Source organism: Ochlerotatus camptorhynchus, unplaced genomic scaffold (genome assembly GCF_037179485.1).
Source record: "Ochlerotatus camptorhynchus isolate MF236.1 unplaced genomic scaffold, CSIRO-AGI_Acam_v1.1 ptg000112l, whole genome shotgun sequence".
Classification (NCBI taxonomy): Eukaryota; Metazoa; Arthropoda; class Insecta; order Diptera; family Culicidae; genus Ochlerotatus; species Ochlerotatus camptorhynchus.
Genome location: NW_027040602.1, coordinates 279,843 through 424,021, shown reverse-complemented (window position 1 = coordinate 424,021; position 144,179 = coordinate 279,843). Strand labels below are relative to the sequence as shown.

The 144,179-nt window shown below is 41.0% G+C and overlaps 6 protein-coding genes and 1 pseudogene across 8 annotated transcripts; 2 read left to right on the top strand and 5 right to left on the bottom strand.

Moving 5' to 3' along the window:
• The first annotated feature begins 3,481 nt into the window (after positions 1-3,481).
• LOC135699518 (histone H2A-like) lies at positions 3,482-4,365 on the top strand. The gene has a single exon (XM_065219796.1). The coding sequence runs from the start codon at positions 3,510-3,512 to the stop codon at positions 3,882-3,884; it is 375 nt and encodes a 124-aa protein (XP_065075868.1). The 5' UTR covers positions 3,482-3,509; the 3' UTR covers positions 3,885-4,365.
• A 5,738-nt stretch (positions 4,366-10,103) lies between these two features.
• LOC135699514 (uncharacterized) lies at positions 10,104-11,993 on the bottom strand (annotated as a pseudogene).
• A 46,171-nt stretch (positions 11,994-58,164) lies between these two features.
• Positions 58,165-80,912, bottom strand: Topors (Topoisomerase I-interacting protein). The gene is made up of 4 exons (XM_065219858.1): positions 80,241-80,912; positions 79,581-80,035; positions 77,282-79,520; positions 58,165-58,400 (listed from the first exon to the last, which is right to left on the bottom strand). The coding sequence occupies exons 1-3, from the start codon at positions 80,517-80,519 to the stop codon at positions 77,345-77,347; spliced, it is 2,910 nt and encodes a 969-aa protein (XP_065075930.1). The 5' UTR covers positions 80,520-80,912; the 3' UTR covers positions 58,165-58,400; positions 77,282-77,344.
• A 7,527-nt stretch (positions 80,913-88,439) lies between these two features.
• On the top strand, positions 88,440-123,566 carry Asph (Aspartyl beta-hydroxylase). Of its 3 annotated transcripts, XM_065219853.1 has the most exons (18): positions 88,440-88,546; positions 88,670-88,798; positions 98,900-99,487; positions 99,701-99,805; positions 100,193-100,261; positions 100,544-100,561; positions 106,750-106,937; positions 106,997-107,107; positions 107,177-107,356; positions 107,442-107,661; positions 107,936-108,052; positions 108,640-108,879; positions 117,304-117,771; positions 117,949-118,353; positions 118,611-118,684; positions 119,517-119,866; positions 119,925-120,644; positions 123,040-123,566. In XM_065219853.1, exons 2-18 carry the CDS (start codon positions 88,747-88,749, stop codon positions 123,188-123,190), a joined length of 4,056 nt encoding a protein of 1,351 aa, XP_065075925.1. In that variant the 5' UTR covers positions 88,440-88,546; positions 88,670-88,746; the 3' UTR covers positions 123,191-123,566. The 3 variants fall into 3 exon arrangements, with proteins under 3 accessions (XP_065075925.1, XP_065075924.1, XP_065075926.1); XM_065219852.1 differs by lacking the exons at positions 100,193-100,261; positions 100,544-100,561 and having other exon boundaries at positions 117,304-118,353; XM_065219854.1 differs by lacking the exons at positions 99,701-99,805; positions 100,193-100,261; positions 100,544-100,561 and having other exon boundaries at positions 117,304-118,353.
• LOC135699587 (juvenile hormone esterase-like) lies at positions 123,386-125,528 on the bottom strand. Its single transcript, XM_065219872.1, has 4 exons — positions 124,597-125,528; positions 124,186-124,533; positions 123,838-124,130; positions 123,386-123,772 (listed from the first exon to the last, which is right to left on the bottom strand). Exons 1-4 carry the CDS (start codon positions 125,479-125,481, stop codon positions 123,622-123,624), a joined length of 1,677 nt encoding a protein of 558 aa, XP_065075944.1. The 5' UTR covers positions 125,482-125,528; the 3' UTR covers positions 123,386-123,621.
• A 583-nt stretch (positions 125,529-126,111) lies between these two features.
• LOC135699586 (juvenile hormone esterase-like) lies at positions 126,112-132,831 on the bottom strand. Its single transcript, XM_065219871.1, has 5 exons — positions 132,568-132,831; positions 132,353-132,496; positions 126,683-127,567; positions 126,324-126,616; positions 126,112-126,268 (listed from the first exon to the last, which is right to left on the bottom strand). The coding sequence occupies exons 1-5, from the start codon at positions 132,829-132,831 to the stop codon at positions 126,112-126,114; spliced, it is 1,743 nt and encodes a 580-aa protein (XP_065075943.1).
• Positions 132,832-140,421: 7,590 nt separating this feature from the next.
• LOC135699558 (juvenile hormone esterase-like) lies at positions 140,422-142,374 on the bottom strand. Its single transcript, XM_065219833.1, has 5 exons — positions 142,147-142,374; positions 141,937-142,089; positions 140,999-141,880; positions 140,648-140,943; positions 140,422-140,578 (listed from the first exon to the last, which is right to left on the bottom strand). Exons 1-5 carry the CDS (start codon positions 142,372-142,374, stop codon positions 140,422-140,424), a joined length of 1,716 nt encoding a protein of 571 aa, XP_065075905.1.
• Between the last annotated feature and the right edge of the window lie 1,805 nt (positions 142,375-144,179).

The following is a 144,179-nucleotide window of genomic DNA, read 5'->3' as shown; positions in this document are numbered from 1 at the left end:
CTTCTTGTAAATGCTGCTTGATGGAACCCTGGATCTCCTGTGAATTTTCGAAGCTGGTTACCTATCCATTTAGCATATACTTTATAAGCCACATTACAAAGAGATATTCTACGAAAATGATCGGCTTCTGAAGCTCCTGCCTTTTTTGGAATGGGAATTTGCGTCGATTTGTGCCAGTCTTTGGGCATTATGTTTTCTACATATACCAACTTCATAATTTCAACTAGCTCTTCTATCGTGCTCTGATCTGCATTTTTAAGATATTCATTTACTATACTTTTGCTGTAACACCTTTCGTAATCCTACGTCAAATCTACGGTCGTGTCTTGGATACAACCTCTTACTTTTTTTCACTACCCCGATTACGTCGTAAGGCTAAAATCTTGATAGTGATTTCCCATGTATTACTTCATATTGAAATCTACTCAATCCAGTTTCGATGAGAACACTCCTCTGCTGACATTCCGCGTTTATGAGTTAATTTAAAACATCCAATCTCCGAAATGAGAAAAATTACTCATGATTGAAAATTACTGTTTTGACTATCAGTATTTGTATAAGATGGAAGGCAAAAGGAGTATAAGAGATATATGAACACGGTTTGCCAGGTAACGCTTGTCATGATTCCACTGCATTATAAAATCATGAATTTCCATCACGAAATCATGAATAATTGTTATGATTTCATGGGATAGCAAGTTTTTTTTTTCATTTCATGATTTTTTATTCATGAAACTGGAACCGTAGTTGTTCCCGTGTAACTTTTACTAAATTTAGCGGTTAGCCTTGCTTAGAACAAAGTTAATAATGGTGTCGACTTTGGGATCACCTACTTCATTATCGATAATGCGATGTTAACCTATTTCGCACAAATTCGAGAAAGGTTGTTGCTGATGCCGAAGTTGAAGCAACGATCGGATCCTGCTCCATGAATTTTTCGATACCAAAGTCTCCATCAAGCCAATTACGAAAATATGACTCAAATCACTCTTTCATGCGATTAGCTTCATGTCACTTTTTCTTGTATTATGTAGAATCACGCCCATTCCGAGGTTACTTTCACTGACAATAAGCCCCGCATATATGCATCACCGTTATCAAATGAGTTGCTCTTCTAGACATAGAAAAAGCATTCGACAGTGTTTGGCATGAAGGTTTGATTGCTAAATTGAAAAAGTTTAATTTTCCACTTTACATTATGAAATTAGTTCAAAATTATTTAACTGACAGAACTCTGCAAGTAAATTATCAAAATTCCAAATCTAATCGACTACCTGTTAGGGCAGGAGTTCCTCAGGGTAGCATTCTTGGGCCTATATTGTATAACATTTTCACTTCGGACCTCCCTGATTTGCCTCAGGGTTGCCACAAATCTTTGTTCGCTGATGACACAGGCATTTCCGCTAAAGGAAGAAGTCTTCGTGTTATTTGCAGCAGACTTCAGAAAAGTTTAGATATTTTCTCTTCTTATTTACAAAAATGGAAGATTTCTCCCAACGCTTCCAAAACTCAACTTATAATATTTCCACATAAGCCTAGAGCTTCGTTTTTGAAACCTAGTAGTAGTCACATAGTCACTATGAACGGAGTTCCAATTTCCTGGTCAAACCAAGTGAAATATCTTGGATTAATACTTGACCAAAAATTAACTTTTAAAGATCACATTGAGGGCATTCAAGCCAAATGTAACAAATATATAAAATGTTTGTATCCTCTTATTAACAGGAAATCCAAACTTTGCCTGACGAATAAACTTCTAATATTTAAACAAGTTTTTAGACCGGCCATGCTTTACGCTGTACCAATATGGTCTTGTTGTTGCACTACCAGGAAAAAAGCACTTCAAAGGATTCAGAACAAAATTCTGAAGATGATTTTGAAGTTGCCTCCCTGGTACAGTACTACCGAAGTACATAGAATTTCGAATGTTGAGACTTTAGCACAAATGTCCAACAAAATAATTAATAATTTCCGGCAAAAATCGTTACAATCCTCAATTGCAACGATTAATTCCCTTTATACTTAGATAAGATTTAGTTTTAGTTATTTAGTTTTAAGCTATCAATTGCTATACTGACATGCAGGTTTAAAAAAACCTGTTTAAAATACTGAATTGCCAAGACAGGAACAATGTAAAAACACTTAGATATATATCATAACAATTAAGGCTGGTAAGTTACTGTAGTAACTGGAGCACCTAGGTTAAAAATGAAATGTAATTTATTTTGAATTTGGAACAAATAAAGAGTTAAAAAAAAAAAAAAAAAAGTTGGAAGGGTTGTATACTAGATACGACCGCAGGGTTGGCGTTGGATAACGTCTGTTATGTGTTGTATTTAATTGTGTATATTAGATTTTAGGAATATTCCTTAATAAATCTTTTGCGAAAGTTTGGTGGCTGAAAAGGGCCGTTTTGTTGGGCTGATGTTGTTGGGTTTGCTCTACTCTGTCGCCCTGGAGGAGCTTTGGAATGATGTTGGTAGTTCGAAGACAGACAGCATCTCCCCTTCCAGCGTTCCCACACCCCAGTATAGTCCCCAAATTTAAGTGTAACTGTGATATTCTGGATAGAAATTGTCTTCAAAACTAACTCTTTGTCGAATTATTGGTGGCCCTGAAAAGGGCCGTTTTGGTTGTGGTTTTGTAATGATAGACTGAATAAATGATTATGTTTGAAAAAATTCAGTTTTTGCTCCGATCAACAACCATACGGGGCAATATGAGCACCCTAGTAAAAGTTAAGGTTTTGACAGGTTTTCACTAGAAAATAACATGCAGGAATCAAGTGAAATAGAAACATAAGTTCTTTTAGCAACAGTTACGTGTATTGCTCGCTGTAGAACCAGCGGATCAGTAAAATGTAATATAGTGAATGCGATGCTTGTTTTCTTGACTGCATATCTTATAATATTCTAGAGATTTTGAGCTAATGTTACATTTCCATTATTATCTTAGACATGTAATTGAATTTTGATACGGTTTTCATGGAGATGCATATTAGAAGCATTTTCAACAAGTTTGTAAAAAAAATAGATTGAGTTAATAGGTATTATTCCCAAACGAACGGTGGCCCATCTCGCCCCGTATGGTCTTCTTGCCCCCATCGCCTCTATTGGACTGAATTCGGAAACGCTCATGTCCAACCGGTTTTCGTTTTGGGCTGGACATTCTCTAAAGCAACATATTTAAAAAATCTGGGAAAATCTGGAACATAATTAAAAATTCTTGAAATAAACGTAATAACATATAAGTGATATCTGGGTAAGTATCTGGCAAGACGATTGAAAATCTGGAAAATCAAATAAATCAGGAATACTGGCAACGCTGTCTCGTTTCATGCCCGTAGAGACAACCGACACTCATCCCATTTTCAGTATTTTGCTACCCACAGTGTTTATTGTACCGTCCCTGTATTCATAATATGCTACTCGACGCAGGTATAAAACCACCCTCGACGGTCGAAGTCATCATTTCAGTTTCAGCATCGAACTGTTCGTGTCGTTCGCATTATGGCTGGACGTGGAAAAGGAGGCAAAGTCAAGGGAAAGGCAAAGTCCCGTTCGAGCCGCGCTGGATTGCAGTTTCCAGTCGGTCGTATTCACCGTCTACTCCGAAAGGGCAACTATGCCGAGCGTGTTGGAGCCGGTGCTCCCGTCTACCTGGCTGCCGTGATGGAGTATCTGGCCGCTGAAGTTCTCGAGTTGGCAGGAAATGCCGCTCGTGACAACAAGAAAACCCGAATTATCCCACGTCACCTGCAGTTGGCCATCCGCAACGACGAAGAGCTGAACAAACTTCTTTCCGGAGTGACCATCGCTCAGGGTGGTGTCCTGCCAAACATCCAGGCCGTCCTGTTGCCCAAGAAGACCGAAAAGAAGGCCTAAATTCGATCGAAGTTCCCACCCTTTAACAAAATCCGTCCTTTTCAGGACGACCAATTTGATGGTAAAGAGTTTCGTTTTCAAAACAGTTTCCTTCGTGGTGCGCAAGGAATGATAAAATGAATCCATTAAAAACATGGTTGAATCTTTCTGTCATGCTCTCCCTAGTTAATTGATATCCTCATCGAGTAAGTTCGATGATGGTTGATTAGTGTAGGCGTGTCTTGAATTCCAAGAAATTAACCAGTGCAGTGTTATCATTCCATCCATATCTAAAATTAAACCACGAATCCTTGGGAATGATCGTGACACGCTTCATATGGATGACGAATCGTCCTCATCTCATCCTCAGAAAATGGTACCCATTATTTTAATCGGCATCCTTTTGAAAAATTCCCCTCACAAAAAGGCTTTTCATGTACTGCCAGAGGGTAGGGGGAGAGGGGCAATTTAATTATTACTTAAATGAACGAAATTAACGATGTGCGCTTCCATCGTGCAAACTTTATTTTGATTGCCGAAGCACACTCAAAAAATTTACCACATAGGTATCTAATGGATGAAAACCATGTGAATTTCACATAGCTAAAAATTCCACCACAAAATCACATGAATATCAGGAGGCCGATGAAAGTCATGAAAAAAGTGTCGGAAAGGCATTAGAAAATTAATCGTTAAACTCTTTCTTGATAATGTTGTGGCCCTGAAAAGGGCCATTTTTCCAACGCGCTCGGCGTAGTTGCCCTTGCGGAGCATACGGTTAATACGACCGACTGAGAACTGCAGCAGCTGGGCATTCCATGACGGCGGCCCAGTATACCGGAGCACTGGCACCAACGCACTAGGCGTAGTTGCCCTTTCGCCCCCAGGCTCTGCTGCCGTTGCTCTACTTCCGCTGCTCTGGTACTGCTGCTCTGCTGCTCTGCTGCTGGGTCGACGATCGGATACACAATGATGGAACGGGCGACCTTGTTGGACGCTTATATAGTAGAACAGAAAATATCAGAGGTGTCAGATACTCGCATCTGATGTCTCAGTTGGAGAAAGTATAAAAATATAAAAAAATCAATCGATTTTCACCATCTTTAGACAATGGTTTACTTTTAACCATTTTTCAATAGTTTACAGAATGAAATCAATAGTTTTGAAACATTCAGTAAATTGCTAGAAATATTTCCAATCGATTGATGCCATTATCTCGTAAATCTATCGAGAGATGGTTGAGTTATTATCGTTCAAAATCTTTTAATTTTTCGTAACTCATCCAAAATGACTGTTTTCAATTTTGTACCCCCGTATGTTGCCGAAAGACGTTATCCAACGTCAAAAAAAAAACCGTTATCAAATGGATATTGGTACGCTTCACGCTTCCAGGTTCGAAAATATTCGTTTCAAACCTGGCACGTATTTAGTTTATGTTTTTTTTTAAATTGTAAAATGTATTTGGACTGGTCTCACCATGTTCATTTGATCCGGTTCCGTAATTTTGATTTTCTCTAAGCTTTGCATCTCATTTCGTGATGCACCTTTGTCGTAATACTTCCTGTAACAAACACAAATTTGTTTGCATTGCCATGGTCATCTGGGAGGAGGTTCGCGTCTAGTGCTTTCCCCAGGAAAAGTTCACGGCCACCGAATCACCACCAAAACTCGCGACGGACACATTATCAACACATTCACTAACCGGACGATCTCTCAATCTACACGCCGAAAGTGCAGCATCCGAACTCATCGACACCGAACAATGGAACTGAAGCTGCGTCGTATATTTTGGAGGTTAGCTTCAAGGTCAACCGAGCCACTCAAGGCAAACTCGTGCAAAGCACGATATATCACTAAATGATAACTTTATGAACACTTGAAACTAAATTTCAGCACACAAATTAACAAATTTAAAGCCAAAAGGTGTTTAATTCGCTTACGAAAAATACGTAGCAAAAGAAAAACACGTCAGCTTTCAAGCGCGGACTACTGCGATCCTTCAGTTAAATATGTTGGTAATAGTGGTCCAAAATTTATGTGAGTGTTATTTTTGCGGCAAAAGCGCACTTTTCTTACCTTTTTTTCCGTCTGATTTCTCAAGAACTACAACTGATTACTGTCGATACAAAATTTCGAAAAAAAAGGATTGATGAAAGTCGGTTTTTCGATTTTCGTCCGTCTGATATACTATAGTGCAATCGTGTCCTATTTCGCAATGATGCATCATGGACAGCAAAACTCTAATTGACTCATCCGATTCGTCAAAAGTCTCTAGACTGAAGATGTAAATGTACATATCATTGTTAAGTTTTACACGCTATTACTCATTTCACTTTCGCTTATCTTCATGACGTCCATCCACCGCTGACTGTTGGTCATCTTATTCTTGTCATTTGCATCGGCATGAGTAAGCAATAGGATGTACGAAATGTTGTTTGTAGGTACTTGTTGTGATCACCAATCAGCTAGATCGACCGGTTCATGTTCAAGCTCGATCGTTGCGCTACAATAACAACAAGGAAGTTTTGATAAAGTGCACACTTCATTCCACTCGACGTCCGACGTCGAGGCTTTAGTGCATGGTCAGTTCTTAACGATCGAGAGAAATTGCCACGCATCACCACGCCTGGGTTGGGCTCGGGACAAGGTTGGAATGACCCAGTCCAAGGTTATTGATTACGGGAAGGCCCCGGTCTATGTCATTCGTACCCTGCGGTGCGCGATGCATTTCGTTTAACACCGAAGGAGGAATATTTAACCGGTGTAAGGTACGAAGAAAGACGCGTACTTGAGCGCAGACACTTGGAGGAATGTAGCGAATTCCTACGATTTACGGCGATGCGGTCTGGGTTGGAATAAATATTGCCCCTAAAGGGAAGAAATCTCAACGCGTAGCAATAAAAACAAAATCAGAGGGCAGAGCGAAATTTATGGGTGTGCTGAATATGTGCTGATTCGTGGAATCGATGCACCTCGGACGCCGCAAGTTTCAAGGTTCAGGATAGCAATTATAAGCGGGATTCTGGGAGAGTTGGTTTTGGTCTTGAATCGTGAAATCGAGAACCATTAATCTTTTTTTCCGGCGGTGCTCGATGCTGTGGACGCTTTGCAGCTGATAATGAATTTGGTTCCGTCCTACAGCTGCTGCAGTCCGACGGGATTAGACCAAATAGACTTGGTCGAACATTTGAACTTGCCCGCCACCGAAGTTCGTGATCAACTAAATTGCACCAATTACTGTCTCCCTACGGCACAATCCCTGCCCTAGTATCTCTATAATGGTGAGTACATGCATTTTCTAGATCACAGCAAAAGCCAAGTTTGAACGAACCGGTAATACTAATAATTAATCGTGTCTTTAGCGCACACGACACAGTAGGCTGAATCACGTTGGCGACCGACAGTAACTACTGGTTTTGGATTAGAGCAGCAGGCGGCGTCGAAAGCACGCGTCGATCGTCGTGGCCCATGAAGTGGAGACAACGGATCATCAAACCTTCCGATACATACGCGTGTCTTGTACCGAACTCAATTTGAATAATTTGTATGTCAATTCGTAAATTAACATTAACGGGCTTTTGTTGTCCGGTGCTGCTGCTAGTCGATAATGGTAGCATACCGTCATAGTTCGTGCCGGTGAAGGTTGGTTGGAAGACAGAATTGACACCAGATCAATGGTTGAATGCGATTCGGGAAGTAAGCCGTATTAGAGCATACGTTTATTAATTGCGCGAGAATATTATAACTTTGCAATTTAAATCAAGCAGTTTTACCCCAAATTGGGAGAACTCAAGGTCTTCTATGACGACGCACTGTGCTGTGACGAGGGGTCTACCTTTTTGTAAAAACAATCACAACAACTAGCCCCCTCATCATAAAAAATACAATTTTTCCAATCCTCGATTATCTTTTTTTCTTTTTAATTAATAGTATGCACGTCAATTAATGCGATCATTGACGTCACCTCGATGATCTCATGCAACTGCGACTTGTCTGACACCCAGACTCAACTGACTCGATGCATTCGAGAACAAAACCTTTAAGATTTCGACCGTAAAGACGATCAGACAAGTGGAACGACCTTTCTGGCACGCCGTCATACTTTGGCTTAATCGACCCCTGTTTTCTGGTTGACCCAGCAGATGACTAATATCAACTTACCCTCTAAACTGGTTTAAAGTCCCTCCGAAAAAAATATACCAAGCAAAAGAATCCCCAGAGAAAAGGAGAACCAATTTGTACGTTTATCTAAATTGGCCACATCCACATCCACCTGCTTCGTGAGAACCGCAGCAAGCGAGAGTGTGCGAAAAGTGCAACAGCCTCCTTCGATTGGACAGGAAAACGAGCGGTGCTGGAAGACACGCACAAATAAAAAGAAACTCAGCAGTCAATTTCGCTTTTCAACGATTTTTCGTTGACTGTGCTGCCCTGGTCAAAGTAGACAACCGGGACGGATGATGGACGCATACCTTTTTAAAGGATAATCGTCGTCATCGTCTTTCGGTGTGCGCAAATAAAAGGATAGGGAGCGGGCGGTAGGACAGGACGGACGAGCATCCGATTATGAAAAATGCATGCGCTGAAAAATGGTCACTGGTTAGGCTCGATGACAGCTAATGAGTGCGGGAGCCGGTTCTGGCAGTCAAAGAACCGGTGAGAACATTAATCTTGCTCGAATGGTCAGATCTGATAAGTTTGAAAAAGACGGACGATTCCGAGAAATTGACCATTTATGTAAGCTGTCGGAAATGTCCTGATTGGTAATGAATTGCTTTGGCGATTAGTTTATGGAATGTGATTTATTACTTGAATTAGTTTATTGGTTGGTTTTACAGTCATTCATTCGCTGGAAGGCTTCCTTTGTTCGATATGTACACATCTTATTCATCAAAATGAATACAAATCCATTACTCGATATGTTTCAATTCATTATTTTTTTAACCAGGTGCCAATCCAGGTTATTGCGATAATTTTTCCAAATAGTAAAGTGGGGCAACAGTACGCACTTAGTTTTAAAATGCATGTATCTTTTTCACCGTAATGTTAAATTTTAGTTTATAATCGTGAATCGATTCCGTGACTATTTGGCCACAATTCCTTGTAGATTAATTAATTAATTAATTAATTTATCTTTATTAGGGAGGCTTTCAGCCTGGGGCTGGTTCGCCTCCACCCTTGTAGATTGCAATTAAAAAAACATGATTTTTTTCTTTAATTATAGATTAAGCAAAACGGTTCCGACTGCGTACTTTTGCTCCACTACTGGTAGGGTAAGTTTTTTTTTTTTTTTTTTTTTTTTTTAATTCTTTATTAAAGAGATTTTTAGCCTTAGGCTAGTTCATCTCTAGGTAGGGTAAAAGTGGGCATTTTGTTAAATGTTTCATCAAAAGTCTATTTTAGTTGAATTAATGTTTTTTTAAATCGATAACAAACCAAAATTGGATGTTAGTTCGTCATCTTTATGCACAAATTATTCATCTGTTGTCTTTATTCAAGTGTTGAAGTTGAAAGTTGGTTGACATTAGCATCAAATCTCACAAATCTGATATATTCAATATATTCAGTAATATTATTTAGTTCAAGCATTCAAGTTTAAGATTAAATTCAGGTTTTATCACCATTTTCAACATCGAAACAATTTCACCACCATTCTAAGCCATTCATACTATTGTCCCACTCTAAGTCAATAATTAAATGGATTTTCATAAATTACGTCTATCCTAAAACATACCCTTATGATACATACCTGTGAAAATCCGCCGATTAGTTATGGGTAAATCACTCACGGCGCAGCTTATTATTGTTCAACTTACCCGTGCAGCAGCTGAATCCAAAAATGACCTTTCACCAACTGACAGGAAATGTGTAAGAAAAGTCATGACCTACCTAGTTATTATCCGTCTCCTATCTTCCCTCTCCTTTGGTATAAAAGTTATAAAAAGTATTATTAAACAATAATTCAGTGCCAACATTTCAAATGGGCGTAATTGATTTTGTAAACAATAGCTTTAGTCGTCGATTTCTCGCAAATAAAAGCCCACCCCTCTAAATTACAAATACTAGCTGGTACAGGAAACATCCCTCTGCGTGCTGGTGTCATTCATTTTCATGAGTGAGCTTTCATTCACGAGAAATCGACTACTAAAGCCATTGTTTACAAATGCAATTACGTCCCTTTGAAATGTTGGCACTGAATTAATGATAATGAATTACTGAATCTTGATCCATCGCTTCCTGTTACCTCAATCCCAGGTCCCGCAGCATAGCCTTCACCCGGTGCTTGATGATCGGTATGCCATCCGCCGAGTGCAACTCGCGTCCTGTAATGATGAGCAGTTCTTTGAACTGCTGCGTCCGGTGGGTCAGTTTTCTGGCGTGCTCTGTTAGGAAAATCTCTAAACACTGCAGCGCTTCCTCCGAGTGTAAATAGTGCAAATCCAACACGTCCACATTGTTCAGCGTCAGCTTGTGCACCTCCATGATGGCATTCGAGGCCTTACTGCTGTACATATCGATTTTGGTTCGATGAAGCCGGGCAACCTGGACATAGTACTCGGCCACCCCGGCCATGCCCCGCTGAATGGCATTCCGTGCCTTCTCGTGGCATTCGTTTTTCAGTTCCTGGTGGTCCTGGGACATATTGCGGCATTCTTCGGCCGTTTTCAGGTGAAGATTGATGTCGTCTTCGCTGGATGACGGTACCTGCTCGACCGTTAGAGGCGACGACGTTGAGGACGAAGGAAGTGGTTGCTGTTTTTCGGCTTCTGCTCGCTTCATAAGGGTTTCCCGTTCGCGGTTGATTTGGTTTCTCAGCTCTTCCGGAATGGAATTGTTTAGGACGGTTATAGTGTCGCTGAATTTGTGGGCATGTAGGATTTCTGCCAGGACTTTCTCGTCAATGATAGGATACATTTCGGCTAGCTTCTGATGAGACATATGCGAGGCCAGATCTTGCGGAGCTTGCTTAGCCCAGCCGTTGATTTCGCTTCGGTACGCCGTTAGGGCGTACTCCATTTCCATAATGTCGTTCAGGTTGGGGGAATCCTCGATGGTCATTTAGAACAAAACGGAATACTGTTTCTTCGCTTCCATTTGCTGTGCCAATCGAGCATCTTTTTGCATAAAATCTTGTTTTCCCACTGCAGCTGTACATGGAATCCAAGAACGGCGAATACAACTGTTCTGCCATTTCAGTGCCATGAAAACCTTTGTTCGTTCATTGGTTAGTTCGTCTAAGAAGACGGCACCCGAGCCATGCTTATCCTTGAAAGTGGCGTGTAGCTGGCTTATGAGATTAATTCCCAACGTCACTTCCAGCACGTAGGGATCGTTTTGCAAATCTTCCGCTTTGTCTTTTCTTTTCGTTGTGTTCCGGGGTGATTTCGAGCTGACGGTAGACCGATCGATTTCGTAGCCCCCTCCACCACCACCACTACCGGAGGGATCACCGGAAGGCACTTGCGATACCATTGTTTCATTGCAATCACATTCAAACGCGAGTAGGCCGCCAACCGCACCCGGCTTCCAAATTATCCGCTGTCTCTAATTCGTATGTCTTTTGCTCTTCTAGCAACAGATTTGCTGTCCAATCACCGTGCCCATTGCAGTTCTCGAACAAATCCCACAGATACTGGACCGGAATCTGGGGATAGAGGATGCAAATTTCCGAGAAGCTAGTGTTTTCATTTTTGCATCCTCGTCTGTGCCTAACCAGAGCAATCCGTTTCTTTTCCGATTTCTTCTTTTTGCTGGGCTTGACTGGCGTCACACCTGTGAAAATCCGTCCTCACTCGTCTTCTCAGAACGGCCGTCCCGATCGCGTTCTCTCCTGTGACTTTGCCACGGCGAGGAGACGATTTTTCGCAAATCCGTCCTCACCGTCTTCTCAGAACGGCCGTCCCGGTCGCGTTCTCTCCTGTGGCTTTGCCACGGCGAGAAGACGATTTTTGCAAATCCGTCCTCACTCGCATTCAGAACGGCCGTCCCGGTCGCGTTCTTATTCTGCGGCCAAATTTACAATTTTCCTTGCAAGTGGGTGATTTGCCGTTTATTACCTATCGGTGGTCTCCAAGATTCCAGGTTCGTCTCCTGGCAGGATCGCCAGACCGTCAGCTTGTGCACCTCCATGATCAGAAAATTCCAGGTTCGTCTCCTGGCAGGATCGCCAGAAATATGAAAATCCGCCGATATTAGTTATGGGCAAATCACCCACGACGCAGCTAATTATTGTTCAACTTACCCGTGCAGCAGCTGAATCCAAAAATGACCTTTCACCAACTGACAGAAAATGTGTCAAAGTCATGACCTACCTAGTTATTATCCATCTCACCCACCGGACGCAACAGTTCAAAGAACTGTTCATCATTACAGGACGCGAGTTGCACTCGGCGGATGGCATACCGATCATCAAGCACCGGAAGAAGGTTATGCTGCGGGACCTGGGATTGAGGTAACAGGAAGCGATGGATCAAGATTCAGTAATTCATTATCATTAATTATTGTTTAACTTACCCGTGCAGCAGCTGAATCCAAAAATGACCTTTCACCAACTGACAGGAAATGTGTAAGAAAAGTCATGACCTACCTAGCTATTATCCATTTCATAATACCATACAAAAAGGGCTACCCCGTTAGGTATAGTAATTTGCCATAAAGCCGTTTGGCATAAATATAATTTGGCATAAATCACTGGAAACGTGGATTTATGCATTATAAAAACCTTCGTTATCCTAGATTTATAAAAACTCAATCAAAATATTCAATATTTTTATGATATATTATTTTTTTGACATTGCCATTCGCAATGCTGAAGAACAGCACACTAATAAACATTGAAAGTTTAAGTTTGATGTGTGATGACAATTGGATTACATTTATGCCATGTTTAGTCTAGAGAGCTGTTCGGTTTTTGAAATATATGAATAATGTATCATAACTGTTCTGGTATCTTATAAACAACTTATAATATAACACGTTACCATTCCTAGTTTGAACGAAGCATTAGAGTCACTGAGAATTAATCTAATTAATCTAAAACAATTTTTTAAATTGCATTTGAAATTTATTAATTTAATAATAAAGTAATGTGAAAAGTAACAGTAAGTAAGTAAATATGTTAATATTTGCCTTTCCCTACGTACAAACTGACCATGCCATGAGCGCTCACGAATCGTAAAATCGCTGATTGTGACGCACTGAAAGCAATACTCACAAGTTTTATGTATTAAACACATACTTCACGACCTATTCTTGTAACTTACAAGAACTAGTTATCATTATAACATCTATAAACATCTTTTTTTCAACATGTGATTCTTTGAAAAATTTAAATTTGTTGAAAATTGAGATCACATGATTAAAAATAGAGGCGAAAAAAGTTACGTAAAAACTACGTCAGCTGATTTAGTTCATTGTACTTCAATAGCAAACATTTTTAAAATTATAAGCATTTTACTTTCATACAGACACAGAAAATCATGCTCAAAACCATGTTGAATAGTTGGTGTATCAACAGCAAACATTTCAGAAATGTCCATCCTGAAAATGTTACAGCTCATTGAACTTTTTCGGACCCCTCAAATTACCAGTAGGGATTTTTTTTTCTTTACACGAACTTGGAGGCGAACCAGTCCAAGGCTGAAAGCCTCCCTAATAAAGATAAATAATAATAATAATCTTTACACGAAAAGTTTCACCGGCTGGAACGGGTATCAAACCATGATTTTGTGGTACTCACAATACGCCTAAATGACGGGTGACGCCACTAACCGCACGACCCCAAAGCCACACAAGCTAGAGATTTTCAGTAAGCGTGAGTTGACTGTATATGCTTTTGTCCGTTACTGTTATGGTGTCCAATGGTGAATTAAATTTAAAAAAAAACCGTTGAAGAAATACCACGCAAACCTGTGTTCATACAAGTTAAATTTAGTTTTTTCTCAGAAGTCGACGATTTCCTAACAATTAAACTCATTTGACAAAGAACATAACAACCCTTGAAACCGATTCAAAGTTCTAAAAATGATCAACCGCCATCAATCGAAGCAATCCGTTGCCGGGCAGTCTACCACGATCGCATCACTCTCTTCATATTCCCATTCGTCTTTTCTCCTGCAAGGAAATCAATCCCGGAGGAGTCGGAGGTTGTTGATGATCCATTGAACCCACTCTCGTGCATACACAAATTATCGATGTTGCATGGCTATCGACTCGTCCACAAATGCTGTTGTTGTTGTTGTGGGTACTTAACTTAACACATTCACAGTTCCAACGTCCGTTTTGCTGATTGTTGTTAATGGCTTGTTGCTCGTGATGGGTGATTTATAGAGTGAAAAACAAGAAAATCATCCGAAGCTGAAGACGCTCAGCCCAGAAACGATACTTGCCGGTACCTCAGTGCAGCCGCCGCGAGGCACATGTGTCCATGCCAAATGCAATCCGTAGGTAGATAGAATTATGTAAAAGCGGTAATGAGCCATGTAGAATTTCTCGATTCTACAAAGTTGCACGGAAAAAGTCATAAAATTAATTTACTTCATCAGTTGTAGGATTTCCTGTCCGTGTATGACAGAAAGCCCTCCGGGTGACTTGCTGCTATTCGGGAAGGCCGCCTTCAGAATTTCATCTAATCACGACTGGCCACCTCACCTCTCCCAGGGAGGGAGAGGCAGAACCAACTGGGCATCCGATTCGTGTGAATTTATCAGAATCGCTATGCGCTGCCATTGACCTTTTCTATGACCGAAGAAGCTCACCGAGCAGAAAAAAAAGTCTACACGGAATGATGATGATGATGAAATTCGTGCCTCACCGTGACCTTCACCTATCGATAGATTCTTTTCCTTCTAAGCTCTATGCCTAGTATAGAGCGCATAATTCACGTAATTGCCGTTGGATCGGACTACGAGCAAGAATGTTTGAATCTCTCAATCGTGGGTTGATTAAGTTCGCTATCCGATCTATGGGCATTTGAAACTACAAAAGAACCCCATCGTCGGAACACGGGAGAAAGATGAAGCTGTAATAATAATAATGGATTGAACCCATCTATTATCCAGCCGGTTTGCGGTAGAAGAGTTTCGATTTAGAGAATTGCGCCATCCAAAAGGAATTTTTACTGAGTCGTAATGAATCTGAGCAGTGCGCGAACTCGCCAAAGCCCAGAAGAAGGAATCGAGCATCTTTTGGCTGTCTCACGCAGCAGGCGGTGGAAAAAATCTAATTGCGTGTCTCTACTAGTTTAGGATTCCAACGATTCATCGCCAAATTGAGCTCCCAGTCGTCGTCAAGGTGATTTGCATAGCGAAAGAAGAGCCTGCTATGGCCATGACCAAGAATTGTACTGTGTGTCCCTGTGAAGAGCAAATTCTTACACTTATGTGGTGTACAGCAACCCGCACACTCGAGCGATTCTGAAGAGCCTCGTTACGACACCATCATGTAAGCTCGTCGTGTAGCATAGCATCGGATCGCAGTAGGCATGTGCATTATTACCTACAACCACAGAGCATCGTCAGACAATTTCGTCCACGGACGAAAGCGAGGGCGAAAAGTCTCACTCTTCGTTCAAGAGCCCTCCGGGCCCTGTTACAGCAAACAGCATCGGAGCGCGACGAGAGCCACATCTTTGGGGCCTTCTTTCGTGGTGGTTGATGGTAGCTTCTTTCTCCCACCTCGCCACCAACATCGAGCCGCATATGCGGAGATCTCTCATCCAAAGCTCTTTCCAATATTTATTGCATCAGCAGCAACCCGACCACAAATTGTCCCACCCGCCGCTGCTTCGTTGCAGTGCAGCCAGCCATATGTGTGCTTCGTTCCTCTAATAACACCTCGATGCAATGTGGGTACTGGGTACACGTTCGTTCATACGGGATGGGGAAGAGAGCATACAGTACGCAGTCCGGCCCCAGAAACGGCCAACCGACCGACCAAACGATACCTAAAGTCAAGGTTTTCTGCTCTTCTATTCTCTTTCTGCGCCTACTAGGCCCCTCTTCTTAACGAACAGCAGCAACATCGCACATACTGATGGTGATGCGGCACTACTCTGGCAGGGTCAATGGCAGAGACGACAACAAGACGTGAGCTACAGTATCATCGTATGTAGCAGGCGTTGCAGTTTGAACGATTTGGAACGTTCAAATGTACTTCTAACGTAAATGGAAAAAGGTTAACTTTGGGCAATTTTGGAGCTACTATTTTTTATGTTCTGCCAGCAAATTCACATTATTTTTTTAATTAAATATTCTAGTAACTTTATCATATTCAGACTCCGTATAATATAACTGGATGAATTGGGTGAAGAGACGGATTGAAATGACTTTTCCCAAGTCTTTGACAGATAAATGATTAATCCATCTTTGGAAGACCGTTCGTTTTCATTTCAATTTTGATTTTTTTGGATCGATTTTTTTTTTAAATCGAAAAAATCGTTTTTTCTATCTTTAAAAAATACTGTCTTTTTGACAGCGCTTTTTTTAATTCTTTGTTAATGAGATTTTTAGCCTATGGCTAGTTCATCTCCGAAGTATTTTTGACAGAGTACAACGTAAACAAAACAGATTCTTCTCACCTCAGTCTACTTGATAAATGTAATATCAGCAACTGCATAGTCGTTCCTAAAGAAGCTAAAATGGATCTTTTGAAGAACAAGGCCGGATAAGAAACCAAAAGTCGTGGAAAAGATGTGAAGAAAATGAAGAAGATGGAATCGCTGAAGAAGAAGACAATTACGAGGAAGAAGAGAAGTGTTAAGTAGGAGATGATTGTGATTGCTAGATGATGATGGAGAAGAAGAAAGCGACGAGGATTCTAAGGAAGAGGAAGAAACCATTCGAAAGAAGGAATTTCGTTCGAAAGGGGTTCATTAACTCATTCTTGTCCCCCTCCTCCTGCGTAGACAATTGCCCATACACATTTTTTTAATTTGTATGGGCTGCGAATAATTGCTAAATAAATACGTAATTTTCGTAAATTTATCCTGCCATAAGTTTTCTTAAAGTAGTTGAAGTATGAAACATTCGTATTCTCAAAAAAAGATTATGCGTGCATTGTATGAAAATACTACAAAAGACAACGAAAATTTAGTTAAAAAACAAATCTTCTCTCTGGTCATCGTTGCATGATTTAAACTAATCATTTTTGCCCTCCGCATTATTGATTAGGAAAAAAGCATACTAATACCAATTCAGTTAGTTAGTTAGTTATATTTATTAAGGAGACTTTCAGCCGAACGATGGTTCTTCTCCGGGTAATTCCAATTCACTTAGAAGGCAGCCACCCTGCATTCTCTTCTGCGAAGAATGATTATCCTGCACCAGATATAACGTCTGTCATTTATTGACATCAATTTGGCGATACCACCTTCATTCCTGTCAAACCAATTTCAACTACTCGACTCTCTAAAAACCCACCAGCATAAACATCAGCTACAGGAGCATCAAAAACATTAACACATGAACACGCGCCTTAGAAGACAAGAAGAGCAGCATTTTGCTGGTCTTTCGAAGTACAGTTCGTGTATTGTATGAATAAGGCGTAATACTGCAAGGTAGCCATCATTGCTGTCAAAAATAGTGATTTTAGTGACCATGTTGAAGAAATAAGTGACTAAAAAGTGACCCTGAATTTAATTAAAAGTAAATTTTATTGAAAACTCTTACGAATTTCTGAGGAGAACAACTCCTGTGAACTTCAAATTAAAATTCCAAGGGCATTCTGAGGATAATTTCATAAAGTTTGTGGGAGCAAACAAATTCGGAGCATAAGTCCTTGGATTTTTTTGAAAATACTGAAAGAAGGATCACAATTAAATCTGAGAATAACTCCAGGACATCTTCAAAGGAAGTCGGAAAATAAATTCAGGAGAGTTTGCCAAACAAATTATGAAAAGAAAGGAGTAATTTGTGAGTAGAAATGCCAATGAATTCTTAGGAGACTTCGAATGTGAGTAGAATTCCAAAGGAAAGAGTGAGATTCAAAAGGAAACCTGAAATGAATTCAATGAATATTCGGATAATCTTTCCAAAGGGTGTCTTATTGTGGAGAATTTCAAGGTTATTTCGGGGAAAACTAAAAGAAAATTGAATTCTGAGGAAAGCTTCATCGAAATTTCCATTGAATATGGAATGGACTATTCTGAAAACTTCCCAAAATTTTCCTGAAGTTAATGAATCTGCCTTGAAGTTCTTTTGTAGTTTGAGAAACTAGTCTGATGCTCACAATACTCCTCATCAAATTATTAAACTTCCCTGAGCATTATAGGACTTCCTAAATTTTCCTTGATTTTCTAACGATCATGAATCTCTTCTAAAGGTTTAACTCTTCGACTACCACACCTAAATCACACTTTTTACTATTTTTGTAATATCTTCGGTAATAGATTATAGTAAATAGTAAAATAGTAAACGATTTTACATGGGAAATTACCAACAGCTTACACAGTTCAAATATGCTGTAAACTAGTGTTACAGGCAATACGAATATTTCGCACAATTTACGAAAAATATGTTTTATCTATGAAACCGATTTTAACGAAACGAGCGTAAGAGAATTAAACGAAAAATATTCTCAGTGCAGCCTCACGTCAAAATCTTGTCTCATGGCGGTAGTTTATCTTTTATCCTTAGAACAATGTTTGATCAACCTAAGATAATTGGACAATTTCTGAAGCTCAAAAAGTCTTAAGAATAATTCATAATCAACTTCATAATAATAATCAACCTAATACAAGCTAATAATCCAGGTCTTCAGAACAATTTCATACAAACGTTACATTTATTTTTTTTGATTGTTTACTTGAAGGTCTTCAGAATATTTTCAGATATGATGAGATAATATTGAAAGCTGTAAAGGTTTGTAGAACCATTCCAAATCATACTGATATGATGAAAAGAAGAAATTTGTTAGAATTTTGGATCAGATGTATGTCTTTAGAATACTTCCTGATCAAGCTTATATAATAAGAGAATATTTGAAGGTTCGAATGTTTTTAGAATAATTCTTAATCAATTTAATCCGTTGAGTAGATATTCGATCTGCAAAATATTTGATGATATGAAAATTTCCATAATGATTTCTGATCAACTTGATATGATCAAAGAATAGCTGATAGACTTCGTATGAATTTTTGATCAGTAGAAGAAGTAGAGAAGTAGAGATGCCTATAATTCTGATATAATGAGAATATCTGAAGGATTTCGTTTGAACTTTTGATTAGTTGTACACAGCGAATCCAAACACATAAAGCAACCAACAATACAGACAAAACGGTTGCTACGCCTACCATGACCACGCATGGAAAATCATTTACATTCATTTCATGCATTCATTTACATTCATTTGCCTCTAACTTTTTTCATCAACAGCATTCCGCAAAATGACGTATAGAGCTTTAGTAGGTTTTGATATTAGCTACAACTTTGGTTTATAACTCAAATCTGTATCTCTTATGCATCACGAATTAGAGCGGGCAGAACTTGCTACTGTTTTTCAGTGAATGTAAAATACATTCACTGAAAAACAGTAGTGGCTTCTGTTCGCTCTGGTTCGTCATGCATAAGAGATACGGATTTAAGATTTTAACAAAACTTACAAAACCTACAAAAGCTCCATACATCATTTTGCGAAATTCTATTGATGAAAAAAGTTAGGGGCAAATGAATGTAAATGAATGCACGAAATGAATGCAAATGATTTTGCATGCCTGACCATGACAAACTTGGTCTGTAACATAGCTCGATCGGAGTGGTAGAAGGATAATGATATATTTCTTGCCGGCTTTGTTCCTATATACACGGATGAGGACATAGCTTGATCTGAATCGAGAAAAGACATAACAAAAAATTCCAATTTACACACGTGTATCATCTTTGGCTTTACTTCGTGAAGCAACTTTCCAACAATTTGCTTGTTTTATTCTACCGGCCCGAGTGAGCTGTGTCGCACTGGCTACTTGTCATGAAAAAAAGGAAGAAGATTATATCATTATTGCTTTCCACTTCTGACATAGCGTTATCATTCAAATCGTTGATCGCTTGTCATTTTGTCATTTGCAGATATTTTTAATTCCTTGGTTATACATCTTTAGAATCTTTCCTAATCAACTTAATGTACTGAGAGAATGTGTGAAGTTCTGAAGTTCTTCGGAATAATTCCTTACCAACGTTCTATGATGAGAAAGAATCTAATGGTCTGCAGGTCATCCTGATATGATCAAAAGATTTTGCTTGACTTTTTATCAGTTCAGGGTCAGGTTAGAAGTGGTTCTGAACTCGTTAAGGGTGCCATTTTGATGCTACAAAAATCTCCAAAAATGCATTTCTTGCACTTCGGTTGAACCCCAAAAAAGCATAGTAAACGCATTCTGATCGCGTTATTGTCATTATCAACACCTACGGAACATTCCACTGCACCATCCTAGAATGGTTACAAGTGGTTCTGGACTCGTTAAGGGTGTCATTTTGATGCTACAAAAATCGCCAAAAATGCATTTCTTGCACTTCGGTTGAACCACAAAAAAACATTCTAAACGCATTCCGTGCAGAATGATTCCTGCTGATGCTGAAAAACTGAAGGTTATAACGGTAAATGTGTTCCGTTTCATTTTTAATTGTCTTTAAAACTTTGGAATTAATTTTATTTACAATAAAAATATTTCAAAGCCTGGAACTAGCTCCGGCATAAGATTGAAACCTGGAAAAAGCTTCGGCATAATATATAATGCACAATTTAATTTGAGAAAATGAGATTTGAATAGACCAAACGAGCTATTATAACTATAAAAAAACTCTCTGGCCTTGAGTCCCAAGCATCGTCTATTGGTTCTCTGTGTAATTACAGCTGATCTGACAATAACAGAGTAGCAACCGTGGGCGGTCAATCATGCTCATGCTCAGAAAAACTATCTGGCCTTGAATATTCCAATCGCAGAAAGTTTTATATTCAGCTCGCACAGGACGCCGATTTAATTGTGTCGTACGTTTTAATTCCGACCCAATTTGATACGGGTTCGATAGCTCATAAGTGGTGGAGTGCTCGAAGTGAGTAGATCAAATTGCGAAGTGATCTAATTTTGAAATTAAAGCATTTTAAATTTGCTCAAAGTTATCAAGTTGAAAAAGTGAATAAGTAAAACTGAATTCGAAGTAATTCCGCGAGTGAAATTTGAATAATTACAAGAAGTTGATTTCTAGTTTATTTCTTTTAGAATTCTTTTTGTGAGTTGGATAGGGTATTTCGTTTTTAAGAACAATTGAATTCGTGTGCAACAGGTTATAGCCGAATTCAGGTAAGAAAAGTGCTTAAAGATTCTGACCGAACAGAAACTAAAATACCACGATGCTTAGGTCCAGCCTACCAACGTGGGCGGTTTGTGCCGGATCCGTTGGAATCGGATCGTAAGGTAAGGTCAAATCCATTCTTTGCTTTTGAAATTGAACTCTATTGTCCGAAGAAAGAAAAACGAAGATTTCGAAGAATATTAGTTAGTCGTGACGTCACAATTGAGTGAGGTTTGTTCTTATTCGAAAACTTGAATAAATTGGTTTTCCTTCAGTTATTAGCACACTCAAAAGAGACTGTTGTTAAACTCACGAAAAGTATTCAGTTTTTGCGTAATTAGATCTCGAATGATTGATGGACTAACATAATTACTTCCAGTTTAATTTGAGACTTCACCAGATCACGTTCGAATAATTTTGTGTGACGAACGAATTGGGTGGCGTTTAGCCGAGACACTTTATTGACGGCTTGAATGTGTGTAGATGAGTTTGAGGTTTTCGGTGATTGAATTATCATCGCGGATTAGTGAGTTGTAAGAGTCACTTGTTGGTCGATTCAAATTATTAGCTTTTTTGTTCTGAAAATACAGAAAACCTGAGTGAAAGATATCTCGTGCCGGGATTAAATCACAGCTGACGGTCCTTCTGAGTGAAGAAGGTGGCGCTTAAGCCGTCAACTGATCGTAACAGACGGGATCGTTACAAGGTATTCAGTATAATTATTGATCTATCTGATATTATAAGAGGATATCTGAAGGACTTCATTTGATTACCAGTTCCAGGACAATTAACAAACAAAAATCAATTTTTCACTCGATCTTGTCCGATTGGCATGAAACAAAGCATAAGTTCGTTATGGGCAATCATTCACTTTTGTCATAAAATTCGGCTATTTTGAATCTTACTTTTTTTTCAGCATGGCGCATTTACATTTTTCATTAAATTGTAGCACAGAAACGTCACTTCAAATCGAATTGAATGTACAATTTTCTCTAGTACACTTTTATGTAGTTTATGCACAGAAAATAATATTAATTTTATTACAAAAATAATGCACAACAAAAAAGTTAAAAAATTTAACCGAAAGTTGATGCAGTCTTCAGCAAAGTTGTTACTCATTGTTTGAACTAAAAGTTTTGAAAATCTGAATCAAATCGACAATAAGGTGCCTTTTTATGATCGAAAGAGTGTCATTTTTTCAAGTAGTTCAACCAAAATTCAAACTATAAGCGCCAGCTCATCTTGTAACCAAATGAGCTGAAACTTTCAGAGAGTGGTTTCTCATCTAAACCAACATGTATAGGGATTATTGACCCGTGGCAAATAAGAACTTTTATTTTGTGGGTGTGTCTAATGGCCACCCTAAAAATTTGGCAAATTATAAATTTTCATATATAATATTATACAAAACATTTAATAAATTTGGTACATTGGGCTTGGATGAAATTTCACATGCCCATTCCAGAATACTTCCTGGCTATTCACACAATCCAATCCCAATCGAATCCAGCAACACTTGCAACCACTTTAGTAAAATAATGTTCAACGAACGAGAAGAGGATGCTTTATCAAAATCGAAAACGAAAACCCACAGACCACCGTCGGTCGCCTTGCATATTGTCCCCATCCATTCCACACTCCACCAACAGACCGATTGGACTTTGACGACGACGACGAAGACGACTACGCCGCCGGAAGGCATGGCTCTGAAGAGCTTTTTTTACAGCCGTCGTCGAGCTACGAATGCACCACATAAACAAACACATCCCGCTTTAAAGGAAAGGAACACATGATGCACTCGGTCAAACGGCAGACTTCGGGAGGAAAATGGGACGAGACAAAAAAATTTGAAAGAAGAACAAAACAGCCTGCGAAAAGACACCCGACGACTTCCTTTGAGCTTCAATGCACACCACATGTGGTGGGTATCGAGTGGAGAAGGAGGAGAGGAAGGTTTCAGTCGCGCAGTCATGTATCATTTTATTCATTATGCTGTTGTTATTTTCAATATTAATAGTACACTCATATGTATCGCCATTTTATCTCCCTTTATGTTATTGGAGTATGGGGACTCGGCCAAGGCGAAGAGCCTAGCGCAAAGAACCAGGTCCATTTGGAGTGGATCCCAGTGGAAAATCCAATTTGTGGCTTGATCGACTGCAGCGGTGCATAGTAGGCTGCGGTGTGCAGATCTAGCAAACCATGACTAACTTGCATCTCCCCCTAGTGTCAGAGACAGACGACGAAGACGACGGATGGATGAATAGAAGATAAACACTGCTGCGGTGGGTGGTGGTGGAAGAGAGAGGTAGAATGCGCATATATGCGTCAATGGTTGCTTCGATGGGAGAACCCACCGAAAAAAAAAATCACATACAGAGTGCCTCCACATGAGGGGAGGTACTGCACTAGTCGAACATGGCTTCGGGCACAGACAGGACTTGTAGATTGATAGAGGAACGACATCGTCTCGCTTTGGGGCGGCGGCGATGCGATTGGGATATGCGAGACAGCGGGAATCTTCTCCGTCTTGTATCGGTGTGCCGTAATGGTTGTGGCTAGGATTTGTTCCGAAGAGATGATGCGCTCTATAGTGGGACGATCCGGGCGCGCATCATAATCGTGACGATCAGCGAACTGGTTGCGCGCGATGTTGCTCGGAAACAGGGGATATGAAATAATTTTTATGTAATCATGGTTGATGACATGTAATCGTATTTTTTCTGCATGCAAAGAAAAGGAGTAGAAGTGAAATAACCTGCTCCGAACATGGCGAATTCTCGACCATCGTCGTTGCATGACCTATGGGTGCAATGAGCTTTGACGATGTCCTACAGAGCCGAGTGTGTTACGTAACCAGCGGGGAACATTTCATTTGGTACTAATTTGAGATTCTATCAAAGCAAACCAGTTCCTGTCCAAGACCAAGACGTCAATTCAATTGATGCATAGCTTACTGTTTACTGTTGACGTTTGTACGTTTTAGTATTCTTCAAATGCAACGCAGTCTATTAAACTTCTTCTCAGTTCACCGATCAAAAGCAACAAAGAAACAGCGATTAGCCAGGTGTTAACCCCGGGTTTATCAGCAAATCTCATCGAAAATTCATACATATTGGAATTCAATTCGCCAACCATTAATCAAAACGCCAACGGCATTCTACGATTGCTGTTGCTGGTGTGTGACTCAACGGCAAGCCATTTCTAGAATTCTTTTAAACCCACTCCGGCAGAGTCCCAAATGCGCCCAATAAATCACATAATTCATTTCCAAACAGTTAGACATTGTTTGCGACCGCTATATTTGCTGTGTTGCTCTTGTTTGTAGATGCAGATCTCGAGCAGTAGCACGTACCACCGCCGCTCACATAGTTCCATCAGGGCGTAGGTATTGTGTGGTTGGTGGCATACATGTTCACATGCATATGAGAAACGGTTCGCCAAACTTCAACAATAAGAAATTTGTTAGCATAAATCTTGCCATCACCCAGGTGTAGAATACAGGCAAAGAATGGAAACGGGGGGCTTCCAATCGATACTTCAAAGTTCTGGCGAGACCAGTATCTGAAGGGATATGTATCAAGTACAGCACGAGCCACTGTAACTTAACAGGGCTGCTGCATCTAGTCAGAGAATAATCCACCTAGTGGTTTCTAATTTTCCCCAAGACATCAATCGAAGGAGGCTTTTCCTCCCATCGAAACAGTAACACCCATTGAAATTGAACTTCAAACCGCGCGAGTGACACCGAAAAAGACGAATGTGACTCGGCACTGGAGCTGGAGTGCAACAACCGTGCACAAATGTTTGACTTGAGCGCCTGTAATAATTTCTTGGTGTCTTGCGTTCGGAAGAGGGAAAAAATAACAAACCAGAGCACACATAAACACCCGGAGACTATGATCTTCGGGGGTTTTGTTCCGTTCTCCTCGCCTCAAGTCTCCGGGATCCAGGGCGCCGAGAACCGTGAATGACTAATAAAAATATTGTCTGCAAACATGTTCTACTTGAAAGTTCTTAACCAAACAGCTGTGCGCTTGGATGAATCATGCTACAAGAGGTCCTTTCGGTTGCAACGAGCTAACGAGCTGCACATATGCACAGCCTACTTCAATGTCAACAATGGTGCGTAAAAACCAAAGCAAACAGCACCCACCGCACGGCTTGCTATGATGTGATTCATAATTGATAGTTTGAAGAGCGTGAAATAAAAACATTGCGAGAGGAGGTGTAATAGTTCACCGTGAAATCCTATGGCTTGGGGAATTTTTTTTATGGGATTAATGACACTCCTGCTCGTTGGTCGGCTGTTTTCTGGCCTATGGCTGGCTACGTTCTAGCTCTTCTGCAGACGCAAACAGTTCAGGTGTCAACGAACGATCTTTGTGCGGTATAACAATAACAAGTTCCCGGGAAAAAGACTACGATGCTGCTGCTGGTGCCGTTGCTACAAACAACACGTCGTCGTCTTCCGCGGGATCACGTAGGAACGAAAAAAAGGTTAAGTTACAACGTGCGCTCGCGTTCACATCTCCAACCAGCGCGCGGTCATTTCTTCTTTCGAAAAAAGAATCGAGCTGCATCTTCGCGTCTTTACTGGCTTGTGCTTCGCAACAGTTGCCTACCTGCAATCTTGGAAGTTGGAGGGGTGTGATTATTGTAAGGAAAAATTGCGATTAACTAGGTGTGAATCTAGTTGCCAGGAATCGTCGTCTGCCCGGCTGAGAACAAATCAAAGCAACCGAGGGGGGAGGATGAGCAGTCAGTGCTTTTTTGCTCCTGCGCGTAAATACGCAGAACGTAATTGATGAGTAATGGTTCGAATTAGCCGGACGGCCGGGTATTTATAATTGGCGAGATGAATTGGCGAAAAATAGCATCGACTCGAATAGCACTGTTATGGCACGGTTGTCATAATATTTCAAAACATTTTGGAAGAAAAAAACTAGTCCTAAATCGCAGCAGCGTAGGCTTCTCCAAAATTCTCTTCAAAATTTTGAACAGTATATTGAGGAGACATTTTATCAACTCATTTTAACGAGATTATAAGCACAAAATAGCATTGTTCAATGAGAGATCGAAACAGATCGCAACAACTTGAGAGCTCATTTTTGGCGGTCATTCAGCTGATCCGAGCTACTTCCACAGTTGCTTGTACTGTTGCTCCGAGTAGGAAGAAACAGCTTGAAATATTTAATCCGAGCAAGTTCTACAAGCTTGAATTGACTCGAGGTTTTGAAGTGACTAGGAGGATTTAGAAAAAGGAGAAGAAACAATCGTCTGCTTCTCAGTATCTTAAAAAAATACAAGCAATTATTACGTATTTTGCACCATAGTAAACTCATGCGCTGAAAACAATCCCTCATGTATTTTCGCTTGACGTAAAGTCGATTGACGCATTCCATGAAGTTCTTCACAGCGACTTTTCAACTACATTTCTTATTTTCTATGTTGTTATTACTTCAAATCAGAGCGTTAGTTATTAATCGTGATTCATGATTATCATTAATGATAAATCATAGTCACTGATAATAACTTTTAAAAGATTAATCATTATTCTTGATCATATGGCTCACAAACTTTAAACATTATTAATTAATCATCACCCCGGCGTAGTGGTTAGCATCCATACCTCTCACGCCAAAGTCACGAGTTCAAATCTCACCCCCGGACAAGTCACGAATGACCCAAGAGCGTTAAAGTGACTATAATAAAAAAAAAAAAAAAAAAAAAAAAAAAAAAAAAAAAAAAAAAATCACTGGAAAATAATAAATCAATAAATAATCATTAATTATTCCAGAAAATCCACCGATCACGCAGTACTGCTTTTATGATTTCTCGACCTCCTAAGGATAATTTTGGATTTCAAAGCTTCAAATCCCGAGACACTATTCTTGACTCATTAACCAAAAGTAACATGTCCTGATTTCCGGAAACCCGATTCGATTTCCGGGGAAATTGTTATTATTTCACAAAAGTTAAGGGTCGTATCCATAGCACGACCGCATTGTTGACGTAGAACTACGAGATTCTTTGTGATACTCTAACATATAGATAACAAAATAAATGGTTTAGAAACTTAACTCCAAAATGAACAATTCATTATTCAAACTCAGAGTTGCGACCTATCACAATCACGATCATCAAACAACTGATGGTTGTAACGCTTTGTACATCAGTGCGTGACAAAACTTTCTGTCAGCGAAAGTCGGTTGATGCGTAGACGAGTGTCACGCGAGTGTCATGATATTTTGCATCACTGTTCAAACTTTTGAAATTGGGCGGTTATTGAATAAATCCTAAATAAGGATTACCTTTGGCCGCTTTCTTGTTAGCTCGACACATTCGAACGTGTCAGCAACGGTCCGCGTCGGTTTCACAGGTTTCCCTGCCCTCCTGGTCTCTCACGTGCTTCCGATAATCGCGGAGATATTTAGCAGCCATGTGTTGAGACATTTTGAAGCACTTACTGTATAAATTGGAATTTACAGAGAATGCTACAATGCATAATCACGATGGTGTTTCAATTTGATGTCTGTGTTTGTGAAACAATCACAAAATTAAATTTTGATTGCCTTTCTTTTTGCACGCGCCGGTAAGCTACACAGACTCCTGCCATAATTAGTAGTTTGCTATCAAGTAACGACACCCTTCTTTTGCGTAGTTTGCCAATGTCAATACCTTGAAAGCAAGGGGCAATTAACGAGTTGTTAACGAAAGATGAAGAGAATCGATCAACATCACTTGCACCCCTGCTTCCAAGATTGGTTACAAGATTACAGCTCTGGAGAACATTTTGTGTGGTCGTTAGGGGGCGTGTGGTTCTGAATATGGACTAACAGGCACAGATAAATGCTACTCGAACTCTGTAAGCTTGTTGGCCCTAAAAAGGGCCGTTTTGTTGCCAAAGTTGGTGATGATTTAACCTCCGAAACCATAAAGCGTAGACGACATCTCTGACCAATTACGCTTGGCGTGTTCAGAGTAGGTGACAGCATCACGGATCACATTTTCCAGAAACACCTTCAGCACAGCTCGTGTTTTCTCGTAGATCAGACCGGATATACGTTTGACATCGCCACAGCGAGCCAGACGACGGATGGCGGTTATCACGACGAACCTTGCGATGACACTTGGCACCTCCTTTACCAAGACCTTTTCTACCTTTGCCACTACCAGTCATTGTTGCTTGTTGGGTAGAAGAGTGGACTACCTAACCTTGCACCACCTTCCTACTGCTGCTATTGATGCTTCTGCTGCCTGCTCACCACGCCGTCCGATGCGAAAATAAGTTGAGGCTAGACAGCAGCTAGACCAAGTGGTACTCGATTATAACGACTGGGTTTAAAAGAACGTTTATTTCATAAAAAAAACAGTGATAAAAATATCACTTTTTATTTGTACATTGGACAATGCTTGAAATAACAACTTTTTCAAATGTTTCTTCTTGAACACCATCAGTCGGAAGCATTGCTATAGATGCGTAGAAATATTTCTGATCGATTAGTGATAAAAGTATTGAAATTGGTCCAGGGGCAGCTGAGTTATTAATTTTCAAAATCTATCATAATTTTGTTACATGTTCCATTCTTGGTTTTCACAAAGTGTACCCCCATATAGAAATCACAGACGTAGTCCTACGTCAAAAGACATGCTAAGTATAAATTTCTAAAACAATTTAATTCACACAAATTGGGAAAACATTTTCAGGAAATTTGGAAATGGGGAGTATCTAGGAAGAGGAAATCAATTAAAATTGCAAACAACTTTCATGGGAATATGAAAAGGATAAGTCAGAAAAAAAAACTACAAGGGACAGCCCTATGGGGTTGTACGCAATGACGTAGGACTAAGTGGTCTTAAAAGAAACCTTATTTGTTATCTGCACCAGGAGCTTGTGTTTTGTGTAGGAATAGGAATTTAAGCGGGGTTCTCTCTGTTTATACTATTTAGTATGACACGCTTGACATAGATGGCCCACAGCGACTCACGAAGAGCTACTGATTCTGATCAATAGCGGTGCGGCTTCTTCCTCCTTCTATGGATGCTCATGCGGGCTGCAGCTCGCTGCTTGCAGGTAGCCTTTCGTTGTGTACTGGAGAACATCACCACGCAGTGATTGAATAAACACCGTTTGGTGAGACCGGATGGAATTCAACTTTGAAATCTGTGTTAGGGAAGTCACTTTTCGCAGGCAATCGGTGATAATTTTAATTATCACAGCAACAGTTGCACATTCGTGCAGTTTTCAAAAGTGACATTGATAAAGTCTTAATTTTAACAGAAACGTAGAAATATTTCTGATCGATTGCTGATAAAACTATTGAAATTGGTCCAGGGGCAGCTGAGTTATTAACGTTCAAAATCGTTCATAATTTTGTTACATGTTCCATTTTCTGTTTTCACAAAGTGTACCCCCATATAGAAATCACAGACGTAGTCCTACGTCAAAATATCAGGGCTGGCTGGTCTAGAAAAACTTTTGCGGAGATAGAAGGTAATTCGAGCAGAAAGCGGAGGAAACCGGACGAAACTTTCAGGGAGAGGTTAAAGAAACTTACAAGGAAACTCTGGAAACAATCAGAAGACACACCAAGAAGAAGTCAAATAGACATTTGGGGGATTTGGAGGATTCTCCCTGATGAAGTTGTAAGAATCTTTAGAGCAAAGTGTAAAAAGACTTTCGCGAAAAATCGGGTGCACCTTCTTGAGAAGTCGGAATACAATTACAGGGGAAGTCAGAAGAACCTTGGAAGAAGCTTCCAGTATATTGGGATAAACCTTCGACTTCGAGGAAGTCTGGATATGCTTTCAGAGGAAGGAAAGGAAACTACTTCTGGGAGGACTCAAAGGAAAATTCCAGTGGAAGCTGAAAAAATTTCCTGGAGAAATCGGAAGCTAGAAGAAACTTCCTGAAGGATACTTCAGTAGAAATTCGAAAGAATTTTCCGGCATAAGCCAGAAAGGTTTTGGGGCAGTTATAAGACACTTATAGGAGAAGCCAGAATAATCTTCTGGAAGGATGTGAGAAGACAAACACAGCCTGTCGATACCTGAATGAGTTCTGGGAATTGCTGGACAAAGCTTCGGAAGAAATCTTCCAGAAAAAAACATGGTAGAAGACATGGAGGGAAGTTAAGAGAAACTACCAAGAGAAAACGTAAGAAATTGCGTGTGAAGTCAAAAAACATTCGAATGTAGACGAACAATATTTCCAACAATATTTAAAATAGCAATGTCAACTTCCTGGAAGCCAGAAGAGGATTCCAGGGAAAGCAAGAGATCTTCTTGAATCGTTCAACAAAAAGTAAAAAAAGGGATTCTGATACAGCTATCGGATCACAGTATAAGCAGTATTTTTCAGTATTTAAGGAAATTCAAATGTAATTTCTCAGCCCACTTCAAAAGCTCTTCGTGAAGGTTTCCTTTTAAAATATGTCTTAACATTTTTATTAAATTTCAAATTAAATTTAAGGCGTTTTTTGATAATCCCAACATGATATTAAAATCAAATATTATTTTTTCAAACATTCAAAAACTTATGACCAAGCTATTTTTGAATTCCTGCGAACCACCTAAAGACAGTCCGTGATCCATAGCATTGAATTTAGCTGATATAGAGCTTTGAATTTTCTTGACTGTATGTTCACAGACCAATAGACAAAATGCATTGAATATGTTTCCCTGTAAAACACGCCAAAAGCGGAAAACTGAAAACCGACTTCGGCTGTTTCAAAAACCGATTTTAACTATTAAAAAATTGACGTCAATTTGGCTGCAGTTTATTAACGGAAAAAGTAATTTGAAAATTTACACATTTCACAACCCAACTTAACCTCAAAACTAAGAATCTATCTAGCAGATAGTAATCTAGTCAATTAGTCCCACCTTAGAAAGAACCCGTTTCCAGCATACTTATGGGAAAACTCCCCCCCAAACAGTTGGAAAAGGTTATGAAGATGGTTATAATTTACGGGTGTGACGACGACGACGACGACGAAATGTGGGCGGGAGCGAAACTTCACACATGTCTTACTGACTACATCCCAACGCCGAGCGCTAGTCAAGTGGGAATGCTCAGCGTGCCCTTCTTCCATAAAATTGCTACGGGTAGATTTCCACCTTGACTTATGTGGGAAGATTATTTCCGGGCTTTTGTAGGAATTCATGCAAAATTAGAAGACGACCATTATCGTATGTGAAAGAAGAAGGGAGTGAGTGGGAGAAAGCTAGGAAGCGTGAAATTCTCCACGGGTCGAGTGTCAGAGAAAAAAATGAATTTTGCCGCTGCCTTTTGGAAAAAGTAAATCGTCTTCGTCGTCGTTGTTCCATACAATTGAGAAAACAAGGTTTTAGAATAAGAAAAGCGCTCAGTCCTATCATAATCATCATAATCATCAAGTATACGTGTGTTATGAATTTGTGACTGACGTGTAGATAGGTGGTGGAATTGTTGAGCAACTCTGGTGCGGTGCGATGCAAGAATGCAACCAGGTAGGTATTACTAAATAGAACAAAGGAACCCAGGGAATCGAGCTGCGCATCTTGACAGTTGATGCATTTGAAGGCGAAAAATGTCATGTATGAAAGGTATAAAACCGAGATAACAAAGGCAGCTGCAAATTATAGCAGTGTGATGTCATATTTCTTTCGCTTGGTTTGCATTTTTCAAACAGGTGGAAGAATGTCATATCAACAGTTTTTCATCCACGGTACGATTCTCATGACCGTACAAAAGAACAGGAAACACCAACCTGATGCATAGTTCAAGCACCATATCGCCCGCAAGCTAAACGAAAAGTACCGTTCTGCGCATCGTGGATCATAAAAAATAATTATTTTTAATTTCAATATTGTTCGATTGTCTTTTCCCCCCTTTGGTCGTTGATGGGTCTCTCTTCGCGTAGTTGGCCATGATGGTAAAATTTTTCCCACCTTTGCCCCCGTTCGTTCCTTGGTTATAATATACGTACAGTTTGCTATGATCCAGCCTTTGGGAAGAAAGGTTGTAAACGAAAAAATCCAGCTATTATCCGCCTACCAAGCGAAATGCTTTGATGTTCAAATTTTTCGTGCTCATCGTCAGGTGAAATGATCGGACAAACTCGTGCTAGGTTTCCCATAAATTATCGATGTTTGTTTTCGTTCTTCTCCCGTCTCTAATCTATTGTCTTATTGCCCGGAGGAAATTGAGGCATTACTGTTATCTTTCTCACCTACACATCGGGTCGTAGAGTCATACAGCACGCTTAGTTCACATTATCATTTATCTTCTCTTTCCCATAATAGATTACTGTTTCTGAGTGCAGAAGAAATGATCTTTTGACACGATTTTTTCTTAAAAGCTTACACTAAGATTGAATCAATATTCTTCACGGGCAAGTTTCTGAAGAATGACGCCATCAGTCGCGACGTGGTTTCTTTTCGTTCACGAAAAAAAAAGAATCCATCAAGAATCCGTCTCAGACGCAGCATAATCCAATTTAATGTGCACCTTTCAGCGTGTGTTTTAAAAAGCTGTTGGACTTCAAATTAATGGATTCGCGAGTTTTTAGCGCTCCTTTTTTCGTTTGGGAATTTTACGTGTGTGTGATTTTTTTTTTTCTTTGGCTGACTGCCCGGTGATGGCCTACTGCGCCGCAATGATGAACTCGGTCGGTGCATTGGAAGAAATTTATGACTATGCACGTTTCGATGTCCGTCCCTTCCTGACGATTTTATACGGTCGAAAAAGTGGTTCAAATGTTGGAAGGTTTTATTTGTGTTCAAAATTCTTTGGACGATTCTTGGAATCGTCTGAAGCTCGGTTGCATTGCCAAGCGACCAACAAACCAGGACGAGGCGGCAGAGGAGTCATGGTCCGAGTGAGGTTTATTGCTCTGCTGACAGACATAAAAACGGATTCAATTTAGTAGACCCTATGAATCATTCTAATGTAATTGCCGGGCCACTGCACCGGTTGTACCAGTTCAAGCGGTTCAGAGGTGTTGGATAAATCATACGGGCATAAGTTGGACCAATGTTTCACAGCCATCTTGGATACTAGAAATACAGTGCCTTTCCGTTTTTGGCAACACCCGTTTTAGTCTGCTTGAAGCTATGCTGTCGACCAACGGAATACCGTGGAAGTATGGACGACGAGAACTTGCGACCAGAAGTGGAACATGAAGGCTTTCTACAAGGTTCTTTTCGTTTAAGCATTCCGTGTGGACAGGGGTCCCGTGGATCTGAACGCGGACGAGCTGACAGAAACGTTAGTGAGAGCATGATACACGACCATACCGAGGATACTGGAGCACAGGAAGTAGGCACTTAGCACTCTCCATGCTAGTTTGTTGTCTCAGAGCCAGAAGACGTGTTCAGAGAGCAAGAACATAAGCAGAAGAGAGTAACGAAGATGAGTGTTTTGAGCTGCCAGGGCCGCACTTGAACGAGAAATAAAGCAGAGTAAGTCAAACTGTTTTAAGAAGCTGTGTCGAGACGCTGATGCCAACCCCTGGGGTGGCGCATACCGAGTCGTGATGGCGAAGATCAGAGGTCCAACGATGTACCCAGAGAAGCTGAAAGTCATCGTGGAAGGACTTTTCCCGAAGCACGACCCAACAACCTGGGCATCTACGCCGTACGGAGCGGGAGAGGAAGATAACGTCGAAGTCACCAACGACGAACTCGTAGTAGTGGCGAAAGGATTGAAATTGAAGAAAGCTCCCGGTCCGGATGGAATCCAGAACGTGGCGTTGAAAACGGCAATGCAGGCATCACCGAACATGTTCAGAATGGTGCTGCAGAAATGCCTGGCCTCTTCCCTGACAGTTGGAAGTACTTACCTTACCAATCAGACTAAGGCCTTGTTGTCCGCTGCTGTCCGAAGAAGTCGTCTCCACTCTACTCGATCCATGGCCACAGTTCGCCAACCTCGTAGTCTGCGAAGGGTCCGCAAGTCGCCTTCTACTTGGTCGATCCACCTTGCCCGCTGCGCGCCTCTTCTTCTTGTTCCTGTTGGGTCGCTTTCTAGAACCATTTTCACTAGGTCGTCGTGCGGCATTCTTACGACGTGCCCAGCCCACCGTAGTCGTCCAATTTTTGCAATTTGGACGATGGATGGTTCTCCCAGCAGCTGGTGCAATTCGTGGTTCATTCGCCTCCTCCACGTTCCGTCATCCATCTGCACTCCACCGTAGATGGTACGCAACACCTTCCGTTCGAAAACACCAAGGGCGCGTTGGTCCTCCACGAGCATAGTCCAGGTCTCGTGGCCGTAAAGGACCACCGGTCTAATCAGCGTCTTGTAGACAGTCAACTTCGTGCGGCGGCGAATTTTATTCGACCGGAGCGTCCTCCGGAGTCCAAAGTAGGCACGATTCCCTGCCATAATGCGTCTTTGAATTTCTCTGCTGGTATCATTTTCGGCGGTCACCAGTGAGCCCAAATACACGAACTCATCGACCACCTCGATTTCGTCACCGTCAATCTGAACTCGGGGTGGGAAGCTAACATTGTCTTCCCTAGAACCTCTTCCTTTCATGTATTTTGTCTTTGATGCGTTGATGTCAAGTCCAATCCGTCTAGCTTCAGCCTTCAGTCTGATGTACGTTTCCGCCATCATCTCAAAGTTCCGTGCTATAATGTCAATGTCATCGGCGAAGCCAAGAAGCTGGATGGACTTCCTGAAGATCGTGCCACTCGTGTCTATCCCACCTCTTCTGATCACACCTTCTAATGCGATGTTGAATAGCAGACACGAAAGTCCATCACCTCGCCGTAACCCCCTTCGAGATTCAAAGGGACTCGAGAGTGTCCCCGATACTCGAACAACGCACGTCACTCGATCCATCGTCGCCTTGACCAATCGCGTCAGTTTATCCGGAAATCCGTACTCGTGCATAATCTGCCATAGCTGATCTCGATCGATTGTGTCGTATGCGGATTTGAAATCGATGAACAAATGATGTGTGGGCACGTTGTATTCGCGGCATTTCTGCAGAACCTGCCGAATCGCGAAAATTTGGGCACCCATGAATCCCGCCTGGTATTGCCCTACGAACTATCTTGCAAATGGTGACAGGCGGCGGCATAGAATTTGGGAGAGTACCTTGTAGGCGGCGCTTAGCAGTGTGATCGCGCGGTAGTTGCAGCAATCCAACTTGTCGCCCTTTTTGTAGATTGGGCATACGACACCTTCCATCCACTCCTCCGGTAATATCTCCTCCTCCCAAATCCTGGCAATTACCCAGTGCAGCGCTCTAGCCAGTGCTTCACCACCGTATTTTAATAGCTCACTTGGTAGTTGATCTACACCAGTTGCTTTGTTGTTCTTCAGCCGACCGATCTCCTCCTCAACTTCTTGAAGATCAGGGGCCGGTAGCCTGTCGTCTTCTGCGCGTGCTCCGAGGTATGTTGCCGTGCCACCTTCGTTTTCTGCTGCTTCACCGTTAAGGTGCTCGTCATAGTACTGCTTCCACCTTTCAATCACCTCACACTCGTTCGTGAGAAGGTTACCGTCCAAGTCCTTGCACATATCGGCTTGCGGCACGTAGCCTTTGCGCGTGCTATTTAGCTTCTCGTAGACAGTTGGAAGTGTTTCTGCTGAAACCAGGAAAACCAGCGGGAGATCCAGCATCGTATAGGCCGATATGCCTGCTGGACACACTCGGAAAACTCTTAAAGAGGATCATCCTAAACAGGGTTGACGAAATGAACTGAGAGTGAGCACGGATTGTCGGAGAGGCAGTTTGGATTCCGGAAAGGGAGATCAACGGTGGATGCAATCCGGACAGTGATCGAGAGAGCCGAAAAGGCGTCCAAACAGAAGCAAATAGAAGATCGATATTGCCCCGTAATGACGATCGACCTCAAGAATGCGTTCAACAGCGCCAGCTGGGAGGCCATCGCCGTAGCGCTGCATAGAATGAGGGTCCCTGACTACGTGTGCAGGATCGTGAGGAGTTATTTCCAGAACCAAGTTCTGGTCTACGAGACAGACATGGGACAGAGATCGATTAGGATTACATCGCGAGTTCCACAACGCTCCATGCTTGATCCCACGCTTTGGAACTGGGTGTACTACGGCGTCCTAACGCTAAAGCTGCCCAAAGAAGATGAGATCGTTGGCTTTGTGGATGACGTCGTCTTGGCGGTAACTTGCGACACGCTGGAAGAGGTGAAAATTAGATGCAAGGAGCGAAGCTGCAGATAGCCCACCACTAAACGGAAGTTTCTATTGGTCAGTAACTGTAAACCGGTGCAGAAATCACCGTCCGGGAGCATGCCATGGCCTCGAAGCACGTGATGAAATACCTGGGAGTGATGATCGATGACCGGCTAAACTTCAACAGTCACGTCGAATGTGCCTGTTAGAAGGCTTCGAAGGCCATCAACGCGATAGTTAGGATCATGCCGAACAACTCTGGTCCCAACAGTAGCAATCATGTGTGTCATCGTCGATACTGAGGTATGGAGGTTCAGCCTGGGTTGCAGCGCTTGAAATGAGGCAAAACCAAAGGAAACTGAGCAGTACGTTCCTGCTCATGGCCATGCGAGTCGTGAGTGCGTACAGAACCATCTCGTCGAAAGCAGTATGCGTTATCGCCGGAATAATCCCTATTGGCATCACCCTGAAGAGTACGGAAAGTTGTGAGAGCGAAGTCGTTGGCTACGTGGCAAGAGGAGTGGAACACGGCGAAGAACAGTAGATGGAAACATCGGTTAATACCGATTCATTCAACCTGGGTGAACAGAAAACACGGAGCAGTCAATTTCAACCTGACGCAGTTCCTTTCTGGCCACGGCTGCTTCAGGAAATACCTGCATCGGTTCGGACACGCAGCGTCACCCCTCTGTCCGGAGAGTTGCAACGTGGACGAAACGCCGGAGCATGTGGTCTTCGACTGTCCAAGGTTCGATGCAGTGCGAAGAGAGATACCCGTCCTTAACGTGGAGAATGTCGTCGAGAGGAGGGCACTTGGAATGCCGTTAACAGAGCAGTCACGCAGATTATGTCGGAGCTACAGCGAAAATGGAGAGAGGAGCAGCGATCTAGCAACGCCAGCTAGCGCTGAGAGCATAAGAAGTGCATGAGCACAGTCCCTCCCCATGGTATCCAGCGTCCATTTTCTGGTCACAACTCCAAATTTATTCTGATAAGATGTCCACGAGAGGTTTCGAGAAAACCACGGAGCTCTAGGATCAGTTTCACGGATAATCTGGACCTTTCAGAGTACCATCCTGTTGCCCCGTTCGTTCATATTCCGGTCACAACTTCAAATTCATTCTGATAAAGTGTTTTTAAGAGGTTTAGAAAAAAAACCGCGGATGAATTGACCACTTTTACGGATGTTTCGGATCTTCCACGGAAACTGACTCTTTCTAAAAGGTGGATGACTATCTTCTTAACAACTTCTTCAAATACATCAGGAATATCTTCAAAAAGCCGTACAATCAGTGTTTGGTCCCAATTAGCTCAAATCCCGTATGCTACTTGTATTCGTTTATGCCGGATCGACCGTATTATAGGAATCCAGTGGCAACCACACTATAGGAATCTTGACTGTATTTATAAACTAATTCCAACCCCGACATACAATTGGAAGCAAAAGATTTCTTCAAGCTCTTGGTGCATTTCTTTCATGATATTAAATGTAATTGAATAAACTAGTCAGACAGTAGGCTAAATCGAATTCGAACTTCAGATTAACCGGCAGATGTGACCATATGACCATAGTAACCTACGATCATTAGTATCCCTCAAGATCAAGACATCTTGGGTGTGTACTGCCAGTGAATTATATAACTAGCCATTTTCGACAGCTATTTCTATCAAATCCGCCTATTTTAGACATCCCTATTGCTTCGAGGAAATATTCTATTAATGCTTGAACAATAACTGAAAAATCAATTTGTCAAGCTTCCGTAGTAAAACTATAAAAACTACGTGTGTCGCTGTTGCATTATTTCCTTTAGTTTATCAACATCGATCGAGCATCTAAGATGCTGTTTCTCGGTGTTTTCTTGGCATTCTCCTCTCCGTTACTGTTGGAAACAGTCTCAGTAGGCTCATTCCAAGCACCGCTGAACAAGTACCTCATTATGGACTATAAAGTTACTTTTTTCGAAGCCTGGCGGCACTGCCAGCACTACGGACTGCAGCTGGCCTCGGTCAAATCCAAGAAGGACAATCAGTTTATGCACGAACTTCTGAGTAGGTCGGAACATGCCAACGATACATTCTGGCTGGCTGGAACGGATACCGGTCTTGAAGGGAAGTGGATCTGGATTTCGACGAATCATTTGGTAACTCTGTACATTCACTGGGGTGGAATAAGCCCAGAACTTGATGATATTCTAAACTGCATGACGGTCGGATCGTTCTCAGAGGATCGGACTTTGTGGAGGGACGACTATTGTGAGACGCCTCACAAGTTCATTTGCCAGAAAAGCTGAACAGTGTCCATTCGACATATTTGAAAGAAATTAAATATAATCCTTCGATACATTAATCAACCTCAAGAGTCCGGTCATTCTGCAAAAAAACTTGTTTTCATCATAGGACGAACACTTCTTTCACCATCAATTGTTTGTTTATGGTTAACAGCTTGACAAAGAATGGGGACAAGTTTGCTCTTCCTAAAGGAAAAGTACCGTCAGCGGTAGTTCTGCAAACATATCAGTCGGTGGCACAGATATTGACACAGATGAAGCGGTCTATGCGTTCTTAGAGGAATATTATCTTTGGTGAGTAACACATCTCGGCAAACAATCCCAAGATGAAAACCTGCATCATCATCGGTCCAGTCCGGTAAGTTTCATAAAGAGAGGGAGTTCTTTCTCTTCATGTTTATTCATAAGAAACTACAACGTGTAGGCACATACCGAACCAACAATAATGCACTCACTTGCCATATTCAGCCGCAGTTGGCGGCGAGATTTGCGACTTCTTAAGAGTTCTTAAGTACCACACCACGTCTTCCTCATGCATTCGTTGTTGTGTTATTGTTCATGATTCATGCATGCAGCAGGGCGACGATTATTATTCTGCAACGTCGTCGTGCAAACATTCTTGTGCCGGAACGGAGAACATAACAGGCCGGTCAGTTGCTTGCGATGGTTGTTTATTTTGATTTGGGATTGCATATTTCCACTTTGACGCATAGTGGTTGAAAGATTCTTGTTTTGCGATACAGTCTGCCGTTGAACATAAGGGACTGAAATTCTCCAATCTGTTGGAAACATTTCTGTGAATACCGTGATTGTCAATAACCTATAGAAGAAACACTACGACTTTTGATGAGTTAACCCTACATTATTGATTCCATAGAATCAGAATACTTTCAAGCAATTTTATTCAATATTTAACGAGTGGTATTTCCGCTAATCCGACGAGACTGTTGAAATAAATGATCGTCATTAATATAATACGCACCCTCCAAGATCATCCCGGGTGATAGCTCTATCCGTGGGCCCCCCATACAGGGCGTGCCACGTAGCTACCACGGTCTGCTCCTCGTTTGCAAACCAATCGGCGAAGAAACCTAGGCCAACTTGGATATCTTTTGTCATTTATATTGCTCGCGAAGGTCCCCACTCCTCCCACTGCATTAAATTCTTGTCCAATTTACCTGCCGGATTTCTGCAATCCAATCCGCGAACTTAACCCTGGCCTACGACGACAACGACGAGGACGACGGCGCGCACAGACGGAGAAAATCTGATAAGCACCAGCACTAGCGTGTTCGTCTTCGTCTTCTGCCCCAATGATTCTCTACTGTAACCCACCGAACACGCGTAATGAAATCGAAACGATCGCCATAAACAACGTTTCAATTTATGATGACTGTTTACCTGAGTAATGAGTTCTACTGGGCCCCCGTGACAGGTTCATAATGATCGCAGTGGGCTCTGCAGTTGCCGCCGACAGAGCTCGCACTCGCTCACGTAAACAATGATCGTTCGAGTAGGTGCTTGGTTGGTAGCTGGGCATGTCGGGATCTGAGTGACCTCTTGTTTTACCGGTGGAATTTTTACCACCTACTGCGACATATGTGTGTGCAGTCAATGCGCTGCCACAGCAACGAACCACAGTAGTGGCGGTTGACGTCAAGAAGTTTTCGTTTCATTTTCACAAACGGAGCATGCCTTGAACCAGTAGTGTAGTGCAGTGGATGGTAACGATGGAGACGCAGGGTAGATCGAAGATACCTAAGGCAATAATTCTTCCCTCCGCTGGAATCGGGGATCGTTTCGGAATAAAATTAATTTTACACGTTCCTTTAGTTGACTCATTTGCATTGTTTCGTACTATGACGCCAGAGGCGTGTAACAGCGGCGAGGAGATCGGAGAATAATCGACTCTGTTGTTGTTACCGTTGACGACGATGTTAGGGTTCGATGACTTCTTGTTGTGTTTGAGTAGAATAGAAGTCACAGTTCCAGCAGGAGAAAAAGTATTATGCAAATTTTTGTGCAATGGTGAGGAGGTGGGCATTGCCAGTGGCCATCGTCGTCGTCGTCGTTGGGTGCATGGTGACATTTTTTATTACCCTACCGAACACTGGACAATAGAATTGTTGATCTTCTGGTGAGGTCTGTCGGGAAAACCGATATGGTCGCCGTTGGCGGTAGCTAATCCCGTCGACAGGGCTATCATCAATCATCAACTCTTTTCCTCATGCTGCTAGCTTGGGACAGAAAAGATTCCTTTGATGTCACAACCAGTGGCTCCCGAGTGTCGCCTGTTTGCGTGGAATATTATTGGTTTGTGATTAATATTCCATAAGCGAATCGATCAATGGGTGTCTGCCTGGCGTTTCATTCGATAATGTTGGAAAGGTGTCGGTTGGAATACCATAGAATTACAGTTATTTCTGTAGAATTAAATGATTGCAGCTTTTCTACACAAAGAACCCAGCTGCTTAAGGACATCGCAGCAAGCTTTGTTTGCGGAAAGCAACCAAGATAATGCAACCGACTACTAGATGAAAATTCAATCAAATAATTTTCTCGCTAATTACGTTAACTATAATGGTTCTATTCAAAGGAATGAACTCACAATCTAACTGGGCTCTATCAAGTCACTATGAACCGTTCGTCTGGTTCGCAAGTTGCCCATGCAGTTAGATAGATACAACAGTTGCAACAATGTTGCAAAACGCTCATCACTTTGTTGCTAGTCAGCGCAGAAGTCGTCTTCGTCCACGGTAGGGTAGCTTAACAACAGCTGCTCTCTTTCTCGTGTGACCGGATATGGTCAAATCGCAGTTAAGCTGGGACTCCTGCTTATGCGAAACTATGCGAGCGCGCCTTGTCAGTTTCAGTTCATCCCATAGAGGACAGGGTCCATTTGTTCAAGTTAATTATTCCAAAGTGTGCTTCTTCTGGTCCTGCTCGTACGTGCCCATCGATCGGGATAATATACGCTCCGCTCCATAGTTGGTGGTTTTGATCCCCCTCCCCCACCCCCTGTCTGTCTTCCATGCATCCCACGTGAGTGAGTCAGTGATCGCGGAAACCGAACGAACGGAGAAGAATGCTCATCGCCTGTTTTCCACTCCTCTGCCGGAGTCGAGTCGAGTCGAAGTCATCGCATCCGAATGGAGTGCGCGTAATTAAAAGCGATTGTAAAATTAATGAGTTTGGGTAATAACGATAAAATTTTACGAGCATCAACCTCTTTATTTCTCTGTGTTTGGTTGGTTTTTGTTTTTGTTTTGTTCTGCGTGTACGGTTTTCCGTGTTCCTTTATTGGACTACTAGATCCTGCCGTTTTTTTTTACGAGGCGAGAACATGCTCGTTCGGCTGGAGCCGTTTGCTTTGCTCTGATTGATTTTTTCACTTGCTAATTTATGTTCAATTCATCGCGATACCGTTCAACTTTCGTTGTCAATGGAAACTTAGTTTGTATTTGTTGTAAACGGATGATTTTCTTTATGCTCTATTATGCTTATCGAGAAAGGTGTGAACTTTCAAATGGCGTGCTTATTTTCAAAATCGGTGGGAGGTAAGTTAGAGGAAAACCCATGTTTAAGAGTAAATCCAATATGGCGGTTAAATTCAATATGGCCGCCAAAATTTTTGAATATGCCAAGTGAAAGCCCTAATTTTTACCTTTGGTGTCATTTCACTCGTACGAGCACTACAGAAACAAAATAGTTGTCCTCACTCACAGATTGCCAACCGAATGTAAATTCTTCCAACCCAGTGACTCTACAGTATGTTGACGTGACACTCGTTTCGATGGAAGCCGAGAACACCTCTTAACTTCCACGAGGAATCACTGGGATGTTGGATAAGAGGGTTGGGTTTGCAGCAGGGTTCATTTTGATAAACGATAAGCTGAATTGATGTCCTAACGATCATATAACGCGAACGAGTTTGGGATTAAACCAACGGTCATCTGCTCAGTAAGCAAAAACGTTTGCCACTAGGCAAACGAGCTCCTTTTAATCATCGAGTTGATGTTATTACCATGTAGTCATATTAACAAATAAAACGATTGACAAATCTTGAATGTGGATGGGTTTGAGATTAGACTCACGATGTTCTGCTCAGTAAGCAAAAACGGTCGCTCTAAGGCCACTGAGCCCTTCATATCACATCACACCGCTATTCGAGTTGTTGTAATCATTCAAACCCGGCACCAACGATGACGACGACAAGTTTCGCAAAATGCACGATAAACGAGCGTTTTGACCATAAATCTCTTTAATATGAATATTCCTAGGACCGTGTTTTTCTGCTCAGTCAGCAACTTAAAGCTACGAAAAAGCACTTAGGCCTTCATTAAGTTTTACTTTCATACGACGTTATTTTCGATATGAAATACACAATATAAAAATACATAACTGGATCGGTCACTACCCGTGTCTTGCCACTACTAATGAGGTCCAAATGCGTTCTTTTGCTTACTGAAAACTCCTGTTCAGGACTATGGCCCTGTGAAAAATCCTGCTACAGTAACGCAACGCGAAAATTTTATCTACCAGCGTTACTGGATTGAAAAGATAAAAATGAATAAAAAGGAACGAACTCACCAAGTTTATCCAGAGGTAGCTTGAGATGTGTTGATGTAGAAGTCCAAATTGTAGACGGTCCGCTTGACAAAGACTTACATGAACTAGTCCAGTGTGTGGACTTTTTTCTAAAATCATGTGTATCCTTATTTTCGAGAAACTTATCAATCGCGCGCGATTTGTAGTGCTGTTCAAGCTCCTTCGGGCTAACACTCAGCAGGACCGTGAACAAGAAAGCTTTGATAAGGTGTCTTCACCGGCTGCTCCGCGCCTTCGGTTAATTGCAGCCGCACCTCAAAACTCTAGCACTGATCTCACTTTCCACACGATTTCGAGCTGTTTCGCTCTCTCCCACACACACACACAAGCATAAGCGTTTATCACTGCACTGTTGTGTGCGTCGACACTCCGGGAATCTTTGGTGTGCGATAAATCTTCAGCAAGCATACTTACACACCGCTGGTTACAACAAACAAAACACACCCGTGCAAAGAAACGGATCCAAAAACGTCACTCTCGCGTAAGCAAACCCGTCGTCGTCGAAAGGCATAAATTTAAAAAAAAAATTCAGTGTAATACGGAATTTCCACTCAAAATCAACCGGGAATGCAAGAAAACACGTACAGAAGTACTTTTGGTACACTTTCGATATCAATTTTGGTCGAAAACACTTAAATTTTTGCAAAAATTGTTACGAGCGAACCAACATCAATACCGACCGTGCCGAGCTTTTTCACGCACCTTCTTCTTCTTCATCTCCTTCGCATTTCAAGCTTATTGCATATCGCATATTAGCTTATTGCGTGCTCTCAACTTAGTGTTCTAGAGATGAACTAGCCTTAGGCATTTGCATTTGTATAATTATGTGGCAAGTCCAATCATACTTCTTTGCCCAGGGAAGTCGAGAAATTTTCCAACCCGAAAAATTCCTAGACCGGACCGGGAATTGAACCCAGCCACCTCCAGCATGGTCTTGCTTTGTAGCTGCGCCTTTACCAACTGAGCCAAGGGATAAATAGGCGTAAACAAACTGAAATTAAAAACTATCACTCGTGATGCCACAAATTTCTGTTCCGGGAGAAAAATCAAACAACGCAGATAGCGACATCTCTTCTGATGCTTGCAAACATGATTAATCTCGTTTTCTTTCTCGATTCGAGAAAACCACCAATCACACACGTATACCCGTCCGGGAGGCAGAGTGCCAGCGCTAATCCGGCAAATGCAGCCGAAAACTATGAAAGCGAACGCACGCACAAAACATAGAGCAAACTTAAAACACAAACGTATCCGAAGGGGTTCGAAACTGCACTCCTGTTGATTTATGTTTATAGCTAGAAAAAAAAATGATTCTTTCTGAAAATTTCTTATTCAGCAAACAATAATATGTGAGGAATCATTCTCACTAATACACTCAAAATCATTCATGTTACGCTCAACTGTCTGTTTTGCTCAATTCTGCGTTTTCGAAGAAAATACAAGCAATGAGAATACGAACGAAATCAGTACGGCTCGCACAAGTATGCGTGCACAGTTAAAAATAGTAGTGTAAAATTCCGTGACTATGATGCACATAAAAGAGGCATCATATATCATACAAGTTTATAAAAGGATTTTTTGGAAAAAGTTGTCAAACCAAGTGTAGAAGTAATGATTGGAAAAGATCATTATGTGTTTAAATAGGATGGAGCTACCTCTCACACAGCAGAGCAGAGCAGAGCTAATGCAGAGATAATATGACCAACTATTTGCTCAAAGATAAATGGCCTCCCAGTTCACAAGATCTGAATCCCTTGGATTATTTCATGTGGTCACAAATCCGGTCGAACGTAAACGAGCACAGTGATTCAATTCAAAACCATAATCAAACGAATATGGGACGAAATGCCTATGAAAGTCGTGCGTGCCATCTGTGATGCATTTGAGAAACGTATGAATCTGATCAAACAGGTTGAATGCAGGGTAGTTCCAAAACATATGCTGTAATTGATCAATATTATATTGCCTTCCAGTTAATACAATTACTTAGAAACTATGAATTACTGAGGCGAACAAAATACAGTTTGAGAATATATTTGACACGGTGTAAGTTCTTAGAACTTCAAAAACATTTCGTGAGCTTGATGAAGATTGGAGACTTTCGTGGCAGTTCCTTTAAAAACTTTAAGAACATTGCAAGGAGTTCAAAAAAAAACTTCTGATGAGTTTAAAGATCTTTAAAAAATGATCTGATAATTTCAGGGCAGTTCCATAAACATCGGAAACATTGTGGAAACTTTAGGAAAATTCCTAAAACTACAGGAACATTTTGAGAAGTTCAGGGCAGATAGATTGGAACTTTACAGAAGTTGCAATAATGCAATTGAGTATAAAATCTTATAGCAAGTTACGGGAACTTAGGGGCTGTTCTGAGAATATCAGGAAATTTTCCGGAACGTCAGGAACGTTCCGAGAGCTTTAGATAAATTTCTAGAATATTATGGCAATTCCATTAAATTCCATTGATTCAAGGAAGAGCAGAAAACGTCGGGAAGTTAAGAGATCTTCAGGGCAGTTCCATAAACATCGGAAACATTGTGGAAACTTTAGGAAAATTCCTAAAACTACAGGAACATTTTGAGAAGTTCAGGGCAGATAGATTAACTGCAGGAACTTTACAGAAGTTGCAATAATGCAATTGAGTATAAAATCTTATAGCAAGTTACGGGAACTTAGGGGCTGTTCTGAGAATATCAGGAAATTTTCCGGAACGTCAGGGACCGACAGGTAAATTTCGAGAATTTTATGGCAATTCCATTAAATTCAGGAAAATAGCGAGAAATGTCAAGAAGTTCAACAGAGTACATCAGGAAAGTTAAGAAAGCTTAAGAATTTTTTTGGAAACAATTCAAGGAAGCACAGAAAACGTCGGGAAGTTAAGAGATTTTCAGGGCAGTTTGATTTATGTCAGGAACATCATCAGAAGAATAACGAGAACTTCAGAGTTTTATTTAAATCTTATAGATAATTTCGGACACTTTAGGGAAGTTTTGAGAACTTAAAGGCGATTGTATCAGTTTCAAGAAAACTGCAGCAACTTTTAAGAAGTTCCAAGAACATCAGCAAAGTCATGCTGAGAAGGTCCAAAGAACTTGGGGAAAACTGTGGATACTTTATAAAAATTGCAGGAACCTCAGACAAGCTCACAGATCTCAAGGGCAGTCCCAATAACTTCAAGAAAGTCCAGACTATTGGGGAAGTTTAAAGATATGTAAAGGAAAGTTTGAATACATTTTGGACAGCTCCATGAATTCCAGGAAAACTTCGGGAAACTGTAAGGCTTCTGGAAATATCAGGGAAATGTAGACAACTCCTGTGAAATTTATAAAACTTCATACATATTTTGGGAACTTTAGGGGCGATCCATAACAACGCCACGCCTTAAAGGGGAGGGGAGTTTAGAAATTTATGATAACCAATGCGTAAAGTACAGGAAAAAGGATACTCCCATTACAGAAGCTCATGAACTTTCAGGTGAAGAACTTAATGTATTGCGTGAATTTCCGGGTAGCTTCGAGAAAATCAGAGCAGATCAAAGAAGTTCAGTTCAATGCACTTAACTAAAAATTAAAGGAATTTCCGAAAACCTCAACAATGTTTTGAGATCTTCAGGGAAGTCCAGAAAGCTTTATAATAGTTTTGCGATTTTTAGGTGATTTCATTATTTTTAGGGATGTTTCGATTATGTTAAGGATCAGAGAACTTCAGAGCAGTTAATTAATTGCAGGAACTTTCAAGGAATTCCGAAGAATTATGGAAAATTAAAAAAATTCCAGGAATGTTCAAAAAATTTCAGCAATATTGCGGGATCTTAAGCTCCACGAATATCCGAAAAATTGTTTAAACGTTAGAACAGTTCCAAGAACCAAAAAATGGTGGGAGCTTTGCGAAAATTCTTAAAACTTCATAACTCTGTAGTTGGCCCATACCATTCACAGTCTACTAGTAAGGGAAAATGCATAAATGACGTAGCATATGAGGGGGGAGACGTAGTTTCAGAAGTTGTGACCAGCCATGCATTAGGTATAGCTAAATACGCGACAAGGGGAGAGGGGAGTCAAAAATTTATCAAAAATATGCTAAGTCATTTATGGATGGTCCCTAAGACTTTTTGAATTAATTTATATGGTCTCTGGACCTATTTGAACCTGACTCATAGTGTTTTATAAGTCTACTGATTCAAGAACTCTTACGAAATGCTTTTTATTGGGCGTCCAAGGTAGTTTGATTTTTTAAATTAATTTATTTGCAATGCTCAATTGCGTTAGTTTTACGGAGCCAATACATCGTTGTTTATGATGTTTAACAATTATAACTTAATACCACTTAATACTATGTTTAGTAGCGGTGGACCGATTACTCGCGATTGACTCGAGGATATAAAGTGTAACATTTTTGTTCGTTGAAAATTCAATTGAACTTTTCTCTATCATGTAAAAACACAGATGCTTGTAATGCATTTGAATGGATTATTAAATACTTTCACGTAAAATTAAAGTTGTATTGCTGTTTCAACTAAGAAAATACATCAATGTGTCAAATGTAAATTTACAAACATTTAAGTTTAATTGTATAAATTTTCACACCGACATCAACTATATAAAAATACAATAAAGTCTATTCGATCGGCATGGCATCGGCCTTTCTATTCTTCGATATTATACCAGATTGTACCGCAGCAAAACGAATACTTTTATGTAACTTGTGTTTTCGATACTGGGATCTCTAGAAGAGTACCTTCTTACCAGCCCAACAAGAACCAACCACTCCTGCTCAGGTCTCTTGAATCAACCAATCAGATTGATGTGCTCTCTGCCTCACCGCAAAAGCTCGTACAACAACATAGAAATTGAGACGCTCCTATACTTACCGATTGCATCGATTGCAAATTAACATTTTCATGAAATGGCACCGCTATAGTGCTACCGAAGCGATGAGGATGATCATTGCTACGCATCTCTCTGGTTCGAGCTGAACAATTCGTGGGACTAAATTTAAATCGAAAGATGAACAATTTCATTACGTGCATCATTGTCCCGCGAGCTGGCTTGTGGTTGACCTTTTCACTGGTGATTGTAAGTTTGTTTACTTTCCATAACGCAAAGCTCGACGGTACGCGTACAAAGTTTGCTTATCGCAAATGAAAACAGTTTCAATTTTCCCCCCGGCTTATTCAAAGTGCAGACAAATATCTCAATATTCAAACACATCTAAGACAAACCTACGGTTTATTCGACATTTAAATCCACACTGATCACCCCTCGTTGATAACAAGTAGCCGTTTCGGTGAGCTTCTGTTATGTAAAAAAAAAGGTCAAGCCTACTTGGATGCCTAGGAAAGATTTAGACGCGCGCATTTCTGTACAGAAGCGACGATCCCTCGTCGGTTTGTTCGGTGTCTGCTTGGATGGTTTAACGAGGGGGCTGCTCGATTTCAGTTCTCCCTCGGGGTATGAATCGATATCCAGTGCAGAGAAGTGCTGCTACTTGGGGAGCAGAAATTCGATAAATTGCATTTCAATTTCCGATTCGTCGACCTCGTTTGGCCAATATACTGCTCTCCCGGAATAAAACGACGCCGTCCACGTGAACAATCGATAAATGGATCGTATGCTAAAATTAGACTTTAGATTTGACCACGGCATGGCACGACGATGATTTGGTTGAGTTCCGAAAAAAGCCTTCGGCTACTGCGATGACCTACTGATTTATTGCTGTTTACTCGCTGCACTTCCCAGCCAGCGCCTTCTACGATGCGATGACGACGAGTTGGATTTTTTTTCTCGCTATGCAGCTCGCGTACAAATCTATGATTAATCACAAGGGTCATAATTTAGCAGTTTGCACGAGGCCATTCACTTGGACTTGGCACACGATCCGGCACAGAAAGTGGAACAATAACTAGGTTCGAAATATTCTGCGCACCTTGACTTTCGTTGTTCGACGCAGTGAAGCGAAAAGCAAACATGACTCGGTTTCGTCGGGTTCTAGAGAGGATGGCTAACCAACCGTTTCCTGACGTTAATTATCCATATGTAGCCTGTACGAAGTGTGCAGCGCGAATCCTACACGCGGGCACAGAAAAGAAGCTGATCGTATCTATACAGCAATCTAACCACATTGCAGCTTGGCGTCAAGATTCACTGAGCAGACCGAAACATGAGCTTAGAGAGGATAATTATCCGCCCATTAGACGGAGGGTACTTGACTGGACTGGCTGGCTGATTTTCTTCCTCTTCAAGTGGACAACGAACCCGCCTCTTATGATTGGGTGATTGATCATTCGGTCATTATGCAAACGTCAAAGGAAGCGCTTCCATCCGACGGACAAACGGCGGATATAGATTGTAAACGTTCTAAGGCAGGCGAAGAGAAAACCAAAACCGATTTCATCCGGTGCGACAGTCAGTCAGTCTGTCAGTCAGTCAGTCGGTGTGTCACGCCGATATGATCAAGACAATTATCGTTGTCGTCAAAAGTTATGATTATACACGGCTTGTTGTTGATATCATGGACACGATCGAACCGCTACCTACTGTGACAAAGCCGATGATGATGATCACGATGATTATGACTGGATGGAAAGCTTGGATGACTTGAATGTACTTAGCCTGGCTTCTCTAGTAGGTACCTGTGTATGTTTTGAAACGTGGCCTTCACCGTAGGTCATCACGCTTCCATACTTTTATGATATGATACAGGGGAGACGCTTGTGCGACGGAAGTTTTTAAGCAAGACTTTAGAGCAAAAGAGGGTAATTAAAACGATAGATAGCATAACGATCGAATGACACAGCGGCGGTGATTTACTGGCATGCACTAACATTGTTGTGGAACGATGGATTTTAAGTGGATTTGTTACACGGTAATAATTGCAACTCTTTATTTTAAGTATTTTGATAACTTACATTTGCTTCTAATCCATGACATGACATAACATTAGAATTATGTTGGGGAGAATTTAAAAATAATTAGTTATATTTTTTTTAAATCTTTGAAAAATGTTCTGACCAGAATTCCAAGATTATTCTTACTGAGAAAGATTCAGATAAGAACTTCAAAAACACAAAAAACGGAAGAGGATTCAAATTTTACAGTGGCGTCGCGTCCACAACCTGGTGCACGACACAGGTGTAAATAATATAAAATTATGCGTTAAGATTTTTATAGATTTTATGGTCACATTATAGGGTAAATGTCGGCTTCGGCACCCATTGACTGTTTTCGGCAACCACAATTTAAACGATAATTTCACTATGATTTCCCATCAACACACTTCCCTGAATGTATCCAAACGATTCTTTAGTCTTTCAGCCTCAATCTGATTATATTTGTACGACCGAGCAATCCTATTATGCCAGATTTATCTTCAAATGAAGCATACGCACTGCAAAAAGGGGCTGATTTCGAGTTGCCGATAATAGAACAGCTGGTTAACATGCAGTTCTAATGGGAAGGTTGCCGAAGAAAAAGAGGATGCCGACAATAGTCACACTCACCTGAGAAGTTTGGAGCGTTGTAAAAACGCTTTCAACCCGTTTTGAAAAATTCTGTCGATTGGAATGGATAGAGAAGCAAGCAGCAGATGAATTTTAACAAACAGACACGTCATATATGTGCGTGACGCTGAAAAAATGCTAATAGAAGTGCGGACGCTGCTTAGATTGACGAGAATACGTAAATTCCCCTAGCTATTATACTCCAGACCACAAGTGACCATGAATACACTATGTCATAGAATGGCTCAATTAAATCTTTGATCTTGGTTTGTTTCAAGAAGGATTAAATTCAGTTCGAATGGTCTGACTAATCCCTAGTGCATTGATTTTTAAACATTTCGATATCACTACCATGATAAAACTCGTTGAATAGTGCACCGAAAAGCGAGCTTTTTGGTGGCGGGCGGCAAATTTGTGAATGGTCAATGCCTAATGCTAAGTGATTGCCATTGCCTGGAGATAAAATTAAATCATGATCGAAACATACCACAAATTGACCACAATTCATACCACAATTCATTAGTAGGAAATGTTATATTATTTAAGAATCTCTTTTCGCCAATATAGAGTAAAGATTATGGGAAAATGGAAATACAAACACAAAAGGAAAAATCTCACCAAAATTATCTGCCTGTCTTTTATATATATATATGGAATGAACTTATCAAATTATTCCATAAACAATGAACGCTGGATGGAAAATTTCACTTCTACGATAGCGCTTGAGCACACAACAGAAGGGAACATCGGATCAGAAAGAGGCTCCACTTTTCATTGAAGAACACTAGCGCACCTAGTGGTAGAAGGCATCTTCTGCCTGCAGTTAAGATAGGCAGCATGCAATGATAGGGCGAGTGCGCATAGACCTTTTTGACGTTTAATCGTCTTTCTCTATCTAGCACACAGGGATGAATGGAAGGTTTGTTTTCCCACTAATCTGTTTCCCTCTTGCTCGCACTCCTTCAATTTGAATGGTGCATTAGTGTGCGCCGATTAAACGTCAAATAGCTCTATAGAAAGCTAGTGTTGAACGGTACCACAACTCGCTGGTTGAGGAGAAAAACGTACCGCTTTTTGATTCACCGACTTGTTGCACTTCCCCTTCTGTTCTGTGGTTTGAGCCAAAAAAGACGAGGCGCATAGCAAAGCACTAACACAAGCACATTTAACAGCAAGAATCAATTTCTTGGAGCACTTCATTACGACCAAGATTACGACTTATTAATTTTAGTCATGTGTGATAAAAACACTTAAAAGGATATGCACTTTGGCACTTGGCCACCATCATTTTCATTCGCTGCCAGACTGTTGAGTAGTTCAGTTGATTTTTATTCTCTCTCGTTTCGTTCGTTCGTTCGTTCGTAAATCTAATTAGCTCCGCGTTGTTTAGTGACGCTCTCGCTGACCCAGCCATGGGTAAGAAATCGCGCGGTAACGCGAGTGCCGGTTTACCGGGAAAACAGCCTCTTCCAGGAGACGGCGCGACCACCGAGCCAGCCCAGAAGAAGCAAAAGAAAACCCGATTGCCCATCCCGACGGGCGTTGCGGACCCGCAGCCGGGGTCTCCCGGAACTAAACGACCCAGACCTGAAGACAGCAGCGCCACCGCATCGGCAGCAAAAAAGCTGCTGGGCAACAATCCGTTCTCCGCCCTGCAGAACGGTGCCCAGCCGCAGTCGGACCCTGAGACGGTGCCGAAAAAAGTGAAGTTGCCATCCTTTTATGTGAAGGGCTTCCCTCCCGGGCTATGGGAGCAGCTGGATTACTACATTAAGGAGGGCCTTCGTTGCACCATTCAACGGTGCACGGAAGGCTACAAACTGATGGTCCCGGCCGAAAAACACTACAACGTAGTCCAGGCCCTCTTGGACAGGATGAAGCTGGAGTACTTCTCCCACGACGTCGAGGCCACCAAGCCACTGAAAGTGGTACTGCGCAGGCTCCACGACATGGACTCCACCACCTTAATGAACGAGATTAAGGCGAACGGTCTCAAGCCGGTCGAAATCCACAAGATGACCCGCAGCAAGGCCATCAAGTATCGTGACCAGCTCTACCTGGTCCATCTGGAGAAGAACTCCACAACCGTGAAGGATCTCCAGACGACACGCACACTGTTCCACATCGTAGTGAAGTGGGAGCGGTATAAACCCACCCACCGTGGCGTCACTCAGTGCTCGAACTGCCTATTGTTCGGGCACGGCACCAGGAATTGCCGCATGGCCAGCCGCTGCATCAAATGCGGCAAAAACCACAAGATCGACGACTGCGACAGCATCGAGGAAGCCGCTCCCACATGCGCTAACTGCGGTGCCGCCCACAAGGCCACGAGTAAGGCCTGTCCGAAGCGGACCGAATACGCCGAGATCCGGAAGAAAGCCTCGTCCAACAACCAGCCCGGTCGCAAGAAGGTTCCGGAAAACAACGCGCAGAACTTTCCTCCGTTATCACCGGTCCAACAACGGCCAATTCCAGTGTTGCCGCCGCTCCCGCTCAACCAACAGTTGGCTGCTGGCCAGTCGGCTGCCGCTGCAGTACCCGGTCAAGCCTCCGGGCCATCGACGGATCCCCCTGCTCCGGGATTGGCCGGTACAACCGGCGAAGCTTCAGACGATTCTCCGCTGTCAACGGATGAGATCGTCACACTGCTGGCCCAGGCCATCATCATCAAGCGCACCTGCGCTACAAGACCGTGCAGCCATAAAGATCGCCAACTGGAACGCTCGCTCCGTAGGGGCGAAAAACATGGAGCTTGCAGACTTCCTCCGCAAGCACGACATCGATGTGGGCCTTCTCACCGAGACCCACCTCAAGACCGGTGACAGCTTCTGGCTGCCCGACCACAGCATTGTCCGGCTTGATCGCACCAGCTCCAGGGGGGGCGGTGTCGCGGTCATCATCAAGAAAGGCATCAAGTACTGCACCCTACCCCACTACCGCACTTCCATCATCGAGGCCGTCGGCGTAGAGGTGGAAACATCCACCGGAAACGTCCGGTTCATCGCCGCCTACTGCCCCCGGCAATATACAGTTAGCAATGGTACAGCCAGCGAATCCAAACACATAAAGCAACCAACGATACAGACAAAACGGTTGCTACGACTACCATGACAAACTCGCTCTGTAACATCCCAACAAACAATTTTAGCTGCAGCTTAGCTTATACAGGCAAAAATTAGCTGCATAAGGCAAATTTTGGCTGTATAAGCTAATCTGCAGCTAAAATTGTTTGTTGGGATAGCTCGATCCGAGTGGTAGAAGGATAATGATATATTGCTTGTCTGCTTTGTTGCAATATACACGGATGAGGACATAGCTTGATATGAATCGAGAAAAGACATAACAAAAAAATTCCCATTAACACACGTGTATCATGTTCGACTTTACTTCGTGAAGCAGCTTGCCAACAATTTGCTCGTTTCCTTCTACCGTCCCGAATGAGTTGTGTCGCACGGGCTGCTTGTCATGAAAAAGAAGGAAGAAGATTATATCATTATTGCTTTGCACTTCTGACATAGCGTTATTATTCGGTTCGTTGATCGCTTGTCATTTTGTCATTTGGAGATATTTTTGATTCCTTGGGTACAGCACAGCAGTTCTAGAACGAGCTTGCCATCATAACCCGCACCAATGCCCGCTTCGTAATCGGAGGGGACCTGAACGCCCGGCACGAGGCCTGGCGAAACTACTAGCAGAACCAGAACGGCCGCCTACTATTCGACCATTCCCAGCATGGTCTCTATTCCGTCTGGTTTCCGGACGAACCAACCTTCACATCACCGGCGGGCAACCCATCGACGCTGGACCTATTCTTGGCAAACACCGGATTAGCCAAGCCGGTTGCCGTCAACGACCTGAGTTCGGACCACCAACCGGTGCTGACCGAGCTGGGCTGCAACGTGGCCCCTGCACCGTGCCAGCGGAATGACTACCATCGAGTCAACTGGGTCCAGTCTCGGCGCGTGGTCGACCGCCACATCGTCGACAACCCACCGCTCGACACAGTGGAGGACATCGACCGGGCTCTGGAGGGTCTCCATCAAGCCATATCCGTGGCTGACGAAGTGTGCGTTCGACGAGTTCCTGTGAGGGGTAAGTTTCAAGCAATTGATTCCCACACCAAACTCCTGATTCGGCTCAGAAATGTTCGTAGACGCCAGTTTCAGCGGACTGGGGACCTGCAGCGTAAATACGAAATGGTCGATCTGAATCGGCGGATCGCTTCCAGAATGGTCTCAATCCGGAACGAGAGTTTCGGGCGGCTCGTTCAGAACCTGGACGACCGTTCCAGACCATTCTGGAAGGTTGCCAAGGTGCTGAAGTCTCACCCCAAGCCCATTCCACTACTTAGAGTCAATGACGAACGGCTTATCACCAACGAAGAGAAGGCCAATGCGATTGGGGAGCACATTTCCCAGTCGCATTTGCTTGGTCCAAAATCCCAAGTCCACTCGAGAACCAGGTTGCGCAGTGCGTCCAGACGTTAGATGCCTCCCCTTGTGCCGTCCCTCCAGAAGAACGGATTACAGAGGAACAAATTTGCTCAGCGCTGAAACACAGTAAGAACATGAAGGCTCCCGGTTTTGACGGAATATTCAACCTAGAGTTGAAAAATCTCAGCCCGAGGGTGCACTCGCTGCTGGCTGCCATCCTCAACAGATGCTTGGAGCTGCACTACTTTCCAAGCATCTGGAAGGTGGCAAAAATCATCCCGATCCGCAAACCTGGGAAAGACCCTTCACTACCGTCAAGCTACAGACCGATTAGCCTGCTCTCAGACTGAGCAAGCTGTTCGAAAAAATGCCACCACGTGGAAAATCAAAATCAACGCCTCGAAAACCCAAGCGATCATGTTCCTTCACAGACAATCGCCAAAACTTAAACCGTCTCCCTCCTGTACCGTAATAATCGATGGTACAAGGGTCGAGTGGTCCGCTGATGTTACTTATCTCGGGATGTTGTTCGATGAGAAGCTCCTGTTCCGCTCGCACATAAAGAAAACCCTAGTTAAGTGCTCCGCCTTGGTTAGGTGTTTGGATCCGCTCATTTGCCGCAGATCCCGCCTCTCAAGGCAAAACAAACTGGCTGTCTACAAACAGATCATAGCCCCCGCGATCTTCTATGCCGCCCCGGTGTGGGAATCGTGCGCTCAGACCCACAGGAACAAAATCCAGGTTGCACAGAATAGAGTGTTGAGGATGATCCTAGACCGTCCATTCGACACAAGAATAACAGACCTCCATCAAGAGGCAGAAATTCCCAAAGTAGATTCCAAAATTGAGGATATGACAACCAAATTTATCCAAAAATGCAATCTTTCTGAACATGCTTTTATAAGCAATTTGTACATAGTAGGTTAAGTGTATATAGTAGAGTAGGTTAGTTTTAAGCTGTAAATAGTAGAATTAAGCAGTTTCTCTTCAAATTCTAAAAACAAAACGAACCAATCCCACCAAGGTGGTCGACGGTGTACTAAGTCTAGGACTAATTCTGTAAAACAAATTTTGAATTTTGCCCATACCTAAAGATGAAGAAAGCAATTAAATCACTTAGAAAAATGTATATGGTAATCATCCAAGTTGAACTGAAATAAAGATAACATGTTATAACTCTGTAGTATGAACGTACTATAATAGTACGTTCAGACTACAGAGGCACGTATCTTCGGGACCTTCTGGTCTTAGAGTTACCTCTATGGTTATAACATGTTTTAGCGCTATCTTGATGGTGGTTTCTGTGTTGCAATTATTTGACAACCGTTATAACATGTTATAACTGCTCAGTATGGACAGCGTTTAGGACTAAATTCTCAATAGGGACCAAAAATATCCATTAGTACCGTCATTCATTAGCATTCATCTAGATAAAATAAATAAATAGCAGATTTTAGGCCAACATTAGAGCCATTTTCCCTATATATAAACTTATATAAATAACATCAGTTTTTATCCTCTTCACTTTTACACAAGTAAACAAACATAAATAAGAGGAATGATAAGGTTGCAGATAACAGATGAAATTTAGTATCTTTAGCTAGACTCTGTAGGTCATGGACCAGGGTCTTTTACTCTGACTATATTCCGACCCGATGTTAAATCTATATCTCTACCCAGATGCAGTATGGACAGCGATTTTTCACTGGATACCTGGCCCAATGACCCCTTTCTGTGCTTGAAGACAAAAACGAACAACCCTTATTACATTTTTTATTTAAATAAACCACCTCAAAGGAAATTCAGCAAGCCGTTATGTCAGGCATTGACAAATTTCTTGAGAGCTCGATAGTTTTTTTTTTAAGGTAGTAGTCAATGTCAGCCTGAAAAAATAATCGCCCTTTTATCCATCAGTGAATAAATATAACTTGTTAACAAATTGTTACCATCAATCACAACAAATTACCAATGCAAGCAAGCAACGAAAAATTGGTGTTGGTAATTCTCATAAAACTTTCATGCACCGCCAACCGTGAATCCAACCATCGCAATTAATTTTCAACCTTCACAAATAAACCACCTGTCTATCTGAACACCGCCCATTTCCTTACGTGTTCGGTCGCATCGGAATAAAGGCTCTTCCGTCCTGTCTTCACGGCATCTCACCAGCAAATCCGGCCAGATAAAGCAGATTCCTCTTCCGCGTTCGAAAGATAGGTGAATTCTAGCGCACCTTGACCGGAGCAAAGGCGCACGGTTCAGTGCCGAAATCAAAAGCGTGAAACGTCCTACCAGACCGAAGAACAATTAATCTACTCTACATGAAATCGAGGTGTTTCGGATGTGACTTGAATCAATACACGCAACGCTGACGGAGTTGACTTCCTCAATTTTTTTACGGATGCTTTTATTTAAAAGTAACTGCTTGATGAGACTATAGAATATGCCATTTTCACGGAAATTTGCTTACGGTTAAACGGGATTTATGTTACACGAACGAACGGGCTCTTTTGGGGGCTCGTTCGCTCTGCTGCACATTCCACAACATTTTATAGATTTTATTAATTATATATATTATATACAGATGAAAATTATCCGTAGAGTTTGAAGATCACCTTTTATGTTTTACTAAATTTTAGATAGTAATATATTCGCTATTTTCCGTCTGTATTTGCATTGCTACAATGTTTTGGGATTTTTTGGGCAGAAAATCATATAGCATACCTGTGTGAGTGGCAGAAGAGCAATTATTAGGTAGGTGGACATTAACCAATCATCAGACTTGATCGGTGAGTATCCGCTATAATTGAGAAAATAGAATAATAGGAAACTGTACAACGGAAAAGACCTGATGCTACATCAAATCTGTATAAGGTACACCGGGACAACTTGAAATCATGGACCATCTTGATGCAATTCACGTTGTTTATGTGCAATATGTCAATATGTTTGTTGATTTTATAATTCGATCTTTTCCCCGGTGATGGCCGAAACGACCATAAAATTGCGAATGAAACCAAAATAATCCACGATCTCCTTGCTCCCCCAACCAAGGCAGGGGTTTTTTTTCTGTCGACCATTAAGTGTGCTTCTGCGCTGTTTGCTGCTGTAGATTTAGTCCTATTTAACATTTAGAGCTTACACGCTAGAGTGAAAAGGCTTATAAATTATGAACAGAGTGATTTAATTCTAATCCATATTTACAGGTACCATTCGTACCATCTTTGAGGGATGCAATTTCCGCCCGGCGCACACCGTAGGCTTCGGGATAGGGCAGCTGTAAAAGAGGAAATAGTTAGTGAAAGTACTAGGTTCATTCTATTTTTACAGGGTCCGTTCGATTTGATGTTGACAAAATTGAAACGGGAGAAGAAATGCGGAGAACTTAAATTCAGCGAAACGTGGGTGCGGAACTTCAAGAAGCGGAGTGGAATTCAAGGTTTGAAAATTTGTGGGGAAAAGTTTTCTAGCGATAGTGCGCATGGCAAATTTCAAGAAAAAATAAATAAAAATACATGAAGATAAAGTTTAATCAATTTGGTGTCTTCAGAGAAGTTTTCAGTTGAAAGAAGGCGTTTATAAATTAAAATGTTCTGCAAATTGTAGAACTCATCATTCCCATAAACTTTGCTGAATATGCACATTTGCTAGCATGTAATTTTTATTGAGATATGAGGTATTCTTTATGGAAGCCCCCTAAAATCTATTTTTCGGTTTTAACTATTTTGTTTGATTTTTCCAATGCATACTACCTATGTCCAGCAAAGTTTTTTTTTTATTTTACAAAAACACACAACTTTCTAGCAGACAACAATACGCTATCTAGTAGTCCACAAAAGATGTACCGTAAACCGCCATAATTCCCCGCATTCGGGACAGAACGTAAAATTTGTGTCCATCAAATAGTAAATTTAGTCAAATTCGTTACGAGTTCCATTGTTTATAGATTAAGCTATCGCAGCCCGGGAAGCCGGGCGATTTACAGTTCCATGTTCTGAGTTTCCAATCGTAGTCCTTATTTCATTGCGTAGGTCTGTGCCGATTGTTCCGATCCGTATTTCTTTCTTCGGTATTTGCAACTTTATGTTTTTTTTTTAGGGCGGCTTGTTGGGCCTGCCCCAACCCCTGTCTCGCCGGGGAACCATCGTGCACAGCTCTGTTTAGAGTCCCACGCTGGTACTAGGACAGTGATTAGAAGCTAACAACTTCCAGAAGGGGACAGTGACGCTCAATGCGCGGCAAATCATCCGCTCGATCTACTCACGATCTAACACAGTGCCAGTAGTGCCTCAATTTTGGACACGGTACCTGCAACTGTAACATCAAGCCACGCTGCAGCAACTGCGCTCAAGAACACGCCACTTCAGACTGCCCTGCGGATGAAGACGCGACGTTAAAATGCGCCAACTGTGGTGGTGCTCATCAGGGTTCCGACAGACAGTGCTTCAAACGCGAGGACTTCAAACGCATCCGAAAGCAGGCTGCAACCAACAATCAACCAGGACGCAAGGAGGAGAAAACCCTAGCATTCAGGATGGAGGATTTTCCACCTCTTCGTGGTGCTCAGCAAGTGCAAACGAATTAACGGGTGCATTCCGCTCCCCCTCTGCTGGACAGAAACACCGTAGATGACATCGACCGGGCGTTGGAAGGACTCCACCAGACCAGAATGGACTCACTCCGAAATGAAAATTTCGGGGGTGTTGTTCAAAACCTGGATGACCGTTCCAGACCATTCTGGAAGCTACACTGCCGATGGTTCTACCCTCATCAATCCCACAGGAGAAAACAAATGCGATAGGTGACAAAATCCAGGTCACTCAGAATAGAGTGCTGATGATGATCTTCGATACAAAAATTTCCGATCGGCACCTAGAAGCGAACGTTCCAAAATTAGATTTTAAATTGCTGACATTAAGACTAGATTTGTACAGAAATGCAACACATCAGAATATAAGCATTTTGTATATAGTGCGGTAGGTGTATAGGTAGTATTTCCAATTCATAGAGAAATTAGCATTTGGCGTCAGATTAGACAACCGAAATTGACAATCATCACTGACAGTCATCCTGCATCCCAGCCTGCAATCTATTCCAATTAGGTAAACCGGATAAATTTGTATAGCAATCCAGCTAATTCATCATGGTTACGTCAACCAACCGTTACTTTAAAACTTTTAAAAAATTAATACATGGTAAAATGATTGATATTTGGAACAAACCGAGGTCTTATATGTCCTCAAAACCTCACAAATTAGGGCAGGACATGAGGTTTAAAAATCAGACATAATTGATTCGGTTGCGATAAGTTTTTTTTTTTTTCCTTTGGTTTGTTTTTTCCGTCGATCTTGTTTTCCGTGCTGAGCACCAATGCTACCGACGTGCCAGGAAGGCAGCTCCCACACCTGGACCCTACCTATCGACCCATCAACTCATGAACCGGGACCAACGGCTTTACTTCCCATCCGAAGGAAGGCGTGATCAGAGATGTTATGCCTCAGAACATCCCGGCGGCGCCGACTGGTATTGAACCCAGGCCTGCTGGGGTGAGAGGTAATCACGCTTACCCCTACACCACCGGCGCCGTTCGGTTGCGATAAGTTTTGTCAAATATGCCAGAACCTGTGCCAAAACGTATCTCAGAAGGGCGGAGGCCAGTGAACCGTTAACTACTTTAAAAATGAAGACCATAGTCAAATATACAATTATTTGCTTCACCGACAACCATCAAAGTTGAGGAAGTGAATCTATTACATCTCAAAATCAAACGCATTATTTTAATCTGCAAGCGTTGTAATCTCGATATTTGTGTTGCATTGGCCAGAAATAAAATGGAAGGGCAAAAGTCAAGATGAGGAGAGATGATTGATTTGTATAACTGTATTTTACTGGCAATAGTTAAATCGTTTTTCAGTCGACATAGAATTCCATACTTCTTGGCAATTTTCTTGATGACATTGTCAATGTGAGAGTTGAACTTAAGTGTGTCATCAATAATCACGCCAAGATATTTCTCCCGAACGCGATCAATAGTCTCATCAGCAATTACAACAGAGACGTTCTCATTTACTCGATTCCGCGAAATTACCATAAATTTAGTTTTACTTGTATTCCATTTTAACTGCTTATACTTCAACCATCTACTTAGGGAACGCAAATCTTCATTCAAGTGTAAAACGGCATCATCTAAATCCTTAGCTGCAATGAATAACACAGTATCATCTGCAAAAAGATTAATGTCGCAAAATCGTAAAACACGTCGCAAGTCATTAATATACATAATAAATAACAGGGGCCCTATTACACTTCCCTGGGGCACTCCAAGGTTATTCCCCACGGGACTGGAAACAGAATCATTAAAAACAGTCCGTTGAGTTCTGTCAGACAAATAGCTTTCAAACCACTTATAACGGCGCCGGTGGTGTAGTGGTAAGCGTGATTACCTCTCACCCCAGTAAGCCTGGGTTCAATCTCAGTCGGCGCCGCCGGGATGTTCTGAAGCATAACATCTCTGATCACGCCTTCCTTCGGATGGGAAGTAAAGCCGTTGGTCCCCGGTTCATGAGTTGATGGGTCGATAGGTAGGGTCCAGGTGTGGGAGCTGCCTTCCTGGCACGTCGGTAGCATTGGTGCTCAGCACGGAAAACAAGATCGACGGAAAAAACAAACCAAAGGAAAAAAAAAAAACCACTTATATGCAGTACTCGTAATTCCAAAGCGCTGGATTGATCTTAACAATAACAATTGTTTCAAAAGCGCGTTTAAGATTTAAAAAAAACAGCAACAATCGTATCTTTACACTCCAAGTTATTTTTCCACTTCGCTAATACCAAATTCAACGCGGTTTCACAATAATGACCTTCCCGATATCCCGATTGTTCTGGTATCCACAAACTATTACTATTTAAATACTCCAACAGCTGGCCTTTAACAACAAGTTCTAAAATTTTCTCTAATGTGTGCAACATGTTGATGGGACAAAACTCTTCGTCTTTAATCGTTCCAGCAACTTTTTGAATAGGGACCACTAAGGATTCCTTCCAAATGTGTGGCACATGTCCAGTTTGTAATGATTCAATAATAAGGTCCAGCAGGATGTGGCCAATGACATGAAAACAATCTTGAATAACTCTAGCATTAACATTATCTACTCCAGCCGATTTTCCTAATGAAAAACAAATAACTCTAAGTTCATCTAATGTATTTGGGTGAAAAACTTCAAATCTGCAACTACTATTAACTGGCTGTTTTATTTCGTCAGGTTCATCGACCAATTCAATGGATTGATTAATAAATGAAACACTGTCTACAAAATAATCATTAAACTTAGCTGAAATTACTTGTTCTGACTGTTCTAATGTGCCATTAAAAGTTATGGACCGCGGTTTGCAATTACTAGTTTTTAATAAAGATTTCAAAATTTTCCATAACTCTTTGCTGTTGTTTTGATGCTGATCAATCTTCCTTTGAACATATTCACAACGAGTTTTCTTTATCGATTGTGAATACTTATTACGCGCGATTGTGTACCTATTCCAATGATTGTCATTATTTTTTTTTTTTTTTATAATGCGTTTATTTTTCCAGGCTCATTTGCCGTAGCTTTGCGGAGCCGATATTCATTGTTTAGATTACAAAGTTTCTTAAAACTAACGTTAGTAAAGCGGGGGCCGATTACTCGCGGCTATCTCGAGGTTAGGGGTAACACATTTTAACAAATGGATGGCAGGGTAGGGATTGAGAACACAAGGTTTGGAGAGCAATGTGCTTTTTATCTCGAACTAAGCGACCAACTGATGAAAAAGACAAACATGGGGGTACACCGATGGGCAGCTAACAACTTGGGGGAACACAAGATGACACTAACTACTAAATCCTCAGATCGATCCGTTTTAAAAACACATAAATTAAATTAAAATATTCGAGATCTCGGCTCGCCAAGATGTCTCTAACGGGCCGCAAAGGTTGTTTTCCTCGGGCCCTGAGGGATGCGGATAACTCGGATCTAGCAACACAATGTAAAGTGCATGACCAAAGCACGTGGTCGATATCGTGATAGCCACTACCACAAGCGCACAAATTGCTGCCTGCGAGCCCGATTCGGAAGAAATGCGAGTCTAACGAGTAGTGATTGGACATGAGCCTTGATATGACCCGTATAAAGTCACGGCTCATGTCCAATCCTTTGAACCATGGCTTGTTCGACACCTGTGGGAGAATAGAATGTAACCATCTTCCCAGATCACTCTCATTCCATTTTTGTTGCCAGTTGGTGAGGACGTGCTGACGGGTAATTGAGAAAAATTCCGCAAAGGCGATTTGTCGATCAAAAATATCGCCTTCCATAGCGCCCACCTTAGCTAGCGAGTCCGCTTTCTCATTACCCGGAATTGAGCAATGAGATGGGACCCAAACTAAGGTGATAGTATAGGAGCAGTTAGATAAAGTACTCAATTTTGCTCGGATTTCGGTAAGGAAATACGAGGAGTGCTTCATCGGCCTCATTGATCGAATAGCCTCCAACGAGCTAAGGCTATCTGTAAAAATAAAATAGTGATCAGATGGTAGTGAGGCAATTTGCTCTACTGCGTAGAATATGGCTGCTAGTTCCGCAACGTATACGGAACAGGGTTTTTGCAGTTGATATGAGGCGCTATGAAATTCGTTGAATACTCCAAATCCAGTGGAAGCGTTTATAGTTGACCCATCTGTGAAAAAACTCTTATTGTTACTAACATGGTGGTACTTGTTTGCAAAAATTAAGGGAACAATCATCGACCGATGGTGATCTGGTATTCCACGGATTTCTTGCAACATGGTCAGATCAAAATTTACAGAGGAACTATAAAAGTCTTGGAGGCAAACACGAGAGGAATTGGTGGAAGAAGGGCCAATCTCCAGCGTCATGTACTCGTAATAGAGACTCATGAATCTTGTTTGATGATTTCTGTCGAGCAGCTTCTCAAAGTTTTCTATTACCAATGGGTTCATTACTTCACAACGGATAAGAAACCGAAAGGACAGTTCCGCGAAACGATCTGTCAGTGGGAGAACACCCGCAAGTACTTCGAGGCTCATCGTATGCGTCGAGTGCATACAGCCAAGCGCGATTCGGAGGCAACGGTATTGAACCCGTTGCAGCTTCAAGATATGTGTTTTCGCCGCGGATTGAAAGCAGAAGCTACCGTACTCTAGAACCGACAAGATGGTTGTTCGATATAACCTGATCAGATCTTCCGGGTGTGCTCCCCACCAAGTTCCGGTAATTGTACGAAGAAAATTGATTCTTTGTTGGCATTTTTGTTTCACATACGCAATATGTTTTCCCCACGTGCTTTTGGAATCGAACCAGACACCTAAATACTTGAAAGATATACTTTGAGTGATTGTTCTACCCTTTAGTTGAAGCTGTAACTGTGCAGGATGATGCTTCCTAGAAAAAACAACCAACTCAGTTTTCTCCGGAGAGAATTCGATACCCAGCTTCATAGCCCAAGTAGACAAATTGTCTAAGGTATCTTGCAATGGTCCTTGCAGGTCCGGTGCACTTGGCCCTATAACGGACACAACCCCGTCATCTGCAAGCTGCCTTAGCGAGCAATTTTCATCAAGACAACCATCAATGTCTTTTACATAGAAATTATAAAGAAGGGGGCTTAAACATGAACCCTGGGGGAGACCCATGTAACTAATTCGTGAAGTTGTCGAGTTTCCATGAGAAAAGCTCATATATTTCTCAGACAACAAGTTGCTCAAATAGTTGTTCATAATTGGTGAAAGCCCACTATCGTGGAGTTTATCCGAAAGGACATCGATACAAACAGAATCAAAAGCCCCCTTAATGTCCAAGAAAACTGAACCCATTTGCTGTTTTTGCGCATAGGCCAGTTGAATTTCAGTTGAAAGCAACGCAAGACAGTCGCTCGTTCCTTTGCCTCTCCGAAATCCAAATTGCGTATCTGAAAGTAAACCATTCGACTCGACCCATTTGTCTAGACGAAAAAGAATCATTTTCTCCAACAATTTCCGTATACAGGACAACATCGCGATGGGACGGTACGAGTTATAATCCGACGCGGGTTTACCGGGTTTTCGAATGGCGATAACTCTTACTTGCCTCCAGTCATCCGGAACAATGTTGTGCTCCAGAAATTGATTGAATAAGTTCAACAAGCGTCTCTTCGCGACGTCTGGGAGATTTTTAAGCAAGTTGAACTTGATTCTATCCATTCCTGGAGCTGAATTGTTACATGAAAGGAGAGCAAGTGAGAATTCCACCATCGAAAACGGGGAATCTATTTCGTTATTACCCGACGGACGATCACGAACGTTGGTTTGAACCGACACCGAATCCGGGCAAACTTTCCGCGCGAAGCTGAATATCCAACTGTCCGAGTACTCCTTGTCTTCGTTAATCGGTGATGACGCGTTTCGCATTCTCCTGCCGACATTCCAGAGTGTTCTCATGGAAGTCTCTCGCGACAAACCATCGACGAACCGACGCCAGTAACCGCGTTTTTTGGCTTTAGTCAAGCCCTTAAAGGTTTTCTCGAGGTCGGTGTACCGCTCGAAATCCTCGACCTTACCGTGTTTGCGGAAGCGTTTAAACGCGGCGGACTTCTCGCTGTTCGCGTCGGTGCATTCCTTATCCCACCACGGGGTGGGAGGTCGCTTCCGAACGGAAACACCCGGAATACGTTTCGTCTGTGCTCGCAGCGCGCAATCGATGATGACACGCGCGAGAAAGGAGTACTCGTCCAGCGGAGGAAGTACGTCAACCGATTGACTGGCATCAAGAACCGAGGTCGCGAATTTTCGCCAGTCAATGTTTTTCGTAAGATCGTACGCGATGTCGACCGAGCGTGTAGAAGATGAACCATTGGTAATAGAAATTTTGATTGGCAAATGGTCACTACCGTAGGGATCTTGAATTACTTTCCACGAGCAATCCAATGATAGTGAACTCGAACAAAGTGAGAGGTCTAATCTGCTTATTTTTGCTGGTGGTTTGGCTACTCGTGTTGCTTCCCCGGTGTTCAGAATTGTCATTTTGAAGAAGTCGCACATGTCGTATATCAAGGTTGAGCGGTTGTCGTCGTACAGTTCCCCCCAGCCTGTACCGTGAGAGTTAAAATCTCCCAAGATCAACCGTGGCTCCGGCATAGCCGTGCAGATATCCGAGAAACTTTGACGAGAAATCGCAGTTCGCGGTGGAAGATATACTGAGGCAATACTGAGGCATTTACCTCGAATATTAACCTGACAGGCAACAACTTCAATGCCTGTCACCGAAGGCAGATCGATTCTGTAGAAGGAATGGAGCTTGTTGATCCCCAGAAGCACCCCTCCATACGAATCTGCCCGATCAAGGCGAATAATGTTGAAATCGTGGAAAGCAAGATCGTTGTCTGAAGAGAGCCATGTTTCACAAAGGGCAAATGCATCAGAAAGTAAATTGTTAACTAAAAATTTAAATGTGTCAAGTTTTGGCATAAGACTTCTACAGTTCCACTGAAGAACAGAGATCATATCCCCGACCTCATTCGGAGAATTATCCATCAAAGGATATGATCGATGCAAGGAAGGACCACCTAGAAGCTAGTTGCTTCAAAAGAGTTTTCACCATTGGCAGCACTAAATTAATAATGCTCCTCGTTGAGTCAGAGATATTGAATATACTGAAGAAGCTATCCACAATACCAGAAAACGTGAACATGGGGGCATGTTCTTGCTGATTATTCAGCTGATTTTCTGGACGAAAAACTGGGACATCTGGGGTTTTAGATGATCCTGGAAGTGACGGAAAGTTCTTGTCATAATTACAAGTTTGAAAACCCGGTGGAATGGGCTTCGGTGCATTTCCGTTACCTCTTGATTTTTCCAAGGTGGAAGGGTGGTCCGTACGAGTGGCCTTACGAGGCTTTTCGGTGTTGTGTTTTTTTGCTCGTTTTCTCGTATTGCCTTTAAAGACAAACGGACTACCCTCACCGACCTCTGAGTCAGAGTCTAGACCATCAACTGGCAAAATGGAGAACGTGTTACTGCTTTTTGGTGTGGTCTGAGAAGATGAAGCGGTATTCTTCAAGAGTTCTGCTAGTGTTCTCTTGGAGCGAGCTTGCAGAGACCGCTTAAGTTTTTCTCCCTGCTGTTTGTACCTCGGGCAGTCAGTCAGGGTATGCAGGCTTTCCTTGCAGTACACGCATTTTTGAGGAGCAGCGCAAGGGCCCTCTTGATGTTGCTCGCCACACTGATCACAGCGTGGTTTGTTCGAGCAGTAGTCCGATGTATGACCAAGTTGTTTACATTTCGAGCAGTTCATTACCCGAGGTACAAACAGACGTACAGGTAGCCGAACCTTGCCAATAGCGACGTAGTGAGGTAAAGCTGAACCCGAAAAGGTCACACGAAACGAGTTTGACAAGGAATAAGTTTTTTTGGAGCCTACTACGGATACTGACTGCATTTGAAGGCAGTCCAATATCTTCACCTTCGGCAGAGCACGGTTTTTAAAGATTCCGAAGGAATCGGGACCCAAGAAATCATCACTAGTCAAACTCGCTTCGGTGACCACTCCTTCAATTTCTACCTCACTACTGGGTATGTAGACTCGGTATTCCAATGAAAAAAGCTCGCACGCAACAATTTGGTTAGCCTGCTTCCGGTCATCAACGGTAACGCGCAGTTTTATTGGTGTTACCTTGAAAATATCGGTAACGGCCGAAAAATGTGTTGTTAGATCCTTAGAGATCCTCGGAATGTTCAAAGGTTTTTGTTTGGGCCGGAAAAAAACAACCCATGGGCCTTTCGAGGCTTCTGGGTAAGCCTTTAGGCGGGGGAGGGCAGAGGTTTTTGGGGGCAATGGTGTGGGGGGTGCAGGTGGACGAGGAGGAGATGGTGGGGGAGAGGGTTGTGGGCGATACCTTTTCTTGGGATATGCTCCAGTATTTTTGCTGGAGAGCGAGTCAAATGGAACGTCAAGGGTTTCCATTTCCACAACTTCCTCGAGACTTTCGTGTGAGGTGGAATTAAGAGTTTCGTCGTCTGAGATGGAAAGCGACCATCCCCCGCCTTTATCATTTTCATCCATTGCGGTTAAATATCGCCGCAATGGTGTTTTAATAAATATTTTTCAAATAATTACAATAATTTCAAATAGTATCAAAAATAAAAAAAATAAATGCAAAAAAAAATAATAAATAAATAAAAAAATACAAAAAAAAAATGATATAGTTTTACTCTACTAAAGAGTAACACAAAAGAAAGAAGAAAAAAAAACAAGAACAAGAAAAAAAAATATATACCAAAAAATTTTTTTTTGGATCACCCTAACTATGCTCTACTTAAAAATAGTACGAGAAAAAAAAATCAAGAAAAAAAAAAAAAAATATGGATATATACTATTTACAAAATTTTGGATCACCCTAATTATGACCCAACCTAATCTAATATGTATTGGACCATGCGGGGAGATGCGATACTGGTGAAAACAAAGCGACACGTTATACCTATTGCACTGAGGCAGCAGATGACTGGTGCGATGCTATTGTTCGCCCCAACGGCTGTTGGGTCGATACCCTTGTAGCTGGTATGCCTCGGTCGCCTCGGTAGGCAATTTAACGTGCTTTCGTTGTTGCTTCAATGGGATGATGTGATGATGCGATGATGATGAGTTAAAGCTGGACCGTAATCAAAGCGCTCGGCGTATGACTAACGGCTTCCTCACTCGCGCACTAGTTGTCTTAACACTATGCCAACTAACTTTGGCGAGAAAAAACCCTCGCGTGGGGAAAAACTCAAAAACTCAAATACTAGTGTCGTACAACGAGACCGATGCGACTTGACCGGCTCAGCGTGCGAGACGGAATGATTGTCATTATTTGATCTACAAAACTTTTTGTACCGTTTATCCCTTTTCCGTTTAATACGCAAAAGATCCAAATTGTACCAGCTGTTCGAGCTCTTCAAAGAAACAAACTTTTGCTCAACTAGTTGATTAGTACACGTTTTCAAAGCGTTATTAAGAATAGCTGTAGATTCATCTAAGTTACCGGCCGCGAATGGAAAATCCACGCTCCTCTCAGCTTGCTTCGAATATTTCCTCCAGCACTTCAATTTTACAAAATTATCGTTATCGTTAACATGGTCTAAGACATTAATCACTAAAGTCTCATGATCGGTTATTTTCAAATCAGTATCCGTAACTGAACAAATGGAATCAAAATTGGAATAAACGTGGTCAATTAAAGTTCTACTGTGCCTGGAAATACGCGTATATTCATTTACCGTTTGCTTTAAATTAAAAAAACTCAGCTAAACGCTTCAAATGATTCGAATTATGGTTATCACGCCAATTAATATTAAAATCACCAGCTAATATGTTTAATTTACTAGAATCAACGAATGTCTCGAGCCAGTTCTCTAAAACTTCAACAAAACGCTGGTCACTAGAACTGGGAGAATGATACAAAACACCATAATTACCCATCTTCATGCCACGTACAACTGTAATGCCCAAGAACCAGTTGCCATCAATAACTTCGTTGGTACGAAGGTTGAATTGAACTGATTCTTTGACATAAATAGCAACACCGCCAGTGTGTCTAGAATGTGATAAACAAGCAGCAACAATATATCCCGGAATACTATACTGATCAAAAGCTTCAGTTTCTACAATATGAGTTTCAGATAAGAAAACTAAAAGAGGACGTTTTTCCTCAACGATCTGACGTAATGCTACGTAGTTTGTTGACAACCCCGCAATACTCAAGTATAACAAATCGAATTGATTCACATTCCTGGAGCACATTCCGAGCTAAATGCGGCACGGTTGACGTCCAAGTTCATTTTTCGTTCTTTATTCATTTTCAAACAATTAATACATTTAAATACAGTTGACGTACACTCAGACGTTTTGTGTTGTTGGCTGCACCTCGAGCATCTATCACAATTTTTGCAATCCATGCTCTTGTTCCAAAATTCTCCACATTTGAAGTATCTCAACACATGAATCGCGCGAACATTTACATTTACTTTTTTCGCACATAACAAACATTTATACGTATCGACATCGACTTCAATAACAACACTAAGCTTGTTATAAGTGAAGCGTGGATTTTCAAACATGTTCACTACTTTAACATCATTTATAGCGATGTCTTCATTTTGACTTTTTAAGTAGTCAATGAAGGCATCGGAGGAAAATTGATCGCTCATGCTCACTATTTTCAATCTTGGCACCGAAGTGGGAACAACAGCACTATATTTTTCACCCAGATTGCTTTCAATACCAGTTTTTACATCACTTAGTTTAGCTCCTGTTGCACACTCAACAATAATAGAGCCATCTTTACCATTCCTAAAATTACTGATTTTGTGTGTTTTTGGATCCAACTGAGTTTTCAAAAACTTACGAGTATCTTCGCAAGGTTGTTTGGACTCTTTCGGTTTAATCACAATGACCGGACGAGTCTTACGATTACTCTGTTTGTTACTGTTACTGTTACTGTTACTAATATTTTTACTTTTACTTTCACGACTAGATATTTTTACAACATCCGCAAAACTCTCAATTTCTTGAAAAACATCATCAGTCGAATCGTTGTCACTATTTTGAAATTTACGTAGAAGGATGGAACTGGAGGACACGAGGCTCAGAGATGTGGCTTGTACTATAACGACAAAATTGTTGGTTACCACTCGGTGGAACGCAATCATACGCGGAGAATGGAAAGCCAAATCGAACGGAGAAGGGAAACTTTGGAATATGGTCAAGGACATGTTCCCCACAGTTTTGGGAATAATCAGAACCTTCATCCGGGAAGGCGTCGAGGCATTTTTTCCGAGAGAGCAAGGAAGAGAGAGCAATTCGATGGAAAGCGAATGCGCGGGTACGAGAGTGGTCAAGGGAATGGATCACGCAGGCGTACCGTGAAGAAGACTAGACACTTTATATAACGAACAGAAACTGCTTTAATTAAATTAAATATTCGACATCACATCACAATTAGCATTAGCGAAAAATTAATTTTGATATCACATCAAAGTGGATGCACTTCAATCGTGTGCAGTAATAAGTATTATGGTGTAATATTACTTGCCAAAAAGGACAATCATTAAAACAGTGCAAAAACTGACACTAAGTTGCTTTTACTGCATTTGTTTATTTTTGTGGCCATTAAAATTACATGAGATTTTCGACATGATTGAAGTGCATCGTCTTGGATTATTTTTTGCGTTGTAGGTACTTGTTATATTCAAAGTGTTTTTATGTTAATTCATACGCGAAGTTTGCGATTTTCAGAGTTGGTTGGAAATGCTATCTAACATGAAGCTTTAGTGTGATAATTTATTAGCTAGAGTCTTTAGAAGAGGGTAGGTAGAAAGTTCCGTTAGAGTACGGCAGTATGAAAATTGAATAGAAGTTGAAAATGAGCGAAGGGCCATTAATGCGACAGTACAAAGTTAAACGCACACATTTTGTGTGCCTGTGAATCCTCAGATTAAGGACATGTAAGACTCGAAACCCATCGTGTACTTTCGTGAGTCTGAAGACACGAAAGATAACTTGGCCGATAGAAGTGCCGTTGTCCCTTCATTGCACTATCAGATATCAGGCGGTCAAAAATCAAAAAATTGACTTTCACTAATCCTTATTTCGTTATTTTTGGTCGATAGTAAACATTTCAACTAAGAGAATCTGAAAGTTTCAAGCTTCTAGCAGTTTTATTTTCTGAGATATCGGATGTCGAAGTCAGAAAAGAGTAAGTGTTACCGCGAGACAATTAATCTACAGATCCAAGCCATAAGCAAATCCACATAGTTGCACAAAGTCCGTTGATGTCGATACCAGTTTCAAGAAAATGAAATGAAAAGTAGGGTAAAACAAAAACGATCGCTCGTTTACATAATATGCCTGCACTATTTATCTAGGAACGCTCATGCTTTCGAGTGAAGAATAACACGCCCACGTGCGTATACCATAAAGCATAATTTTCCCTCTCGGTTTATCCTTAGGGAAGGATATGATTTACTGTTTAAGCGCTACAAATGTTTCAAATTCTTATTTGTTAACCTTTTCAGACCTGAGTAAAATAAACCAATAAACTTAGAAAAATGATGACCAAATCCCGGTTCTGAAAAGGACATAGTACATAAGGACTCAATATATAAGTTAGCCCTTTGAAGGAAAAGTGGCATTTTTTCAGCTTAAAGTTAGGAAACTAGTGAAAGGCCCGGTATTAAAAGGGACATGGAAAATTCCGTAAGAACAGGAAAGATTTTTACATAATTATAAATCACTTATGCAATACGTAGACCTAAGATCACTTTGTACAGAAATTGAAAATAAAGTTAAGTTCGAAGCTTACTCCAGGTTCTTCATTGAATCCGAAAAACTCTCGATCCTTAGAAGTGAAAACTTCTCTCCTAACGGAGAAAAAAGTAACTTCAAGAAGCTGTTTTTTTGCATAGGTGTCACAAAAGCGAAAGACTCTCTAATCAGAGAAGAAAGTAGCTTTTGGCAGTGACAGTAAGAAAAGTACAAATTTTGCCGCAAAAATACTCTACCACTCAAATAAAATTTCATCCACTATTTATCTTATAACTACCACATCATTATACATCGTTGGAAAGGTAATTTAATAAGCTTTCCGAAAATAAAATCCATTTGGAAATTTGATGGACAAAAAAAAAATTTAAAAATAAAAATAGAAAAAAATAATTGAAAATTAATGAAAATTTAACTTTATTGATCACAAACTTTCGAGTCTCGCACATTCCCAGGCTAATTCTCAGCTCTGGATGAAGTTTTGAGTGTAGTCTAACAAGTACTGAAGAGTTTGCCTGCCCCATTGGAAATATAAGCGATTTGAAAATTTTCGGTTATTATGGGAGATTTCAAATTGTACAAGAGCCGGCTTGGAAACAAACTTTTTCAACAATTATTTTGCAACTTTTGGAGTTATATTCGGTTGGTATAGTCGAAATATATTGTTAAAGAACATTTTCTAATATTTCATGACCAACTTTTAAAAAGGGCTTAAGCTTTTGTACAAAATGAAGTCATCATTATCATAAAGTTCACTGTTGGATGAACGTAAAACTACATTCGTTTATGCATTATTCCAAAGTAAGTACTTGGGTTATGACGATTATAGAAGCATATGCGTAAGTATGTACCTACGCATATACGCGGATGAGTTTAATTTATACCTAAGTCTGTACTTAACCTACTGTAGTGTCAGTTTGAAGCCATAGTGTATTTTGTGTAGCTTTTATTTAAACTACTACAGTGTAATTCAAATTTACGGTTGAGACCAAGTGTAAGCATGGATAATAGAACCATTATTAATCTATTAGACGCAAAATTAAGCCATAGTGACAATGTTCACAGAGCCATAGAATTCATTTGTGAAAATTATAACATCTCGGTGGAAAAACGTAAACGTCTCGATGAAAAGATCCATAAAATCGTTACTAAATACATCAACAAATGGCATGAAACTAATCGCACGAAAGAGCGATTTGAGTCGTATTTTCGGAATTGGCTTGATGGAGAATTTGGCATCGAGGAATTCATCGAACAGGAGCAATGTGTTGCCTCAACCTCGGCCTCGGGAACAAAACGTGGACGACCTTCAAAACCTTTCTTGGATTTGAGTGAAAGAGGAAAACGTCGCGTCATCGATAAAGAAGCAGTTGATCCAAAATTCGATACCATCGAGAAAGCTTTGTTATTTGCAAGACGGACCGCTTATAATCGAAAGGATTTTAATTTAGTTAAAGTTATTGGGCATATTTTAAAAAACCAAAAAAGCTCTAAAACCATGCTGGCTCAACTAACTGATCAACGAGGAATGATGTCACCAGAAGAGGCTTTTAGTGTACTTATCGAGGCTGGATTGAGTAGATTTCAATACGAAGTAATACATAGTGAATCACCTTCAAGATTTCCACCTTACTATGTGATCGGAGCAGTGAAAAAAATATGCGCCCCTCCTAGTGAATTCATCGAAGAAAGTGCATTGAAAATAAGAGTGAAACTCCAGGCGCTGATGGAAAATACAGTGAAACGAATCGTCCAAATAATTGATGCAGAGCTCAACGAGTATATGGATAGCAACGATCTAGTTTCTACGGAACTGGTTCTTCTATGTAGCTGGGGTATGGACGGATCAACTGGATATTCGCAATATCATCAAGTGCTACCAGAAGGATGTCAGGACGATTGAGATGAATTTTCGTCCACTTTAACACCAATTCAAATGTTCATGTACAATGATCAAAAGGAAATTATGTGGTTTAATCCCATGCCTCAAAGTATTCGATTTTGTAGGCCATTCATCCTTGAATTCATTAAAGAGAGTAAAGAAGTTATTCTGGCTACAAAACAGGATATAGAAAAAGAAATGAGTGAACTAACGCCAGTGAAAATTGAACTCTCAAACGACAAGTTTATACTTGTTGATTTTGATTTTGTCCTCAGTATGATAGACGGAAAAGTCTTAACTTATATCACTGGAAATTCGTCGATGCAGAATTGTCCAATATGTGGGGCAACACCAAATGTAATGAATTATGCAGAGAAATTCGAGGAAGGATTTATATCAAACGAAGGAGCCTTGCATTACGGCATATCTCCACTTCATGCTTGGATAAGATTTTTCGAATGCCTTTGCATATTGCATACAGAATGGATATCAAAAAATGGAAGGTAACGAAACCGTTCAAAAAACTATATGAGCAAAGAAAAAAACATGTGACGACACAGCTTTACGAAAAATTTGAAGTAAGATTAGATCAACCACGATCGGGTGGAACAGGTACCAGTACTACAGGAAACGTTTGTCGAAGAGCATTTGGGAATCCCAAGCTTTTAAGCTCCGTGCTGAACATTGATGAAGAGTTAATTTTCAGATTCCGGAATATATTAATTGCTATTAACTGCCAAGAGCCAATAAACCCGGAAAAATTTGATGCATATTGCAAGGAAACATATAGGCTCTATCTTAAATTGTATGATTGGTACAAAATTCCTGCAACCGTGCATAAAGTTCTCGCTCATGCCGGAGAAATAATCATACATTCACCAGCACCACTTGGTTCATTAGCGGAAGAGGCAGCAGAAAGTCAACATAAACAATTGAAAAAATATCGATCCCATCATGCAAGAAAACGATCAAGAGTAGAAAATTTACATGATGTCTTTATTCGTGCCATTAATGAATCGGACCCACTGATCAGTTCCATTTGGATGGCAAAAAGACGACAGAAAAAAGTATCCCTGGATTATCCCGACATCGTGAAAAGTTTCATGATATTTGAAAATTCTGTAAGTGATTTAGTAGTCGATACTAATAACTTCAATGCCTTGGAGGAACTTATGAAAGCAGTCGATGAAATTGAAGAAGAATTTGTTCATGATGATATTGTAACAGAGGAATAAAGAGAAATTCGTTGAAACATATTTGATTTTGATTATTGTATCATGGCTTTTTGTATTTTTTTTACAGAAGATTTGTTAAAAAAAATAAACATATTTCCAAAAAAAGGTTTTTTTCATTTTTTACGGTGTTCCCCCCAATAAAACCATGGTAGGTTGTCTTGTTTCAATAGATTTTTTTCTCTGAAAACAAGCTTGAAACTGTAACCGTTATAAAATCGTAAAAATAGACAAATCAAAAGTTAGGCCCTTTTCAAAAGTTGGTCGTGAAAATGTTGAAAAGTGATAACGCACACCTTATATTGATGAAACAAAGCAAGAATAATAGCAGAAATTGTGAAAAAATTATAGAAATATTTTTGACCGCCTGGTTGTATGAAAATGCCCCATAGTGCATTGGTCGCGTCTCTGGGATATTTTAGGTCTCTAAAATTTAGTCGATTGCTGCATATATGTATGGGCACAAATTAGGGGCATTTAGGCCGACATTAAATTCATTTCCCCTAGTTTGTACAATGCAAGTCTCAGTTGTGGGCAATATTGAGCAATGTGTGTGTGTGTGTGTGTGTGTGAATTTTTGGTTAGTAAATTATATTTTCTTTTGGTTCTTCATACATTTTACCATTCAAATTTGAAAGTTCTCCCGCTAATCCAGATCACAGCCAAATTCATCTAAAATACACATCGAAAGGGCAGTGGGGAGCATGACGTTTCTAAAGTTGACCCACCATAATGTTAGTCACCATATTCGTAGTCTGGTGGAGACAACAGCTGTTTCTGGGGGAATAACTCGTAGGGTCGGGCAGAGATGGCTAAAACTCTCTTTAATAAAGATTGAAAAAAAAAAAAATCGTAGGGTCGGCTGGGGCAAAAGTGCCACCCCCTATAACATGTTTTCATTGCTAATTCACCCATGAAACTATGAATGGTGTTCCTATGCAGCATTATAGAAAGTTCTGTCCAAAATGAAGTATTACAAAAATTGCAAAAAATCATTTTGTGCTGATGCGTCAAAAATCGAAATTACTTATAATAATTAGCCATCATTACATAAGGATTTTGGAATTTCCAAATATTGTTTTCTACAATTCCTGCATTGAGGCATCACTAATAATGAATAATTGAAACACCAATAACAAAGAATATATAAATATTCCCTTGGCAAGAGTGCCAAAATTATACAAAAATGTAAAAGAAATTGCTTCATTGCCCATTTAAGTCTTCGGTAAGCTTGTTTTGACCAAATTCGACAAAACCAGTTACATAAAATATCAATAACAATAGTTTTCATTTGATTTCATTGGTTGGCACTCTTGCCCCATTGCAGTTTCAAAAAAAGATTTGAGATGACATTTTGAATAAATCGTAAACAACTTTTGACGAGATATAATTTGCATTACATTGCTGTTGTATGAAGGCAATAATATGAAGTTGCAATACGGGGTAGAAAGAAACTCCTATAAATATCCACTATTTGGCATATATAGAACGTACAATTGATAAGGTAGGTTGCACTCTTGCCCCACCCGACCCTACTCGTTATCGTCAACACAAAATGTGCATGTCAGCTATAAAACTGAATTTCGTTTCACGGAATTCCACGAAATTTGGTATTCCACGAAATGTTGCATAATCAACGCAATGCGTATTGATAAACCAACCGTGCACTCATGCACAGCGCCCTATCAGTTATCAGTAACTAATTTTAATTCGCTCACCTCTGCCGATTCTCCTCTCCTGCTCTATCACCACTCGTCAAACTCCACAGTCCTTAGTAAATCTCAAAGTTCCACTTCGGCTCCAACGGCGATCACCTGCGCCACCGACACTTCCATCTCCTCACCGCCGGTCGACCCCAGCGACTGATTATTCTCGTCCTCCTCCTCCTCATCTGCATCGTCTTCCTCTTCATCCACCGGTTCATGATGGGTTGCTGGCTGACTCGATGGTTCCGAATTGCCACCTGCAAGACTGCAACTACTGTTGCTAGTGCTGCTGCTACTGCTACAACTACTGCTAGACGTATTCTGTTTTTCCGGCCGCTCATCCACCTTCGTTGCCCGTATCAATGAGGCAATCGTGCAGCTGTCTGATGTGCCCGAGCCCGATTCACCCGAGCTGGAATCCAGAGACTCTCCTTGCTGAACGTTAACCGGTGCAGACGTTGGTTGTTGGGTCAGTTCCGGTTGGTTTTCATCGCTGGAAAAGTCCGTGCTAGTGATGAGTTCCGAGCAGATCGGTGCTTTCCGACGCTTTTTCGATGTGGTCGCCTGTTGGGGACGGACAGTCTTTGTGGCTGTATTCGGTTTTATGACGGCGCTTCTCACCTTGCGCTTTTTGGATGAAGTGCTGGTGGGTTTTAGGGATGCAATGCTTCCACTGGGAAGGACCTCCGCCGAAGGGCCAGAATTGCACGACACGGACGTACCCTTGCCGCTCTCGGATGAGCTTTTCGGGGGTAGTTTTGCAATTTGGAGCTTGGGGCGTTTTCTGCTGCTGCTGCTGCTGTGCTTGGAAGATGAGCTCTTACGCTTTTTGGCTTTGGAACGTTTCGGTTGCGCTTCTTTCCGACGCCGTTTGGAAGATTTCCGGGAGGAGTGAACTTTCGATCGCCGGGGATGCTTCCGGGTAGCTTTCGGGGAGCTGCCCGAGATAAAGTTGCTGTCACTTTCACTTCCGGAACTGGAACTAGCGCTTGAGCTGCAGCCACTGGACGATGGACTGCTTTCCGAGTCGGAAGTGGAACTCGCATCACTGCTGCTACCGGATGGAGTGGCCTGTCGACGTTTGGTAGCTTTCCGCTTACGAATGCCAACCGGAGCTTGAGTGCGAATATTGAACTTGACCTCGTCGTGACTGGAGGACTCCGAATCGCTCGGAATGCTCGGTTCCGCCTGGCTTTTCTCCGACTCGCTGGATTCATAGATACTTTTATGACCGATTCCGTCAGCGGGACGGTTCAGCCGAGGTTTAGCATAGTACTTCTTCATGCCGCCACTAGCACTGCCGCCACCGGAAGACGTTGACGCTCCGTTGTTGTACTCGGAAGCGAAAACGTGATCCTCCAGTTTGGCCAGTTCTTGAGTGAGTAGATTTTCCGGAAAAAGTTGCTCCAGCATGGTATTGTTAACCATCGTTTGGTTTCGTCCGCTGCTAGCTTGTTCGTTTACAAAGACAACGTCACTGTCGCTGTCCGATTCTAAACTAACCATTTCCGGGGTTCGGAGGTGAGGCGGTTTAAGCGATCCAACTATCCGGCAGTCGTCACTGTCACTGGACGAGAGTGAAATGTTTTCACCGTCCTCCAAACGGTTTACTGGTGGCTGAGGTACCATCGAGGTCAGTGGTTGCATTCGCGACACATCCGGATATCCGCTGGTGCTGGTTCCGGCCCCGTTTTGCTGCTGCGTTCCGGAAGTGGAAACCGATACGATTCCACTGACTCCGGCTCCTCCAAATGATCCCGTCATAATCACAGTCTGATCCGAGGATCTAGTTTCGATTGTAAATTGCGTTCGTCCTCGTCTACTACTCCCACTTGGGCCGCCTCCGGTTTCCAAAGACCCTGAGGGGCCTGGCGATGGTTCCACTACCCGTACAACATCGTCTTCTCCTTCGGAAGCGGACATACCGGAACCGGAAGACGACGACGATGAGGATGAAAGCACCACAACGTTGTTGTTGTAGTAAGGATCATAGTGAACGGATCGGTCGTATCCGATTATATCGTACGGCGAGCGCGCAAAGTTTAGCAGCTCGTGGATGAAGTGGGCAGTCCGAGCACGGCCCCAGTAGCAAACTCGCTCACGGAATGCTGGCGATGTGATGTCGTGTGTCATCAGGAGGTTAGGAAAGTCCTCTATTATTATTGACACCTGAGCGGGATTGTTGCGGCAAAGAGCTACCAGCTCCCGATTGATCCACGGCATCAGACGATGGATTTGGGCGGGGTTTTCCCTAGAAGAACAAATTGTGACCATTTAAGATTTTGGAATTGTAATCCAGTAGACCACTTACCTATAGAAAGCTGCGCTGCATTCCCTCATCCTTCCATTGATATCGGGCAGTGATCTAGCATGTATTCGCCTGTGGTATATGTAACGTCTCCACTCGGGTCCATTCTGTCTCGACGGAATAGAATCGTCCGGGAATTCCCGACTAAAGCGTTGGACATCACCGGACTGATGCAGAAACAGCTGCTGTAGTCGTTCGTTTTGACTCGGTTGGACTCGGAGCGTTGCACTGTATGTGAAGCGAGGTGGCTGGGACAAAGTGAAATCCAATCTGTGGTACACTTGAGGGGCTGTTCGAGCAGCTCCTCCCCCGGCAGATCCGGTTCCTTGAGTGGAGTAATTTGGTGACGATGCCGGTGGAACGATCGAGATTGAATGCTCCTGGTAGCGGTCGTACGTCTTCTTGTTGTAGATAATCGACCGGAACACTTGCTTGCACAGGGGACACTCGGCTTTGATCTGAAAAGAAATGGATTAGATGCATCTCAATGTTTCGCTTCCTCCCACGAGCTACATATACAATTTAGCATTGTTTTATAACATGAATCATAATTATTGGATTCCACTTCCCCCGAACCCGACAAGCGTACACACAAAGACACAGACGGCAACAGTCAGCTCCCCATTAGAAGAAGAGAGGGCGTTCGAGACTAGGTATAGTTACCTTGCTCCACTCGAGCAGACAACGATAGCAGAACTGATGACGACACGAATCCGTGTAGCACTTTTGACGGCACTTGCCCAGACAGATGGCACACTTGGGTGGAGGCGAACTGCGGCCACTTTCTGCCGGACCATCACCGACCTCTCCGGAACAGTTGTCAAGCTCTTCCGCCGATGAGGAACTATCCAGCATATCCAGCAGCGACGTCGAAGGCGGAGTTGCCGAGCCCAGCAGAATCTCCGGCGTCGGAGGACAGTCTATCACTTGCACGTCTTCCATGTTATTCAACCCACTCACTAAATTATCCCAATCCCAAATCCAAGGAAAATCTTTGATTAAAAAAAATCCTCCACACTTTTTCGCGATTTTCTGTTTCTACGCCATTAAGCGAGTCGAGAAAAACTTTCCACTGCCATCACTGAGCCGAAGTAAAAATCCACTGAAAATACTCAATCCGAGTTCCGATCCGCACCGAGCACTTCCGCAACCACACGACCAATTTACTGTCTTTGATTGACCACTTGACTTAACCAGAAAAAAGCACGTCGTCACGGAGAAATTTAAAGTCTAAAGTTGCACCATTTTACTTAACACTGCTGCTGCTGATGGGAGTTCTTTTTTTCGTCTTTTTGAATCATGTCCGCTAGCGAACGAGACGACGACGATTCCCTTGCACTGGGGATTGATGGCAGAAAGCCATCAAAACACCTTTCCGATACGCACACAACCTATTTGAAGCGGTAGACTTTTCACAGCAAGATGTCACGAACACTAAGCTGAGCTGGTGGATGAAAACAAATCCTGTTTAATTTGCCGTAACAGCTGTTTGTTTTCCATCACGATTTTTGTGATGGAGTAAGTGAAATGATGTGTACGTACAAACCAACACAATCGCACGCAGAGAAGTCCATGCCAGTATGCGTGACATGTTTGGAAAAGATGATGATTTTTGACAGTCAAAAGTAGGTGCGTTGCAACAGTCGATCGAGTTGGGCCCAATCTCGAGTCAAAAATCAAGGGCGGTGAGCAATATTCAAAAAAGCAGTTTTTTTAGAGCAGATGGCTCTAAATAAAACTGCCCAAAGTTTGGGTTTTTTAAACTCAAATTTATGTTAAGCGACTTCTTTCTGTTTCAGTCCCTCTCACTATTGTTGTGAAAAATAGCAAATAAACCAAAATTAATCATATTGTAGAGCAGTTAGCAGCAAAGTACGCTCATAAAAACCAACAACATCATCGGATAGGGGCAACTATCACCTTCCGAAAGTGGTATTGTTTTGCGTGGGCGTACCATAGAGGTAACTCTAAGACTAGTAGGTCCCGAAGAAACGTGCTCAACTTTTTGGCTCAGCTCTGGTACTCTCTTCGGTCCCAAGCTAATCGATTCACCCCTCGAAACATAGGAAAAACCAATAACCCCTCATTTTATCTGTCAAACTTTCATAGCGAATCAAAACATTGTGTAGTAGTAGAATTTCGACTAGAATGGGATTCGTTAATCGTTTGCTTGGGACCAATAGGCTAGTCAAGTAGTGAGCCAATTTAAAATCGTTGGTTTCGTATTGATTGTTGGGCGTACTTTGGTTCGCGTGTAAAAAGCCTTAGAAAGTTTATTTACAAATGCTTTTGTGCCGTTATCAAATGTTATGCCTGATTTTAACTGCTCGAATGAAGCGGTTAATATAAAGGTATGTTTATTTCAACCATATATAATTTGGGTAAACGATTTTTAGCGTCTCTTATTGCCTTCTTGTTTCCTTCTTTCGAAGACAATATATCAAGAAGACTGGCAACTGTTCCTGTTTCTCATTCGACCGCTATGAGACAGGCACAATCGCGTCATCTGACGCTCAAAGGTAACGAACGAATTTGATAGCAAAGATTACAACCTCAGAATTTCTTCTGTTTCTTCAGTTTGTGTATTTGCTCATCTTTCAATCCGCTGCTTCCGCACCTTCACCCCAGTGCAGCGCTACTGTATCTGTCGCTTGGATTCTGGCAAAGTTGCCAGTCTTCTTGATATAATGTCTTCGCTTCTTTTTACTTTTGGCCTTTTGGCAGCGTTGTGGTCGTGCAGAAGAGCAAGCACTCACGAAACAAAAATTAGTAAAAGAGAAAAAGGGAATAGAAGGGATATTTTGGTGTGTACCGCGCGAAGCTGAAAATAAATGATTAGTTTTTAGTTGAACGTGAACTGAAGTAGACTTGTTTCTCTTTCCATCCAAGAAAGTTACCTCCATATGGTTATTTGGGATACCTGTCCTCCTCGCATTCTAGTCCGCTTCGTAGTTAAAACAGGCTGAATTCAGCTCTAGCTATTCTTCGGAACTGCACCGAAAACGGCCCGCATGCGGTGAAGCCGAAGTGAAGGATCCGGAAACCCACCTAGGCAGATGGCCAAATAAAGTTCCAGCTCGACAAAACCGGCGGAACCCCACAATATCAACGTCACTCCGTCGTTTATGATGCGGGGTCCCATATAACCTCTATTATATAACGATACAACCCTCCCCACGCAAGACGTCGAAAGAAAAACGAAAATCCAAAATTAATTCTAAATCCATTTCAGATCCTTCTCCCTACCCCGACACCGATCGGAGAAAAAGGCCGGTATGAAATACTCGCTAATATGTGTTTGTTTAAAAAAAGGAAAGCATGTTTAAAATTAACATATCTATTTTTGTTCACAGAGTAACTCTACTGTTGTCAATTCAAACAAAAATATTCACGTTTATTTGCAACACGAATATTTTTAAAGTAAACTTAACATTATTTTTATATCAAACTAGCTGAGTGTGCCCGGTCTTGCTCGGGATTCAATATTAGCTTGAGTTTATGCGCCGATTTAAAAAAAAAGCATGCTATATTGTACGTAGCCCCCCCTATTATCTAAGGGGCTACCCCCTATGATTATCTCCTTATACTCACACACTCGCCCCCACATGCCTAATTTGGTTCCATTTGCTTGATTAGTTCTCGAGTTATGCAGAAATTTCTGTTTCATTTGTATGCCCCCCCCCCTTACAGAAGGGGGAGGGGTCTCGAACCATCATAAGAACCTTCCACGGCCCCAAAAACCCCTGTATAAAAAATTTCACTCCAATCGATTCAGTAGTTTCCGAGTCTATAAGGGTCAGACAGACAGACAGACAGACAGACAGACAGAAATTCATTTTTATATATATAGATAGATAGATAGATTCACAAAAAGTTTACAATCAACTTAGTTTATTTTTGTGGCCAGATCAAACTGAGTTTACGTTTAAATTTACCTCAAATATTTTAGTTTCGATGATAAATTTTTCAGCGTGTGGCAGAGGGAGTTATCCCTTGAGCTGGGAATGTTTTAACAAGGCCTTTAGAGCAACCGTACCAGTCGTTGCCATTTGCGGCACTATTTTACTTACCCACAGCGTTTCCATTTTGGCTTGATCACTACTCTCCACACCGGTCGTTGCTATAAAGGCCCACGCACATTAGATCCGGATCGGACGCGTTGCGGCAAAGTGACAGCTAAATCTATTGTCTAACTGTCAAATTTACGTCAACGCAACGCAAACGGATCTAATGTGGGTGGGCCTTAAGAGTCATAATTTAAGTTACCGTTTTCCACACCGGCAAAACAAACTTTTGACGTTTATTCAAAATAGCAACCGTCTGATGCGTTGCTACCGGGTTGCTAAATTTATGAACTCACTACTTACCAAGGTGCGGATTGCTATTTCCCCCACCTGAATAGCAACCTCCGGTACGCAAGTAGCGTTATGGTAGAGGTTGGTAAATGTGCCTTATTTACTCATTGGTACGGTTGCTCTTAGGGACCATCTATAAATGACGTAGTATATTTCTGACCAATTTAAGACCCCCTCATAGCGTATTTTGCTGTACAAAATCTGAAATCCTTCTCCCTCCTCAAATGCTACGTCATTTATGCATATGTTCCCTTAGAATGCAAAAAGAACGTCGACGAAAAGGATCTATCAATGTTACTTAGGACCTAATGCATTGTTCAGCTTGTTAATTCTAGCGTTCAGAATCATAAGGGCCTAACGCAGATTTTCTCTTCGTTTTACTATAGTTATGTGAACCAATTTTCTGTAACTGTTCCAGTACAGAGTACTAAAAGGATGCATAAGCTAGCAAAACACCGTTTTTTTTAGTTCTTTATTAAGGAGATTTTTAGCCTATGGCTAGTTCATCTCCGACTAGCAAAACACCAAAAAATGTTAAATTTACCGAATTATTAACAAAAGAGAAAATCACTGCAGAGAATCGATCATCGCAGTTAGGCCATTATGATTCTGAACGCTAGATAAATCTGTAAATGTAAATGTCTTAAAATCTGGCATCCCTGGGTGGACTTCAGACTGACATACACGGCGAATGAGAACGACCCAAATTTGAGTTTAGTTCACTCATAATCGCCAAAAGTGCAGGAACTCAGCGATGAGTAAATTTGCCACATGTTTTCCCAGGTTTTTCCAGGATTTTATAGGGAAAAATTTCCGAATTAGAGAAAAGTAAAGATTGGATTCACTTAGTCTATTGGTACTACTCCGAGACTGAATAAAATTTTCGTCAATTTCCTCATTTTCCGGCAGATTTTTTAGGTTTTCCACAGGAAACCATGAGACAAATTTTACTCATCGCTGACCCTAATAAAAATAACCATAAGAAAGAGCTTAAGGAAAAGTTCACCGCTTCGAAAAAAAAATTACGTTTTGATTTTTCTAAAAATATTGAAAAAAAGTATCAAAAATCTAACAAAAAATCACGTTTTTTCTAATTTTTTAAAGAAAATTCACGTGCAAAAACATGTTTTATAAGTCATTATGGCATAAAGTTGGACTCAAAAAACCACAAAACATCAACTCTTCGGTTTTTCTGGGAGTCCAATTTTTTTTCATGATGGGATAGAAAAAAATTTTTTGCATGTAATTTTTGACAATAATCTACACGGATATAAATCTCCTTATATCTTTTGGCAAATTTCTATTGCTAATTATTCATAAAATGTATAAGTCAACTAATAAGCAGTCGCCTTGCAAATAGTTAATAAAGATCATGTGTCAAATGAAATGTATAAGCGATCACACATACCTTTTAAGCATTCTTATAGGACGCATGAGGTTTGTCTTATGGCATGTATAAGGCTGATGTTTTGGCAAAAATGTATAAGTGAAAGACATGAATAAGATAGGGTAAATGATGGCTTCGGCAGCCATCGACTGTTTTCGGCAACCACAATTTAAACGTTAATTTCGATGTATTTTCTCACTAAAACACTTCGCTGAATGTATTCAAACAATTCCTTAGTCTTTCAGCTTCAATCCTAATACATTTTTACGACTGAGCAAACCTGTTATGCTAGCTCTTTCTTAAAAAGAAACATAAGCACATCAAAATACGGCTGATTTCGAGTTGCCGATAATAGAACAGCTGGTTTACACGCAGTTTAAACGGAAAGGTTGCCGAAGTAAAAGAGGCTGCCGACAATAGTCACACACACCTGAGAAGTTTGGAGCGCCTTAAAAACGTTTTCAAACAGTTTTGGACAGTTTTGTTGATTGGAATGGATAGAATAGCTAGCAGCAGATGAATGTAAACAAACAGACACGTCATATGTGTGCGTGACACTGAGAAAATGCTAATAGAAGTGCGGAAGCTGCTTAGATTGACGAGAATACGTAAATTCCCCTAATTGATTTTCGTTTCGTGTAAGGAAGAAACTGATTTTCTTGGATTTTTGATAATTTTTCCCAATATTTTTAGAAAAATAAAAACGTACCAAAAATATTTTTTTATTTTTGGGCCGGTGAGCTTCCCCTTAACGACGTGTTCGGGGTATCATCCAAACCGTTTGCGGAATAGTTCTACTATCCGGATTACAGTTCGATTACGGTATTTGTTTATTAGGGGAGTTCCTGCAATTTTGTCGATTATGAGTGAATTAAACTCAAATTTGGGTTGTTCACATTCGCCGTGTAGACTTCTCTGACGTTTATGAATTGCACAAGGTTAGTGCAGAACTTGGGGTAAATTATAAGTGTTAGTGCAAGAAAACCTTTCCATTTACCCAAAGTTCTGCACTAATTCTTGTGCAATTCACAAACGTCAGAGAAGTCTATTCACATGGTGGTGTTGACGGTGTTAACCAATGTCCTTTATATAAGGTCCGGGCCAACAGGCTTCCCGCATAAACGCGAACCATAAATTGACCTTACCTAAAATGGTTAAAATTGTTTATAATCCCTGCTGAACTTCAACTGAAATGGTTATGGAACTTTACATGAACGTTTAATGATAAAGTTTCAACCTTATGTATTATGGTTTTTTGGAACTGGACCTTACAAATAATGGGTTGTTAAGAACCATTACCGTTCCAAATTCTTGTTTTCTCCATACATTTTCGGAAAGAGAACTATATTAGAACCTTTTAACTTATGGTTTGAGAACTTTAATGGTAATGGTTATGGTAGTCAGTAAGGTCCACGAATGGTTTTGTAACATCGATCAACTTTATGTGGAATATATCGCGAATTGGTTGCCTGTAATTTACTGATTACCAATTCACGATATATTCCACGTAAAGTTGAGCGATAATACAAAACCATTAATGGACCTTACTGACTACCATAACCATTACCATTAATGTTCTCAAATCATAAGTAAAAACGTTCTTATATAGTTCTCTTTCTGAAAATGTATGGAGAAAACAAGAATTTGGAATGGTAATGGTTCTTAACAACCCGTTATTTGTAAGGTCCATTTCCAAAAAACCATAATACATAAGGTTGAAACTTTATCATTAAACGTTCATGTAAAGTTCCATAACCATTTCAGTTAAAGTTTAGCAGGGATTATAAACAATTTTTAACCATTTTAGGTAAGGTCAATTTATGGTTCGCGTTTATGCGGGTTATTGGTTTAGTGAAATGAACAAAAAAACATTTAATGTTTAGTGGTGTTCGTATTTCACTGCAATGTTTATCTTTTTACACGAAACAGTTGTTGGCAGTGACTGTTCGCAGTATAGAATGTTATGGTAGAGTGACGTCGTCACATGAGTGCTCAGCAATGTTTACAATATTTTTGCTTCTAACACCAGCAAGCTGCATGTTGGCCCGGACCTTATATAAACGTCATTGGGTGTTGACGGCACCCGATGTCAATTATACAAGGTCTAGAACAACTGGCAGGATGCTGGTGTTAGAAGCAAAAATGTTGTAAACATTGCTGAGCAAGAGAATGACTATGTCACGGCAGCCCAACATTCCATACTGCGAATAGCAGACGTGTCGTCACAGAAAACAGCTGTTTCGTGCACACACGAACTAAAAAGTAAGCATTGCGATGAAATACAAAACCACTGAACATTTCTAAGGCCCTTTACATGCGAACCATAGTACGCCCACGCAATCAAACAACATCATCGGTTAGGGGCAACTATCACCTTTCCGAAAGTAGTATTGGTTTGCGTGGGCGTACTTTGGTTCGCGTGTAAATGGCCTTAGAAAGTTTGTTTACAAATGCTTTTGTGCCGTTATCAAATGTTATGCCTGATTTCTACATTTCACTAATTGGCGTTGACGGCACCGTCGAAAAATTTGCTCTTCCAGCAAATATAGACAGTTTCTTATGAGAATTTTCGGTGGAGTGAAAGGATAGTACAAAGCCCGCCATGTTTCACGCACAGTCTGACGTTTGCTTATGGATTTTCTCATAGGAGTAAAGAGCTACAGAGTCGCCGTCAACGCCAATAGCCGGTTGGGTGAGACCTTGATAATTGACATCGTACGGCACCGTCTACCGTCTCTTCACGCAAAGATTGTCAGTTTCTTATGGGATTTTTCACTGGAGTGAATGGGTAAGATAAAGTCCATAATGTTTCAAGCACAGACCGACAGATTCTTATGGGATTATACAATAGGAGTAAAGAGCTATAGAATCGCCGGCAACGCTGTTTTTGTTATCAGTTTTATTTTTGTTTTTACTCAATGTACCGTTATTTTAGACCGCTTAGTCCGCCAGCAGCCAATCCAACACAAGAGAAGGAACAGAGCGAACAGAGATTATATTAATATTAATGCAAGCGATCACCCACCATCCCTTACTAGGTAGAGGCTAGCATGCAGTAGCAAAAGTGAAAGATCCGAGCTAGAAATTATTTGACCGGCAGCGCAAAGCTAGAAGCAAATCGTTCTCGCTCGTGAAGAAAAAAGCATACCGCTGGTCAGTCGAAGTGTTCCCGTCGTGCGGTGAAGACTCTCGCGACAAACTGCGATAAGAAGCCATCTGGGCAACAGGTTCGTCTTCCGGTTGATATTATTTTGATTCTAGGTTTAAGCCCCGGTAGCTCAAGAAAGTGATACTCTGCCCTTAGCATTATTGTGGCTGATCATTGAAGTTTCCATATTTCTTTATTACAGCAGTGAATTTGTGGCTTGAAGTAGTGAAGTTTTAGTATTTATTTCTATCTGATAAGTCAGCTAAGTGCCATTGAAGAATGTCCGGAGACGTCCAGCCAAGGAAGCGCAAGGACAAGAAGAGGAAGAAAGGTAAGTTGGTGCAGCAGCATAAGAATTCGATTATGTAGTAATGATAATTCCGTGGACAAATCGCTCCGAAGGTACAACAGAGCTGCGAAATGCTAGCGCAGAGTTATTCCGTGGAGGTAGTTTTAATTTAGAACTTTTTATTAGCTTATGTGAAAAATCTTAAAATAGATATTTTCGACTCGCAGCTCTCACTCTTCCGCTGCGGTCTTGCTTTCGACTTTCGGTGTTCGTTTTCTGGTTATTGGGGGAACGTTGGACAGATACTCTCACACTTTTCTCGCATAATATTTTCTGAAAACTGCGAGTTTGTCTCCATCCTAGGGTAGTTGTGTTCGGGTTTAGACATGCTATTTATTATGTTCGCAAAATAGGTATTTAGGGATAGTTGAGTCTTTTGTTATACATTTATCCGGGAGAAGAAGTATGGATGTACTCGAGACATGTGCCTAGGCCGAAAATAGCGTCAGTTACCCTAGGTGTTCTCCCGGCGTAGTAGTCAACAAGACAAAGTGCGATGGTGATGATGATAGGAGCGGAGGACAAACCCATACCTTAAGTGTGCACCGCAGGTTCCACATCACCTATTGGCACCGAAAGTTAAGATCAGTGTGGAAGGGAGTTAAGATCAAAGTGCTGAGCTTATATTTAAGGAACTGCCAAGCGTTGTTCCGCATTGTTTCGCCATTATCGGCTACTTAGCATAAATACAGTTTAATTTATTATTCGTCGGAAATTTATAAAGTTTAATATCTGATAGCTTCCAGACGTTTCATTTTAATTCTAAAGTAAATAACGTGAATTTTCATTGTTTTAAATGAATAAACCTTAAAGGTTAAGCTCAATTCTTTGCGATGTTAAGGACTTGTGTCTTAACTATGAATTCAAAACATTCAACCATTCCTTTATTCACAAAAATATCTTAGCTTAGGCTTCAGAATGCCAAAACATTCCGTTATTATTTGGAACAAATTAATATTTTTACTTTTGTCACAGCACGCTCCAATCTGGCGAGGGGGGACAAAAAAGTATAAAAAATAATAAAACATGTATTATTGAGCTAAACCAAAACGTAAAAGTATATTTCAACCGTGGTATTTAAATGCAAGAATATTGAAAAATTAGAAGATACTGCGAATCAAAGCATAGACACACTGAGATTATTTTACAAGAGTCCGTAACAAGTTGGTAACAATTCAAATGACCTTTATCCGGTAGGAATCAATTAAACCTATATATTAACTTTACGAACTGGATCAGCGTGTTTGTAAAAAAATGCTAAAATAAAATCTACGGGTTCCGGTGGGATTTGAATAATTAATTCTAATCTCATAAATCCTTTGGAATTCTAGGATGAATTTAAAAGTAGAAGTATCTGCTTTTGTAATCAAAAGTATTGTATTCAATTTGTCGAAACTCCACGCAAACTAACACCGCTTAGGGAAGTATGACCCTACCTCAGATATTCTCTTCTACTTCTCTCTTCTTCCTTCGAATTCTTTTCTGGAAAGTTTCTTAAGAATGACTTTCAAGTTCTCATTTTTTTGCAATTATTCTCAGAATGATCCTTTTGATATTTTTCTCGGAATTCCCTTGAGCTTCTTTTCTGAATTCCTTTGACATCATCGTCCAGAACACCCTTTAAATTCTGCTTACTATTGTCATTACATTTGCATCAAAATTCTCTGCTATTCTCTTCTAGGAGCTTCTCCTTAACTACCCATAATCGCATATCAGTCCCATATGGATAGGAAATCAAGCAAATATGGGATTGATATGCGATTATGGGCAGTTAAGTTCTCCATTCTTCCAATGGCAAAATTGCTTCCCAGAAAAATCAGAATTTCTTAAAACAAAATTTTAAAATTATCATGTCAGAACTATCTTAGATTTTTTCCCAGATTTTTTTTAAGAATCCTCCTCAGTCTATTTTATTAAATTAACACTTCAATTCCATTCAAATTTACTAGAAAATTTCCTAAAATCTCTTTAAAACGCTTTCAAGTTCCAAAGCCATGAACATTGTTCAGGACTAAATTTGGAATATTGGAATTTTTTTCACAATCCTTCATTTTAAGAATTTTTCTCAGCTCCAGATTGACGACCAAAACTGTTTTTATTTTAGAATTCTAGAATCACGAAGAGTTTTATAAGTCACAAAACTCAAAAAATGTCCGTGAATTTTGATGACAAATCGAGAAAAAATCTATTTGGTCCTCTCTTCGGAAAAATCTTAATAAGATTCTGGACTTTGAAAAACATTTAAGACCCTTTTTTCTCTTTATTTAGGAGTTTTTCAGCCGCAGGCTGGTTCATCTCCGAAATTTAAGACCCTTCAACTGGACTAGATTTTAAGGAAACAGTCACTCTGGACAACTATTGAGATAATTTAGAAGAACATTCCTTAGATATGTTGAGGGGATTTTAGAATGAATTCTAGAGATTGGGGATTTGGGAAGAACTTAAAAAGTGTTTTGAGTAGAACACCAAGACAATTGTGATAGTCCAAATATACTTTTTAAGTAGTTCCGTGGAAAATTCTATGAGGATTGTGTAGAATCCTCTACCAAATTCTAATGAATATTATAAATAAATTCTAAGATGAATTTCAAGAGAAATCTGTTGAGAATTCCAATGATATTATACGGGTATTGATTGAAAAATGATTTCTAAAGAAATTCTATGGGTATTCAGTAGAAATATCAAGGGAACCGTAGAAATTCTGACAAGAATTTTAAGGGACTTTCGAGGTTAATTCTAAGGACATCTTGAGAGGAATTTCCTAGAGAATTCTAAGGAGAATTCAAGTGAATTTTCAGTTGAATCTAGATGAAACCTTCAAGATAATTTGAACACAATTCTGAGGTTCTGACTTGCATGGGAGAATTCATGCGAATTTGAAATAGAACTATAGAGCTAAAGAGAATCTTAGAATGAATTCCAATATTTTTTTTGAGCGTCCTGTAGAGAATTTCTGGATTAGGGCTTTTGATCTAATTTCCGTCCTACTAAGCTCAACCCGCGCTTTACCTCTCTTTTTTGAACGGGTTTGAACAAAAAATGTAATATTTCTTTCAAAGACGACTTCTAAATTGATTCACCTTTCCATACGTACTGTTGGATTTGATAAAGAGTGACAAATTGTTGAGATATTGTTTAAAATCTAACACTGCTTCTTGATTCTAAATTTGTCCTACGAGTTTCAATTCTGTCCAAATGCATTGAAACGCCATTAAATTTTCTTCGTCCTACGGATAAACGTAGAAAAAGGGGATTCGGTAGGAACGCTTCTTTTGTTTTGAGAACAATGAGCGTAAATATTCACACAATGCGCTCTAACAGGATTTATGTTGTAGGTTATGAACTAACGTATCGGAACAAACCTATTATTGATTTGTGCACGGTGAAATCATAGATATTATTGATCTTTGCTGATCGATAGAACGGAAATGGGCGATTACGACGAAGTAGCGCTCTACCCTATTATAAATATTTTTTTTTTTTTTTTTTTTTTTTTTTTTTTTTTTTGAGGACTCCCAAAGAGAATCCCAATTTTATTTTAGAGGAATTCTGACATTTTTTTGACGTAGAACTACGTCTTTGTCGACTATACTGGGATACAAATCAAAAAATATGTGTGGTGAAATAGTGTTAGGTTTTGAACGCTTGTAACTTTGTCATTTATAGATGAAATCAAAATCCAAATACGCCAATCGATAGGAGATTACTTGACGAATCTGCTGGAATAAATACTTTTCCAATTTTTAATCAAAAAACTTTTGAAAAATGCGCGAATGATAATTTTATCACTGTTTTTATGAACTAAACGTTTTCCCAAACCCAGTCATCATAAACGAATACCACTTGGTTGCACACCATTCTGCTTGACCCTGAAAAGATATAAAACAGCGGTGCTTTCCTGACTCTGCTCATTACCGCTTCGGATGGCGTGGCACTAGGTCCTGCAGCAAAGAGGACCAAGTCAGCGGCTAAAGATGGATCACGGCGTGACCATTACCACCACAATGAGGAATGAGACCTGGAAAATTATGTATGTAAAACCCCCTCCCCCCCTTAACAACAACCCGAAAAAGACATGGACTTTCTATTCCCAAGGCGAACCAGCCAATGGCTGAAAGCCTTGTAAATAAAGGAAAAAAAAAAAAAAAAAAAAAAACATGGACTTTCACGATCACTTTTTTCCGGGAAATACATTTTAAGCAAATCACAATATAAGTAAAAACAATTTTTTACGTCATACTGCGGTCGTGCCTAGGACACAGTCCTTTAATTTTTTTTTAGTTCTTCATTAAGGAGATTTTTAGCCTATGGCTAGTTCATCTCCGAACTCTGAAAAGAACTCTGTGATCGGGAACTATTCTAAAATAACTTCTTGATGAAATTCCAACGAAATCCTGTAAAGAGTTCTAAGCGAATTTTCCAGGTGGTTAAAACATCGACAAATTTTAAAGACTTCGAACGCAGAAACACATTCAACATTCACAATTCTGCTTGTCTTAGTAATGACCCAATCTAAAACTGCAATAGATCAACTTACTCGCAGTGGATTTATTTCCCGACTAGAGAAAAAAAACCCCTTTTAATTAAGTGATCCTTTTGGCTTATTTGCATTCGGTTTAAAGCTTAATTTAAATGTTATCGCACAACCGGGAAAATTTCCAAAATTCTGGGAAAAAACGGGAAAAACAGGGAAATTGTTAATCGGGATTTGCTGGTACCAAGGACATATCGAGTGTCCTAGACTACATTGGTCACATCCATCCCCGAAGTAGGTTCCAGTTTTAAGCCAAAACCCATCATAGGACATGAGAACTCCAAAACAAGCTCATTGCTTGTCATATTAAGAACCCAGGAACACATTGGCCAACACTGGGGTTAACCTGGGAAGTTGGTCGAAATTTGATTAAATAAGAAGGGTCAGACCTCACCATAGGTATCCACATTTAGAATTTTGAATTTTGGCTTTAACTATTTGTTTGTATTAGGTACTTCTGCGTGAAGTTAACGATTTTCATAGTTGAAGATGCTAATTTCAAATAACAGACTAAAGTCGAAGACATCATATCAAGAAGACTGGCAACAATGCCAGAATCCAAGCGACAGATACAATAGCGCTGCGCTTGAGTGAAGGTGGAAGCAACGCATAGAAAAATGAGCAAATACCCAAAGCCTTCTTCTGAGGATGTAATCTTTGCTATCAAATTCGTTCGAAGCATTTATCTTTGAGCGGCAGATGACGCGATTGTACCTGTCTCATAGCGTACGTATGAGACAATTGAAGAGTTGCCAGTCTTCTTGATATGTTGTCTTCGCTAAAGTGGTAATTTTTTATACGATGGATGAGGAGATGAAAGTATAGAGTTGATAGTTCTGTTAGAGTACGGCAGTGTGAAAATTGTATATAGAGAGTAGAAAGCGTGCAAGGACAACTTTTCAAATCGATTTGATCATCTCTCTTTACCAAACTCCCCTGTTGGAGAGGGATGGTGGTGGGTATCCCCCCGCCACCACTGGCAAAAAGAGATGATCGCCGACTTGCTCATGTACCGACGGTGTGTTTGAAACAGTTCTATCGATTGTACCGCACTCAAGTTGTTATCTGAAGGGAGGCATCCAGTCGTAGGTTTGGAAATTGCAGCTATTGTTACCTCTACCACGGTTATAACTCTAGATGGGAGCCTACCATCAATTACTGTCATTGGTCGAAAGGTACAGTAGCACCTACCCTACCCGTGTCTCCTCGAAATCGTCAAGTCGACGATGACAGGAGCACATACATCCATTTCCCCTACCTTCACTACTGCTTAAAAAAGGCTTAAAACCATAGACAAACAGGCGTAATACTTTCTCGTCAATCATCGTTCACGCATTTAGCATTCAATTTAAATATTATTAGTTGTGCGGGGGCCGGTTACTCGCGGCTATCTCGAGGTTAGGGGTAACAAATTGTAACAAATGGATGGCAGGGTAGGGATTGAGAACACAAGGTTTGGAGAGCAATGTGCTCTTGATCTCGAACTAAGCGACTTCTGATGAAAAAGACAAACATGGGGGTACACCGATGGGTAGCTAATAACTTGGGAGAACACAAGATGACACTAACTACTAAATCCTCAGGTCTATCCGTTTTATGAACACATAAATTAAATTCAAATAGTCGAGATCTCGGCTAGCCAAGACATCTCTAACGGGTATCGCGGGTTGTTTTCCTCGGGCCCTGAGGGATGTGGATAGCTCAGATCTGGCAACACGGTGTAGGGTACATGACCAAACAACATGCTCGATATCGTGATATCCACTGTCACACGCACATAAATTGCATAAATTCGATAAAAGTGTGAGTCTACCGAACAGTGATTGGACATAAGCCTTGACATAACGCGTATAAAGTCGCGGCCTATGTCCAACCCTTTGAACCATGGAACCATTCGACACCTGTGGGATAATAGAATGTAACCATCTTCCCAAATCACCATCATTCCATGTTTATTGCCAACTGATGAGGACTTGCTGACGAGCAATGGAGAAAAATTCGTTGAAGGCGATTTGTCACTCAAAAATATCGCCTTCCATAGCGCCCACCTTAGCCAACGAGTCCGCTTTCTCATTACCCGGAATTTAGCAATGAGATGGGACCCATACTAAGGTGATAGTATAGGAGCAGTTAGATAAAGCTCTCAGTTTAGATCCTATTTCCGGCAGGAAATACGAGGAGTACTTCATCGGCCTCATTGAACGAATAGCCTCCAATGAGCTAAGGCTATCCGTAAAAATGAAATAATGGTCAGAAGGTAGTGATGCAATTCGCTCTACTTCGTAAAATATGGCTACGAGTTCCGTAACGTATACGGAGTATGGTTTTTGAAGTTTATAGGAGTCGCTATGAAATTGATTAAATACACCAAATCCAGTGGAAGCATTTATGGTTGACCCATCTGTGAAAATGCCTGTAAATCCTAAAATCCTAAAAATCCTGAAAACTCTCAAAAAAATATAAAAAAAAACGCCAGAAAAGGGCACACAATCGCTGAATTATCCTAGAATTACCATTATGACTGTAACTCTCATAAATTGCCAAGAATACCGTTTAAACCGTCAAAATGGCAACTCTCATAATAATCTTGAATCGTGAATTTAAAGACACAATTTCTATTTAATTTCTCTACCTTATTTGCTTATCCTTAACAGACACGCGTATTTCGTCTACAATGTGCAGACTTCTTCAGTGTCTTGAACTAATACTCGACGTCCATTAAGACGCCCACATTCATCAGGAGGCATAAAGACAACAGAGAATTTGTAACTTACCATTTGTCTAGGATAAACACCTTCCCGAGCAAAGTCGGTTAACAAAATGAAAGCAAATCGATATTAAAGTGTGCAGTTGCTATCATAATGAAAACTCATTTTGATTTCAAATGTTGCGACATAAGTCTGATATCATATTGTGCTTTCATTATGCAGTCAAAACTTTTTAAATGAAAGCAACTTAACTTGAAGTTCTGCTGTTTACGTATTGTTTAAAATTTAATTGAAATTTATCTGTCGTTGAACTAATGATTATTGTTTATTTGATTTATTTAATCCTTTAGGTCATTCGTTGCTTGCCCGGGGTGAGATTGGAACCCAAGTCTTTCAGCTTAAGAACATCAGTTGAACATTATGAATGCAAAATCAGTAAACAAATTGATTTCATTGAAAGCAGGATTAGTTTTCCGTTTGCTTCAACAGTGTAAAATTTTGCTCTCATTTTTGCTGTGTTAACCGTTAAGTCAACCAAAATGAGATCAACTGGAGTATTCAAAATAAGCTACATCATAACAGCAAATTTTGATTTCAATTTAATCTTCAGCTTTGCTCGGGTTTGCCCGACACCTCCACTGGTTCTTCATGTCCGCTATCTGTCACTGTTTGCAAAATATCTAATAGCAATTACCTTTGTTGTAATACTTCCTGTATTTCCATGGTCATCTGGGAGGAGGGTCGCATCTAGTGCTTTCCCCAGGAACCGTTCACGGCCACCAGCTACCGCCCGTCCAGTCTTGGGCGTATCCAGCGAGACATCCTTCAGCTTACTCACAATCTCCGACACTCCAAAACAAAACATTGAATCCATTAATCGCAAAAATGGCATTCTAAAATTATTTTAGATCGCCAAAATATATAAGGGGGAGAAAGATCTTGTTAAGAGATTTAAATTAGTATAAGAAAATGTACAGGTACAATCGTCAGAAAGTTGTTTGAATTTCCTAAAATGGGTCGCAACCCATAGATTGAGAAACGCTGACTTAGTCAGTAAAGGCACGGTATAACTAACAATCAATACGATACTTACGATTTTAAATTGGCTCACTACTTGACTAGCCTATTGGTCCCAAGCAAACGATTAACGTACCCCATTCTAGTCGAAATTCTAGTACTACGCAATGTTTGTTTTGATTAGCTATGAAAGTTTGACAGATAAATTGAGGGGTTATTGGTTTTTCCTATGTTTCGAGGGGTGAATCGATTAGCTTGGGACTGAAGACAGTACCAGAGCTGAGCCAAAAGCTGAGCGCGTTATTTCTGGACCTTCTAGTCTTAGAGTTACCTCTATGGTATAACCAAGCCGAAGGTGTTCGATTCCTGCTCCGATCGAGGTAATCTTACAGGTTGGATATTTTCCTCGGTTTCCCTGGGAATAGAGTATTATACTTGCCACACAACATATAAATTCATGCATTGGTTGGCGTCGATAGCTCTAAATGTACCTGTAATATATGCCAGTATTTCTCTTAGTAGATGATATCTCGGCGTCTCTCGGAAATAAGCACGAGCAATGCGTCAAAGTTCAAAGTCAGTCTTCCAATATCGAATAGAACAAAGACTCGTAAATTGTTACGTCGGATTTGCGCGTTTTGAAAAATTTCGCCAAAACAGCGCACTTTCCATTGTTACTGATGATGGGTGGTTGTCCACCCGCTAAAGCCAATTAATCCTGTCTCTCGCACAACCGGCAGTTCAAGTAGGTTAGCAAACGGCAGCTATGGTAAACAATAAACACGCTTTTCCGTTTTTTTTGGTTTTTTTCAAAGAGTAGGCTATGTGCCTTATTGGCGATCTTTGCACATCCTGGTTACTGCGACACGCGAGAATGGCACATAAACTGCGCCACCATTCTGCTGCCGGTCTGAACCGTCTGAACCGGCTATCAAGAATCGGGTACTTCTATAGAGCAGTCTGTATGCTTTTACAACCAAAAGTATAAATAAACCGTTTCGGGGCGCATCTTTGCCGCCGCGTGTTGCCGACATACCGGAAAATGGTCACCCCACAACTGTGCGCCACAGTGGTCGTCAGTAGATGGGATGAATTTTTATTTTTGTTTGATAATCGTAAAATTAAGTGGGAAAATATACAGAGGATATGTGCCAAACCGAGCGGCGGCGTGGTCCGTCCAAAAAGAGAGCGAAAGTTTGACGCGGCTGTTCGAGGGCGGGTGGAGTGTCATCTTTCACTTGCTGTCAATGCTCCCTTGGCTACTGGGTCTGCCGGTTTTAGTGAGTGAGCGCGACTAACACTGTCCACGTCAGCAAGGCTAAATCGCGAGAAAATGCGGTCCATGTGCGCGTGAGGTGAAGCTGGCCATTTGTTGTCTCTATGAGGGGGAAATCACATGTTTGCTCTATAAATAAGAGTCGGCCTTTTTTTATTTTGGCTACAGGCATACCGCCGCCTCCGTGTGATGTGAGATGTGGTTTCTTACCGGCTGGCTATGCTTATTTAAGATATGTGCAAGGAACATTGTTGTATGTATATGTATATGTAGTTCAGGCCTGCTCCACCTTTCTAAACATGCTTTTTAAATGACTGTTCGATGAACATGTTTCTTGCTGCATTTTGTTTATTTCTTATTGATTCAAAATGATGAATACAATAGGGCTAGATCCTTGCTCAAATTCAGCGACCACGATAGATCTCCAATTTCAGTGATTCACTGTGACATCCATCACAACAAGGATTTTGCATCTGTTGTACCTTTCGAAAATGCGAGCCGGTCCTAACATAATGTTCATAAAGTCACATTTTCTTCTTTCTCTTCAGATGACGAGGATACCGTTAAGGAAACTCCCGCCCCTAAGGTAACGACCGGAGCCGCACAAACTGCCCCTCAGTCTGGTGACATCCAGATGCACGTCCACAACGACCACGGAACCGGAGGCCATTGGTGTGCCAAGGTTGTGTTCTTCATCCTACTGGCCGGCCTGGGTGCCTTGATTGGCTTGATCATTATTGAAAACAGAGGCTTGTCGAATGCCGATACACCCCTTTCGGAATCACGATATGCCGAATACTTTGAAGGGTGGGTTGATGAGAACCGCGAAGATGACCACCACCATGAGGAAATTTTGGAAGCCCTCAACCAACTGGACGATCACGACGATGAAGATCAGGCACATGGCGACGAGGATCATGGTGACGAAGATCACGATGACGAAGAGGACGAAGATGATGGTGCCCCGTACGCTGAAGAGGAAGATCATGACGATGAACGTGACCTGGAAGATGATGAAGATGAAGGCGAGCTTCCCAAGTTGGACGACGATGAAGTAGAGGAGATTGTGGCCACCAAGAAGAAGGTGGCTGAACAGGAAGCTCAAGCTGCAGCGGACGATGATGACGATGATGATGGTATGTTGAAATCATTTAAACAATTGCCGCAAAATCATTCCGCTCTGAATCTCCTACGTAAAACAATGAGAGACGAATTGCTAGCTCCGGAATTTTCTGGTTTATTATGACGCCTTTTCTAAACTGCAATCGTGTGCAAACTAACAACGTTTCATTTGTAACAATCGAATAAATGTGTTAACGCGGAAAAATCATTTCCCCGATGAAAAACAGATAATGAAGATGATGCTGATGATAACGACGATGACAATCAGGCTGATGATGACGATGATGTTGACGACGGTGACGAAGACGCCGACGATGACGATAAAGAAGATGGTAATTCGATATTTTCCTACTTCAAATTTTAACCCGACACCCGAGTGAGTACAAGTGGGAATTTGCATTCCGCTTCATGCGTTTTCTGCTTTGTGTATTTTTCGCCGCGTCGAATTGTGGTTTTGCTGTTTTGGAGTGCTTTTCCTCTGTGGATCGTGTCCGTCCCGCCATGAAAGAGATACACCAACGATACGGGACAGCTTTTCCGATTGGGGGGGCGCGCGCAAGTGTGGCGGTGGTTTTTCAGTTTTGACTTTTCCGATAATGTTGTTTTTCGAGCGCACATGTACATGCCTACATGTTGCTTATGGTGTGTGACTTTGTTGTTTTTTTTCGATTGGCTGTTTACTGAGAAAACAAAATTTATTCTATTTCCCGTACGCGAAGCTACAACTGCAGACCCCAAGACTGTTGACGCGCAACCTGATGACGACGACAATGATGATGGAGATGATGGTGAGGATGAGATTTCTGCCGCAGAACAAGATGATGATGATGATGAAAAGGATGAACCTAAGCTCGTAAAAGACGAAGATGACGATGATGAAAATGATTCCAAGGTCAATCAGGTTGCAGACGAATATGACGACGACGACCAAGACAATGACGATAAAGGCGATCGGAATGATGCGGATGGTGAAAATGATGACGATGATGAAGATGAGATCAACACTGATTTTGTAGAAGACGATCAGAATGATGATGATGGAAAGATTGACAGCGATAATGATGATGAAGATGATGATGATGAGGATGGTTAGTAGAGTTTTGTGGATTTTGAGATCATAGGCTGCCTTTATATTTGCTGAATTCATCGCTTTCCAGCATGTTTGAGGCGTTGGTTTTTGGGTCCCGAATATGTCCACTAACTCTACGTTGAATACTTTGTCGGTGGACGCATAATTGTCCCATGTGGTATGGAGTTTCATATACACATGTGACAATTATGCTTCCAACGACAGATTGTACAAAAGTTGCCGCGTTGTTTTATCATCTTAGTAGTATTATAGGACAGAGTGATTCTTTGGCCTAAGCAACTGTATTCGTCCAATGGAGTTAAACATATCAAAAATATCTTTGATTTCACATTAGATTATTCAATAAACCGTTTGGTTCAATACCATGAGTGTACCAATTTCCACTCATGTTCCAATTACCGCTCGCTGGTATGAAAAACAGTAATTTTTTCAAATTCTAATCTTCTCATGTGGTTTAGGTTTTAATTTCTGCTACTCTTGGGCAATGATTCAGTGAACAACAATGGGCTATGTAGATTTGAAATATCGCAGTTTTCAGCACCAATGAACGGTAATTGGAACATGAGCGGTAATTGGTACACTGATGGTACTTTAATTTAAAAGCTATACCACAGACAAACAGTTATAATACTGACAAGTTGTTCATCCAATACGCATTTAACGGTCAATTTAAATATTTCTTAGTTGGTAGTACCACCACCTGTGGCGTGTTAGGACGAAATTGAATCTCGTAGATTTTAAAATAGAATAACAGTGACATATTTTAAATACAATATATTTTTTTATGTTAGTTTAATTAGAAGTCATCCATAGTACAAACTTTCATTTTTTTTGGACAAATCGCTTTAAAAAGAGAAGTATTGTGCGGGATGTACTTAGTAGGACAGGAATTAGATACAGTCCTTATTGTGTTATGATTTCTGTTTGTTCTATTCTCCGTTTTGGTAACATGTAGGTTTATGTAGGTATCATCCAAAAATACGAAAATAGGTATTACATTTGCTATGCATTCTTTAATTTTCTGAAGTTTAAATGCGATATCTGAGTATAATCGATATCATCAGTAGGGTAAGGTGAGGCAAGATGGGTCAGCTACTACATTTATTAATTTATTTGTTTGTCAAAATCACAGGTTTAATGTAATCATAATGACGGATTGCTTTTTCAAAAGCTACATGAGCTATTAATGTTGACAATCAAAAAATAAATAAATCAACTTGATATTAGAAACAGTTGAATCCCAAATATATTTGTTAACACTTTACAAATTCTTCACAAACAAACAATGGCTTAACCCGCCGATGTATCGTGAATAAAAGGTCGCTCACAACACCATCAAGTAGAGGAATGTTTTCTCTATCAGTTGGTGGTATGGTTGGTTCGCAGGTAGAAGCTTTTATAGGCGAGAAATCGGCGGTTGGATCCATTGTTTACAAAAGCAGTTTTGCAAGCAGAAAGAATGTATATCAAAGTTAGTTTTTATGATATACAAGCATGGCAAAATTGAGTAGGGGTGCAGAGGTAAACACGGCCCAAAAACAACAAAGGTCACTCTATTATTCCTTCCCTACTCCCACCTGATTGCAAGGACGTGTGTAACGGAGTAATTCATAGATTGCAAACTGGTAACTGCCATGAATCAACTTTAACGTTCTTATTCTGATTGTTTAAGGAAAACAATTTGGGAGTGAATAGTTCTCCAATCAAAGTTCAGACCAGGAAAAGCATGACAATTACCGTTACCGGCCACGCCCATCTTCTCCGCTATGGGGAAAGGAAGGATATTGTTGATGAAACATCTACTTAACGGGAGGCCAGCGACTCACCGACGCCCCCATCGATGGTACGGAGTTGGATAGTTTGGTAGGAGATGGGTCATGATTCACTTAAGCAGTCGATGCGACCATACTAATTGTTTTGTTCTCGATGATCTTGGGAGCAAACCCACGATCTTCTACTCAGTAAGCAAATGCGGCAGCTGCTAAGCTAGCCGAGCTCCTAAATTTAAATTCCAATCATGTTTAAGGTTTTTGATATCTTGGCTAGTGGTTGAAAAACTATTTATCAATAATCGGTCCAAAACTCAATCATCAGTAGAATTTAATCAACTCTAATTTATTGAGAAGTTAAAAGAACTTCTGGGGGAGTAAAGATATCTTTAGGGAACTCCCGACTAGCGGGAAAGTTTAAAGATCTTCAAGAGAATATTCGGACAACTTCGTACATTTCAGGATAATGTTGAAAACTTCATCGAAGATCTAGAGTAGTTTTTATGAGAACTTCAGAGTAATTCTGACGAGAACTTAGTTCTGAGGAGAACTTCCTAGTAGTTTTGAGGAGAATTTCAAAGTAATTCTGAAGAGATCTTCAGAGTAGTTCTGAGGAGAAGTTCAAAGTAATTCTGAGAAGAACTTCAGAATAGTTCAGAGGAGAAGTTCAAAGTAGTTCTGACGAGAACTTCAGAGAAATTCGGAGAAGAATTTCAGATTAGTTCTAATGAGAACTTCAGAGTTTTTCTGTGGAGAGTTTCAGAGTAGTTCGGAGGAGACCTTCACAGCAGTTCTGAAGAGAATTTCAGGGAAGTTCCGAGAACTCCAGAGAAGTTCCATTGACCTCAGGAAAATTTCGGGAAGTGTGGTCCTGAGTACTTAATATGGTCACCAATGTTCTTATTTTTGAATTTTTAAAATAATTTCGCGAAAATATTGAAGTCCCAAACACACAAACACAAATACACTAAATCTGTTTACGTGAAAATACGGCCAATTTCACCAACATTTTTAGTGGACATGACGTGTAATGCAGGTCAAAGTTACTAACGTCACGTTACATTTGAGATTTTCTAAATACAGATCAGGTACGTGAAATTTCACGTAAACCGGGCGTGAAGATTTTTTAGAGTATAGCAGCAGCCAAGTTTTTTCTTGCTTGCTTGCTTTCTGTCCCATTGGTTGGCCGAGAGCATCCAGGTCAGGAAAAATTCTCCGCTTCGTCACATGGTAATCCAACTGCTTTCTCCTCTTCCGCTTCTTGAGGAGTGGCTGAGCGTTTACGCTTCCCAGTTGTTGTTAATTTCTGGACAAAAGTATGATAGAAATTATTTTGTACATACATATAGACTGTTCCAGAAAGTATAAGCACACTTTCAAAATAACAAAAAAGTCATGTTTTTTTTTAAGTTTTAATAATTTTATTTGGCAAATCATATTTGTATTTGTATTTCAAATAATATTTTACTCTCGTTTAATCAACATATTTAATCATAGCCAAGACTCCTAACTTTTCCTCGAACATGACCCATTAGCTTCTGCACAGTGGTACTTACCACCATTTTGACCACTTTTGGCCAATCTTTTTTGAATTTTTGGATGTCGTCCGCTGGTTTTATTAATTTTCGAAGCTTTGCTTTGGTTAGTCTAGTCTAGTCTACACATACACAGCCAGTACTTGAAAGAATCCTGGAAAATGATAGAAATACATCTATCATTTTTCTTGTCATTATTAATGCCTGCTGCACATCAAGGATGTGAAACAAACAATAAAGCGGCCAGGCCTACTGTGTAGCGTTTAGTTAATTTTTGTGGAAGTGAATGTTTACCATGTCTACTTAATAAGTATAGACAGTGGTTAACATTTAATCCACAGGTAATCAAAGAGCGGGGACATACCGTACCAACCGCTCCGTATGCAGGATTTGAAAATAGACTATATAAATCGTTGGGAGTGACCGAGCTAAGAAAGTTAATGTACACTCCTTGGTTGTCCGATCTCCTGGGATGGAACACAGGTATTTACCCCTTGTGTTCGAGCGTACAGTCCTCCCTCCGTACAAGTGTGGACGGCACCGCCCACCCACTACCATCCCTCAATCGATCCAGCCAACCTCAGTCGAAGGACAACAGAGAGCGGTGTGCGGACATAACCTATACGGAGGGAATGCTGTATTCGCCTAGGTTATAGCGCCCTTGCTCTCTATTCGTTATTCGCTGTCTACAATGAGAAGAAACAATGCATGAACTTACAATACGCCCCGCATACATGTAGTACCGATATAAAATGTATATTGGTACTGCGTGTACACTTCCATCATCAAAGCAATTCCTGCTTTGTAGATGGCACGTATTTAGTAGGATGTCTCCTAAAAAAATAGGATGTCTAAAATCCATAGGATGAAAGTTAAGTCTCATCCGAATCAAATGATTCCAAATGCTACGGATTCATAGAAATTAAGTTTAAATAGATAAAAGTAAAAAAAGGAACAATCTCACCAAATCAGTCCAAGTGTATCCTTTGCAAGCAGTTCTGTCACGTTTGGTGTAGTAGTTCCGATCATAGACCCGCCTTACGGGGATCAATCCTCAGGTTTAATATAGTCAATTGCTCCTTGACGCAAACACGAAGCGACCGCTCATAAAATCATGCAACGCATAAATAAACTGAACTTAAAAACTATCACTTGCGATGCCACAAATTTCTGGAGCGGGAGCATAAGCGAAATCTAATTACAACTTCACAAAATTCGAGAAAAAACGGAGCAAAAATTGACGGCTGAAAATTTTCCATGTCTTTCTTCGAGCACAGCACACTACGATCCCCGAAGCTTTGCTTTGGTCTCGATTGGCCGTGCCTCCGGGCAGTTCGGCGGATTCATGTCTTTCGGCACGAAACATACATTTTGACTTTTGTACCATTCTAAAGTGTCCTTTGCGTAATGATCATCGGCAGCAATCGCTTCTGGAGACATTCCTTAACGTATTTCTGAGTGTTCATCGTCTCCGTTGTGATGCGGGGACTAGATGTTTTACCACACTCGCATATTGCCTGCCAAACCATAACCTTCTTACCGAATTTTTCGGTAAAAATTGCCTTCTCCGTTTCGGGGATGTCCTTGCCTTCGCTTACAGTATAGAATTGTGGTCCGGGAAGCGCTTTGTAATCTAGTTTACGTTTCGTCGTCCATTATTATACACCCAGAATTTCGACACAATAACGAATCGTAGAGTTTGCGGGCCGTGGTTTCACGGACGCGGCCTGTTTTGGGTTCCTTTTGGGTTTTTTCTGCATCCGGTATGTTTTTAGCCAAAGTCTGCACGCATGACGTTACTCGACGAGGTCCCTAGTTTTTTCGCAACATCCTGAACGGAAGTCGCTGGTTTTCGTTTGTAGGCATCCCTGATCTTTTTATCGATATCCGGACTTACAGGACCGGATTTCCGGCCACTCTTCGGCGCATCTTCAAACGTACACTGTTCTCTATATTTTTAATCGCAGTTCGTACCGCTCCGACGCTTACACCCTCTTCCTTGGCCAATTTTCTCAAGGAGAGTCCGCTCACAGTGCACCATTTGTGCACGATACTTTTTCGTTGTTCCGGAGTAAGACCACGAATTTTGACAGGAAACACTAAACTGAGCACTTTTTTGATGCTATGTCATTCAGAAATGAGCAAACAAAAGGACGCAGCCAAAACACGTTGAAATATTTCATTATATTCAAAGTGACCGTTAAAATAAGGTGTGCTTATACTTTCTGGAACAGTCTATATTCAAGCTGGAAAAACTTGGATCTATTTTGGAGCACTCTCCAATATCTTGAAGCAGTGCATCAGGCTGAACGATGTTCCTTTCTTGGTGTTATACAGCATAAGCGCTTGCTGTAACACGTCCTCCGCAGAAGCACCATTTTGCTGACGAGATTGAACCTGTGCCAGGCAGCCAGCAAAATTGTCCTCACTTTTGTTTATGGTTGACCACCTGGACTTTATTCCTTTCATTCCCCGCCGCTCGAGATCAGCAGCAAAGTTTTTCTACAGCGTTTCTGCATATTATGGTTTGTTCAAAAGTTATGAATTTTTGAAAAAATATCGATTCTGAGAACCACTCTAACATGGAAATGGTCACCCTAATGACAAAACAAAAAAATACGGATATTTTGCGATAAGGAACAAAACTACAATCTTTTTCGAAATTCTGAGATCCACTATATCGTTTTGCAACTGTAATGATATTGTAAGAAACAATATTTATAAATATATATGAGTATTATATTCTATCTATAATAGATCCCGTTTAGCTTGTACCGTTACTGAATCATACACCTAACAGCAGATCGTTAACTTTCCGTGTCAGCGCTTTTGAAACAATGGTAACGAATCGAAATAAACATGTGGATATTTTGTAATTTTAGAATCGGTGGTCGGCAGCAAGAAAACCGTTGAAGACGACGACGACGACGACGACGAAAATCCGGTGGACGATGATAATGACGATGACGATGACGATGCCGATGCTATCGCCAAAGAAATCGATCAGTTGGCTGACGACGACGACGATGATGATGATGATGATGACGGAAAGACACCATTCGATGAAGAGGTGCGTTTAGCAGGAATTTTTGATCTTGAATTAAGTGTTTTATTATTTGCAAATTTAAGAACCAAACTAACGCTTTGAATGATCAAGTTAACAAATTGAGAGCAGGCGTTGGAGGAGATCATAAGACTGAAGATGTTGTAGATATGAAAGATGCTGCCAATAATGAGAAGGTAAGTCTAAGAGTTAGTTTACACGCTTCTGAACAGTTGTTTGAGTTTGCGTTTGTTTGAAACATGTAGCCTGTCAAGTTACAAGATTCTGTAACCAATGAGCTGCCTGTAGAACCTGTGATAAGTGCTGAGGTACTTAAGAGTCAGATGGATGAGTTAGTGGAAAATTATAATAAACTAGCCGAGATGATGAACTTGCCAAAGGAAGAACCTTCTGGGCAAGTAAATCCCGGAATCGCTGTTTCTAAGGTAAGAATTTTGCTTTGAAGAAATCTTATTTGAATGCAGTTGTGTTATGATCACTGTTTGTAAAATATCTCATTTCGATTCGCAGGACGACGATGACCAACTAACTGACGAACCTTCTTATAACAAGGCTAATGCTGACAACAATGATGATGATGATGACGACGATGATGATGATGATTTTGAAAATTTCGTCGACAACGATGGCGGCGAAGAAGAGTACCTCGCAAAGTTACGGAAGGAGCAGGAGGAGCGAAGCCAACAGAAGCAACAACAAGAAAAAGACGAGCCCCGAGAACAATCATCCCGTAAGTATCGTGATCACGGAGAATAAGTTCACTGCTCTTTTGCTACAGAATCACAATGAAAAATTTTAAGGCTCCATTCATTCACTCATTCCCATGGAAATACTTTCGAGAAAGTGCAACTTATGGCTTTCCCTTCAAAATATATTAGAAAAAAAAACTACTTCGGACAATGCAAAATTATTTCGACAAGAAAATTTTCAAAATTTCATTCAAACAAATTCCCGTTCTTCGGGTTCATCTGTCTTTTGCTGACCGAGCATTCCGACATTTCCAGTTGTGGTGCAGATCTTAGTTGGTGCTGCACTGATTGGCGCCGCTCGAATCGTGTTGATGCCTTCCTCGCGTGGTTCGACTCCACAGCCCCAATCAACGCCCCAAACGGCGCCATCGAGTGAGTGTTAGGCGTGTCTTTTCTTCTAAATTGTTGTTTTTTGATGTTGTTTTTAGTTCTTTACTCTGGATGTGACACTCTGTTTACCAGTTTTGTTTTATTTTCATGTTACTTTTCACCATTTTATTTGACTTTGTGGCTATTATTGCATGGCCTAACACTTGCCTTTTATTTTGGTGTCCGTTTTCTTTTCTCTTACGGGATTTCTTATAATCAAAATTATTACACTCAAACAACTGTTCTTCCCTAACACCCCAAAAGAATCACGTGTATGCGCGCTAATAAATTGCACTTTCCGTATCCGTGTTTCAAAGTTCACACATTCAGTATTTGTATTTAAAACCAAAATAGCATTCTCTAGGACTACACTGCACATAAAACGCTGCTGTTGTTGCTGCTGCTCGTTCCAATCACTGGTTATAAAGTGTATCTGCCTTGTAATAAAGAGCAAACCCGAAAGCTCGGTCCAAAATGGTAGTATATAGTAATGTTAAAATTGCATGCAGAAATGGGTGTGATTTCGTGTCCCTTTCTCCAAATAAGAGTGCTAAAATTGGGTACTGCTTGCTTTCGTTCTGCTATTCAAGATAGCACATATCAGCAGTCGCAAGAGGAGCCACTAGAAGAACCGGTGGTGGGCAGCTTGGATGACCGGTTACTGAGAAATGAAATGGCAGCCGCCAATCTGGCCGAGAAGGCCGAGCGGATTGAGGAATTGCTTAACCCGTCCCAGGGTATTGCGCAGCCCCGTTCGGTCGTCGAGGATTTCATCAATGCTGGAAGTGGACATGGACAGAGCGATGAGACTGAATACATTGAAGGAAGTGGTGAGTAGCTGGAGAATCATTGTTAACGCTGAACTCGACATTACTTGTTTTTCTCAGATGACTCAGAATAGTGTAAAGCCCTCTAGTAAAAGTGTGGACGACTGTCACCACAAAACTGGAAAAAGTTGTTCCAATCGAGCAAACCAGTGCATTTTGACGGTTCGATTGGAACTACTTTCGACAGACGTCCATACTTTTACTCATGTTCGAGTAGTTTTTCCGGGAAAAGCTCGGAAAATGTTACTTTGTGAGCAAATACACTTTTTGCAAAATTGAGTCTATTATCTATATGATATTGTAAGCCAAGAATGATTACACAAGTCGACAAGGAACTGCCGAAGGGTCGGAATTTCTCATTAATTAATACTACACTTTTCAACATCCGTCTGAAAACTAACACTCTCTGTCAGATTTAATTACGGTCAAATCTGTAGACATTAACATGATTAACCCGATACCTTGGGCATACGAAACTGAACTGGACAGGTATTTACTAGGTATCTTTCTTATAGTTTAAATAAGTACACGACTGGATTCGTTTGATCACAAAATACTTCTGTTTATTCAATCCTCGAAAGCACACTTTATAAGCTACATGCTTGCTCTCTCATGTGCTCTTTTCTCCTACATCAATCGACTGAGAGGAAATATCGTTTTACCGAAACTGGGGACTTTCTATCTTGCCACCACAACTCCTCCTTCCTTAAGAAAAGCCTTAGGCTCATGCTCAAATTCCTAACTGTCTTTAAAATCATTTTTCGATAACTTTCAATTACAATAATTCAAATCATTTAAACATAATATAACTAATTTGAACGAATTTAAAATTCAATAATAAACATATTCATCTTTTCTTCTCTTCTTTGTACGACGCTTCGATCGCCGCACTGGCTCTACTGCACTTGAAGTTCTATCTTCTTCAAAAGCAGGAACCTCTTGAAATACGAACGAATCCGCTGCGAATCCATAAAAATCGGATTCGGAATCTTCTTCTTCTTCTCTACGACGTTTGCTATAGGGTTGATCAATTCGATCGTTCTGTTGTGGAACCAAAGCTTCCTTGAATAAGCCAGAATCGGTTGCGTATCCATAAAAATCTGAACTTGCTGTTTCTTCTTCTTCATTCTGAAATTCTACGCTGCTTCGTCTGGTGTTGTTGTTGTTGTTGTTGTTGTTGTTGTTAGCAGAAGGCTGTGCTGAACCTGAATTCTCTTCATGGAAAACCAAACACTTTCTAGTTTTCAAACGAGAGTCAGGTGGGACTTTGATCTGTCGCCTATGTGCAGAAATCACTCTGCCACCAAGCGATACTTTTGATGTCTTCCACCGTTTCATCCTCCGTCAGGGCGTTTACTCGTTGCTTGGGAGCCGATGAACAAGAAAATTTACTCCTCCATCCCGTCGTAGAATAAATCGAGCCATGTCCGTCCCATTAGCGGGATGAAATCCTTTTCGCATCGTAGCACCACCAAAAACAGCTCCTTTCTCAGTCCGTTCAACCGTGCGTCAACCTTCACTTTACCAACAACATCCAGCTTGTTTCCGTCAATCACAAACAACCTCTTCTTACACATTTCAATAGGGCATTTTTTAAAGTTTCTTAGGAAAAGCTCCTCAGATATAACGCTTTCGGCAGATCCGCAATCTACCTCCATCTTCATTCTACGATTTTCTATTACTACTTCAGCGTAACACGGTTCATTACCTCTACGTTTTGACGAGATCATCATGCAAGCTAAATCTTCATCGTCCGATTCTATGCTCAACTCATCTTTTAATCTCTTGAAAAGGCCAGAAGTATGTGCAACTGGCGAAGGCTTAGGAGAGTCAATAAACTTTACCCCATGGCGGTTTTTACGAGGGCTCTTACGTTTAAGACGGAAACAAAATTTCTTAGTGTGCCCCTTCTTATTACAGAAAGAGCAAACAAAAGTTTTATTTGTGTTTTTATCCTGACTTCTGCTCCTATAAGAAAAGGATCGATTGTGACTCCTATTTATACTCCTACTCCTGTTGCGGTAGTCCCTTTCCGCAGGTGTACGCTCTGGTCGTCGACCCAACCTGGCAATCACATTACCTCTGCGCTCATCGTCCCTGTCCATAAAACGAGTTCTATCAGAAGATAATTCCTGGTTAACGATAAGCTTTTCCGCTCTTTCGGAAGTCAAGTCGTCCTCATCAAAAAGCCGCTTCTGCAACTGGCGGTCATAAACACCAATCACTAAAGCGTCACGGATAGCCCGTTCTTTAAAAACACCAAAATCGCAATGTTCAGCAAGCTGCTTAATGGCAAGTACGAAGTCTTCCGACTTTTCATTTGTCCCTTGCCTACGCGTCCAAAATTTATATGTGTGGATCACATCTGAATCCTTCTTATCAAACCTCTTCTTGAGCGCTTCAGTTAATTGTTTATAAGTTAATTCCTTGAAATTATTGCCCGGAAACAAAAGTTTTAGCTGAGTGAAAACTTCAGTTCCACAAACAGCTAGAAAAGAGGTCTTATATCTATCCTCACTGTAATTGTTGTGCAAAAATTGCCACTCCAGCTGTTCGAGGTACTGGGAAAAGGGAATCGTACCCGGAATGAATGGTTCGCTGGTTGTTGACATCGACATCCTGTTTTATCGCTGCGACGAACCAAAGCTCGGTCCGTTTCTGAGCGGCCAATAAGCGTCCAAAACAGCACTAAATCCAAGCAACGAATAGATCCAGCTGCTAACAACAACAACAGCATGCAAGAAAAATCTTCAAATCCTGGTCGCAACAACAGCAGCAGTATTTCTAACCGGCAACAGCAGGAATATTTTCACTATCAGCTTCAACAGTCTCACTAGCAGTAATTCTCACTTTTAGAGTTCGATGAACTACACCAAACGGTCAGTGAACTGCGTCAAGCGGTCGTTAAACTGCAACAAGCGGTCGCTGCAACAAGCGGTCGATGAACCAAACTAACGGGTCACTGAACTGCACCAAGAGGTCGATGAACCACACTAACTTTACTGGTAGAAGGTGTAAACAAAGCACCGAACACCGCTTTAGAAAACTTTTCGATCTGTTTCTCGCTGACACTTCACCAACACTGAGCCGAAACGGTAAAATCGGTTTTACCACCTTACCACAGTTTATTGTGATGGCGTCAAAAAGCTCTTGTCTGGTGACGAAAGTATTGATTTCTCACGGAGGTGCACTTGGAAGAAAAAGAATAAAAAAAAATGTATAAGAATCTGAGAGCCAACAAAATGCAATGGCGTCCAAAAGAAAAGGTGCTCGTTGTCTTTGCTTTCTACGAACAATTACGCAGAACAAAAAACTATTCTTTTGCTACAAGAATTAAAAAAAATCGATTAGTGTAGTTTTGGCGGAAAAAGACTCTAAAATCACTTCCGACACCACTTAACGACGACTAAAATTGGGCATTAAAATAAAATCACTGGCACGCCGTGCAATGCGGGATAAAAATGATTTCACAGATAATTTTACTAATCACAGATTTTTTTTTATCAAATACTACTAGTACTACATACGCCAATAAAATCACGCCAAAGTGCTTTTTAGGTCACACGCGGTCGTGAAAAATTGGTGCACACTTGAAAAAATTACTTTATCCTTTATCCTCGTCGCCACTGAACTGGACAGGTATTTACTAGGTATCTTTCTTATAGTTTAAATAAGTACACGACTGGATTCGTTTGATCACAAAATCCTTCTGTTTATTCAATCCTCGAAAGCACACTTTATAAGCTACATGCTTGCTCTCTCATGTGCTCTTTTCTCCTACATCAATCGACTGAGAGGAAATATCGTTTTACCGAAAGTGGGGACTTTCTATCTTGCCACCACAGAAACGAATGGTTCAAAGTTATCCATGTTCAAACATTTGACCAAAAGTTGTTGTTCTACGATTTTTGTAAATTTTTAAGTGTCCAAGGTTTTCAATATTCAAAAAGTATAAGCTTTTTAGTTTTTCTAAAACGAAAATATTGAACTAGGTCATTTGTTATTTAATTTATTAGTAATTCTTATACGTTTTTAGCCTTATCCAAGCGTTGACAAATGAGTGGGCGAGCCCCGTAATTTCAACGTTCAGGGTTCGACCACAGTATGCTCCGTTTTGTTATTTTAAAACAAATAATATTGTTTTTTCATAAGGCAAACTTATGAATATCGATACACGGCGAATAAGAACGACTCAAATTTGAGTTTAGTTCACTCATAATCGCCAAAAGTGCAGGAACTCAGCGATGAGTAAAATTTGTCTCATGGTTTCCTGTGGAAAACCTAAAAAATCTGCCGGAAAATGAGAAAATTGACGAAAATTTTATTCAGTCTCGGAGTAGTACCAATAGACTGAGTGAATCCAATATTTACTTTTCTCAAATTCGGGAATTTTTCCCTGGAAAGTCCTGGGAAAACATGAGGCAAAATAACTCATCGCTGAGTTCCTGCACTTTTGGCGATTATGAGTGAACTAAACTCAAATTTGGGTTGTTCTCATTCGCCGTGTACAACTTTGCCTCAGACGTCATTTCGATCACGTCACGGTTTCGTGTTATAATTTTTAAGGGAAGTAAAGCCGTTGGTCCCGGCCCAGGTGTGTTAAATGGGTGAGATATCCTACGCAGGTGTGGAAGCTGCCTTCCTGCACATTTGATTGCCGGCAATGGATGGCAATCGATGTCCGTCGGTGATTGGCACTAGATTGAGATTATCTTAACTCTTTCCGTTTTTGAATTGTTTGTTCTGAAAAAGGCTTTTTGTTTTTCAAATGGTGTTTTTTTTTCTTCTTCTGGTGTCCTTTTGATCGTTTGGGACGGCTACCGTGTAGCTGATGAAAAAATAGTGATTATTGGTAGCTATAATTTTAAAAGTTTGTTTGTGACATTCAATTCTGAATCATGCTATTATTACTTACCTACATCAGTAAGTATAGGCCGATGGTTAGAGAAACAGGTGATGAATACTTTACATCTAAGATCTGAAATATGTAGCGCAAAGTTCGTGAGTGGTCGGAACAAACGTGTTTGCTCTTAGTTCTTTTAATTATTCGAAAATCTACTATCTTGAATCCTTCTGTATTTGAATTGGTGGCCCTGAAAAGGGCTGTTTGTTTGTTGGGCAAATCCACTCGCCCGAACCTGATACATAGATGACATTGCTTCACGACGCCGATGATGTAACGCACAACGCACTTAACGATGGTGGCCCACAGCGTTGGGTCTCATGACACATCTGTGGCCGATCAGAAGTGATGCAACGTTTTTACTACGGGCTGGAGCGTTCCTACCAGACCAAGACGTGCTCCGGCCAGCACTGAATTGGATTGTTGTGAAAGAACAACTAGCGTCACTTGGCTCTTTCACATCAGCGCAAGTCGATGCCGACCAGATGACGGTGGCCCAGTCATGCGCCTATTGTGGGAAACCTTCCCTTCGATCGATGTGGATGCATTCGTCGTCGTCTTAGTATTGGTGCGATACGTGCTGTTCCACTGTACTGTACGTCGTGTCCGACGCTTATCCGTCCGTTGTTCGACAGTAAATGACGAAGAAAACGATTTGGCAAGCGTTGTTATTACCGCTGCTGTTCTCCTTCCTTCCCCTGGTGAAATGGTGAGCGGTCAACCGAGCATTGAGCTCGCTCATGTGAGCATGCGCAATGTGTCGTGTGTTCGATTTGCCTGAATTTTGATTTTTTTTTTAATGTGACCCCCAGTATAGAAATTAAAGGCGTAGTCCTACTTCAAAATTCCCCCCATATGAATGTGGTCCAGTCTAATGCTGATGTGTTATTTTCTGACTATATATGTAAATTTTTTGTCAAACTTTTACGAAAACTGTTTCTTCAAAAGTTTTGTCAATTTTCGTTAAAAATGGCCAACACTGTCCATTAAAAATGGTGACCATTTCCAATAGCAATATGTGTTCAAATATCTGGCTATTCTTATTAGTAAGCGGGATCAATTACGTTGATTTTTTAATTAATTTCGATAGAAGCTGTGATTGATTTTGTTAAAGATTGTGATTAATTTCATTCGAATCAGTGTTCACTCGGCTGTCGATAGAAGCAGTCATGCGATCATCTATTTACTCGGCAGCAACCATTGTGTGGTCCTCCTAATTGTTCTTCATCAGCACTTCCTTCGGTCGATGCGTCGTCGACTTTGGAAAGCAACCGTTTCGTGATGAGTCTGTGAGTGATGACCACGTTTTGCGTCGATTGCTGCAATGGAAGCGCTCTGCCACCCGTTGGCAATACTGCCATACAATGAAACCACTGGAAGCGAATCCCGTTCTGATGGAGGAGGCTTATTGAATAGCGGAAGATAAAGTGTTTATTGTGTGGTACCTTTTAACTATAGTTAACGTGCTAGATCACGTATGATCTGATGAGTTCTTCTCAGACAGGTTTCTCTGAACCTTTCCAGGATAAAAACTCTCCGTTCTTCTAATGTCTGAATTCCAGCCAGGAGGTGGATCTCAGAATTTCTAGTTCACGGGGGACTGTTTAGGATCATCCTAAGGATCTTATTCTGGATCCTTTGGAGTTTGAGGTGATGGCATTTGTTGCAACTCTCCCAGATTGGCATACCGTTACCGATTACGGGAAGGATGATTTGTTTGTGCACAGCAAGCTAATTTTTCAGGGACAGGGTAGACCTCCTGTTGATGAGTGGATACAGGGATCTTATCAGGATGTGCTCCCTGAAAATCAGCTTGCTGTCTAGTGTTAAGCCGAGGCAGATCTTATGATTTAGAGTGTGAAAAGATGATGACCTGGGTCTTTGCCACGTTGATACGGATCTTCCAGTTGTTCTAATATTCAGACAGGACGTCCAGGCCTATCTGAAGTTTGGCAGTCAGAGACAACGATCCACCATTAAGGAGAGCCGGCATTGCGTAGGTGTACAGGTTGAATAAAATGCGGCCAAGGATGCTTCCTTGTGGAACCCCGGCACCGATGATGAAAGCAACCGATGTGATGCCATTCAGAGAGACTCGGAACGTCCTGTCCGATACATAGTTATTTATTACCTTCACTAGGAAGATTGGAAGACCTTACTGCTGCAATTTGAACACCAGGCCATCATATCAGACATTGTCGAATGCCTTTTCAACGTCCAACAACGCCATGGCAGATGTTTTCGACACAGACTTGTTCCGTCTGAGAATGTTTGTTACTCGAGTCAGCTGGTGGACGGTCAAACTGTTCCTCAAGTAACATGAGCACAGGCGCGATGACACTGGTCTTATATAGTTGCTGCTGGTTGACCGCAACCACGTAATTGATTAATTTCATGATCCAGTCATCTTTAAGCACGTTGTGGTGCGTCAATTTTGCTCACGCGGGTTTTGTGTCTGGCAAAATTATCAAAATTAACTCATAAGGGGAAATATTGTTGTCGCCCTGGAAAGGACAGTTTTGATTTGATGCGTCAACCGTGTCGTGACCGGACCGAGGTTTCCAGCCAATGAGATTCCGTTTACATAGGTCTATCGCGCTCACGCTTACTGTATTCCACACTAACTCTATTTACTACACACCGGTCCGCATGTCGATCGATATGAACACGTCCGAAGTTCCAACGGAAATGCGGCTTCGGCTTGTTTCGTTTGGGACCAACTATGTGATGGCTGTGTTAGGAAAGACACCTTATGGTCTAAGCATATGTATGAAACATTTTGATGCTACCAATTTTAGTTAAATTTCTTAACTGTTTAACTATTTTCATTATTTATACTATATGCCACAAAATTGCTGAATGAAGGCCCCGTCGAATGGCATACTGCATGACATATTTCACATTAATGCTTTGGAGAAATATGCGTTCAAAACCTGACCCTTTTCGTTACATGTTCATTTTTCGTACTCGCATATAGAAAAGTCAAAAAAATAAATATAGTCTGAACATTTGAACTTCTAAACGTTTTTGTAGGAAGTTATAGTACACAGCAAAAATTTTTGCATTTATTCACGTAAACTTGTATTTCAATTCACGCAAACGAGCAACTCATGAAATGTCTCAGAACTTTACATTATTCATAATGTAAACTTATTTGATATGTGACGCTCCTTTTATGTGCATCATTGAATCTCTTTAAAAAAATCTGAATTACGTATCTTCACAAAATCAAGCAATAAGTTTCCAAACAATTTAAACATCTTCCTGATAATAATACTTAATACTTAAAAAAACTGAAATTCATTGCTTTTTGTGTAAATCGAAGTGAGAGTCGAGGAGTAGGAGTCGGAGTCGATTATTTTCAAATCAGTGGAGTAAGAGTCGGTCTATTTAGCCCTGTTCAAATGATAATGTTTTTCGATAAAAGGAATTTCATTCAAATGCAAGTTGTGTCGAGTTTATGTTTTTACTGCATTATTCTCTATTTTGATGAAAAATCTTGCTCATTTTTTATAATTTCGTAGCAACACTCATCGAAGGCGACGAAGGTGAACTCTATTACGGCGACGAAGATGAAGAGTACGACTACGAGCAAGAAGAGTACGGCGAAGAGCTAGAAGAAATCGAAGAAGAGGAAGAGGAAGAATTTGACGAGGAAGAAAAAAAACTTGAAGAACAGGAGCATTACAGAATCGGTTCCTTTGTACCGACTACTTTCGAAGAGTTCAGTTCCATGTATCGTGCACCTTCTGGCATGCAGACTAACGAGTCCATTCCAATACCTTCGGAAACGCTTGCTCCAGAACAAACGATTGCGGCATCTCCTACAGCACCTCCGGAAATATTTAAGAATGATTCACCGAAAAGCGTTCACAAGGAATCCCCCCTGATGAAGGAGAAACCTCCAAAGGGAGCCCTGAATAAGCTGATCTACGGACTCCACAAGGAACCATTGATTACAGCCGAAGATTTCCAGCAACCGATGGAGCAAGGTGAGACTCAAAGTGTCCCTACGGCAATGCATTCGGACATTCATTCACCACCCTATTATGAACCTGCCCAAGACCCTAGATCCAAACCCTCCGCATCAGAACTTAGTACTGCAAGCATTAAAATTCTTACCACTACCATTACCCCTGATCCTGAACCTGAACCGGCCATTGAAGCAGCCCAAGCATCCACGAGTCAATCTGCGCGAGAGAAACATGTGGAATTCTTGCTTCCTGAAGATACACCGGAAGTTCTGTTACCCGAAGAGGATCTGCCAACGGATGAACCCGAAGAGGTGATCGACAATGGCAGCAAGGAAAACTTGTTCATTCCATATGACGAAGGAGATGCCGACGAGTTGTACGAAGATGATTTGATCTATGAGGACGAGGAAGAGCTGAATTCGGTACTATTGCGACAGTATGCGTCCGATGAAGAGGAAGAGCCATTTTCAGATGACGATGTATCGGATATAGATGATTCGGAGTTGATGAAACGGCTCGAAGAAAAGTATGGCAAATTGGAGGTGAAGAAAGATCCCGAAGTGCAACCCCAAGAAGACGACGATGAAGACAGCTGGACAAGTATATCTTCGCATAGACTAGTCGATAGTAGAGTAGACGGTGCACGAGTGCCATCATTTTGAGTCATCCTTCTTTATGTCATCGTAGCAATTACCTATACACTCATTGATAAAATCATCACCTCTTTGGCATTTACAATGTGATTCTGTAGTAAAGAGTGTGTAGTACGGGAAAATATTTTCTTTTTGTTTCTGTTATTCTCTGAGGAAGTTTGTCGAAATTTCTGATTGATGTTCTTTTTTGTACTATTTCCGTAGAGATTCCCTCTAGGCCTAGTGAGTCTCAGACCTACGAGGAAGAACTGAATCGAGCGAGAAGACATCTCGATGAGGTAAGTTTTGTTGAACTATATATTAACATTCCATGAGATTCAATGTGCTAAAAGAAAATCTTTTTTTTTTGTTGAATACTTTCCCAGGAATTCGGGTTCGAATAAGTTAGTTTACCTTTATCTTAAAGCTCAGTAATAAGAAATCAGCATAGAAAACACAAATACAGACACCTAAGTAAAAGAAATACACAGAGACAAACGTACTTACCGTTTTTAGTACACATTAAGACTTGATTGATTTGTAAGACATTTTAAAATGCCGCTATAAGGCTTAAGAAAACTTAAAAAAAAACAACTGACAACGGACCCAATGACCTAACACGTTGTACTACAATTTTTAGAACAGGTTGTGATGCTCATCTTATCTAATTTGTAGCTCAAGAAATAATACTGAAGAGAATGCGTTTGCCTTTCGATAACAACTTTACACCAAAGAATATCGTAAAAACATTGCACCGATCTGTGATTATCATGTTTAGTTATATTTTTTTTTTTTTAATTTTGTTTAACCTTCCCGAAAGATCAGGAAGTACTAACCTCAATTTTTCTTCACCCACACAAGATGGCGGATTATTCCAAAATTCTCAAATAATTCGCCATTCGAATTGTAAAGATTGAGCTTACTATTTCACCTCCCGAACTAATCTGATTTTTCCAATTAAACTAACCAAAGCCAGCAAAATGTGTGATTGAAATTTTCATTTTCTTTTGCATTTTCCTAACCTCAACGCTTTGGGTGTGATTTGCGCTAACCTCATTCATCAATCGGACGAATACACACGCACGCACGCACACACAAACACTACTGAATACCGTACGTGACAATCGGTAGCTGAAGAATCCCAAGCGAGCATTGGAAGAATATGAATTGCTACTTCAGAAGCAGCGGCGCCTAGTTCCGGCTCTGGTTGGCAAGGCACGTGCCCTGGATGCCCTGGCCGAACAGCAGAAAAGCAATGCACTCCTGGGTGAGGCGATCGACGCGTACCAGGATGTCGTATTCCTCGGTGATTCCGTAGATGACGAGACGGTTAAACGTGCAGCCGAACGATGCATCGATCGGTCCCGTTTCCGAGGACAGTATCTAAAAGTAGTCGAAGTGCATCGGGAACTGATTCGGCGGTTCGATTCCGAACCCAAGTATAGGAATCAGCTGGCAGTTACCTATCTACTATCGAATAGGTTAGTCAAAACGGGTTTAACGGTGACGTCGTTCTAATCGGGGAATCCTTATTTCTAGGTTAGCAGAAGCTAAGGCAGTCCTGCACGAAACTTTGATGCGCTGGATAGATGATGGGTTTGCTTTGGTCCATTATGGATTTGTACTGAAAAATCACGATAAGAACATGGAGCAAGCAGTGCAATATCTCCGGGAGGGTATCGAAACAGGACACGAAGGAACACAGGACGGACGATTCTATTTTCACCTGGGAGATGCACTGCAACGATTAGGACGTCAGGAAGAGGCCCTTAACGTGTATCGAGATGGGGCCGAAAAGAAGTTGTTCCTCTCGATGTATCAACGATCATTGTATAACGTTGATAGTCTCAAGACACGTCCATTTTGGACTATCGAGCAGACCACCTTCTCTAGTCAGCTGGAGCTTATCCGATCCCAGTGGACTGCCATTCGAGACGAAGGTCTCAAGCTGCTAAATTCAGCGGGGAATTTCAAAGACGAAGCTGAGAATCTCCGGGATACTGGCGATTGGAAGCAGTTTGAACTGTTCTTCCGGGGTCAACGAATAGACAGAAATTGTGCAAAAGCTCCGCTCACTTGCCGCCTGGTGGAACAATTTACGGCGGCGCGATCCTGCAAGCGGGGTCAGGTGAAGTTTAGTGTGATGCATCCGGGGACGCATGTGTGGCCTCACTGTGGACCAACGAACTGCCGAATACGAGCGCATCTTGGACTGAAGGTGCCGAGTGGCACGTCTATTCGTGTCGCAGATGAAACGAGGTAAGCTATACTGCACAGTTCGTAAAAGTTCATTTCTGTTATATGGCATATAATGCTCTACGTTCCAACGATGAAACATTCCGAATATTGTATGAAAACGATCAACTTGCTAACCAATTTGCAAGCTATAATTCTCGGAAGTGTCTAGTTAGTTATGTTAAAACATGTCGAGCACTAAACCAAAATCACATTTTCACTATTTTAGTAATAGCACAGACAAACAGACGTAACTCTTCATTGTGTATCTTCGTTCATGCATTTAAAGGTTGATTTGAATATTATCAGTTCCGCGAACTACTCGCCGCAGCGCTGGCATCGGATCAGTTTGACGTTTCTATATATTCTATAGAAATTTTATGCAATATTGTTTACGAGTTAGCGAGCAAGCTTGTTTTCCGCGAGAAGCCAGATAGATGTCGCTACTGATGTTATATGTTTTGCAGATACTATGTTTTCAAGAACAAGTTTTTCAAAGAGTTACGTCTGTTTGTTTGTGGTAATAGGTATCTTCGGTAATTTTCAACGGATTTCTTATGCTTCAATCTCGTTGAAAAGGATATTAGTTCCTCTTTCTTATGGTTCAATTGGTCATGTTACATGGTCCTTGATACGATTGTAAGTTCAATTTTTGTCGAGTCTGTAGACAAGCCGTTTTGGCAAGTTAAAACTGACAGTTGGGAAAACCTAACTTTTTGTTCATTGTCTTCTAGCCTTTTTTTCATATAGTGCTGTTAACAAGTTCTTATGGCAATTTTTATCAGCTACAACTTTGCAGAAAATCATTTTTCAGCCAAACGTCAAATTAAATAGTTATTAATTGTTTAAGAGGTTGATAATGGCAAGATTAAGCAACTGTATTGTGAGCATGTTTTTTGTCCTCTATTCTACGCGCCATAAACACCAATGTTGCCTGCTGAACAGTTGATTGAGCATAATTATAAAACATCAGTGACTTGAATCTTTAATAATTTTTGTTCCTTACATTATATCGAAAAGTAGTCTTGAACAAAGTTGTAGCTATCATTTTCTAAAGTAGAGTGCACTGGTGAATTATGAGATTGATATGAACCGAAATTATGGTTTCCCCATAGTAATTTCCATATAAACTTCAAATGGTTTGTGCCAAGTCAGTTTCTTATCAAATGAGTTTAAATTTTCGGAGGCTAATCAGGACCTGATTTGAAGCCGTTTGAGCACTGTGCAGCGAAAATTTCAAATTTTGCATCAGTCTAATGACAACCTTACCATCACGGTTAATTTTTACTTTTCACCATATTCGAGTTTCTGCATCCTTAATGACGACCACATGATTATGAAGTATGTAGACAAAGTTTCGGAGAAACAGGGAAATTATAAAGCTATTTTAGAATCAGGGATAACATTTTAGCTTACACGCAGAAAAATGGATTTTTGTTTCAGTGCCTAATGTATTTTGTTATTGATTCAAACATATTGTATCACTATTTCAACGAAACATATTTTTGAATCAACAAAATGGTTTTTAGAACCAACAAACAGATTATTGACTCTACAACCGGTTTGTTGATTCAAAAATATTTTTCTTTGAATTAACCGAATAATATATTTGAATCAATACCAAAAATATATTAGGCCCTGAGCCAAAAATATATCCATTTGAATTTAAAAATCATTTCTCTGTGTGTTTGTTTCGATAATATTCAACAAATCCAGCAATAATTTTTTTAAAATATTTGTTTTATGAACAATTCACTAAATGAGTATACGCCACATTGTCATCTCACGGTAAAACAGGTAGCTTGACCAAAACAGGTAGCATAGAAATTACCTTTCCAACGGTATAAAAACATTAGAAAAATTAAAATACAAATAAATAAAATAAATAGATTTTACCTGCATATTGTCTTCTCATGTTTTCGAAGCTTACTTAAGCTTAAAATTGTTTGCACTCCCCTTTTTAATATTAAATTGGTTGAAATCAGATAAGAAAGATTACAGCAAAAACAAAACACGTCAGTTGTTCAGCGCGGCCTACTTTGTTTGTTTTGCCAGTCTTCTGATGTGCTTGTTGTCATCGTTGTCATATTATTCAATATTGAGCCACATTGATTATTCAGAAACTGTCTTTCTTAACTTTCTGAATACGGATTCAAGGATTTTACTTGGAATTCAATTAGTAAGAAGGGACAAATATGGTATAAGGTGGATAAAGTCAGCTTTGTAATTTGAAATTACACTTTAACCAAAAGAGGAATCGCATTCGCAATAGCCATTGGTTCAGTAATTTCTCTTATACCAGGTCAGCAGAAGCACAAATTTACGTACAACTTCAAACGGAAAGGTTTCTGCGATTTTAAATGATTCATCATCAAATCAAATACATCAACATCTAACAATATTTCCCTCTCTATTCCAGATCCTGGGAAAACGGCAAGTGGGTCATCTTTGATGACAGCTTCGAGCACGAAGTTTGGCACAACGGCACCAGCGCTCGGTTGGTGCTGATTGTCGACTTTTGGCACCCGGATCTGACGGAATCTCAGCGAAAGTCACTATCGCCGATCTAAACCTGCTAGGTACGTACCATTTCCCCTTCCTTAAGCTATAAGCGGTGCAACTCTCACCAAAGACGTTAGATTTTACATGACCTGAGGAGGTGTCGAGAAGCAATTGTATCAAATAGAAATGTGCATTTTTTTACTAGAATTTTGCTGCTTTATTTTATGTTTTGATTTACTGAACCAGAGACTTCAAACATTGAGTGAGATGAGGAAATATGATCAAAATGAGTTATCTGTATATTTTTAATCGAACAGTGATAGTTGATAGGAGTTTGTTGACGATATACCAGGACAGACTACGAGTTTAATCGTGAGGACAATCGAAGACTTTTGTGAAAGTCAAATATCGTATTAAGAGTTTTAATACAAATTCGTTTTAAAAGTTGGGTTCATTTCCGTGCTCAAAAACGATCCGAAATCCTTGTCGTGGTGGTTGTTTAGCAGGTCGAATAGAATTCAGTCCAGAACTTGATCATTTCTTCATCAAATCCTGTCACTTCATTCAGCTGGTATGGTAGCTCGTGATCTTCCGAGTTGGTGTATTCGAGAATAGAACATGGATTTTGTTGGCAGTTTCGAATCTTCAACCTGAAGCGTTATGGAATTATATGATTTTGTTGTTGCCGCAATTGGATATTTATTACTGTACTTACCCATCGTAAGCAAAGCGAACATATTCATCGACTAATTTTTCGGCCATTGAGTATTCGTGGGAGTTCAACTTAAAATCGGGGAAAAGATCCTTGGCTCTAAACAGGTAGAGTAGATCGTCTGAATGGCATACTCCGAAATTTTCGTCGGTCTTGGAGAAATATTTCGAATGCGAGTAACGTCCAGCGAAACTGAAGATACGTACATCGATGGGGCTCTTATTAGGCTTTTTGAGAGCAATGTGTTGTAGAACACCTTGTGCTAAGGAGTAAGTGATGTAGGATTCACTGAAAATCTTGAATTGGATGATGGTTAGAGTTATTGGCGGTGTTTATTTGGAATTTGCTTACATCTTGGATGTGATGTTTATTGTTTTCGGTAATCCATCGGTCCTCGGATCCGTCAGAGAAGTAATGCTCTTTCAGCAATTGTCGGGCTTTCTCACTGTCTGTGCACCCCAGAATACGGAGCAGATAGGAACCTGCATTTTCATTCAATTGGTCCAGTAGAGTTTGATTAGCGATGAGAGCCAGCGATGCGAAGGCTCCCTCGTTTGGAACGAATGACGCGGTCCAAGGTACTTGAAGGTAATCACCCCTAGCCCAAAGTACACGCTGATCTTCACTGATGAAGGTTTCGTTATCCACATACCGTTCAACCACTGGACGGTATGGGACCAGCGGGAAAACGTGCCAGAACTAGGAAGTAGAACTTTTGATTAGTCTTGCTGAAACTTGAAAATTCTTTTGCACATCGATTACCTTGAGTTTGTCGATACTTTTGCCAAGCTTTACAGCGTCGACCTGTCGCAATGCCGCAACCAATTCTTCCGAAGACATACTCTCAGCTGAAGCTATTCCAACTGCCATGGCTTGCTCGCGAGCAATGCTCAGTGGATTCTCATTGGGCTTTGTCCAAAATCCCAGCGCACTTCCACTCAAGCTCCAAGCACGGGCAAACAAACCCTTACTCAACGGACTCACCATCTGCATCTGTACGGAGGCTCCGCCAGCACTTTGACCGAATAGGGTCACCAATTCCGCATCCCCGCCAAACTGATTCACATTCTTCTGAACCCATCTCAGTACAGCATTCTGATCTTTGAGTCCGAAATTCCCCGTAGCTGCCTGATCTCCGGTCGACAGAAAGCCGAAAACACCCAGTCGGTATTGCATCACCACCAGAACGACTTCCTCGGTATCCATGAACCTATCCGGTCCGAATTCTCCTTTCGATGCTGATCCGGAAAAATATCCGCCGCCATGAATGTAGACCATTACTGCTAGCTTGGCGTGCTTGGGGTGTTTCGGTTTGTACACATTTATGTAAAGGCAATCTTCGTCTCCTTCCACCTCCTGATCGATCCACAGATCATTCTTCTGGACACATTTGCTGCGTTCGAATGTGGCATCGTAGTCTCCGGTCCACGTTTCTATCGGCTGTGGATTTTTGAAGCGGAGCTCCCCTTTCGGTGGTTTGGCGTAAGGAACGCCCAGGAATGCTTCGTATAGCTTACCCTTTTGACTGTGGAAGTCCTTTCCCAGGAGGCATCCGTCCTCGATGCAAATTCGTGGTCCAGAAGTATCGGATGTTGAAACGAGTATCACGGTGATGCTCAGCAGGAATGAAATCCTGAGCAGTAACATTTTCCTTCCAAAGTGTTCGACTGCAACGACTGAAATAAGATAGAATTTGTTTTCGGTTACTTTTATATTACTAATGATTAGGAAGAAGTGTATTTGCACCGTTGATGACCTTTCTGCCCCTTTCTTATTTGATTTGTTTGATGGATGGGTCGTAATCAGGTAGTCTTCTCTGGTCTAATCAGGATGTTAGCTATTGAGCATTTCAACTAGGAAATTTATGGAAATATACTCTATTAGCATTTGTTTATTAACTTTATAAATTTTCAAGTTTTCAGGTTTTCGCAGACAAACAAATCTTTATAAGGTTTCATTAGATCTAGGTCATCAATCTAGTAATACAATTTGTTGTTTCATAATACATAGTTATATTTGGCCCCTGAAGCGGTTACACTATCGCTGTTTATTAGTTTTTAAAATATTCTCTAATTCTTATCTACTAAATTGTGTCGAATCTGAATAACTATATGTGAAATTATGATTTTTATTCTAAACTGTTTGCGATCTTACACAAGAGAAGATTTATTAAGAATTTTATGAATATTCCTGCAAAGGGTTTGAATGATATTTAAGCCTAAATAAGCATAAGAGGTTCAGTCTTGAATGTAATTTAAAATGTAATTTAACTTCCAACTAAATCCCTTGCAATCGGTAGTACTCTCTCCAGAACTGAATCATGTCCTCGTCGAATCCGTTGACCAGATTCAATTCAACTGGCGCCCTTGGATTATCCGAGTTGGCAAACTCCAGCAACTGGCAATCGTTCAGCTTACAGTATGGCCCGGATATTCTGCAAACCAAAGCGGTTATGAATGATTTACAATCCTAATTCTACATCATATTACCCATCGTAAGCCAGTTTGACAAAGTAATCCACCAAACCCTTTGCCATGATCAGCTCCGGTGTTCCATTTTGATAATCCCCTACCATTGCACTGTTTCGGAAAAGGTACAGCAGCTCATCTGAATGGCAAACTCCAAAATCGGCTGAAGTATACGTATAAACGTACGACTGTGAGAACCGTCCCCGGAAATTGAAGTAGTACACACTGATCGGTGCTTTTCTGGAGTTCTTCAAAGCTAAATGTTGCTTCACACTCAGCGCTACTCCATAAGTGATGGTTGATTCTGTAAGAAGCTGATTCGAAAAATGTCAATCACCAATACTTGCACACCAAACCTCTTCCGAAGCATATACACTTACATCTTGAAGATTCATATAATTCTCCTTCGTCAACCAGCGTTCCTCGGTACCGTTACTGAAGAAACGATCCTTCAACATCTGCGTACTCTTGGCGTGAGCATCCCCGCCGGCCAATCGAGGTATGAACCTTCGTGACTTTTCATTCAGCTGTTCCAGCAGAGTTACGTTCGTAATGATTCCCAATGAATCAGCAGCTCCATCGTTCGGCAAGAATCCGGTTACCCACGGAACTTGTTCGTACTTCCCAGCTACCCACAATGCTCTTGGTTCTTCTGAAAGGAAGGTTTCGTTGGTCACGTACCGTTCCGCCACAGGTTGGTACAATCCCGTCGGATGGACATGGAAATACTTGAGCCGATCGATGCTCCTGCCCAATTCATAGGCATCCACACAGCGCAGAGCCTCAACCAACTTGTCTGTAGAAATCTTGTAGGCATTGGGAATTCCAACAACGGCAGCCTGTCTCCTGGCCACCCTTGCTTGATCGATGTTATAATTCCAATAGGCGAGTGCCGATCCACTCATACTGACCGCTTTTGAAAATGTCCCTCGACTCAGCGGAGACATCATGTGCATCTGGACTGCAGCACCACCGGCACGTTGTCCCACCAGAAGCACACGCTTTGGATCGCCTCCAAAGTTTTGAATATTGTTCTGCACCCATCGGAGTGCCATACTCTGATCTTTGAGACCGTAGTTGCCCGGGGAACAACTATCGTCCGTGGAAAGGAATCCAAATACTCCTAGTCTGTACTGGATGACAACGACGATGACCTTTCGGGTGTCCATTAGACGTTCGGGGCCATATTCAGCAAACGATGCAGATCCGGATGCATAGCTGCCACCGTGGATGTAGAAGATCACCGGAAGCGGCTGGGTTATGTACTGCAATGATATATTAGTATTTCAGATATGAATTTCTGATAGTTGTAAACTCAGCATCAGCATACTCTACAAATTATCTATAGAAGGCTCTTTGATTCACTCATTTCTCTTAACATTCTTAATTGGGTTCGCTGTATTACCTTCGAAGTCACCAAAGAATTCTCCTGAAATAAAGTTTCCTCAGTATCCTCTACACCCAACCGGGGGGAGGTAAGATTTGCTTGTGGGATTGATCATCAAGTCCATATGCTGTAAAAGGTTTTGTCTTTGGTTTGTTTTCCGTCGATCGTGTTTTCCGTATAGAGTACCAATGCTACCGATGCCAGCTCCCACACCTGGACCCTACCTATCGACCCATCAACTCATGAACCGGGGACCAACGGCTTTACTTCGGCGCCGACTGGGATTGAACCCAGGCCTTTTGGGGTGAGAAACAATCACGCAATCAGCAAACCGGCACCGCTGAAATGTAAAAGCTTTACAAGGCCCTTGTTTTTTTTTTTTAAATCAAAGAAAATTTAAAGGGAAGTATTATAAGGAAAACTTGAAGTGAAACCTGAGGACTCCATTCAAGTAGTTCTGTTGAACTACAGATTTTTTTTTTATTTATTATAGTCACTTTAACGCACTTGGGTCATTCGTGACTTGTCTGGGGGTGAGATTTGATCTCGTGACTTTGGCGTGAGAGGTATGGATGATAACCAATACGCCGGGGTCGCCCCCTGAACTACAGATTCCAGGTGAAACGTAGAATCCCATGGAAATTCTAAGTAGCATTGAAATGAAATTTCTAACAGAATCCAGATGAGGGTTTCAAGGTTATTCCAAAGAGAGTTTCAATATAGTTCTAAGAATTTGCAAGGAAACTCCAAGGTACTTGTGAGTAGAATGCCAAGAGAATAAGGATATTCCAAAGGAATTTCTAAAACGACTTCCATCAAAATTTTGAGGTAAATCCCCAAGGAATTCTAAGGAATAATCCAAAGGAATTTTAATGGAAGGTTTAAAGACGTTTCCAACAAAGCTTTGAAGTAAATTTCAAAGTAATACTTACACCCAACCGGGGGATTAAGATTTGCTTACAATAATGAGGGCTTCATCATCGTAGGATTTTAGCGGAAACCGCACGAACGGAGGTCTGATAAGCGCAACGCTTACTTTACTGGACAAACCTGGAAAAACGAGGCAAATTTACTCACCGCTAAGTTCCTACCCTTTTTGCGATTATGAGTAAACTACAGTTGATAAATCTACCTAGAATACCGTAAAACGGGGTAACATTGATAGTTTTTTGAAGAATTTAAAACATAGTGTTAGTCAAAAATATGATAGCGATGAATGTTTAACAATTTATTTTTTATTTTTAAAACTACTGAGGATCCTAGAGTCTATTGGTCAGTAATATGTTTAACGGAAATTATTGCATTTGTACTATTTTTTTAGTCTGGTGATCGACCATTAGAATTTTGATTTGGGGTTATTTTGATAATGCTCCATGAATGTTGAAAAACATGCGTGAAATGCAAATAATTTTGTACAAGAAATATGAAACTTTGAATAAATTAATGAAAATGCTGAGGTTTTGACAGAAGTGTGCTGTGGCTACCACAGTATTTTACATTTGACCGTCCATATACAGTAGCGTCAAAAGCATGTTGTGCTGGGTTCAAAACTTGACCATCTAAATTGATCAATTAGTATATAATCAGAAGCATCATAACCAATAAGAAGACGCCGTCATTGAATTTTTGATGGCTATATCGGAAATAAATTTCACAAGTGATTGTTTGAGAGCTTTTTCAAACAGGCGAAAAACAAGAAAATTGTTTATAATATGTTTGGAACATATATGTAACACATACTGATGATATGATGATAGTGGTTTACCACACATTGTAGCACGGAAACTCAGTCCGACAGCAGTGGGCCCTCTTCTCTGTTTGTCTTGATCAAGCTTAATAACCTCTGATTGTCCTCAATATGTCGCTGTATGAAGGGCCAAAAACGGATTGGGGATTTTAGGCAAAGTCAGAACAGAACAATAAAGAATCTCCTTCCAGCAACTTGATCAGCCAATTGGTCAAAAAGACAAGCCCCCAAACAGGAAGATGCCCCAATGAGTGGGGAGAAGAGCCCGCCCTTTATCCACAAAATGTTATCAACAGGGAGTTGGCATTCCCATTCTCCCCGTCCAAATCGCTTCAATCGGGTGCCCTGTTACCCTTCCCTTTTATATATGTATTTCAATGTATTTTTTTTTTTTTTCCTTTGGTTTGTTTTTTCCGTCGATCTTGTTTTCCGTGCTGAGCACCAATGCTACCGACGTGCCAGGAAGGCAGCTCCCACACCTGGACCCTACCTATCGACCCATCAACTCATGAACCGGGGACCAACGGCTTTACTTCCCATCCGAAGGAAGGCGTGATCAGAGATGTTATGCCTCAGAACATCCCGGTGGCGCCGACTGGGATTGAACCCAGGCCTGCTGGGGTGAGAGGTAATCACGCTTACCACTACACCACCGGCGCCTATTTCAATGTATATACGAGTTGATTGTTATGATTATTGTCAATAACAGGTACTTACATTTCGATGAAGATCGTGCTACTTATTTTACCTTTTTTCTGATACTTATCATAACAGAAACCAATCTTGAATCGTAGACCAGGTTCATCAACAATACACTCGTTCCGAGACGGGGCTCTGTGATAAAGCAATTTTCTTCTTCTTCATCATGTTCGCTCACCACCCGGAATGCTGGGAGATGATCCATTCTGGGATGGCGCTGATGATGTGGAAGTACCGTTGCTGTGTCCATTGGCAGTGTTGCAGTTGCTCCCATTGCTGCTATGGCCGTTGGTATGAGTGACTCCGTTTCCATTCTTAAGATGTCCATTCGACGATGATGTCTTGCTGTGGCCGTTGGGTTTTCCCGAATCCGTGGCGTCGCTTCCGATGGGCAGATTGCTCTTCATGTGGTTCTTGGCTGGTGTGTATGGGCGGTTCACTTCGCTGAACATACGGATGTGCGAGTCCTGACCGACGGCGGCACGGCGTGGCGTTTTCGATCCATTTCCGGCCTTCTGCCCTTCCGGGGCACGAAACGAGCGAAAAAAAAATGACAGCCAAAAATAAACACGTCCACTCACGGCCAAAGCAAACTTCCTCTCTGGAACATATGTAACACATACTATACAAAAACTCTATTCGATATCAAGGACAATACTTCTAATTGGAACCAATGTTTCCAATTCGGAAAAAGTGCAGAAAGTAAATTTAATCATTGCATTCTACTAACAAAGTTACCCGCATTATCAAAGATACTCCGTTTTACGGTACGTTCTTCTTTGTGACTTATGGATTACAAGCACTTAGTATGGTTATATTTCTTTTGCAATTTTGATTTCACATAAGATTCTTCATATCATCGCTTGTATGCTGAAGTGAACATGAAATATGGTCGAGTGATTGTGCAGTAAGGGCCACCCACATTAGATTCGGATCTAATGCGTTGCGGCAAAGGGGTCCTTCGGGGGCATCGGTAAACAATATATTGGAGAAACAACCTTCACATGAATTCTACGCAATTTGGGGATTGCAATGCTCAGTACCAATCACAACGTTCCCGCCTTTCTCAATGACCAATTGGCGTTGACGGCACCGTCGAGAAGTCGTCTCTTCTAGCAAATATTGACAATTTCTTGTGGGAATTTCCAGTGGAGTGAAAGGGTAATACGATGATAACCGCCAACCGTTTCACGCACAGTCTAACCTAGGCTTATGGATTTTACCCGGGAAGGAAGAGGCAGATAGCACACACGGAATTTATTTTATAACTTGTTCTTATTGTCATGAACATTGGTGCCATTGAAATCAAATCACAATAGGCGTAGCAAAATAGCTTGAGCGTGTAGTAATTGTTTCAGATTGTTCAGTGTACAGTGAGAAAATGTACTTTTCTGTTTTGTAGGGTTAACTACCCCATTTTCGGCCTATTAAGCACAACCCGCACTTAGTCTTTCTTAATCTAGCGCAGTTTAGCACCAAACGGAATGTTATTATTACTGATGGCTTCCAAATTTATTTACCTTTCCGTATGTACCAGAAGATTTGATAAAGAGAAACCAATTGTTGAGATATTATCAAAAGTCTAACACTGCTTCTTGACGACAAACTCGGCCTGCAGATTCTAAACTCAGCCTAACGCATTGAAACGCCATTGAAACACCAATGAATTCACTTCGGCCTATCGGATGAAGTTAAAAATTGATTCAGTCGGAGCGCTTCTTTTGTTTTTGGGAATAATGGGTGCAAACCTTCATATCACGCGTTCTCATTGACTTCGTTCCGTAGCTTATTAACTAAAGTATCGTACCAAACGCATAATTGACTTGTTAACTCTGAAATCATGGATTTATTTGAAGTTTTCTACTCGATAGGCCCAAAATGTGTGATTAGGCCGAAGTAGTTCTCTACCCTATTTTGTTATGCTACTAAATATTGGCATCTTTCAATATTGATTTGAGTATATACAATAAATGAATTTAAAAAAAAAATCCTTTAATTGAGATAGTTTGAAACGGCAGACTGTCATAAATTACTTTACACATGATTTCAGTATCATTGTGTGTTCTTTTTCAACTGTAAGAAACTGCTTGGCTCCCAATTCATGAAAGCTTGATTCTGGCTCCTTTTAAAGTTCATATCTTTCGAGTCTGCTTCTCCCACCCACGATTTAATTCTGGTTTATTCTCAGTGGCCGTGTTGTTGCTCCATTTCACTAACCTTCGGTCTGTACAAATTCAAATACAGACAATCCTCGCTTCCTTCCACCAACGAATGCGGTCGGGCATCGTTCTTCTGGACGCACTTGCTCCGTTCGTACGTTGCGTCGTAGTTACCGGTCCACGATTCCACCAGAACAGGATCCTGTGGAGAGTTAAGCACAGATCACTAATTTGCATTTGTCATCACACTGTGGTTTTACACTTGCAACACACTTTGAATCGCAGATTCCCCAGCGGAGGCTTGGCGTATGGAATTCCGAAGAAGGCCTCGAACTGTCCATTTTCAAGTCCATTCTTATTGGTTCCGATGATGCAACCGTTTGGGATGCAAACCAACGGCTTCGGAGGATATTTAGTATACTCGGAAAATTCACTGATCGCAAAGGACACATTATTGGCGGCGAATACCGAGCGCGTAACCGTAGCAACGGTAGTTATAACGACGAGTAGCACGTGATTTAGCGGTGGCGGCAACATCTTCACCACACTTTGGCTAGACGATGAGTAAAGGTTCGCACTAAGGTTGGCGCGGTTTTTATCAGTGATGCCTTTCGGCTTTATGGTCACGCTTGGTGATCTGGTTACGGCTCCGGTTACGCACCTGCAAGGGTGTAGCCAATGTACTACTGAAGCCGCGGTGCAGTTATACATACTGCAAACAAGTATGGCTGGAAATGTAAGCTGTTTGGGTTAGGATGTACTACAGGGCACTAGGGAACTGGTGAATCAAAGTCTGCTACATTGCTATGTATAGGTTGCGACTTGTAACTGGAATGCCACAGAACCGTCAGGAAGTCTGTCTGACAAGGTGTTCAAATTAGTGTACAGATAGATTGTAACTGATGGAGGTGGCTTCGGTGCAGAACAGAAGGTTGTGCGTTCAATCTCATGAGGCTTTTGGAACGTTTACAATTTTGATGATTTGCCAATATCGTTTGCTATCCCCACTACTCTGTTACACTTATGAGAGTTCTCTACATCTTTCGTCAATAAGTGTCTAACCAACAATCCTTCACATTTCTACTAGTTCCAAGGACGTGGCCAAGATTTCGATTGTTGGAAATTGTAACACTTTCATCTAAAAGACCTTTGAGAATCCCGAACAGGTAGTAATGTTGTTGTATCCTCCCGGTCCCGACCTCAACAGGAATTGGGAATTAACCATCGGAACGAATCTCCTCAACTGTGTGTGTGAATATGGAGAGTAGGTTCATTCCTCCTTGCGATATCCTTGTTGGTCTTTGCTTAATTCCGCTTGTATAATCGGCTTCATATCTATCTATCTATCTATATATATAAAAATGAATTTCTGTCTGTCTGTCTGTCTGTCTGTCTGACCCTTATAGACTCGGAAACTACTGAACCGATTGGCGTGAAAATTTGTATACAGGGGTTTTTGGGGCCGTGGAAGGTTCTTATGATGGTTCGAGACCCCTCCCCCTTCTGTAAGGGGGGGGGCTCCCATACAAATGAAACAGAAATTTCTGCATAACTCGAGAACTAATCAAGCAAATGGAACCAAATTAGGCATGTGGGGGCGAGTGTGGGGGTATAAAGAGATAATCATAGGGGGTAGCCCCTTAGATAATAGGGGGGGGGGGGGCTACGTACAATATAGCATGCTTTTTTTTTAAATCGGCGCATAAACTCAAGCTAATATTGAATCCCGAGCAAGACCGGGCACACTCAGCTAGTTGTTTATAAAAATAGTACCTAAATATTAGTACACGCAAATCATTATTATATCCAATGTTAGATGCATTTCCTATCATCCTACGCATGTGGTCTCCACTAACATCCTGCGCTGATGAATCCCACAATATTGTAAGCAAAACTTACATCCCCCGGTTGGGTGTATATTAGCTGTTTAGATGCGATGGATTTTTCAGTGGTGCTTGGCACTGGGGATGTCTACAAGTAGTGGACGAAATACGCGTATATGTCAAAAGATAAGCAATTAAAAGGAAATAAGTTAACCCACTCAAAAGCTCTTCATAAGGAATGCCGTTAAGAGGTTCGACAAAATTAAAAAAAAAAAGAAATTATGACAAATTATACAAAACGGTCTACATCTGATTGACGGCGATAAATAAATAAATAAATTAATAAATAAGTTGACAAGAATTCTTCTTAGTTGTTGATATCAGTGGGAGCAATGATATTCAGTGGGATACTAATCCAAGACAGGGTTGAATTGTTAGGTGTCACACTGCAACCCTTTTAGGGTGCTTCGAATGATTTTAAATTGTTCTTAATTAATTTGTGTTTCTTTCTTATTTATTCAGATCAATACTTTTACTATTATCTCGCATGTGGCATCTGGTGAGGGGGGGGGGGGGGACAATCAAAAATAAATAATACTTGAAATAAGGAGTCAAATCAAAACGTAAGACTATAATTCAACCCTTTTGCATTATTGTTTAGCATGGGATCCACTTTCATGCTTCTCAACCGAGGTAAAACATCAGCTCCAAATCAATTTTTCCGAATTTTCAAATGCGTTGATATCTTTCAAAATTTGAAAATTTGGTAAACTGCAAGACTGTAACAAATATAAGAATTCTCTAAATTCAGAAAATTGTATCAATTTAAAAATTTTAGCGAATTAGATATTTTTTTAATGTGGTTGAAAAACTATTTATTGATGTTTCGGTATAGTTTTGGACATTATTAGCAGAGCCGGTATGAAGTTTGAGTATTTTGAACTTTTTTGTTGGTAATCTTCGAAAAATAAAATTATGCAACTAATTTGCAAAAATGGCATAATGTCTTTATTATAGCTACGAATGAGTAAAATTTCAAAATATTTGATTCATTGTATCTCAAGAAAACGTGTTATTGATATTGAACCTACTGCCAATTAATTTGTTTTGAACAATTCTAAATTTAAGGCTAAGGATGCTCATTATGACTCAAGGGCCACCCACAATAGTCCGTCACCGTCACCGTCACCGTCAGCGTCAACGCATCCGTCATGTACTAAAAAGGCTGACGGACGCATTGACGCAGCGCTTGCGCACAATCATGCGTCACGCATTGCGTTTTGACAGTAGCATAATCTCGTTTTAATCATTTGTTTTGGTAGAAGATTTCATATTTAAAAAATAAGTCCGAACATTCTGAATTTGGGAGGTGATTGGTGAATGGCGAGTTGGATTTGCAAGCACTGGGCAAGTTGCCAGGCTCAAATGAAGTGATGCCGTATTTCATTGTTCCCCCTGGATATGGCCCCGGCTGCATTTCCTTTTAAGAATAACTTGCTCCGGCCATATCCAGATGTTGACCTACCTCCAATTCAAGAGAACTTATATCAACGGCTGTCCAGAGTCAGGAGGGATGGTGATGGGAACGTCAGTGAACTTGGTGAATGGCGTACATTAGTTGATCCTCTGAGATGTATTAACTCTGCGGCCCTTCAGAGAGGCAACAATGCGACACGATCTACGTACGTTAACCGAAATGTGTTGGCCAAACATGTATTCACACAATATTGTTGAAGAATATAAAAAAAAAAACATTGCAATAGTTTAAATTGTCTACAAAGCTATTTCACTAGTTGTATTTTATTGAAAAAAAATCACTGACATTTGTTTGGAAATTGGGGTTGGCCCTTCTTACAAATGCAAATTCCTACTAACAATGTTTTCCATGATGTGTTCAAAGCAACACGGCACAAAATACGCTTCTGATTACGCTGATGTGACAAAACAGCAACATGACGCTGCGTCAATTTTGAAAATTTTCAAAGTTTAGCACAGCGTCAGCGTTTTAGTACTGGCACGCAGTGAGCGCAACGCATCTTTGTGGGTTGCTAAACTGAATAGCGTTGGCTCAAACCAAGTTGTCAGTTGACGCTGACGGTGACGGACTATTGTGGGTGGCCCTTCACCTGTTTACTATGCCCCTTCTTTAATTCCTTGATTTGTTTTCCGTCGATCTTGTGTTTCCGTACTGAAGTACCAATGCTATCGTCGCCAGGGAGGCAGCTCCCACACCTGGACCCTACCTATCGACCCATCAACTCATGGACCGGCGACCACCGGCTTTACTTCGCTGTGATCAGAGATTTTATGCCCTAGAAAATCCCGACGGTTCTGACTGGGATTGAATCCATGTCTTTTGGAGTGAGTGGCAGTCACGCTTACCACTACACCACCGGCGCCGCTTATGCCCCTCCTTCCCCTACGTTTCTTACAACACATGAGTGGTAATACTTACAATGAACTTTATCGTACAAGCAAGTTTTTTTCGTAAAAAACTTTCACGATATGATTTTTATTTATGGAAACAACAGAATCATATACAGTTCATGCAGCGGAACATGACAAATTCTGCAAACTTTTAACGCAAATCGGTAATTGAATCATTTATTGGTTAAGTGAATGAACCATGAAAGTTACCCTCCCGGTTTTTAACCTATCCACATGGACACTACCAAAGTTACAGAATCCAAATTCGCCGAATGTCACCTATCGAAATCAATCGAATTGAATGGTACATAAGATTGGAATAAGGATTTTTTTAAATTGGAATACGGAATTCTTAAATCTTAAAGATTTTAGGATTCTACAAAATTTTCAAGTTCATGCTCAAGTTTGGATAGATACTGAATTTTAGACATTTCATTATCCTGAAGGGAATTTTGATTGCGACTAGAATTTCAGGTGAATTTTTAGGAGAAGTATGCGGTCTTCTTTATTAGGCATTGCTTGAGTGAATGTAAAGCCAATTCTGATGATAAATTGAAGGGATATTATGCTGAAATCTAAAAGAATCGAACACTGAAAGAAATTTTGGCGAAGAAATAATGTTTTCGGAGAGTTTCAAGGATTTGGATAAAAACTCCAGGAAATCAGAAGACAATTTTGAAGAAAATTGAATCATTTTAGGGGATGCAACACAAGCTATGGAAATAGATTTTTAGCAAATTGTTACAAGAATTGTAAAATGAATGCCAAAATTTGTATGGAGGGAATCTGTTCTTTAGACAAATCGTAGAATGTTGTGTTTCTTTCCACTTTGTCTAGCAAATTTAAAAATTGTCTGCTGTTTAATTTTCAACGACATTTCATGAAATTTCTGATACAAACTCGTGCGGGACCATATAGTGCCAATCACCGACAGTCATCGATTGCCATCCATTGACGGCAATCGAATGTGCAGGAAGGCAGCTTCCACACCAGCGTAGGATATCGCACCTATTCAACTCACATGGGCCGGGCTTTACTTCCCTTCGTGACCAGAGATTTTTATGCCTCAGAAAAATCCCACCGACCTCGGCTGGGATTGAACCCAGACCCATTGGGGTGTTAGAATCACTACACCACCGGCGCGGGCTGGTAAATAGTTTAGGAAAATGAAAAAAAAAAAAACTCAAGCAAATATTAAATATCTTCGTGCAGCAAAAGAAACCCTCGACAGATCTGTTCGATTACATTGGTTGAAGATTGAAAATGAAGAGATTTTTCTTCTTCTGTGGGCTAATTACAAAAAAAAGGATCTATTTGCTTATTTTTGCAATGTGTTTGATCTACCTATCATTATATTTTGACGTAGGATTACGTCTTTTGGCAACATATTGGGGGTACAATTTCAATAAACCTAAATCGACCGCGTTACGAAAACTGGTCAGGTTTAACCACTTATAACTCTGTCAATAGCGGATGGATTTTAATTCTAAACAAGCAAATCGATTTACGATTAAAATTACACAAATGTTCAACTATTGCAATGGCATCACCGATTGCCTGCAAAAAGTGCTTTCCCTAACACAGATTTCAAAATCGAATTCCATCCGGTCTTGCTGAACGGTGCTTATTCAATCACCGTGTGTGGTGGTGTCCGGTCGGTCATTATCATCAGCAGCAGCAGCAGTGCCTTCGGCGTGTGGAGTTGAACAGCCCACATGAGCGTCCATTCACCGAAGAAGGAGGAAGAAGCCGCATCGCTACTGATCGGATTCAGTTGCTCGTCGTGAGCCGCTGTGGGCCATCCATGCCAATCGCGTCACCCTCGTTCCAAACAACATACAGCTCGCCAGTCTCATCCGTGTTGAAAACCCTAATAGCTCGGAATTATTTCACCCATCATGACAATACGGTTCTTTTCATGATCATAAATTATTGTTGTTTAATAGTTAATTTTCATTGAACGTTCGCTCGCCTTTCTGCCAGCCACATCACCCCCAAACATGCTTGGCATGCACAGTTGTACACACCAACTGCTCATTTGTTAATAACTTTTCACTTAGTTTACTGTAAATATGCAAAGAGTAGGTAAATCTTATCATTTGAATCTACATCAATGAATTTTTACAGTTAAAGTCCGAGATGTGCAGCGAACATTTCTCACTTCACTTTTGCAACACTAAATCAAATACAGTTTATTACTGGAATTAAAATCTCCTTTTTTTACTTATCTATAACAAGCTTAAACTCTATTCTATCGACTGCTTCAAACAGAACTATGTTTCGTCAAATCTGTGCAAAATTATTAGCAAATGAGCAGTTCGTGAGCAAAACTGTGTATGCCAAGCATGCCCCAAAGTTCTTTGATAATGTACCCGGCAACCAAACGTTTGTGGTCAAATGCATAACAGTATTGAAGTGGAACATAAACATTCTCGCAATGATCGAATACCACATGACCTTGTCAATTAACCAGAAACACCTCGAATTTAAGCAAGGTTTTCTCCAGGACGCTAGAAATAGCAAAAAAAAAATTCAAATTAATATGATTGATGTACTGATATCATATGGGGCCTCCCTTAGCTCAGTCGGTAAAGGTGCTTTGTGCACGAAAATCCGTAAGTTTGTCGTCAGAAAACGAGGCGTTTCCGTGATGGGAAAACGTGCTTTCCCTAATACCCCGTTCACATTACAGCCTATATCACGTAATATAGGCTGTCTTGCAATGAGCACTCATACATAGGATTTCCAGTGAAAACTAGATGTATGAGTGTCCATTGCAAGATAGCGTATATCACGTGATATACGCTGTAATGTGAACGGGGTATAACACAGTCGCCGAATATTGATACCGAGCACGTAATCATACGTCCACTCTAGGAACTTGTCTTGGATACAACCTCTTACTTTTTTTTTCATAGATTAGCATGAGCATGAGCAGGTCCAGAGAATCAACAGATGACTCAAGCGTCATCATCGTCACTATCAATCATTCTTAATGTGTATAAACTGGTGACCTCAAATTTTACAAAAGGTACCAGGGCATGGATTTGGATAAATTCTTTGCACTTTCCCAATTTCTCCCTGTAATGTTGAAAACAAAAAGATTTGGTTGATTAATGTCGAGGAACCTGGGGCTGAACCAACGGTAACCTGCTCAGTATGTAAACACGGTCACCATAAAGTGGACCCTACACGATTGCTTTTATTGACAATAATTGTATTGTCAATACATTCTATATTGACGTCAATTCATCGGTATTGACAATATTTCTGTGTTCACATCATCAATATTATTGTCAATAATTCCCCTTCGCGTCAATATATTGATACGTGTGGGGTTCGCTTAAGGCCACCAACTACTTATGATTGAGTTGTGGTTTGCATTCAAACCAAGCAACGGTGACGATACGCTAATTTGAAGGGCTGGCATTATGTTAAGAAAAAAAGCGATACTACATTAACGATCTTCTGTTCAGTAAGCAAAGAAGGTTACCATTAGGCCACCGAGCCCCTTACATTGCAATGCACCGCGTATGATCGAGTTGTTCTGGTCTTGTAAGTAGGGAGGCGAATCAAATATGTCGTCTAAGATTTTTTCGTTGTTTTAACCCCTCTCCCTGTGTCTTGTGTTTTCCCATACTTATTAAACGTTCTTTAACGCGCTCTTCTCCCCCTCAAGACTAGACACATTTGAATCGCCCCATTGTCACACAAAACTAAGTATCAGCCGCGAAAAACGGTAGTAAGAAGCCACATGGAACGACCTCCATGAAAGAACTCTACACTCAACCGGGAAAACAAAACTCATCACATTCTTTTCATAGATAAATATGGTTTAATTTTATATTATTATTATTCGATCATCAACCTGTTCGGTTCAATAGTTCTGTAAAGCGTACAAGTTGTACCAAAATGCAAATCGCTTCTCGTTGAACCCTTCCAAAAAATTCATTTGCACTGGATTGCTTGGGTCGTCCGAATTCGTAAACTGCAGCACTGGGCAGCTCTCGTTGGTACACAGTGGTCCAGGCATACTGAAACATTGTTAGAAAATCTCTTTTAATGTCGGGATTACTACGATCAGAAAGGTAAATTTTCATTACCCGCCAGTAGCAAACTGCACATAATAATCGACTAGCATCTTTGCCATGTACCAGGAGGGTGTTTCCGGAACAAAGTCTGGAAACAGAGCTGACGGTCGGAAGAGGTAGTTCAAATCGTCCAAGTGGCAAATGCCATAGTCCGCGAATGTGTAGGTGTAGTAATAGGATTGAGAGAAGCGTCCCTTGAAGTTGAAGTAGTACACACTGAGTGGGGCTTTGGGGGTTGCACTTTTGTAGTGTAGGTACTGCTTGATGCTCAGCACAATGGCGTAGGTTATGTAACCTTCCGAAAGCATCTGAAATTAGAACTTGTTAAATGTTGGATCCAATGGGAATGTACCCAGTATTTACCTCTTGCAATTCGTAGAGGTTGTCATCTGTTAGCCATCGCTCGTTGGAACCATCCGGGAAGAATGTCTCTTTCAACATTTGTACGCTCAAAGGATTGGTGTGGGCTCCAACAAATTGAGGAATTATGACCTTTGAGCGATCATTCATCTCTTCTAGAATGGAATTATTAGCGATCGCGTTAGCGTTGAAAGCTCCTTCATTGGGAACAAATCCCATGACATAAGGAACTTGGTGATACTTCCCAGCAGCCCAAAGATCTCTTGGATCTTCCATCATGAATGTTTCACTATTAACAACCTTTTCAACCACAGGCACATAAGTTGCTAAACTATATACATGGAAAAACTTTAAGCTATCTATGCTTTTCGCCAGTTCGATTGCATCCACCTTTTTCAAAGAATCCACTAGGTCCGCGGTGGATATCTGATGGGCTTCTGGGATACCCACAGCTGCTGCTTGTTTCCGTGCTAGATCTAGAGGATCGTAATTGTAGTGCCAGAATCCGAGTGCACTTCCACTCATACTAACCGCTCTCGAGAAAAGCCCTTTAGTTAATGGAGACATCATGTGCCACTGCACCGCACTGCCACCTGCACTTTGTCCCATAATTGTGACCCTTTTGGGATCCCCGCCAAAATGTTCGATATTTCGTTGAATCCACTTCAGAGCCATCACCTGATCCTTCATACCGTAATTTCCTGGTGAAGCCTCGTCTCCCGTGGCCAGGAATCCAAACACTCCTAATCGATACTGTGCCATTACTAGGATCACTTTTTTCGTATCCATCAACCGTTCGGGACCGAACTCTCCGATTGTCGTTGATCCTGCAGCGTATCCTCCTCCGTGTATGAAAAATATCACCGGAAGTGTTCCTCTAAAGTTCTAAAGGGTGACGAGTGATTATCGATTAATGATTATGGATATAAGGAAGTTGCGACTAATCCTACCTTCGGTCGGTAGACATTTAGATACAAACAGTCCTCGCTGCCTTCGACCGTTGCTTGCGGTCGGAGATCATTCTTCTGGATGCATCGACTTCGCTCCCACGTGGCATCGTAGTCCCCACTCCACGGTTCACTCGGTACCGGATTCTAAGGTATTAAATTTATTCAGTTTATCAAACAACTTCCAACGAACTAAATACTCACCTTGAATCGTAGCTCTCCTATGGGTGGCTTGGCAAACGGAATTCCCAAAAATGCATCGTACTTTCCTGCTTCCAGTCCGTCCAGATCTCGACCATAGAGGCACCCATCCTGGATGCAAAGCCTCGGTGTTGGTGGAAACCTTTCCAGCGCGTACTGTTCTCCGATGGCAAGTGCAATGTCGGCGAAGCCAAATGCCGTTACGGATAGGATCAACCAAGGAGGATACATCGCTTGCTCTGAACAGCTGCTGTAATCGATTGATTAAAGTGATTGCACGAGCGGTGCTGTTATTATATATTGAACGGCTAGAACTGGGCATGGTTCAGTTAACATTCGCTAAAGGTGATCGCTAATGAATAACGGAATTGTATGATTGGTAGCGTTTTTGTTTGATGGAAGGCTACAGCAAGTTACGTTGTTTGTGGATGTGATTTCAAAATTATCCACTTTATTTTGTGATAGATCGATCAATGTTAAAACATGCGTGGTATCCGTGATGCTTCATGTTAACAAGAAATTAAAGCCCTGCGAAACATCGAGGAAGTGCTTTACGATAGTTTAATTAATTTATCCATTCGGGATGAACTACTATAATCAAACCAATCAAGATCAATAGTTGGTGTTCTTGTTGAGCGCACACTCGGATTGTTCTCCGTATCGCGTGGAACTATTCTCTGATACAAAATTCATCATACCAAAATTTCATAATTTTGAAAACTTCATGTACAAATACCAAACATCAATTGACCATAATTATCGTTCTGAAAGTGTGTATAGGTGAAATTTATCGAGATGTACATATTCTAGATATCAATAGAGATTTACTGCCTTGCGATAACAATGAAGCATACGCCAAAATGTACTGCATAGTCACAATTATCACATGTTTACAATCAAAAACATTCGTGGGATCAACACGAACCGTAGAAGCACCCACTTTCAATAATATGAACCTTTTCGCATTTGTTGAAAAATCCATGCGATTGTTTAATTAAACCTTTCGATCTCTCGCTTTTGAACAGATTTTTAGGAAAGCAGTCAAGTTTAGCCAACATGATTCACATGGAGAAAGTAGCCAGAACGGTAACCTCTTTAGGCAAGGATCGTGAAAAATATAGACGGTACATTAATTAATTAATATGAGCGCTGACACTGGAAATGCAGACAGTTGCCATGACAACATTTTTCACCTTGGACATTCTTGAACGAGCAAGGATTCAGGCTCTTTGGTTGATTGATTGGGTTAAAAAAAATTCGTTTTCGAGTTTTTTTTTATTTATTCAAAGGGGGGATGTTTCTCAGAGTCTTAAACTATGTTAATCATTGATCGAGTTTCCATTTGCCGCAATTACGGCCTCTACACGCTTCCGGAATGCACGGCAGGTTTTAATAATGTAGTCTGGATCCATTTCTCTCCAGGTACGGGTCAATGTTTGTCTGAGGCTTGCTGTACTCGGGTGGCGTTTAGAACAGGCTTTGGCCTTCATGACGCGCCATATTCAGTAATCCAGCGGATTAAGATCGGGCTGGATGGCGGCCACATATCCTTCGCCCAGAACGGAAGATGTTCCTGCAACCACTTCTGAGTGCGGCACGGAGCCCCATCTTGTTGAAATACAATATTTGGTTTCGGATCGTACTGTTCTTTGATCCACGGAAGAACATACCTACTTAAAATCCCGATGTAGACCTCCGCGTTGATCTTGTCGCCTTCTGGAATGAACACCGGGTCAATTTTTTGCCATCGGAAGCCACCAATCCAAACACCATAACGCTAGCAGGATGCTTGGTCAGATACACGTTCTTGTGCTCGTCGGCCACGTCTTTTACCGGAAGAGAACTAATATACCGGTCGGTCCTTTCTTTACTCGGTCTAAAACCCTTTTGACTGTCCACCGGGACACTCCCACGGCGATTGAAATGTCTTTTTGCGACATTTGCGCGTGGGACACATCACGAATACGCTGCCACTTCGTAATGGTGCAACTGTCAAACTAAGTAAATCATTTTCTTACACAGCCTACTACGGTATG

Coding starts and splice junctions, on each gene's coding strand:
- LOC135699518 (XM_065219796.1), top strand. CDS start 3,510: ATGGCTGGACGTGGAAAAGGAGGCAAAGTCAAGGGAAAGGCAAAGTCC.
- Topors (XM_065219858.1), bottom strand. CDS start 80,519: ATGGAAGACGTGCAAGTGATAGACTGTCCTCCGACGCCGGAGATTCTG. Junction 80,036..80,240: donor GTCTGCTCGAGTGGAGCAAG/GTAACTATACCT, acceptor ATTTCTTTTCAG/ATCAAAGCCGAGTGTCCCCT. Junction 79,521..79,580: donor TGCAGCGCAGCTTTCTATAG/GTAAGTGGTCTA, acceptor TTGTTCTTCTAG/GGAAAACCCCGCCCAAATCC.
- Asph (XM_065219852.1), top strand. CDS start 88,747: ATGTCCGGAGACGTCCAGCCAAGGAAGCGCAAGGACAAGAAGAGGAAG. Junction 118,685..119,516: donor CGAGAAGACATCTCGATGAG/GTAAGTTTTGTT, acceptor GACAATCGGTAG/CTGAAGAATCCCAAGCGAGC. Junction 119,867..119,924: donor ACCTATCTACTATCGAATAG/GTTAGTCAAAAC, acceptor CCTTATTTCTAG/GTTAGCAGAAGCTAAGGCAG.
- LOC135699587 (XM_065219872.1), bottom strand. CDS start 125,481: ATGTTACTGCTCAGGATTTCATTCCTGCTGAGCATCACCGTGATACTC. Junction 124,534..124,596: donor AAAGTATCGACAAACTCAAG/GTAATCGATGTG, acceptor TCTACTTCCTAG/TTCTGGCACGTTTTCCCGCT. Junction 124,131..124,185: donor ATAAACATCACATCCAAGAT/GTAAGCAAATTC, acceptor ATCCAATTCAAG/ATTTTCAGTGAATCCTACAT.
- LOC135699586 (XM_065219871.1), bottom strand. CDS start 132,831: ATGTTGCCGCCACCGCTAAATCACGTGCTACTCGTCGTTATAACTACC. Junction 127,568..132,352: donor TGAATTTGTACAGACCGAAG/GTTAGTGAAATG, acceptor ATATCATTGCAG/TACATAACCCAGCCGCTTCC. Junction 126,617..126,682: donor ATTATATGAATCTTCAAGAT/GTAAGTGTATAT, acceptor TTTTCGAATCAG/CTTCTTACAGAATCAACCAT.
- LOC135699558 (XM_065219833.1), bottom strand. CDS start 142,374: ATGTATCCTCCTTGGTTGATCCTATCCGTAACGGCATTTGGCTTCGCC. Junction 142,090..142,146: donor TAGGAGAGCTACGATTCAAG/GTGAGTATTTAG, acceptor TTAATACCTTAG/AATCCGGTACCGAGTGAACC. Junction 140,579..140,647: donor GTGCAGTTTGCTACTGGCGG/GTAATGAAAATT, acceptor ACAATGTTTCAG/TATGCCTGGACCACTGTGTA.